Source organism: Indicator indicator, chromosome 22 (genome assembly GCF_027791375.1).
Source record: "Indicator indicator isolate 239-I01 chromosome 22, UM_Iind_1.1, whole genome shotgun sequence".
Classification (NCBI taxonomy): domain Eukaryota; kingdom Metazoa; phylum Chordata; class Aves; order Piciformes; family Indicatoridae; genus Indicator; species Indicator indicator.
In genome coordinates this window covers 7,591,952-7,718,974 of record NC_072031.1, presented here as the reverse complement: position 1 = coordinate 7,718,974, position 127,023 = coordinate 7,591,952, and the positions used below count along the sequence as shown (strand labels likewise).

The 127,023-nt window shown below is 43.1% G+C and overlaps 8 protein-coding genes across 11 annotated transcripts; 4 read left to right on the top strand and 4 right to left on the bottom strand.

Annotated features, from left to right (window-relative positions):
• Positions 1-10,517: 10,517 nt before the first annotated feature.
• Positions 10,518-38,880, top strand: PDXDC1 (pyridoxal dependent decarboxylase domain containing 1). Of its 2 annotated transcripts, none has more exons than XM_054390834.1 (24): positions 10,518-10,538; positions 15,138-15,140; positions 17,908-17,981; positions 18,527-18,592; positions 19,806-19,889; positions 20,784-20,930; positions 23,126-23,315; positions 24,056-24,124; positions 24,635-24,713; positions 25,494-25,578; positions 26,850-26,898; positions 27,006-27,107; positions 27,299-27,424; positions 28,600-28,650; positions 29,293-29,356; positions 30,651-30,739; positions 31,302-31,407; positions 32,450-32,621; positions 33,220-33,338; positions 34,192-34,313; positions 36,191-36,283; positions 36,377-36,473; positions 37,672-37,776; positions 38,532-38,880. In XM_054390834.1, the coding sequence occupies exons 1-24, from the start codon at positions 10,518-10,520 to the stop codon at positions 38,780-38,782; spliced, it is 2,364 nt and encodes a 787-aa protein (XP_054246809.1). In that variant the 3' UTR covers positions 38,783-38,880. The 2 variants fall into 2 exon arrangements, with proteins under 2 accessions (XP_054246809.1, XP_054246810.1); XM_054390835.1 differs by lacking the exon at positions 15,138-15,140 and adding an exon at positions 10,972-10,974.
• A 1,831-nt stretch (positions 38,881-40,711) lies between these two features.
• NTAN1 (N-terminal asparagine amidase) lies at positions 40,712-47,724 on the bottom strand. Of its 2 annotated transcripts, XM_054391032.1 has the most exons (10): positions 47,635-47,724; positions 46,431-46,533; positions 46,278-46,343; positions 45,601-45,709; positions 44,542-44,615; positions 43,182-43,235; positions 42,370-42,423; positions 41,747-41,844; positions 41,165-41,278; positions 40,712-40,989 (listed from the first exon to the last, which is right to left on the bottom strand). In XM_054391032.1, the coding sequence occupies exons 1-10, from the start codon at positions 47,713-47,715 to the stop codon at positions 40,810-40,812; spliced, it is 933 nt and encodes a 310-aa protein (XP_054247007.1). In that variant the 5' UTR covers positions 47,716-47,724; the 3' UTR covers positions 40,712-40,809. The 2 variants fall into 2 exon arrangements, with proteins under 2 accessions (XP_054247007.1, XP_054247008.1); XM_054391033.1 differs by lacking the exons at positions 44,542-44,615; positions 45,601-45,709.
• A 1,601-nt stretch (positions 47,725-49,325) lies between these two features.
• On the bottom strand, positions 49,326-64,132 carry RRN3 (RRN3 homolog, RNA polymerase I transcription factor). Of its 2 annotated transcripts, XM_054390922.1 has the most exons (17): positions 64,039-64,132; positions 63,492-63,548; positions 62,135-62,224; positions 61,920-62,049; positions 61,354-61,413; positions 60,198-60,261; positions 59,683-59,752; positions 57,980-58,078; positions 57,289-57,384; positions 56,679-56,814; positions 55,732-55,862; positions 54,489-54,619; positions 53,455-53,639; positions 52,836-52,944; positions 52,262-52,414; positions 51,253-51,340; positions 49,326-50,696 (listed from the first exon to the last, which is right to left on the bottom strand). In XM_054390922.1, exons 1-17 carry the CDS (start codon positions 64,129-64,131, stop codon positions 50,538-50,540), a joined length of 1,851 nt encoding a protein of 616 aa, XP_054246897.1. In that variant the 5' UTR covers position 64,132; the 3' UTR covers positions 49,326-50,537. The 2 variants fall into 2 exon arrangements, with proteins under 2 accessions (XP_054246897.1, XP_054246898.1); XM_054390923.1 differs by lacking the exon at positions 52,262-52,414.
• Positions 64,133-64,721: 589 nt separating this feature from the next.
• On the bottom strand, positions 64,722-71,350 carry LOC128974634 (transmembrane protein 238-like). Its single transcript, XM_054391305.1, has 3 exons — positions 70,950-71,350; positions 65,731-65,753; positions 64,722-64,972 (listed from the first exon to the last, which is right to left on the bottom strand). Exons 1-3 carry the CDS (start codon positions 71,348-71,350, stop codon positions 64,722-64,724), a joined length of 675 nt encoding a protein of 224 aa, XP_054247280.1.
• A 1,120-nt stretch (positions 71,351-72,470) lies between these two features.
• On the bottom strand, positions 72,471-78,319 carry RSL1D1 (ribosomal L1 domain containing 1). The gene is made up of 9 exons (XM_054391160.1): positions 78,284-78,319; positions 78,057-78,196; positions 77,146-77,284; positions 76,387-76,535; positions 76,129-76,230; positions 75,434-75,527; positions 75,223-75,345; positions 74,275-74,487; positions 72,471-72,921 (listed from the first exon to the last, which is right to left on the bottom strand). Exons 1-9 carry the CDS (start codon positions 78,317-78,319, stop codon positions 72,586-72,588), a joined length of 1,332 nt encoding a protein of 443 aa, XP_054247135.1. The 3' UTR covers positions 72,471-72,585.
• A 6,331-nt stretch (positions 78,320-84,650) lies between these two features.
• Positions 84,651-91,825, top strand: IL4R (interleukin 4 receptor). Its single transcript, XM_054391304.1, has 8 exons — positions 84,651-84,790; positions 85,877-86,028; positions 87,019-87,173; positions 87,760-87,916; positions 88,662-88,761; positions 89,332-89,401; positions 89,534-89,607; positions 89,734-91,825. Exons 1-8 carry the CDS (start codon positions 84,651-84,653, stop codon positions 91,823-91,825), a joined length of 2,940 nt encoding a protein of 979 aa, XP_054247279.1.
• A 2,739-nt stretch (positions 91,826-94,564) lies between these two features.
• Positions 94,565-111,367, top strand: IL21R (interleukin 21 receptor). The gene is made up of 10 exons (XM_054391303.1): positions 94,565-94,661; positions 94,917-94,982; positions 103,117-103,188; positions 105,305-105,410; positions 106,001-106,188; positions 106,855-107,006; positions 107,354-107,531; positions 108,628-108,724; positions 109,504-109,585; positions 110,468-111,367. Exons 1-10 carry the CDS (start codon positions 94,565-94,567, stop codon positions 111,365-111,367), a joined length of 1,938 nt encoding a protein of 645 aa, XP_054247278.1.
• Positions 111,368-120,558: 9,191 nt separating this feature from the next.
• Positions 120,559-126,635, top strand: LOC128974676 (interleukin-9 receptor-like). Its single transcript, XM_054391355.1, has 8 exons — positions 120,559-120,634; positions 121,005-121,113; positions 122,535-122,728; positions 123,402-123,538; positions 123,861-124,035; positions 124,275-124,389; positions 125,351-125,435; positions 126,144-126,635. The coding sequence occupies exons 1-8, from the start codon at positions 120,559-120,561 to the stop codon at positions 126,633-126,635; spliced, it is 1,383 nt and encodes a 460-aa protein (XP_054247330.1).
• Positions 126,636-127,023: the final 388 nt, after the last annotated feature.

The following is a 127,023-nucleotide window of genomic DNA, read 5'->3' as shown; positions in this document are numbered from 1 at the left end:
CTCCTCTTGAATCTTTGTTCTTTAAGTCTTAGGGTTCTCTGTAGTCCTGGATTCTCAGAAATTTCACAGTTACTCATGGTATCCTGTGCAACCACTGCTCCTGCATCCCATGAGCTGTTTCAGCGATATGTTAGGAGCCCGGTGGGGGTGCCAACCTCCACACCTTCACACTACTGTGCTACAGCCAGTATGGTTCTGTCCAGCCTGTGAGGATCTCTGCAGCTCTGTGGCTGCAGCCACATTGTGTGATATGGTGGCAGTGTGCTGTTCTGGGAGCTGTAGCGCTAAAGCTGTAGCTGATGTTTCACCTTTTCCTGAATCATTATGACCAGAAGTACAGACAGCTTTACACAGTGATGGAAAGCAGTGCTGATGTGTTAGTGTCCCTAGCCTGAGTCACAGCACAGTAAGAGTTTTGTCTGAATGAATGAGATCATACTTCAAGTTATCACAGAAAATCACACCTGTTCATTCTATTTCTTATATATTTGTATTAACACACCCTACAAGGTCTGTAATAGGCCAGAATAAATCTCATTTGCTTTTCAAAGAGTTGTAATTAAATGTGATCTAGTTAAAATAGGGGAATGGGTTAGCCAAAAATTACAGGAAGATCCCCAATACCAAAAAGATTTTTTTGCTGTAAGCGTCTACCTTCTACTTCATGCTAGCATGAATGAGTTCTCAGAAACCTGGGCTCTGCCATTCTGCACTTGAAAGATGATCTGCTGTAGCACAACCTGCACCAAACAAGGCTCTAGATTCATAAGCCAATGCATGTTCTTACTGTATTGTTCCCTTTTTTATGAGTCCTAGTTCATGTTTAGTTAGTGCCCTTCGTATGCTTATTTCTTTATTTAGAATTACAGCCTTTCCATGTATTAACCATTCATTTAAAAATATTTTTTAGGCTAAAGTAACTTCATGAATAATTCACAATGGTTGCAGTAAAGTAACTGGGATGTCAGTCTGCAGCTACCCTACATCTCTGTCAGGATAGAAAAGTGCATCTATAGCTTACATTGCAGGCAAGATATTCTAATGAGCTTGTCAAAAGGCAAATGAAGTGCCTTGAATTTAGTGTCATGAGTCTGAGGTATGACAGTGATCCAAATACTTGAGTGTTCTTATGTATTTCTATCCAAACATCTATGAAATGTCATCCTATTTTGATTTGTTAATAATGCTTCCATTTGCAGTATTGTATGTAGTGCTAGTTTCTCTGTCAGCAACTGTTTCATCAAACATGCACCCAGAGGAACAGTGTCTATCTCATCAATTCACCATTTCTCTAGAGCTGAATTTCTCATAGAGCTTTGGAAGCGAAAGATGAGCATTTAATGGCAAATTGTACTGAATGGTGTGCTACTAATTACGTGTTAGATCTGACATGCTTCACAGTGTCTGGGTTGAACAATACTGAAGTACTCCATGTCCCAGAAACTATTCTTTTGTCTCTGCATATTGCTTTAATAGACATTAACTGACAGCACTGAAGCTGAATCATCACAATGCCTATCTCTTACCCAGATTTGGAGGTCTATCTTGTGATAGATCTTATCTATCACAGGTTCCACATGTATTTGGCTCTTGTGAAGTTGGTTCTGATCCAACAAATATTTAGCTAACTAAAAGAAGGAGGGGTACTTAATTGCTTTTCTATCTTCATCAACACAGAGCCTTGCAGGTCCCAAAACACACTCTGGTCTAGACACAGCTTGTTAAACATTTGGTCAATTTAAAATATGTTTATGTGGAACTGAACTGATAAATCAATGGCCTATGCTCAGCCAAGTTTTTTTAGTGCCTGTGTTTGACAGCTGAATCTGTACTATTATAGTATATTCAAGCAATAAACAAGAACTTCAGCAGCTTACCACTACATGCATGCAGAAGACTTTGATGCTGCTCTTTGTATCTTAGGACTAACAATAGCTTATTAGAATGTTAAGGGTAGATTGATTTCTATAGGTGTTAAAATTTCATTAAAATATGTAATTTCTTAGAGATGCAGAAAATCCTCCACTATTTGAAGTCTTTGGATACCATTCTAGAAGATGGCATGAGACTTGACATCCCTGGTTTGATTCAAGAAAAACTCTTAGCTTTGCATTATACAGGGGTTCAGACCAAATGATCTATTGTCCCTGTTGGCCATGAAGTCTATGAAACAGAATTTTTCAACTTGAAACCCTTCCATAAGGCTTCTTCTTCATTCTAAAAATAGAAGAAATTACAGCAGGCAATGGAGGTGGTGTCTCTCTTCCAGTTGTGGAATACATTACTATCTTCAGCCTCAAATCTTCTGAACTGTTTCCTTCCCATACAAACTACACTGAGTATGATCCTTCAATGAGAACCCCACTGCTAATCCCTGTTCTCTTTCTTTTCTATCTTTTTTCTACCTGAATTTCTCAGTTCCTTCCACAAATGTATTAATTATCTGAACATATCAAAGTTTTACCTCTTTTTAATCAAAGAGAAATTAAGTGTAATGGCTTCACCATAAGGCTTTGTAGATGGGAGTTCTGCTCTGAACTTGTTCAGAAGTGACAAGTGACAATGTAGTGTAACAAACCTTTAAAGGCAGGGAATAATCCCTATTTATCTTTGGTGCTGCATTAAGGTCTGTGACACTAAATTGAGCTTTTTGCTGTGGGTGGTTTATGAAGATCCCATAAGAACTTTGCATAAGACCTGGCTTTTTTTATACACACATTAGTTAAAGACAAAGAATGGCATTTAATGTTTATTAAGCCTTTGAAAAAAAGGATATTTTTCAGTCAACTTGAAATTCCTTATTTTAGTCAAATTCAAGTATTTCTTGCACGTCTCACTGGATTAGCACTAGCAGTAGAGGCAACACAGACAGAAAGCATTGGCATAGGAGAGAATCAGAAGGCTGAGGCTGCATAGGTTTCAAAGGCTGTGCTATATAAAGGAGTTCATGTATCAGACACAGTAACAAACTACAGGCAGTTTCGTCTCCATTGCATTATGAAACAGGTTATTTTATGCTCTCTTATTGGATGGTTGTTTCTGGAGTGAGAAAGACAGAGACCTTCTGGTGAATTTTCCAAGCCTAGAAGGATGTATTCTGCATACTTGTAAGCACAGGAGGTTCATTTGCATAAAAGACTTGCAGTAGAAAAATACATTTTTAAATTCTCATTTAGCAAATTCAGACTCTACATCTCCACAGCTATCCAAAATAACACAGAGCTGGAACTGCAGTTGATATAAATGTCTTCTCATCCCATTTGCTCTTAGAGAGGACCCATGACATGAAAATGTCACCTGAATCCATGCCTAGTAGCTATTGGTACTGTGTTCTCTCCTTCCTTTCTGGGTATGAAATCTGCATGTTCAGCTGGCAAGAAGATCAGTGCAATTCCTCAGAAGAGTCAAAATGCCCTTATGGCTGTTTTTGAGAGGCTAAGGAAGAGACAGTAGGAGAAATCTCATCCATTTTCTTTTTACCTTATTGAATTACTAGAAGAAGCAAACATATGTTTATATATGTGTCAAACTATGTTGGACTGCATAACCTGGGCTGGATATCCAGAGGTCTTTTACAACCTTAGCCATTAGGTTTTTCTAGGAAATGAATCTTCTAAGCCAAACAACTGTCAAGAAATAATGAAAGTCTTTAACAACTAAGGGGTTAAGTCCTCAGATTAAATTGACAGAGGCAAAAAGTCTTTAGAAGGTGCATTAATTTATGCATACTGAAAATCTGTCCCAACACAGCTTCATTGTTTTGTATTATGTGGGTCTGAAATGGTCGTAACACCAGGCAGTGCTGGTTGTTTAAAAAAAAAAAAAATGTAAAGGGACTTGGGTTACTTAACTGTCAAGTACCTTAACATGAGAAACAAAGGAAGTGAAAGGATTATCCAGAATCTAAAGTTCACTGAAATAAAAGAGCTACAGGCTTACAGTAGATGAAAGAATTGTACTGCAAGTAATAGAAATGAGGAGGGAAACCCTGAAGCCCACAGTCAAAGAAACTGGAAGCCAAAGCAGGATTTAGCTCAAATTCCAAGCAGAAAGCTGGCAGCACAAATGCATACAGCAATAAGGTACAGCTTGTGTAAGTTTTTAAGACACTTAAAATAAAAGATGGATCTTTCATTCATTAAATACTCCTGCTGAAGAAAAGCATTAGACAGATCATGAGAATAGTTTCAAATTCTTGATTCACCTGGGGATTAAATTTTACCAGCTGTACCCATGCAGAAATATTTTTTGCACTGAGTTGCAGTAGAACATCACCTACTGCTTATAGCAAACACCACCATTTCCCATTTCACTATTTCTCTCTCCTTGTGATATTGTTTTCCAGTTTCCTTTTCCAGGTGATTCTATTAATCATTAAACATTCAAGGCACAAGCAGAAATAAAAATAAATAGCATCTATTAAAAAAAAGTCAAACACTTATCCAAAACTTTTCAGTCTCACTGAACAGAACAGATTTAAACCACTATGCTGATCCCAAGAATATCAACAGAAAACATGCTACTGAAATTGCTTCTTCATCCTGACGACTTTACAGACACGATAACAATTTAACAACTATAATTGTCTGAAGCATCCATTCACTCACATTTCATGTTTTACACACACAGATAAAATGCAGTTAGTTCCTTTGTTGATTTCTACTCCTACTGGGATATCCACCATCGGGGCTGCCCAATTCATACTATGGGATTCCCACAGCAACACCCACCAAAGTGCTCCCTTAGGGACATGTGAGGTAGACACCAAGCACGGAAATGTAACACACCAAATACAGTATATAGACCAAAGCTTTCTCCATAGCAGCCAGCCATCTGAGACTGTTACTGATGGAAAGAAACAGACACTTAAGAGTGCACAGTTCACCACACCCACGACAGTCAAGGTGTTAAGACTCCCATGTACTCTTCAATATTTTGACCCTTGAGGGGCAAAGGAAGAAGATGCAGACATGTAACAAAAACTCATTGCAGTGTTTAGTCTGGTTCTATCATACTGGAGCTGCTTATGACTGATGCTTCCCCCCAATGCCAGTATGCAGCACCCACCCCAGAGAACTCTGACCAAACCTAGTTATCCTTATTCTCAGTTAGAAGATGTACAAATATTTTCAGGTTTGTATATTCTGTGAAATAATTAATTTGCTAAAGAGATTTTCATGTAGAATAAAACAAGTTTGCCCCTGTAGAAACATGGTCTCTACAAAATACAGCACTTTCTCTTTTCTCTGAAGAAACAGATTCGGTGCCACTTTTTGGATAAGAATCCATTATATTTTGTTCTGCAAAAGCAAGCCTGCACTGATAACAATTGTCAAGTATGACAACTGATGATTTTATGTTTTATTGCCCTTTTTCTAGCAATTAGAAGTTGCTTGAAAATTAAACTCAGTTAATATTTCTCCCCAGTGAGGCAATCTGATATGATGTGCAAAGGGTTATGTTGCTCTGTAAGTTAGTTGTTCCCAGAAGGGACAGGCTGGCAGCATGAAAATAATTAAATGCCAATATGCAATTGGGCTCTTTTGTGAAAAATAAGCAGGCACAAAGACAAACTGTTCCACTGCTTATACTAACCAACAAATGTTGAGATGGCTGCTTATTTTAAACACAGCAGCGAGACTGCAGTGCAGTTTACTGATCTTCATAAACTCAGTTAAACAATTTGGAATGCATACAGGACTAAAGTTCTTATTTCCCTGATGATTCTTCATCTGCATTGTCCTCTTCTCTTCGGAGTCATATAAATGCTGGCTCCATTGTGCCATCTCGACTCTGTTGCAAAAAGCCAATGAAGGGAGCCCAGACAAAGCCACTGAGCCCACTGTAAGGTGTTCACAGGTGAGCAGGGACCAAAATGAAGTTTGACAGCGCCATTAGGTCTTACACCTACATACCCAACAACTCCACTGACCTCTCACTGAGTTAGGTAATGCTGTGAGATAGCACCAGGTCAGGTTTTATGAGAAAGGCTCACTGAGTTACCCTCTAAATTCACCTGCACAAAAGGTCAGTCCATCCGTCCTGTCCGAAATGAAAAAGAATAATTTGTTAGTCTAACAGACTTCAAACACAAAGATTCATTTTTCTTACCACATTTAGTAAAGGCTGAAAACATCTTTGAGTAATGGTATGTAAAAGCTGTTCAGTTGTAAATTAAGTTGCTTACCTTAGAGGTTGTAAACTTCTAACAATTTTCATGATCCTCCATGCTAGGAGTCTGTCAAACACATAATTTTAGCTAATTTTAAATACAAAACTATAAGCACAGTGAAGTTTTCGCAGTCACCTGACATCAGACACATAAGCACATCTACCAGATGGGTGAACAAATGTTTAAATATGTGAACATTTGTTTCAGCCATGAATGAAAAATACCACTGAACACTATTTATTTCACACTTGCAATGCTCCTTCCACTTACTCATACATATAAGGCTTTTCTGTAAAAATCAATGGATAATTTACTCACAGAACAGGAGGTCAATAGAAACCTTATGTTTTGTTAGGATATAGCAGGCACTGTTTTTAGAATCATCCTCCATAAGAATAGTTTTATATCCTATAGTTTTCTATCCTACCCATACAGTTCCACAGTGTGAAGGGAAATTCACATTGCATCACAGTTTCTCCTTCTATTTTTTTTCCTAATCTATTGTTCTTCTTGCCTTAAAGTTCTTAATTTGCTCAGCTCTGAGTTAGCACAAATAAATTTTTTCTTGTGTATGCAGAAATTCAAACCAAAACCAACTACTTATACCAGAACCTTCTTAAAATAAGGGATTGCATTTCTGAAAGTGAGATGGCTGTCACTGGAAAGAACAGGCTGAAAACAATTATTTACAACTAACGAGTTTTACAGGTGATCATCTAAGTGTTGTCAATGGCACTGCTAACTAACCACTGGAGTGGGGGTCTTTTTGAAGATAAAAGGCACTACAGCCCTCATCAGTGGTGCATTGCAGGGCTCTCAGTCAAACAGAGCTGGGTGACAGTGTGGTGTATATAAAGACTGTGCATTTTAAGGCATTAGTATCTGCTCCAGACTATGCTGACTCCATGTGACCACTGGTACCTAAGCTTCCTACGCTAATCAAACCATGGAGTGAGAGAAAGGCTGTTGGAGGAAGGAATATTTCAAATATTTTATCACAGAATCAATAAGGTTGGAAAAGACTTGAAGGATCATCAAGTCCAACCTGTCCAATGATTTGGGTTTTTTTGCCTAGCTTGGAGATAAGCAAATTGCTTACCTCACTTTGTATGTATTTCAAAATTTCTTTTTGCAGTCAAACAAGATGTCCTCTTCCCTCTGAAGGATGCTCATACCTAGTGGCAAAATATTTACAATAAGAAAAAATGCAAGGATTAAATGTTCACTCCTATGTTATGCTTCCAAACTCTTCCCAAAACATATTACAATAGCTAACAGTGCTGCATCACATCTCACCTACTGACCTGGCTCTCACCCTTGACACCATAGCTCACCTGGAATATACTGAACAGGTGCTATATCTTCCCTTTTCCACTGCCACATAATTCAGCAGTGGTGTGTCAGTGGAATAGATTCAATGAAAGTACCTTTTACACCCATGAAATAGAATAGGCATTGTTGAATTGCCACAAGTGGCTCAGATCCTTGAAGGAGTTTAGATGCCTACACACCACTGAAGTCAGTGGAAGAGGGCACCTCATTTATTTCAGCCATAATCAATATGTGTTCTTTTTTTAATCTTCACAAATAGTGACATCAAATCCAAATTCTGGAACTGACAAGCAGAACAGCTTCAAAACCTGCTTGCTGAACCCCCCACATACAGTGTTCCAAAACTTTAAAATAAAAACTAGTTGATCTCAAATCCTCTTGATCCTAGGAAAACACAAGCTCCCAACAGGCTCCCATTATTACACCCAAGATCAAGAGAAAAACCATGTGAGATAAAATTGCATATTAGACACAGGCAAACTGGAAATAAACTAACTGAATTAATTCCCATCACATGAAATATCACTCATAATAACACTTCTTGAATGGAGATGAGAATCTTCAGGTGTCAAATTAAGACATCTTTCTAAGAGAAATAGCATCTTGTCAAAGATCACCCACCTTAGGTGGACCTATACTGAGCAAGGCTATTAGACAACATGCTTTTAACAAATCAGCCTAAAACTAAACGCTGTGCATTTGCACAGAAGCAAAAGCCCAAAGCTGCCTAGCCCAACTCAGCTATCTTTCTAGGTACTTGCATGCCACAAGGTTATTAGTACCTCTCAACAGATATATTATTTTGCTGTTACATCATACTGCTACTACGCAGTCTCTTTTATGATCCTTCAGATCCTTCTGGCCCTTGAACAATTCACTGCTTATGCAGGCAGATATGTAAAAGTAAGCATCTGGATTTTGACTTCTTCCTTCACTTGGTTTCTCTGCAAACACACTGAAGGATTTCCCTGTCAGGGTCACAAAATGCAGATCTCCAAACACCAGGTAAAAAGAGTACCCATCTTGCTCTTCTTCCACATCCAATTTAAATTAAACAATCGCCTTGGTTTACAGTTGTCTCACCTATTGTTTTTATTTCTTCATGTTTATTTTTGAAACAGATATTAGTCTTAAGTCTCTTCTTCTGGATTAGTTTTTGAGGTTATACATTAGCAGTATGCTGCATTCCTGTATATTCTCAGTCTAGGAGATGGTACAGTTTATTTTTGAAACAGGTATTAGTCTTAAGTCTCTTCTTTTTTATTAGTTTTTGAAGTTATATATTAGCAGAATGCTGCATTTCTGTATATTCTCAGTGTAGGAGATGGTACAGTTTATTTACTGAACTAACCTAACTGGAATCCTAAACCCTAACCCACTGTGTCTCCTGAGCTTTGGTCTAAGGTCCATCATGCACTATGCAGTGTTGCTGCAACCATTAAAGAGGCAAGTGAAAATTAGGTGGTGCTGTATGCTTACTTTATGTATGTATATATATATATATAATATCTCTTTTTCTCTCGGTTAGATTAGCAACCTATGTTTTTTTGTTTCCACTTTTGCTCGTTTGCAGTCCAGTTTCTGTTGCCTCCCTGAGCAAGGCTGATGCACACCTGCTAGGCAGCACCACCCCACGTGGTTCCTCTGCTTTGCCCGCTGCTGCTGATGCACTTTGAGGTGAAAGCCAGGAGCGACGCAAGTTTACTTAGGAGACCCGTGCACACAGCTTTGTACGCACAGAACCATTGCCGCAGAGGCCATCTGAAGCCCACGTAGTGAGCTTCCGTACAGGGAGTGCTGTGTGGTGCACAAGGGCCAACAGGCGCAGCCAGGAGTTGCCCCTCGGGCCCGGCGATGGCTCAGGCCTGACTTAGGGAGCCCTCTCCAGGCAGCAGGTGGAAGTTCACGCCTAATGCATTTAAAACCACGACGAAGTCTTCCAGGAACGACTATCAATAGCCACGGATGGGTCGTACATTGAAATAGGCTTTAATAACAAATTACACCGAGCGGCCCAGTGTCTGGGAGACGCCCTGTGCCAGGGTCCACGGGCTGTCCGAGTACACAGACGCGGCCGTGCGAAAAGACAGAACCTTAACAGCTATCTGCAAGTCGTGCTATTACATGTACCAGAGAATTAGCCCAGCTTGAAAGAACAGAAAAAACACTCTGGAAAACTGGGTTTGGCTTTCCGGGGACTGCCCGTCCGACGGGAGCTGCCAGGCAGGTGCGTGCGCCCTTTCCCCACCCTTCCTTTCGTCGTCTCTCCGCCGCGGGAGGCCGCGGAAAGGCCGTTTGAGCAGGGCGGCCCGTTGCCCAGGATAGGTGTCTCTGGGAACTCCAGCAAGCTTGGACGAAGCTCGTTTCTCGGGGCTGAGTAGCGCCCCCCTGCGGCACCCGTACGTGGAGGAAGGATTTTGGTGCCACCATGACAAGTCCCTGTAGGCCGAACTGACCACACCAACGTGACAACCGAGAGATTATTGAAGACTGGAGCCATTTAAAACCCTCCCAGGGTACCGGGCTGCCACGATCCACGGCCGCGGGGACTCGAACCCACGACAGAGAGGCACAAAATCAACGCACTCGGCTACCCGGCGAGCGTCAGTCGCTGCCTTGGCCACGCTCACTGCGCATATGCCAGTACCTGTCACCTCCCACCTCCGGGACTGTTCCACCAGCTGGACCAGGAGGGGTGTGGGCTGCGTGTGTGTGGGAACCGGCATCGAGCGGTGTGTGGAAAAAAGGGAGCGGGTCTCTCCAGCCTGTGCTGTCAAGGCGTAGGGCCCCACAGCGTCTTCCGCAGTGCCACCGCCCTGGATCCTCCCCGCCCGCCTGCTGCCGTGGACTCGGCCGCGCACGGGGCGGGGCGGGCCTGCCGCCGTTCCCTAGGTGAGCGCGTTCCCCGCCCCTCCCGCCGCGGCTTCGTCAGCGCTGCCAGCGTGGAGCTCAGCCGGGGCTGAGGCGGAAGTGCCCGGTAGGGAGGCGGCGCGCACCGGAGATTCTGCCGGCCATGGACGCTTCTCTGGAAAAGGTATGCAGGGCGCAGCGGTGCCAGGCCAGCGGGGGATAGCACGGCACCTGGAGGGCCGGGGCACCTGAGGGTGGAGGGGTGCTGAGGCGCAAGCGGGCCCTGAGGGGCGAGCGGGCCAGGGAGGTGGCGTCGCTGACAGGGCGGTGTGGCCGCGCTTTGGGGCACAGAGAAAGGGGCCGAGGTCATGAGCGGGTCGGGGCTCGATGCGGTGCTTCCCCAGTGCCTCGGCTTGCGGCGGTGTAGCGGCTCTGCCGGGTCTCCCGGCCTGCCTCCGCACCGGGACCTGTGCCACACAGGCCTGAGTCAACTTTGTCTCAAGAAGCCTTCAGTCACGAGTGAAGCCCACGGCCGTGCTGCCCTCGCTCCCCGGCTTCAGCGTGTGGATTTGGTCGCCTATGTGAATGCACCCCATTTCCGTGTCCCGGATCCATAGAAAGTCAGAATAACTATCGGGGAATGGTTTGGGAACGAGGTCTTTGGTTTGTTTTCTTAAAAAGAAGATGGAGCTTGTTTCCTGGAAGTGTTCGCCTTCAGTGGCATAGTAGAGAAAATATTATTTGATTTTTTTTTTTTTCATTTTATGGTGGAGGCGTTTGCTGCCCTGTGTTTGCTCTTATATGTGCCATGTACTGTACAAGCAAATATTGATTGTGTAATACCGTGACTGACATCTTTTGCGTTTGTCACCGAGTCGGTCAGCATCTGATCATCTGGGACCTGCCACACTTCTTCTGGCTTTTGTGGCACCTGCCGTGTACTTCAGAAGACCTGCCCTAGAAGTAGGGGTGGAATGCCCATTCGTACATAGCTTATCACCGTTGTATGGCTTTGCAGATGGTGTATGTTTGAAAGAATTTACACCTGATAGGCTTAAGAGATGTTAGTGCATCCTTCCTCTTTACACAGCATGTTCAGTTCGATGTGGTCACTGGAACTGTCTAGACAAGTTTGAATGAGATGTGCTCTAGTGAAATGAATAGTAAGGATATTCAGGAAGTGTCTTTCTGATGTGGTTAATGAGTTTGTAGCAAAATGATACATTACAAGCCATATAAATAATACATCGTTAAAGAGTGTATTTGGTAGCTATTAAAAGCTCAAGTTCTTCATTAGTGCTGACAAAAGTTACAGTGACTGCTGTTTGTTCTGAAAAGCTTCAGTTAAGTAGAACTTAATTGAATATGCTAGTTAGGAATATGGCCTCTATGCACTCAATCAATTCTTTAAAGAAGATTAGCGTGGGGTGAATCTTTGTCCTGTAGTACTGACAGAGTCCTTGGAAACTGTTTGACTAGGTCATCATAAGTAACAAATATATTCTGTAAGAATTAAATACTTGCATGTCTTAACAAAATATAAATGGTTATTTGTTTTGTTGGTGTAAGGAATAGTTTATAATGGTGAGGGCCTTGCAAAAGCCTGTATGTTTGATTTTTCACTGGCATATGCCAATAGAATTGTATAAAGAGTTATCATTCTGTTTCCTTCTTCTCTTGTTCTTTTTTCCTCATGTTTGATCCACATTGCAGTCTTCCATATCCTAACATGCCACAATACAGTTATTGTCTTCTAGACACTTAGCAGTTAGTGTCCTCCTGAAATAGTCCTGGTTAAAACTGTTTTAAGTCTGTACAGTCTGCACTTCATCTGCTCTTGAGCATGATATGTAAGAAGTGTTCTTCCAAAATAAATTTGAAACTCATCCACATTGGGATATGTTTATCCTCAGAGAATGTGTATCCTTTTATCTTGTGCTTATTTAAATATTATCATAGTCATCTGGTACTGTCTTTTGTTTGAACCATGGGTTTTCTTCTCATGCATTTATGCAAGCAGCTTATTTAGATGTCAGTGATAAGGACTTTGTAACTTGTATAAACATTTGTTGAAACGTATTTTTCTTAACAAAGGCGTTTTGATAGAATCACTTAATTAGCTGTAATGCATCATGATGTAGAATGGCTACAGTCATCAGATTCTTGCAAGTGGAAGAAGATTTTTTTTTTTTCAGTATTTGAAAACATTGTGTGATAGAATCTGACACAGGTTGCACGCCAACCATCTCAGAGTTTGATTTTGCAAATAATTTTTGGTTTATTAGACAAATAGAATCATAGAACTGTTAGGATTGGAAGAGACCTCAAGGATCATCTAGTTCCACCTCCCTGCCATGGGCAGGGACACCTCACACTAGATCAGGTTGCTCAGAGCCACATCCAGCCTGGCCTTAAAAACCTCCAGAGATGGGGCTTCTACCACCTCCCTGGGCAGCCTATTCCAGTGTCTCACCACTCTCATGGTGTAAAACTTCTTCCTAACATTCACTCTGAATCTACCCACTTCTACTTTTGCTCCATTCCCCCTAGTCCTATTGCTACCTGACATCCTAATGTTCTGGGATTTTTTTTTTTTAATGTATTAACATTGTCTGTCATAAGTGATGTGATTAGAGATAATTTCATCTGAAATCTAGGAATCTTGTGGGGTGAGTTTCAAATGTTAGGTCTTCAGGAAACCTGTGTTAAATTTCAGAAGTTTGGCTGACAGGTCTATGATTTATTCCCTCCTCCCTCCCCTCTTTTTATTTTTTAATGTAGACCAGTTGTCTGAGGGATTTTGGTATTTTAAGTTTCAAGTCAGATGACAATTGATGGTAAAATAGGGCAAATTCTTTCATTATAAATTTTCCCTGTCTCTGCAGCAATCTTTTCCCTAAACATGAAGTAACTATATTTTGGTTTCATGCTCAGCCTGTGACTTCTGTCTTTTGTTTACTGTCTTAGTTCCCATAGCATCCTGAAACTTTATGGCAGACCTGCATGTGAGTCCTGCTGCATATCTAGGGACAGACAAAGATGGAAAGAGCAAATATCTATAAGCAGCAGCCCTGTGGTGACATGGTGCCTTTTCATTCAAGCCAAACAGTCATGAAGTCGCTGCTTTTTGATTTGCTGTCTGAAACTTTTTTTAGCCTGGAGAATAAAGGAACTATTCTTTTGTTTGAGGAATACTGATACTGTTTGAGATTACTGCTGAGAACAGGTTTTGGGTTTTGGTGGTACAACTTTCTTGTAGGCAAATACAACAATGTAGTGTGAGAGTAAGGCTTTCCTCTGGTGAAGTACATGATGAGCTACTGCTGTGAGTTTCTTGGTGCACACAGTAGTTTGTGTAGGCCCTTTCTTACATTAGGAGTACAGTTTATGGGAATGCAGTTGCCTTGCTGGCATGGTCAGCTGAGTCCCGGCAGTCCAGTTACAACAGAAGGGTTTTCTCCTTCCTCCACCCCCTCCCCTCTGGGTGGGCAGGAGGGAAAGGAGCCAGGAAAGCCAGAATGTAAGTTGAGACAAGGACAATTTACTACTCTGTTGCAGGGATATCCGATTACCCAAAGGGAAAACCAAAACAGGAGGAAAAGTACCAGTGTGCACAGCAGACCAAACTCCGAAACCCACCACTGCTGTGTGCAAACTGAAACCAGAACAAAAGGGACGAACCCCAGCCCAGAAACTGGGGAAGAGACACAAAAGCCCAGAACAGGAAACTTTACAAACTATAGGATAGATGGCAAGTCCCATAAACTCTGACCAGCCCCTTTCCTGTCATATGGTGAGCATGATGTCACCATGGGGTAGAATATATGATCCAGCTTGCTCTCTTGCTCTGTGTCACTGGGCAGGGTGGTAGCCCTGTCCCCCCTCATCCCTCCTAGTGGGGCCAGTCAGCTTAAACCAACACAAACATGAAGATTTTAAAGCACTGGTATGTGAAGAAACATTTTTCTTTTTGCATTTGTAATTAATATTCAGTCTTATCATAACTGGAGAATGGCCCCTTATCCTCTCCAAAGGTGTGATATGCTGCCTGTAAAACCAGATACAGATTATAGTTCAAAGTGCTTAAAAACAGTAACAGATTAGTTACAATATAGGGAAGTAACCACAAATAAAACCTAATGCAAGTTGATCTTAGTGATTTGTTGAAAGCATGATGAACACATTGAAGGCAACAAATGAAGAAAGTCAAAGTAGGGTAGCAAATGGCATGATCTGTGAGGGGCTTAAGGAGGAAGGAGGTGATAGGATGCTGAATAGACACTTGAAGAGAAGAAACTGGCTGGTGCCTTCTCACAGCTTGAAAGGATACTGCGTGCAGTACAGCTGTAAAAGGTGGTTTTTTTTTTTTTTTTTACTTCCCATAATTCAAAGGAGAAAATAAGTTGCTGCATAGCCATTTTGCATTTGGTAAAAAAAGCAAAAGGGATTAGTTTTCCATATAAGCCCACATCCGAATTCAAAGACTTTATGAATTTCCTAGCGTTTTATGGATCTTAGTGTTAGGACTTTTGAAACTGTGTTTTATGTATTTATTCTGCCAGTGTATTGACAGAAAGGTTTCATGCATGTGTAATTACTAGTAAGTGAGACAGGATGAGTCACAAGGTAAATGTGTGCAGGTTTTAACATCTGCTGTAATTCAGAAGGTGAATGTTTTAGCAGCAAACAAAAGCAGTTCAGAGCCCTTTTTATAGTGTCCCTGCATCGTGTCCTCATTTACAACAGATCTGAGTATTTGCGTGTGATCCTGAGGAAGTTTGAGCAAGTAACTGCCTTCCAGCCACTAATCATGTTTTATAGCAACCTGAATTAAAGTGTGTGGGATAGTCACAATCAGTAAATTATGTCTAATCAATTACTCCCTTAAGGACTCCCAGGAGCAAAACTGATTTTTTTTTTTTTTTTTTTTTTCAGAGCTTCCTTGCAGTGCTGCTCTGTAAACCACTGAAAATGCATGGAAATAATGATAATATTTAGATTTCTCTTCTAGCTTTATGTGTTGGATTTTGAGTATCAAGTACTTGCAGTACATTTTTTTTTCTTTTTAAATCTCTGTGATGAGGTCTTGAGCTGTTTGTATTTGTACTTCTTTCTCAATCAGTGTTTACTTGTGTCGTGTCCCTGGTACCCAGTGGATGTTGTAGAAGCCAGCAGTGTAAAAATGCATTTTTTGCTAAATGCTGAGAGCTGTTGTGGGAGAATATTGCTGATTACTGTAGGTTTTTTTGTTCTTCCCTCAAATGCTTGTTACCAGCCACTTGTAAAGCAACAATACAGAGAGCTATCAGTCTTGAACTGATCCAGTGTGACCATACTTGGCTACTGATTCTTTCAGCCACCTACCACTTGCTGTAATATGAGTTAAATCCTTAAATATTTTGGTAACAGTAGTCTGTGAACATATGGCAACTCTCATCTTTCTTTTCTTGATCAGTCCAATGGATTAAAATAAAGGCCTCATGTGACTTAGTCTCACTACCTTCTGTGATTAAGTTTGCTTTTCTGTCTGCATCTACACGAGCAAATGTGTTTGCTTGTTGCATGTGTCTCAGTGAGCAGTGATGGAAAGCACGTGCAGGCCTTCAGGAATATTGCTTCTCACATACTGTAGCAGACAAGCTATAATATCCATGCAGTATGGATAGTGTAAGTTTCGATATTAAACTTGGTTTGGATTATTTTTTTAAAAACAATCACAACTTCTCCCTCTAGCAACCTCCAGCCTCAGCAGCAGTCTAAAGTGTTAGCTGCTAGAAGCTTTGGTATGTGGGCCAATCTTTTGAAAAGGAGATGCTGTTGAATTTATGGAGACTGTGCTACAGTGCATTTGGGATGCAGAGGGAGAAGAGGCTCTGTAGCAGGGGCATCTGTGTATCTTAAGATTTCTTGCTGTGTAATGGGATGGGTCTCACCAGTGATGTTACCTTTGCCTTCATATTGAGTTGTCCTTGTTTTCGAGTACAGTTTAATATTGATCGCTATACCTAAGGCAGACTCTACCAGATGATACCTTTCACATTCACTTGAAGTTTCTACATGGTGTCTAATCGTTAAATGGATCAGTGTTCCTGTCTAGATCTCATGTGTCAGTGTTGCAAGCTCTTGCCAGGCTTTTTGGACCATGAAAGTTCATAAAAGAGACTTTTCTGAAGCAAAAGCAGTTCTTCAGAACAGGCTATTTAGCCATCTTTGAACTCATCACTGGTTCAAGGGAAGTAACTGCTATGATTTGTAAAACTCTTCCATCCTGGCAATCTTTTTAACAAGTATTTGTTGTCACCTGGTTTCAGCAGTGCAACTGGGATTTTGGACTTGTATGCTGTAGCCAGAGGGCTGCAGCTGCTGGAAGATAAGCCTTTTCTCTGTCAGTCAGTCTTAAGCTTCCTGCTGCTGGTCACTTTTACTCTTTTGCCTAGTAAAAGTGCATCTCTCCAATAAGTTCAGGTTAAAATTTCTTTTAAAGGTACTAGAAATAGGGAAAAAAAAAGATTTACAAGAGTATTTTAACCAGATTTTTTTTCATATGTTTGAAAAACTACTCTTTTAGGAATCATTGTTTGAAAACTTTGAATACCTCTTAGTTGAACTGGCAATCTGAGTTAAAAAAAAATAAACTGTGAATTTATGCGAATTTCCCCCTGAATTTGCACCAAATTGCTCAGTAACCTAAAGCCTGCGTTGGTCAAATTTTCCAGTTATTAGCTTCCCAAACAACTTATTTTCTTTTGTAAGAATAGTGTTCTACTTATCTACTGATCACTCTCTCCTTTGGTGAAAGATTGTTCTTGGGGCAATGTTGAATTTTTATTTGGTTTCCCTCAACTCTTACTATTATCACAGAGGGGCTAATTTTCGGTTGCTTCTTTTTAATGGCTCTTGAGTCACCTTGACTGAGGGTATGGTCATGGTTTCTTTTTGGTGCAGAAAGAACAGTTCAGCTGAAGTAAAAGGATAATTTCTAAATGAGTTTTGCCACTGAAAGACTTGTGGTTGTATTAGGGTCTCAATCTGTTTTCCATGGTCTCTGGACACATTAGATGACCCTTAGATTTTTTTTTTTAATGTATTTTATTTTATTTCATTTTGCTGTGGAGGGTTTATTGGTGGGCGTTGTTTGTTTGTTGTTAGGGTTTGGGGGGTGGGGGAAATGTTTTGGCATATACTCACTTTTGTAGCTAAAACATAACAAGCAGTTACTTGATCCTTCTTGCTCATGCCTGTCAGATCCTTCTTGCTTTCTGATGCTCTTTCATTATTCATCAGGAAAAGTTCTGAGTTTCCTTGTGCAGAAAAAATTAGATCTATCAATAATAAAATCCACATCAGAACAGAGTTTTCTTTTGGGTTATTTTAGGTTAGTAGTGTGTTCTCATTTTGTATATATTTAGGATATCAACATACTGTTATTTTTAAATAAGTACACACAGAATATGACTGATGCATGAGTTTGTATTGAGAATGGTGTGGGAACACCATTTAAGAAAAACGTGTTTTGGTCTATTCTTAACTGGTGTTCTCTTTTTCCCTGAAAGATGGTTGATCCTACTCTAGCAGAAATGGGGAAGAATCTGAATGAAGCAATGAAGATGCTAGAAGACAATCAAAGGTATGTGCAAGGGATAACAACTACAAAAACAATAGCTGTGTCTGCTAGAGGAAGGACTGTCAATGTCACTGTCATTAAGCAGGAAAGAACTCATTTGCTCAGTAGTTCCAGGTCACATTGTCATTCTGAAGCTTAAACTGACACAGAACACCACTGTTTCTCAAATGACAGGATTTTAAAAGTAAATCAACAAAATAGTTACGCATGTTCTGTAACATTCAGAGTAAGTGAAGCGAGTCTGTTTTTTCAGGGGTGCTAGATTGTTTTATTATTGCTGTGCAAGTAACGTTTAATTCCTGTACATGAGACTCTTCTGTCTTTGACATTTTCTCACACATACCCCCCAGCTATACCCCCAAACCAGGAATGCTTTAATTTAATCTGAGCTAAACTTCCATATTGTTCTTATCTCATTTATTTATGAAACTTTGCAATTTATTTCACTGACATGTCAGTATGTGTTTCTGCAAGTCAAAGTTGGCTACGTGCTTGGTGTTCTCAAACACAAACTAAATACATAGTTTATTCTTATATCTTTAACTTAGAAAAGTGGAGGAGGAAAATGAAAAGAAATATGCACGTAAGGATATTCCTGGACCACTCCAAGGCAGGTAGGCAACTACAGTTTTTAGATAATGCTCTTTACTCTTCAGCACCTGCAAAATGCATGCAATGTGTTAGTATTCCAAGCAGCTTCTGTATTAAATGCAAACAGGAACATTTGCCAGGCTAGGTGCTAGATCAACTCTTTCCGTGCTCCTAGAGGGTTAAAAAGTTATACAACAGTACAAATTATTCCTGTACTCGCATAGGAAAAAGAAAAAAAGATTACTTGTCCTTGGTGACTGGAATGGTGAACTGCTGGAATCTAACCAAGTATTGATGCCTGCAGCTGTGATCGAGACTTACAGCACAAGTTTATCTATACTTGTTTTAAGATTCATCAAAACACCTAGATGAAAAAACAAACCTAAAAGCTGAGACTGATAAAGTAGAAAACAAGTCCCCAAATCTGCAAAACAAACGCCACTTTTTCAGCACAGCTGTCTTTGAAAATTGTATGGGGCTCTTGTGCACAAGGCAGGTAAGATTGTTGTGCCTGAAAACCAAGATTTAAATTGGTTAAATTGTCTCTTTGTAAGACAGTCCTGCAGCCTCCAAGCTAGCACTTCAGAAAGTGTTACAAAGTCCATTTAAGTCTTTTGCATCCATAAACTAACTTGGTTTTGAGTGGAGACCCTGAATTAGCAATTTCGGCTGCAGAGGGGAAGTTCTTCTATTACTGTAAATTTTAGCTGCTGTTACCCAAAGTGAAGTGCTGTGGGTCTCTGAGTTTTACTGTGTTGGAGCTGCAGTATGCCAAAAGTCTGATGTGGCTTTTGTTTGACAGAAACTGATATTTGTAGGTAGTTGTGAAGGAGATGAGCCAAGTTTGTGAGCTGAAGCTGGATCATATGAGGAGAAATTTGGATCTTTAGCTATTACCTTAATTTGCTGTGTAGAAATAAGCAATTAAATGTTCTCAATTAAAAATTTTTCAGTCCGGATATTCAGATTTCAGTAGGTTGGTTTTTATACTAGTCTGAGTTCATACTGTTTGAAGTGTTTTGAGTTGATTCAGCTACCTCATCTTCATGATCTGTTTTTCTGACAGCAAGGAACTGTGTGTGTTGCTGTACTCAGTGTTTTGTGAAAGCACAGCGTTATCTTTATGCCTTACAATGCAGTGTCCCAAACGGCCTCTTTGTTAGGTGCTAGTCCTTACTTTTTATTTTTCCTTCTAATGTGTTTTTTTCCTAATGTGTTTTTTCCCTGGTATGGCAGTGGTCAGGATATGGTGAGCATACTTCAGTTAGTTCAGAACCTGATGCATGGAGAGGAGGAAGAGGAAGCTTCACAGGCCTACCGGTAAACCAAACATCAATCACTTTGTATGGATGATACCTGATTTTGTTGTACTCTGATATTTAAGTGTTCTAAAGTGTAAAGATATTATGCAAACATATTTCAAGTCAGCTTGCATTATATTGTGAACCAGAATAATGCATTAGGCTTGACTTTCTTAAAATTACAAAGCTTTCATTACCAATTGCTAAACTGCATTATGCAAGTGAATTGTTTCTAATATGACAAGTCACTTTCTTCTACTTTCTCAAAGATATTTCAAGTCTGAAAGTCTTATAAAACTTTGAACACCAGCATATTTTTCTAACATCTCTCCCTGTAGATTAAAAAAACAAAGGGAGGGGGAAAAAAAGAAATAAAATTTGTTTGAAGTTTTATGTAAAATGGGAATAATACTAACTAGTCCACAGAAGATTATTGAAAGCTAACATTAGAAAACCGTTTTGGGGATCAAAACAACAAAAAAACCCCACCCAAGCACACACCACCACCATCCCACACCCCCAAAACTAATGAAAGTTATGCATCTAAAGATACTTTTAATCAGTTTCCTGAGCTCTCTGCATGAAGAGAGAACCTCTGTATTTAGTGCACTTCAAAGGCCCAGTGCAAACAAAATGCTTAGTTCCAGCTCAGGCTGGATGATTGGCGCAAGAAGAAGCTGAGGTGGTGGTGTAAGCAGCAAGGCCAGGTGAAGCACAGGTGCTTCTGTCTGCATTGGTGTTTCAGCCCATAATGCACACTGGCAGGAAGGTGACTGGGGTACTGTACTGCTAAGTATTTAAAACTGAATGTCAACAAGTGCTGCAGCTCTCCAGTGAAAACCTGCAAACCTAAAATGAACTGTAATGGTTTTGACGTGTTTTTAATTGGCAGTGATTCTGTTCTGGCTTGCAGACTTCAGAACGTTGGTGAGCAGGGTCACATGGCTCTGCTGGGACATAGTTTGGCTGCTTATATATCAGTGCTGGACAGGGAAAGGCTGAGAAAACTTACAACAAGGATCCTTTCTGATACTACTCTCTGGCTCTGCAGGCTCTTCAGGTGGGTCCCTGTAAACAATTTAGGTATGACTAGGTAGTGATAACTGGTTAAAAATACATGTGACTGGACTATCAACAGAAGAAATCACAGTGCCACAAAACTTACAAATGTTCTTTGAAATACCTGAAACATCACAGAATTGAAAAAAAAGAAAAAAAAGACACTACTCGTGGAATGTCAGGAACTTCTTAATAACATGGTTGCCACAAAATTCCTTTTATAAGCTGCATGTGGTGGAGCTAAGGGCTGAAGTGCAGCTGCAGGCAAGTGTTTGCTGGTCAAATGTTTAACTAAATTCTGGTTTCTTGAGAGATGTGCTGTGTTCCTGAGGCTTTGAGTGCTTTAATCTTCCTGGATCTAGTTATTTTTCCAGTTATGATGTGTGATGTGTATGAAATTTACAGCACAGCAAAATCTTTCATAAGTGCCTCCTTCATTGTGTACCACAGATATCTTAAACTGTTCCACAAGAGAAGAAGGGAAATTAGCTGTGTGGAGGTGTTGGAGTAGGGGGGGATTCACGATTCACTGATTAGAAATTCCTTTTTTTTTTTTTTTTAATCTTCCTGAAGAAAAAAAAAAAGACAGAAAACTTTCTCCTTCTCTTGATACTGTATCTTTCAGAAAATCTCACCAGTGCTAGGGAGGACAATACTCTTTAATTTTTTTAGCATAGTGCAAGATGAAGTGGTAAAAATAAACTGAAATTAACCCAAGTTTAGTTAGAATTGCAAAGCATTTTTTTTTACATGGATGGGCTCTTCTCCATCAATTATTTTATAAACGCAATTATTATCTCTATCTGTCTTTGACTTAAGGATGTTGAAACCTTGTGCAATGATGAAATTCAAGAAGTTGCAGGTAACGTAGCTATTGACAAATGTATGTGTGCCTATCTATAGTGTCAGTGGTGTTTCTACATGGCATGGCTAATAAAAAGAAATATTTCTGTTCTGAATCAAGTAAAAACTGTGATTTCATGATTAATGCCAGGTATCTGTTGGACTGTGGTCTCCAAAGTTTTGTGACCCATAGGCCACAGCATTGAACAAATACTTCTTTATGTGGCTATAAGCAACTCTAGAGGAATTTCCCTTTGCCATGTTAGGTCATAGAACTTTTGTGTAAAGGTGAAGTAAGAGTTTGGACCTGGGTCAATCTGGAGTTTAAATCTGCAATACTCAGCAGCATTTGTGCATCAGAGTCAGTGATCACCTAAGATGTTTCAGGGCCTGTATGTAAATTTGTTGATAAATGCCACTCTTACATTGTGCAAGACCACTGACTTAGGTATTACACAAATGCTAAAAGAGCTATCCAGCCTGCAACCAGCCTTAACAACCTGGCATGCCTGCTACTGTCACTGCTGCTGATTCCCTTTCTGTAGCTGAGGCATCTGAGGAAACACTGTGTGGAACACTTGCACCTTAGCTCTTCTTTGGTTTCTTTGCTTTGTTTCTTAACTATAAATGTTAACGCACTAATCTTAGTTGGATTTTTAAAAGGATTAAAAAAAGGTGGAGGGAGGAGCAGACAGATCCACCCAGTCTCCCCCCACGAGCCGAAAGGAAAAATGCCTAATAAATCAGATTGAAGGCAAAATAGCTGTAAAGTCAAAGTATTCCTGGAGAAAAACATATCTGCTGAAGGAATTCTACTAAATTGTGGTCTTACTTTCCAGCTCTCAAGTACCAGTGACATCAGTGATTTTGAATGTTACATAATATCTGGATTTATGATTTCATAGTAAAGTCTGGCCAGTTTCTGCCCATTGACCATAGTTCCTGTGTCTCGTTCCAGTTTCAATAACTGAAAGAAGTTCAAGTTGCACTCACTTTAAAATTATCAGTTCAGAATTTGCATGTCTGTTAAAACAGGTGAAAACTTTTGTGCATTTCCTCCTGGACTCTGCTCTTAGCAAGCAAGGTTTTGAACTCTGTCAGGGCAATCCTTAGGAACTCAGATATTTTTACTTTCTTTACCTCTGAATCTAAACGAGAATACATCAGAGGCTTCCCTCTTGTTAATTTCAGGTTGTCTCATCCAAGTTTCCTCCTGCTCTACTCAATCCTGGGAAAACAGAAGGGGGTTTTATGTACCTTATTTGTCCTCTCATGAGCTGATTTGCTGCTCAGTGTTACTGTAGTCGCTAAGCTGGTGTTTTGCTGGTAAGATTCACTCAGCTGTTACTGCAGGTATGAGAATGGATCCGCATATTACCATGAAGATGATCGCCAAGGCCTGCTGAAGATCTGTCGGCTTGTTATCCACACGCGCTACGAGGATTACACAGTAGAAGGGTTTAATGTGCTCTGTGCTAAGCAGCCTGTCATCTACATTAGCTCTGCAGCTAGAACAGGCTTGGGACAAGCTCTCTGCAATCAGGTAAAGCCATACAGTTGGTCTGTGCTGGCTTCATACTGCATACTTGAAATGAAGAGTTTGACAGTGTGTTTGGACTCTTCTTACAAGAGTGGTGTTTGCAGAGCAGTCTGGCATGCTGCTGGCAGCAGCATTGTGAATTAATTTGGGCTAGTCAGTTTTCTTTCAGATCCATGTGTCTGCCTGCAACTTCCACTTCTAAGATCAAAATGTAAGAGACCTTGATTCCTCAGCAGCCCCTCTTGTTAATGATGGAGAAGCCTCCATTCTTTTTTGCCTTCATATCAAAGGAAGAACTTCGCATTTACCAGCATCTGCACTGTATAGTCTAAGTAGGCAGACTGCTGTCTGCTCAGTAGTGAAATGACTGTGAGCCTCCAGTGGAATGCTTCACACAGCACATACACAGGGCACATGTTTGCTTAAATGTTGTATTAATTGTAGGAGTGGCCAAGAAAAAGAGAGCTAAGGTTGGGCTGTGGTACAGAGTGCAGATATCTTACTAGGAAAAACTAATGTAGTTGATGTGCTAACCAAAACTTGAGTCTTGGTTTTTCTACTTTCTCCTGTGCTTTCCTTTCTCTGCTGTTTATTTGAGTATAAGTTTCAGCAGGAAACTTACTTTATAATGTAATGTTCAGCTTTTTATTTTCATGTTTACTATTTGTCATGTCACTCTCTCTGTTTCTGTGAACATTTGAAATGAATATGGCTGGGCTGAAATTCCATCACTTCTGTTGCAGCTAGGGTTGCCCCTTTCTTGCGTGTGCCATGTGCCTTGTAACACCATGTTTGGATCTCAACACCAAATGGTAAGTTTGTCTTCCTTAAGAGCTCTTTTGCTTGTTGTTTTTCTTTTTCTGAAAAGCCTCATTAAGTGAATGTCAGGTATGTTGTTACGAAAAGCTTCTTAAGGCATTTCTTGTTTTGACCTCTAGGTCTTCTGTGTTACAGCTGTACAAATTGTAGATGGGAATAAAAAGCCAGCAACTTGGTGTATGTCATTTGAAAGATTTTTTTTTTAATTACATACAGTAAGGTGCTTTTTAGTCCAGGAATTCTAGAATGTGTAGTCAAAGGCGTGCTTACAAACTGTGATGTGTTTTTGTGTTATATTTTTCACACTTTCTTTATCCAGCCTTCAGATTATTTTTAACTTTGAGAAGAAACTGCAAGCCGCAAACAGAGACATTAAGAATGTCTTCCAGAATCTCCGAATGCTGTCCATTTTTATTCAGTGCCTTTTTCCAGTTCAGCAGAAATAAGTCTATATAGTTGGACTAATGTTTATAAATACATATATTTTGTCTTATTGATGACAGGATGTTGCTTTGTTGGACAGAGTAATTAAAGATGATGTTGAGTCTGGAAAACTGCCTCTGTTGCTTGTGGCCAATGCTGGTAAGTGCTATGGACAAACAATAGCAAAAAAACCACACAATGTAGTGAATATATGTAAAATCCAAAATAAAAATAGTTTTTCTTAAACAGCTTAGTAGCTGCATGCTAAGAAATATCAGGAAATAACATCATGACCACACAATAATTACCTGTCAGGAGGGGTTCTTATTTAATTGATATAAAGGTGAATTGTACTGTTACAGTTCTGCTTATATGTTAACAGGACAAGAAGTTATTTTAGTGAGTGCAACTCTCTTGTTAAAAATCGGTTCAAAATTTCAGAACTTTTTGATGGATGTGCCATCAACTTCAGCTTTAAGCGTTGTACTTTCTTTCAAGTTAATTAAACACAGCTGCTCAGGAACAAAATTTGATTTAAGTATGAATGAAGAAGGTGGCTGTTACTGCTTTGGACTTGGAAAAATACCTGAGCTGTTGATCTTGGTTTAGGTTCCTCTAGTTGAGGACATACTTTGCACATATTTAAAACGTCTGCACTTCTTATCTGAAGATGCAGAGTCTTCTAGTGCCTAGGACATCTAACTTTCTAAGTAATTGTAGCATACATTGACATCAAAACAAGTATCTTGTGTTTCCTTCAGAGTTCCAATGGCTTATGTCACAATGAACCAAACAAATACTGTGTAATGGGCTCTATTTAAACATCCTATTTCCTGCTCTTGTGTGGCTGTTCTGACAAGAGTACAAGAGGTGCTTTTGTGTGGAGTCCTAGTTTGCATGCTTATCTTTTGTCATTGCCTCTTTTCCTTTTTGCCAAAGGGACACCAGGTGCTGGGCACACAGATAAGCTTGGCCGACTGAAGGAGCTTTGTGAGCAGTATAATATGTGGCTCCATGTAGAAGGGTATGAAACTTGAACTCTGTTTCTGTACAACCACGGTCCTTAACAAGGCGAACTAACAGCACAGAAGTTTGCAGCCAACCAGCTAGCAGAGAGCCATGGGACCATCTTTATTTTTGTCATATTAAGCATTTTACATGGTTAGAATCTTCTCACTTTGAGGTGCAAATGGTTATACATATATAGAAGTGGCTGGAGTGGTTATTTTGGCACTGTTTTGGAGTTGCTTTGACTCGGTAATCTCACACAGCTCCAAGGGCTGGAGCACCTCCGCTGTGAGGGTAGCCCGAGGGAGCTGGGGTTGTTCAGCCTAGAGAAGACTTCTGGGGGACCTTAGAGCTGCCTCCCATTACCTGAAGGGATTCTACAGGAAGGCTGCAGAGGGACTTTTCATGAGGGTGTCCGGAGACAGGACAAGGGGGAACAGTTTGAAGCTGAGGGAGAGCAGGGTTAGACTGGATCTTAGGAAGAAGTTCTTCAGTACAAGGGTGGTGATACTCTGGAACAGGCTGCCCAGGGAGGTTGTGGATGCCTCCTCCCTGGGAGTGTTCAAGGCCAGGTTGGATGAGGCCTTGAGCAGCCAAGTCTAGTTGAGAGGTGTCCCTGCCTGTGGCAGGAAGGTTGGAGTGGATGATCTCTAAGGTCCCTTGCAACCTGAGCCATTCTGTGATCTGCTCTTGCTTTGAAGAGATCACAATATGAATTAAAAAACTTAGAGGACAAGTCAGGGGAGATGCTACAGAGTGATTCCTGACAATGAAATGAGTGTGGAAGGGATTACACTTCAGTGATGGTTGTCAAGAAGACTGCTGCAAGTGCACTGTGCAGCATAGCTGTGAGGAAGCTTAAACAAAGAGGAAAATAAATTCCAAGAATTTAGACAATTAATAAAGACTCTAGTGCTCTAATTGTGGCTTTTTTTAGTTTTGAGCCTGGAGTAGAGGCTCTGTTACTCCTGATATTTCATGTTGTGTAGTTTTATGTTTGCATGTTTTTTATCTCTGATATCAAATTCATGCTGAGTTATGGATAGGACTTCAGAGAATTATTTCCCCAAAGCTGGAACTGGAAAACTTTTAGACTGAAATAATTTTTTACTTTTGGGTTTTAAGTCTTGGAATACCAAGCAGCAGCATCCACTGCAGTGTTAATGAAAAATATATAGACAGAAATTGTTTGCCTTTACACATTAACATGAAATTCTTAAACTGAAGATTAAAAGTCTGTCTTTTAATACATATTAAATATGTGCTAAACCTACTCTCTTTTTCTAGTGTGAATTTGGCAACTTTGGCTCTGGGTTATGTTTCCTCTTCTGTACTGGTACGTTTTATGTTATCTAGAAACATAATCATGTGCTCTAGATTTTAATGTCATGATCTAATCAAAATTTACATGGCTTATATTCTGCTTATTGTAATAAACTTCAGGCTGCTACGAAGTGTGACAGCATGACTCTAACTCTGGGTTCTTGGCTGGGTCTCCCAGCTGTGCCTGCAGTGACACTCTACAGACACGAGGATCCCTCTTTGGTATGTTCACCATCTCACTCCTCCTTCTCAAGATCTTTGATTGCTGTGTAATGTCGTGTTCTTTATAAGAATCTAAGTTATGATTTGCAAAAGCTCCCCTGGTTAAGATGTGAAATATTCCATAAGATGGCAAAAGTGGAATAATCGAAGTTAGGTTAATAGTGGTTTGATTGTTGTTTATTTTCCTTCAGTCCCTAGCAGCTGGGCTGACATCGAGTCAGCCTGTAGAGAAGCTTCGTGCCCTGCCACTGTGGCTTTCTTTGCAGTACCTGGGCCACGATGGGATTGTGGAGAGGATAAAGCATGCCTCACAACTAGTAAGCAACAGCTTGTTGGCACATTGTTTATGGATCCTTTGTTTGAGTATGGGTTGAAAATTGTTCTTTAGAATCCTCATCATCCAACAGCTTGAGTCAGAGCTGTTCAGAGAGAGGCTCATTTCCTTATTAGCACTGTATTGGTTTAAGTGATAGGAAATGAGAAATGCCTGACAAAAAGGACTCAAAGACACTTTTGCAGATACAGTGGCAAGTGCACTATTTGTGAAGTTGAGTCCTTACCCTAGTGAAAATTAAGGCTCAATATAATGTGTTAGTTAAATGCATTGCTTATGTGCAAAACCTTTTTCCTTTAGAGGTACAGCACTTGAAGGGCAAAATGGAAATGGCAACATTCTGTAATGGTTAGTGAAGAAGCTGTTGACATGAAAGATCTAAAGCAGTGACAGAGTATCATTAGTCATTAAGATTTTGTGGCATCTAAGATTGAGTTTAGTTTTACAACAGTCTATTAATAGCCTTAAAGCACAATGTAAGAATGTCTTTTCTAATGAAAATAATTTAGGAAGGTCTCATAACTGGTTGCTATGGTAGCTCTGAGCACATCAGCTGCTCTGCTGCACATTGCACTTTAGGTAGGGGACTTGTAACAGCTCTGGGACTTTGTCAACAAACACACCCAGGCTTTAGAGAGTGGAAATCATTTTGTAGTCACTATTCTACTGAAACCAGGAAATATTTTTTCGTTACATTCTACATTTACAGATAAGAGCTGGATAAGTCTCTGATGTCATAGGTTTGTCAGAAATAGAAATGATAGTAGTGACAATGGTTTTAAAAGGTAGTGGTTCAGAAATAGAAATGATGGTAGGGCAATGGTTTTAAAGTGGAGCAAGGTAGATTTAGATTATACAGCAGGAGGAAGCTCTTTATGATGAGATTGGTAAAATACTGGAACAGGTTGCCCAAGGATGCGGTTGAGGCCCTGACCCTGGAGACATTTAAGATCAGACTTGATGCAGCCCTGGGCAGCCTGCTCTAGTTGGGAGGTGTTCCTGCTCACTTCAGGAGGGCTGGACAAGATGACCTTTGAGAGTCTCTTCCAGACTGATGCATTCTGTGAATCTGTGACCATTTAATGTTTCTGAGTAATTTTCAACTTCTAAAAGTGTGTTTGTGTCCTTTTTTTGTTTCCCTTTTCTTGTGTCCTGTAGAGTCAGAGGTTGCTGGAAAACCTGAAAAACCTGGATTACATTAAAACTTCGGTATGGTGCCATTGAATACGTTGCTTGTGTAGCTTACTCTTTGCTTGTAAAGTGATAAGAATAGCTTTGATTTTAAAAAATTATCTGAAACCATTGCTGCTGTTTCAAAGATGCTTGGCATTGTAACTGTGTTCTGGTGTTCAATGATTGTATTGATTCCATTGCTGTGCACTCATGCACTCAGTGGAGCTGACAGAATGACATCCAGAAATGGTTCAGAGGTTGACTCTATTCCATGCAAAACATGCAGTTTCCATAAACTTCTCTAACACATTCTGGCTGCCTATTACACCACTATTGAGGTAGTGTTGTGAACCTTGGGAAACTATGCAAAACGTAGTCCAGCTGAGGCTTTGACACTAGAAAGTGTTGTAAGAACTGCATCTCCTAAATTTTAATTCTGCATGCCTTAAATCAATACAGTTCTGCTTCAACTGAGTCATGATTTACTTTTCTGTGTTTACAGACACTTTCCTTACACTCCTAGAATTGACTTCTAATCTCAAGATAGTGTGAACATTGTCAGAGCATTCCAAACAAAACTGCTGCTTTGCTTGGCAATCTAAAGAATTATGCATAGGTTGCATCTTAAAAAAAAAAAAAAAATCTGTACAAATGTAGCTAATTGTTGGGGTTTTTAAGGTTGAAGATGAACTGAGCTCACCGGTGGTAGTTTTCAAGTTCTTCCAGGAATATTCAAATAGAGGTATGTGATTTAAATAAAAAAACCCTCTCTTTAAAGGTTTATAAACTGCTAATTTGTGAAATTAATTGGATGAGGTAAAGGCTCTGTAGTGCACTCCTCTTATGTCAAGTGAAAGAGCTTGTGAATGCTGGTCGTAATCTGGTGATAAAACCCACACGTGGTAACTTCCTTTTTTAGATAGACTGCAGTGTTTTAAATCTCCATAACGTGGTTTTCTGCCTTCTTGAGTGAGGAGAGTTTTGCATATGATTTTCATCTGTGGAGCAGATGATGGAAGGCTCACATGGCTGCAAGCTGTGTTGGAATGTATTGTTGGTGGAAGATCTTACTTGCTTTTATTTAGGCTTTCTGTTCTTTGAAACTTCATGACAAGGACAGTGTTTCTGTGTTTACTGGCTACACTTGCTGTTGAAGTTATTCTTAAAATAGCAGAACACATGAGGCACACCTCTGGAAATACAGTCATGGTATAGGGTAGCCACGCCACAGGCATGCCTGAGCAGGACATCCTTAGACACACTCCCCAAGAAAGAGGGTTTCTGCCCTCTTGGTTACAGCAGAAGCTGTTGTGCTGTTGGTATGTGCACACCCTGGGGGACATGTCCAGCTGGGATGAGGTAGATTACTGCTAGAAAACTTTGTAGGTTTGTTGTGAGTGTTGACTGTGGATTTTGTGCCTGGGGGAAGACTGGTTTTGATTTTAATCCACTTAGTGGTTACACTCACAAAGCTATCCAGGTCCAGTGGCTTGGTAGATTGCTTTGTACATGGATGTGTTTATTTGAAAAGCTTTCCTAGGGAGCAGTCACCCACCTGCATTATAACGATGTAAGGTGTTGGGCCACTTCTGCTTCTTCTGTGTGTCTAATGGATTCTTAAATCCTTACTGTTATTTTTGTGTAGTTTAAAACAGAAACTAATCGTAAAAAAACTTGGGAAGTAGCTGAGTGTATGGAATTAAATTATTGTAGGCTGCTGCAACAGAATTTTGCTTCGTGAAAACATTGGTTTTATTTCCTTTAGGATGTTTGACCCTCCAAACTGAAAGAAGTATTTGATTTGGTTGTTTCTAAAGCTAATACATTCAACTCTAGTTTACTTCTAGTATTTGTCATGTTCAACATACCTTTAAAAGAAAAAAATCCTTGTTAGCCAGGTGGGGGTTGAGCAGCTCATGTAGATGTGTTACATTACCTAGGAAATTTAATTGTCTTTTATCTAAATTTTAGGTTGCCTTTTGTTTAACTAAGTAAATAAAAATCCACTTCTGTGATTCTTGTATCTTTGGATTCAGATCAAGCCTCACATGCTGCACAGGCCTCAACTATTCAGCACTCCATAATAAGCAACGAAAGACACATTTATGACACTTTGAATCAGTGGGTAAGAATGGATGCTTTTTCTCTTTAGCATAGAAGAGCTGACAGTGGAAATGCTTCCAGGGTTTCATCAGTAACTAGAAAACCTGCAGCAGAGTTGTTTGAGAGCTATTCTTGATATGATACTCTTCACAAACCTAGGGGGCATTTTGGATTTGAAAGATGGATTTGCTCTGAAGCAAAGCTACTGTCACATTTATGACTGTTTTACAGGTAATTAGTACCGAAATGATTACTGCATCGGAAGGTGGATTTGTTCCCTTGCTAGTGTGGGAATACATGAGAGCTTGAGCTCTTTTCAGTGGCTGTTTTAGATCAGTTGCTTAGTAATCATGGCATACCTATTGACAGTGACAATTCTGCAGAGACTTCTGATTTGTAACCCTTAACTTATCCTGAACTGCAAGCTTATTCTCACTTGCAAGCTAAAGTATTCTGTTACAAGAAGTGATCTGGAGAAATCCTGAGATTTTTGAGCACAGGGTTTTCCCTTAGCTGTGGGAAGAGTCAGCGACTGCAGGAGGCTGCGTTGAGTTCTGTTCTTTGACTGTGCCACATCCCTTCAGCTAGGGGAGCAGTTGGCACAGCTGGTTCCTGCCAGTGGAGTTGACGTGGTAGAACTGGAAGATGAAGGCACCTGTGTGCGTTTTAGCCCACTGATGACTTCTGCAGGTAACATGCACTTAATTCAGCCACTTGTGAGAACTGGAATTGCAATGGAATTGGTGTTCCCCAGACACCCTGGAGCATGTTCTCCTATGCTGAGGATTTTCTTACAAAAACCCCAAAGCTGTCTCAGTTTCAGCGCTCTGCTGAGTCTTGGCAATGGGTGCATTGGTTGTAGCTCAGCTCCTGTGGGTGACATTGCCTCCTCACTTCTGCAGAGAGACCTTTACTGATCGTTTTTTAAATTCATTAGGAAAAGCAAAGGAAGAAGCCGTTTCTACCAGTTATAAAAAAATATGAAAGATAAATCATCCCTACCATTCCTTCTCTCAGCTGCCCAACACAAGATGCTTGATCTTTGTGCACAGGAGTTGCAGCAAGGAGATGGTGCTGGTCTTCAGATATAGCTCCTTCACTAGAAGAATTGTTTACTAAACCTCTAGGTTTTTCTACAGTTAGAGGGGGGGTGTGTGGAATAAAAGTCTGTGTTTTGGGAAATGTCATAGGCAGCACTGTATATATGCTTGGCTTAGTCTCAGCAGTTGCACAGAGGAACTTGTAGGGGCTCAGTGATGCAGGGCATCTCCTTCTAGCTCATGTAGGGTGAGTGGCTTAGGCTATCAAAATACCTGATGATGACACAAGAGGATCCTGGTGTGCAGAAAAGTAGATTTTAGAATAAAATTACTTGGCAATACTGTGAGGTTTTGTTTGGTTCATTGCTAATGCATGATCTGCATGGATATGGGAAAGGAATTTTGCTGATGCTAGCTCCTAATGTAATGGAAAAGGGTATTGTGTCCTTAGCTTGTAAGGTCATAAATTCCTGTTTATTAAGCTGCTTTTTATGAAATCCTTGCTCTCCAGCTTGATGTATTAGTGCATAAATAACTGAAGAAAACCCACTTTTACATGGATCAAGACATTTCAAATTATCTGTAAATTTGTATTTGTGATTGACTTGGAGAGCGACTTGGTTACAGATTACTTGAGATTTCTAGGTGATGTCTGTTCACTTTTATTACAAACTGACTCATAAGCTTTGCAGTTTTAGGAACTGAAATACAAGATGTTGATCAGTTGGTAGACTGCTTAAAAATGAAGATACCAGTACTGACAAGTACCCTGCAACTGAGAGAGGAATTTGAGCAAGAAGTGAGAAGAACAGTAGGCCTGTTGTATATTGAAGATCTTAGCTGGCCAGGATTAGGTGTTGTAAGGTAACTTTTTCAGTATTTTCTTCATTATATATTTGAATAAGCTGTGCATTAGAAGAAAGAAATACATTTGGATGTGTGGTTTGCTGATTATTATCTGGCTTTACACTCAGTTAAAGCTGTGAAGTGCTTCTTAAAGATTGTTTTTAATGTTTACTTCAATTATTTCTTTAAAGAAAAGCTGAAGAGCTGTTTTAGCAAAGCCAGGGAAACAATCGTAGTGGTGAAGGCAGTGTGTGGGCCTGAGATGGATTTGTAGTATGCCAGTGCATCCTCCTGTACTTGGCCAAGGGTAACTTACCATTTCATCTATCATGGGATCACTTACATACTGAATGCCACTTCACAAATCCCTTCAGGTGTGTGTTCTGATTCTCTGCTACCTTCTGGGAGAGATTCCATGTAGTCCCAACAGCTGACATCTAACTAATATATTCCCTAGAACACTCCTGTGTTCAGAGAAGTTTGCAGCAGCAAGCTCAGCCCACCCCAAAATCTCTGGCTAAAAATGGCAATTAACTTGTTGATTAAGAGGTAATGTTCTGTGTATGTTTTTATATGTGCTGTAAGTGAAATGATTCTCTTCTGGCTTGGCTTGAAGATACAACTGTCACAGCAATGTGGAGAATGATGACAAGCAGGAGAAAGAACTTGAAAAAATCAATATGGAGCTTCTGAAAAAGTTAAATGAACTGGAGTCAGATCTCACCTTCTCTTTGGGTAACTGCACTGGTTTCAGACACCCAGCTCTAGCTCATAGTGGCTTAGTGGCTTTGCTGGCTGTGTTAGAATGGGCCAGTAAGGTGTCTGTGCATGGGTCATTACAATGGAATGCTGCTGCCTACATGGCTGTTGTAGAAACAGCATTTGGAACTTGGTTTCCTCACACATTTCAGCTGGTAAATGTTCAGCAGGGTAATGAAGGGGCCCTGTTCTCAGAACTAACTGTGAAAACTGACTTAAGAGCAACCAGACCAAAAAGGGTTTCCTTGTCAGAAAGAATACTGCAGTGTTCCTCTTCATCAATGGAGCCTTCTCACTTAGTGCTGTATCTGCTGCAAAACAGATCTTGTTCAAAACCCATTGAACCAGTTTACTGCTTTCTGTGGCTGGACCAAAAGCTTTAGATGACTTTCATGATGATTAACAGCAGTTTCACATTTACAAAGTGCCACCTTATAGCTGAAATAATGTTAATTCCCTTACTCAGACCTCAGTCTTCTTCTAGTCAGCTCTCAAAAATTAAGTGCCCTAGAATTGTGGAAACGAGGCATGTATAAACAGCAGGAAGCACCAACTTTGGAGCTTATTCAGCACTAATGTTTATTACACAACTCTGGCTGTACAACATACCCATATTTTCTCATACAGATGTTGGTTCCCCTCTCTTTCTGAAACCTTCCAGCGCTGATCTTTTTTCAGCCTGCATGACTTGTACTATACAGGCAGTGCCCTTAGTTACTGCAGTGTGTGTGCATGCTTTAGAATTTCCAGATCTGCAAGCATGAGCGCTGCACCTGTTACAAGGATGCATTTTTGTACAGCACACAGACTGGATTCTCTGTGCTCACAGGTCCAGAATTTGGAGGGCAGAAGAACTGTGTCTATATTGGCATGGTAACTGAGGATCTGGATGTGTCGGAGTTAGTTGAAACTATTGCAGCGACTGGCAGAGAAATTGAAGAAAATTCCAGAGTATGTATTAATAAATCACAGAGCATTTCAGCACCTGTTTTCTTTCCCTTCCAGATTGGCTTCAGGACATGGTTTTGTTCTTTGTGAAAGTAAAAATTGTATTTCTCCACAACAAAGTGTATTAATTATTGTGGAAGTAATAATCTGTCCACAGAAGGAGAACTCTTGTTACAGGATTGCAATATTCAAGTGAGGATGTCCTGATTTATGTTCATAATCCTGGGTGCAGTAGTTGTAATGAAAAACTTCAGTGGTACTGAAAGAGGCTTCCTTTTGTCACTGACATTGAAGCTGTCCACACCAACCAACCAACCAAAACAAACAAAAAAGGGAATGTGGGGGCTGAGTGTGAGCTGGTGTTTCTCATCACTGCTAGATGTGGTGAGATTGAAATTGTCATACACCAGCTCTAAGAGTATGTCCTAAATTGTGGTAAAAATTTCAATTGGCGTCTTAAAAACAGAAACTGCAAGTTCTCTTTTGAAGTAACAGAGCTTGTTGTGCAGCTCCTTCATGTCAAAGCTTTTGCCTGATCAGAGCTCTGTTCTCTGAAGCATCGCAAACAAACATCTGTCCTTTCATTTCTCTCGTGCTGGGCGTTGAATGGCCTTACCTCAAAAATAAATGGACCTTCAGCAATGCTGTGCCTGTTTGTGCCCTGGGGAGATGTTGGTTTTGGCAGTGACCTTTCTTCCTAGCTGTGTTTTATGCTAGCTCTTGGCTCCCTCTGCCACTTTGAGCGTGAGGTGAAAAATGGTCTGGTTGTAGAGTACCTTCAGCTTTTTAATTGTTGTGGCTGAGGGATTGGGAACTGACTGTTGGAACATTGGGTCACTGTGATCCCTGGAGCTTTTAGGGAGAAAGAGTTGTGGAGGGCTTGGAAAGGTACAGTCCTTGGAACCAGCTGCAGTAAATCTGTGGTACCAAAAGGACCTTGCACCATTTGATCCAAAACAGAAGCAAGCAGTGGAAATGACATCATTAAGATATGTGCTGTTTAGTACAAGAGGAAGGCTTTTAGGAAAACAACTACTCCAGTATCAGCAAGGTTTGGGACATGCAGATGAGTGTCCTGAAAGGCAGAACAGAAGTTCCAGACAAACATCTTGACTGGCCCAGGTAACAGTGGTTCCTTCTGCACTCCCTTCTGCAGGTGGTGCCTTGGGGTACTTGGCTTGCTGTGGTGGTCAGTTCCTGGCTTGGCTGTTGCCTAGAGAAAAGGAGCAGCTTCCTCTTTTTCCTTCATTAACTGACAGAAACTTTTGGTATTTGGGGCAAGTGCCTCTCACCTGGGCCTTGTGCACTGTTAAAACTTAACCACCTTAAGATATGGAAATTGGCATTTGTCTTGCAAAACACAGAATTGTGACTGTTTTCTGATCCCTGGGCTTGTCTATTGCCCTTACAGCTCTCCCAGTAAGCTGCTTGTCCTTTGCAGTGCTGCTGGCACAGGTCACCACAGGGGTCAGCTTGGCAGCTGTATATTAAATGTGTAAAACAGTTGAACCGAGACTGACACATGCCTGACTGGACTTAACTGTGAGGCTGGTTCGTGTCTTGGCTACTTCTAGAAACCAAAATGTACTCCCTAAACCTAAAAATTTTTCCCATTCAGATTCAGCATCTAATAAACATTTTTGTGCTAGGCAGAGCATTGAAGCAGCTGGATCACGGGTCCATTCCTAAATAAACTTCAGAGTGGCATTCTGTCCTCTGGCTCTCTCCTCTAAAAATCCTGCAGTCAGCCTGTACCTTCTTTAATTTAGTCATCATGAAACACTGATTGCCAAATAGCACATCTGACTGCATGTTTGCATGTTGAAAACCTGAAGACTATTTCAAGTGTGAGTATCAACCTAATTTCTGGTTTTTAATAGCTGTTGGAAAACATGACTGAAGTTGTTAGAAAAGGGATACAGGAAGCACAACTTCAGCTTCAGAAAGCCAATGAAGAACGACTTCTGGAAGAGGTAAGGCTGTAACATGAGTTATCTATGTGACCTGAAGTCTCTTGTCTTGACACAGGTAGGTTTCTTACCAGCCAGTGTTTGTGTGCTTCACAGGGACTGCTACGACAGATACCTGTAGTAGGCTCTGTGCTGAACTGGTTCTCTCCATTCCAAGCCTCACCAAAGGGAAGAACATTTAATTTAACAGCAGGTAGGACTCGCTGTACCTGCAGCCATGTTATGCTGTCATTAGAACTTGTTCAAATTTCATACTAAAACTGCAACACACTTTCTTGTGCTGCTTGATGGTCAGAGACATCACCCCCCTCAGGATGCCAGAGAGTATGCTCCTCCCCCTTTCTGCCCTCACAGACAGTTTACATCTTGTTCCTGGGTGCTCTGTGAGACATTTGCATTTGCTAGCAGGGGAACCGTTTCTGCTGCTGGTGGCTACACGTGCTGCAGGAGCTTGGTGTTCAGTGTTGATAAGGAGGTGAGCTAACAGGGTATCTCAGGTCGTGGAGTGTGTGTGCACGTGTCCTTGTGACAGTGCTTGCAGAGCACCTCTGTGCTACTGGAACCTGATGTCTGTTTCTGAAAGCCTGTGGTGAGAGCTTACCTGCCTGTTGCACACTGCTAGAAGTACTTGTTTGCAGGCTGGATAATGCAGGGCCTGATGCTAGCTGAGGAGGGGCATGCACCTGGCTTTATGGGAGACAGTAAGGAATGTAATTCTACAACGTAAAAGATGATTGCTTTACTTGAGTATTTGCAATCCTGGTCTGGTGCTGTGAACAGAACTGTGTCTAGCCTTTTACATCAAAGCTGATCTACTAACCTATATGGTGCATCCTGAAAGTATCCATTTTCACTGTAAAAATTGTGGCAGAGTCCTGAGAATATTCTTGAACCTGACAAAATGTCCATTGGTCCTAGACCAATAGCCCAGCTGTCTGCATCTGCAAACAGTGAGAAAGGCTTCTGTTGTATTCAGGATCTTTTCTTCTGGAAGGTTCTTGCAGCAGAGAACAGCCAGAACAGCAGAGATGCAGACCAGTTTCCTGGGGAATATTTAACCCACTCATGGCTAGATACCCCTCCAGCTGCACTGCTCAAAAACTTGCAGCTGGGAACATGTCAAGTGCCCAGTGGAGAGGGGAAAAGGATGAGGAGGTGCAGCAGCCTTACGAAGTGAGCATGAGAGGAAGCTCCTCAGCTTTGGCTCAGCTCTCATGTGGCCAAGTGTTCAGAAATGGGTTGCCAGCCACTGGCAGTTTCAGCTCAGCTCTAGCATCTGCAATTCCAGAAAAGAGCATTAGAGAGCAGATGACTACTTCCGCTTATAAACACAGATGAACTCAACAGTTGTTTTTGTGCTCTAGTCAGCTTGATACTTTTTAAACCTGCAGGTTCTCTAGAATCCACAGAATCTACCTATGTATTGAAAGCCCAAGGAACAGGCACTACTCCACCACCAACTCCTACTTCTAGCCTTGCAAAGCAAAGACTTCCTGGTAAGTTTCTGTCTTAGAATGTTTTAGCAAGTTTTAGAAATAAAACTACCACACCTGAGTTCTGTGCCATGGTAAGACACAGGGTTTTCCATCTTTCCTGATACCTGGAACTAAAGCTTGGCTTCCAGCACCTTAAATCCATCAGGATTTTTGAAAACTTAAGCATGGCATCTGTTCTCACTCCAGTTCTTCCTGGGACTTCAAGAAGTTGTTATCCCATTAACTGATGACTTGGAGAATTATGAGGTGGTTGAGTTTAAAAATTACAGGTAGTCAAGCCAGAAGATGTGTTTGAAATGCATGACTGTGCATTAGTTAATGTTTTTATCTGAGCGTTTCTGTTGCTACCCAGTATTTTGTGGACAAAGTGAAGGTCTCTTAAATCTGTGGCACTTGCTGTGTAGTTGTATTGGCAAGCCATGTTGATGTCACCACGGTTGTAACTCCCCTTCTGCCTTGGTGGCTTCCAGTATGTGATTCTCAGTGCTACTTCTTGTCCTAGAATGACTTCAGTATGCATGTAGGCAGCTTGGTTTCCAGATGAATTTTAAGAGCCTCTATGTAATGCGGGATAAAAAGGCAGGTGCCACTGCCTTGCACAGGGGTCCATACCAGCAGGGAAGCATTTCTGTGTTGGGTACAGCTTAGCACCCAGCAACATCTGTTTCTTCACAGCTGGACAATTCAGGCATTTTCTTTGATACTGAACTTGAGCTTACTGCATTCTGTAATTGCTGCTCTTCGACACTTCACAGGTCAGAAGATATTTAAAAGGTCTCTAAGAAGTTCTGATGCATTCAGTGAGACCAGTTCAGTCAGCCACTGTGATGACCTGGAGAAGATGGATCAGAGACCCCCAACTCTATCCCCTGGACCTCTGGAGACAGAAAAAACAGAGGAGCAGAAGGAGGTGGCACAGGCAACAAAGACAGACGCTGAGGACATTCACAGTGACAAATTGCCACATGACTGCACGAAGGCAGAGGAACAAGACAGTCAAAGATAAAAATCCAGACTGTGGACTGCAGACTTGGCAGAGGAGACCTGTGCCCTGGGAGGCCAGGTATTAATGATGCATTTAGGTAAAGAGTGCCACATGCTAGTACAGCGATGACTACTGTAACTTATTACCTAGGGTTTTGCACAAATTTAAACTCCCCCCTATGGGACAGAGCTTTGTCTTACCTTGTTACAGTTCCCTTAATCCTCTGCCTGTCCATGTCACCAAAGTACCAGTGCAATTTAGTTGAGTGCTCATCAACCTATGTCAGAACAACTGGCAGTTATCCCTCTGTAGGAATCCAAGCATGATAAGAGTTGCTAATGAACCAATCAATCAGCCATACACAAAATTAAGAATAGAGCTGCACCCAGTAATTGTAAAATGATCTTATGTTTACACTTAAAAAAATAATCAACTGCCAATTGTTCACCTTTTTAAGAGTTAGAGGTCAGTTAAGCCTCCTGCCAAACCTCTCCTGAAGTCACACTAGCTCTTTTTTTTTTTTTTTTTTACCTTACAAAGAATATTGCCAAACAGTTGTGGTGCAGCAAGCACTAGGGACCTGTGCCCATGTATATAGGCATCACTCCACCATCACCCATGTGTTCCTGCTCTTGTAAGATGTGCCCCATTCAGCCAAGGGGGCTGGGGTGCTGAGTCTTCAGCCTCGTAGACAGCAGCGGTGCCTCTGCATGCCAACATGGCTTCTCGCTTCTGCCACTGGAGAGCATTGCCATGGTCCCAGCACCTTCCTTTGCACGGCCCTTATGAACCTAACACTATCCAACACTTTATGTAGTGTAACTGCAGGTCCTTCTGTTGTGTATTTTTAAAGGTAGTTGTAGTAAAGCTTGACAAAACAAGATGTTTGTGATGGTTTCAACACTTTCTGAATACTAGTTACTTACTGATGGTACAGAGTCAGAGAGATGATACACTGCAGCACAATGCCATGGTGTCTAGGACTAATGCACAAGCAAAGCTTTGGATAACTCAAAGGCTAAGGTGAGAAGTCTGCCCAGTCCCAAATATTTCTAATTGCTTTGCTGCAAATTTTCGGAGTGTCTTGCAGAAAAGAGACCTTTGCAAAGCTTCCTTTCCCCAGGGCCTCCTGCCTGAGAGAAAACCACCCCCTCCCTGTAGAACTGGACACAAGTACTGTACTCTGCTTCCTTCTTTTGTTTGGGTTTTGGTTTTTGCTTCCCCCTAGAAGACAGAAATTAACAGCAGAATGGGTGTAGTGGTAGCCAGGTTTGCTTTGATCACCTGAAAACTTTGGGGGGGTTCAGTTGTACTGTCACCTGATTTGACTTCCATCTTCTACATCCTGTTGGGCTGGGGTCCCATGACCAAGGTTACTTTTGCTGTTGGGGTAACCTCTGTAAATCAGAATGCAATTTTTTTTTTCTAAAGTGCAAAAACAGTTAAGCTGACTAGTCTTCCTGATTGGTTTCTTTGGTGCAATGAAGTATGTTAATAAGAGTAATTTGGTGGGGATAAAGTTACCACCACAAGAATTAATTTTTAATGTTTTTATATTTGGAAGTGTTAAACCAGTAGTTTTGTTGGAATGAGCATCATTCTTTAGATACTATCTGAATGTTTCAATAAAAATTCTTCAAATTACTACTTTGGGATTCAGTTATTGTGGAAGGGCACCTCCCAGCGTTTCAGTAAGCTTTAAGTGTGTGCATCTCCCCTTCACTCTGTGTGGAAAAATCCTGTTCTGAAGCGCACAGCAACATCCCGACTTCCCATCTCAGCCTCTCAGCATTCCACCTCTCTTCCTCTGTGCCGATCACAGTGCTGCAGCAGAGCAACAGAGAACAAACAAAGCCAAATTCCTACTTCAAAGTAGCAGAGTGTCCTACAAAAGTAATGCAGAAAAAGCAAGTTACTTCTGTCAAAATATTTTATTTTGAAAAGCACAGGAACAGTGGGATTTGTGACCAGCAATTCGCTTTTTGCAACAACTCACTCATCTTGCAAGACTCTACTTCCGTAAAGTAGTTGTGGTGTTGGGTTCCAGGTTAGATTTTATCAGAACAAACCTGTTCCCACAACCCTTCTTCATTTTTTTTGTAGAGGCGAGGTTTCCTGTCAGGAAACAGGGAGCGAGATGGAAAGGGATGTTCTTTTAAAAACGTTAATGTAGACCTAATGTGAGAAACAAAGTGGGGTGGCTCTGCCAGGGGCGATGTGGAGAGGTTCTGAAAAACAAGATGGTAGCAAGAGCTGCTTGAGATGCCAAGCACAAAGTTCTCAAATATTCTGCCTTTTAATAATCTTATTTCCCATCCTCCCCCATAGTACACTGGGAACAGTTCTGACAGATATAGCCATGTCTCCACTCAGCTAGGAGGAAAAACAGTCTCTTTCAGGTACCTGTAAAATCTGATGATCATCTTGTTCTAACCAGAAATCCACATGTGGGAAAGGCGTCCAGAAGTAAGGCCCAATATGGAGTTGTTCCATCTTTGCATCATAGATGTTGGTCAGCTGTAACAACACAGGCAGCAGCCTTTGGCATCAGCCCATGCTTACACAGATGAACAAGACAGCAAATTCACTTCATCTGGAAGGCCTTAGGCTGCAGCTTCTGTCTTAGACAAGCTGTGTGCCTGCTCAGTCCCACTTCGTTCCTATTGCACTAAAATTAGCCAATTACTCTTTCAAACAAGACATTAAATTGTAACAGCAACGCCAGAACTGAAAGATACAGCTGGGATTGTGCCCGTGGCCTGAATCTCTTTATGTAAGTTATCCTGCTGAAAGCTGCAGGGCTAGCAGGAAGGGCATGCCAGAGAGCTGTGCTTCCAAGCCAGGCTTACCCTTGAGGTTTGACCTCCACTAACATCCTTTGCCTCTGTTATTTCTCATTTGTACTTCTTCCTCTAACTTTAGGCATTTCATCACCCCTAGCTGCTCTCCCCTTCTGGCAAAAGCCCCCCCGTCACTTTTACTCACTGGTGCTCCTGTTAAAACATGGGCTGAGCGCAAATCCTCATCTGGCCCTTTTTCTGGGAAGGTTGCAGGGAAAATCTCTGCTGTTTTAACATTCACAGCTGGTAGGAAATAAGATTTTAAATACAGCACCAATTAATTCTGACAGACACTTGTCTAAAAATGAGCACACAACTATGTTGCAGGAACTTCAGAACCCACCCAGTACTACTCCTGTATCTGTATACTCCAGTACCACAGCCCGCATCATAACTTATTTCTACTTACTCTGCTTTGGCAGCATTTCAGTATTCCAGAAGACCATTTTTAGAGATACTAAACTACAAAAACTACAAAATGCACAGTGAAAAGAAGGTTGAATTCTAACCCAAAGGTTAGAACAGTATCTTGATACTGACAAAATCATAAACACAGTTAAATGAAAAAGTCTGCTTGCATTTGCACACAGCCACTACCAACTGTGCACCTCTCCAGCTGCAGTACCAGAAGAAAACTTTTCTGACCTACACTTCCAGCAGCTGCAGCTATCTTGTAGGACAGGCTTTGCCTACTCACTGTAAGCAGACCCTTTACTACTGGCATGTGAGAAGCAATCCAGTTACAATAATAATTCTAATTTAACTTACCTATTCCATAAATGATTGGAAAGTGAATATCCTTTTCTTCTCTGTCGTTTAGCTCTGTAAGGAAAAAAGTCAGATCATAGCCCTTTGGATTTTTTTTCTGAACAGCGTTCATTTATATCTGTTCTCCCCTCATAACACAAAACTGACGTTGTGCAAAGAAGCCTAAAAGAAATACAGTGAAGGTGGTACAGTAACACACTTGGGGACCAGGGCACAACTCTTATCTCCTAACTGTGGCCAGCTCCAGCCAACTGTTGCCACTTAGCATGGGCAATTTACAGGGAACCCCCCAACACTGAAGCTGTTCCATGCAGTGATGGCAGGCTTCCAAGATGTCAATCATCAACAGCAGTGAAGTGCAACCTGAAGGTGATGTGAAGAAAAGGAAATGATTTCCTCTGGTCTGTGACACCACACACTGTGAACTGACTGAGTTTATAAACTCACTGAGCCCTGCGGGGAGGCAGGTAGGTCTGACAACCCAGCAGGTCAGAGGTCTCCAAGTGCCTTTCTCAGCTACCTCTTACAAATGTGCACAGACACATGGCCATTTTCCACAGAACAGAGGTAGCAAAATAACCTGGTCATGATCACAGGTGGTTCTCTATCAACTGCATTTCAGCAGCACTTGCTAAGGAGGGAATCCTTGCTGCACTCTTTGACATCAGCACGCACACACTACAAGGAATGCAACTTAAATGCCAAATTGTTTGAGAGGACTTGTGCTGCTCCTTCTTAGAGGACAGACAGAGCAAAGTGTGGAAAGCTCCGTGAACTTCCATACTGCAAAAGCCAAGGAGACATTTTCTTACCTGTCACGCAGAAAGTCACTAAATGAACATCATCTGGCTGGAGATCGAATGCTCCTACAGCAACAATGACAGCAGCAATGTGTAAGAGTGACTGGTGGCAAAGCAGGTGCTGTACCTAGGCGAGGGGCCATTACCAGTGCTGGGCACTGCAGAACAGAGGGGCAGATCCCTACCCCACTGTTCTAGATAAGGCAACAGAGCAAAAAGCATTTTGCAGATTTGCTTCAAAGTAACTAGTTGAAAATTAAAACCACAGCTACTAAACGTGACAGTGATGTACTGGCAGTAGCCACTTGTAGTAGCAGAATCATGCTAAAAGTGTTGTGCCATTTTACTGGCACTGGTTTAGCTCTGGCATCACATCAGCTCTGCTTTAGATAACTATGCATGAACAGCTCATGTTTAAATGTTTTTTTCCTGGAATGTTACATACATAGTGAGTGCACCCAGTCTTTCATTAGCTGTAAATTAATCCTGCTTTTCCTCATCCCACACACTAGAACTCCCCTTTTGATTGAAGTTCTAATAGCAGTACAGTGCTATCATTTCATATTCTAAACTTGATGCATGAAAGATGCACCAGAAGGCAGAAAATTTAAAAAAAAATTTAAATTACCCAAGCATTTTGTTCTGTACGGAACTCCCATATAGCATACAACACAAGAGGACTCAGTAAGTGCAGTGGGCACAAGGGTGCATCCCAGGACCTTTACCAGTCTGGTTTTCTTTCTAAATTATCCCCTCGATCATCTCCCTGCAGTCCTGACTTCTTCCCCCATCCCTGCCCCTTCCCCAGCTGAAGCAGGGCAGAGGCCCCTCCACCCTCAGAAAGCACTTAGCACAAGCCAGAGCACTTGGAGGTAGGAAGGCTGGCACCTTACGTTTGTAAAACACCACACCCAGGTCTCTGGACTATAGATTTTACAAGCAGATGTAACATCTTTAATCAGACAATTCCAAACAATAGTTAAATTTTACCTCATCCCACTAATATTAACTAACAAAGTCACCCAGGTATATAGATTCATTCAGTGGCAATACTTGACCAAGATCAGGTGCACATCTGCAGCAGAGCCAGGAATCAAACCCAGCTGACCTGCACCCCAGTTCTACACCTGAACAGAAATTAGCAGAAATTCCAAGCTTAGGGCCTCCACCCCACACACTGGCCAGATGCAAGCCTCAGAAGTCCAGCCCCTCTCCACATCAAGTTCTAAGGTAGAGAAATCACCTTTCAAAACAAGTCTAGACTTCTGTCCGTTAAATGGGGGGGGGGGGCTCAGATTACAAACAAACTTCACCCAAAGCCAGTCAGAACTACTTATTTTTTTGCACGAGAGTGGAAAAAACGTGAACTTACTAAGAAGCTGATTAGTAAGTTTTTGTGATAACTGCCTATCATCATTGAAACCTCCAACTAGGTGCACTTCCAGCCTAACAGAGACGGAATAACAGGAAATTAAAAAGACATCCCAAAATGCACAGGTTTACAAAATCATCCCCAGCCCAAACTGCAAAGCAATCATTAGAGAAGCCTCACTGGTTACAGTCACATGCACCACACTGGCTTGTATTGCATAGCAAATCACGGCAATTCCATTCTGAAGGCTGCAGGAACCACCCAGGGAATAGCACAAATCAGGAACTCGCATGCAATTTTCTCTAACCCAGTGGTATCTCCAATAGTCAACACCTCTGGTTTGGACTGAACTTAGTAACCACCTTTCAGTTCCAAAAAAAGGGTTAAATCAACACGAAGATTTTTGCCCCTGAGACCTCCTCACAACTATTCTGGACCACAAAGCAGGGTTCTTCTCTGAGAAGTGTCTATGTAAGGACAAGCCCTAATAAATCATGAGCTTGTAGAGACTGTATCTTCTAAGTTAATTGGTTTTTTGTTCTCATCAAACTGCAAGGGCAAAAACCTCCACACTCATAAAGAACCTTGTTTGCCAAGTTCCATTTCAGAGCTTTTACTCCACTGACCTGTCCCCACTTCCTTTAATTTTTTTTTTTTTTTAAAGTGGGACTTAGAAAAAGATGGATTCTCAGATCCCCAAAGGAATTGACAAGACCAACAATCTGTAAGGAAAAATATACCATAAACCCAACCCAGTTCTTTGGAAGAATTCTCACATCTGAAACAAAAGTTAACTGGGAAAGCATGAACACAGATCCTCACAACAGCATTTTGCAGAGACATTCTTCAGAACAGAACCATGCTTTAAACCACTGCTAAAAATACCCTCAAAATCATCACTGAGGAAACTGGTTTCACTAGGCATGTGGTTCCCAAGCAATAGAGATTTCCTGCAGTTACATTGCCTGAACCCCACATTATCACACAGAATTTCCCTGCTTTACAAACTGCAGTGACTTCTGTGAAACACAGTACACAAGAACTAAGAGCAGAGCTGACCTGCCATATCCTGTGGTGCTAGAGAACGATTTTACTGAACTCATGATGAGCGACACCTCAGCTTCCGTGTCTGATCCATCACAGTGTGTCAAGCAGGTAGCTCCACTGCCTGAGGAAGACAGAAGACAGCTGATGACACTCTTGGAAGCCATTATGCTATTGTAACTGAAACAGGTAACAGCCACACTGCTATAGTAGTTTAACAGCAACTGCCACCACCAGCTCAGCTCCTCTTAGGAACGCAGAGGCTGACTGCATGCAACAATAGTCACTTACTGCCCTTTTGTACAATCACCAGGACTCATGTGAAGAGTACAACTGCCCTCTTACCAAGGACCAGGCAATGTCCCTCATGTCAGAAATGTCAGCACATAGTGACTATCTTTCCACAAACTCTACCTCTGCAGCACCAAACTGCCAAACACAGCCAAGGTCTGTAACTGCCACTGCAGCAGATCAAATTCAGTATCTGCTCATTAAGTGCCCAGAACATGGAACCTCTGACACTGAACATGTCAACCCTTTAAATAACTCATTTAGTTACTAGACCATGTGACTTTTTGAGATTTGAACTTATATAAACATGAATACAATTTATTTTACAGATGCAGCATAAAGCAACACTGATTCATTGCTTCAAGGGTGCAGGTTTTCTTATGGACATCCTTTAAAGATACCTGTGTGTCGGAGCACAACTATGTGGCAGGTAGTTGCATCATCTGATCCAAGAATGGAAACAGAACCTATTTTAAAGGAGGGAAACACTGTAAGAATTCTGCTCTCACAATCCTTGCTTCAGAAGAAGAAAAAATGCCTATGTTCCTACATACCATCTTTAGGGGTAGTCACTGCAAACTCTCTCTGCTGGACATAGAGAAGACCTTTGGGTTCCACAATTTGAGCAGGCTGACTTCTCAAAAGTTTTGCCTTTTCCTAAAGATAAATTATAACAGAGACTACAGAGGCTGAATTCTCAGGTGTATCCATTACTCGATAGAACCTCTGAAAAGCAAAGGGATACAGATCAGAAACATCCATGTTTTGTGTTACAGAGTATTCTGAATTTTGATATTTTTTTGTTTTCCTGACGCTCATCTAATTAATTCTTAAATCCCACCATTCCATAGACACACAAAACCCTTTCCCCTGGTTTATAGGTGACAAAACGAAGGTACGACAAAGAGCAGTAAGATTTGACAAAAGAGTACACCAGACAACCAGACTTCCAAGAGCTGACCTTGGAAGTTTAATTTGGGCAGGAAACTTTTGAAATGTAAAAGTTCCCGTTTTCTGCTGCTACAACCCAGATTATTTATTTAGCTCTTATCAAAATACTGCAATTTGTTAGCTTGCCTAGCACGTAGAAAACCCAGATTCCTGCGCTGTGGCTGCTCCTGTGCTCTGTCACAGACTTGCTGAGTAGGCCACAAACTTTCAGCCCGAGGCTAAAGAACATCTCACAGTTTTATCAAATTTGCACTAATTTTCTGAAAAAGGCCCTCAGCATCTATAAAGAATATTTTCTGAGGAGAAACGTTCCCCCAATCAGCTCTGCTCAAAGTCCACCATTAGAGTTACATCAAGGGAGGTCAATACCCTCAGAGAAGTTAGGTCTTTTTGTCACCGGTTTTTGTTGTTTCCCACAGAAACGTACAGCCCGGCCCGGCCGGCCACATAGCTCCCACACCAACCAGCCGCTCCCCGCCTAAGGGCATTTACCACAGATCTCCTCCGGGGACACTGGTATTACGTATTTCCAGTCAATCCGTCTTTCCATTACCGCAGCGCGGGGAATGCGGTGGAGCCGAGCCGCCTCAGCCCTAGGCCGCTCCTGCCCGGGGCTGCCTCAGCCCTAGGACCGCTCCTGCCCGGGGCCACCTCGGCGGACGCCGCCTCAGCCCGGGGCCGCTCCTGCCCCGGCAGCCTCAGCCCGGGGCTGCCCCACTCCACCACCCATTTCGCCCGGCCGAGGCGCCGGGTTTTCTCCCGGGTACCCCGGCCGCGCTGGGCCCCTCCGCGCCGCCTTCTCCTCACCTCGAGGTGCGGATAGGCACGGATCATATCTCCTGTGGACCGGGTCAGGTCGATCCGCTCACCGTTAACCAGCAGAGGCATCTCGGGGAGCACCCGGGCCCAGAGGCGGCAGCGAGTCCGCGCTTCCTCCTCAGGGCCGCGCCGGGCGTCGCCGCGCCGCACGGGGCGCTGGGAAACCGGCGCAGCCCGGCGGGGGGGATGCCGGGGCACCACCCGCAGAGCCGCCGGGAGCCCCGGGGACGCGGCCGGCGCAGGCCTCCGGAGGCCTCCGGGCGGGGGCGGACCCGAGCAGAGACGCCTGAAGCAGAGTCAGTCTCTGACAGAAAACATGCCCGGTCATGTCGCCGCCCAACGCTCGTCACACCTTAACGCTGCAGAAATCCCCTCCTCCGGCGACTGAGATTATCAGTAAATTACCATAACAAAAATAATTTAAAAAAAAAAAAAAAAAACCACAAATATGAGAAAGCCCAAATTTACAAAGAAACCCACCTCAACAACCACAAAACTGAATTTTCAAGACATGTTTCTCCTTAAGGACCAGGGATTTTTCCTCCCGTGCACGACCAGTAAAAAAAGACCGCGGGAGCCGCGGAGTTAAATTCACTCCACAGGGAAAGCACAGCCAGGCACCGCAAACTGCTCACAGCCACCGCATAGCAAAAACAGTTCCCTAGCTGTATCTTTCCAACCCGATTCTGACACCATTTAGAGCAGGAACTTTCTCAGAACATATGCTGATTCAGAGGGTGAAAGACAATATAATCTCGATACTGTTAATACCAATACTGTAAATACCAAGAACAAAGTCTAGCAAAATGCCAGCACCTGCCAGCTTACCTGTCTGCAATCACTCTCAGCAGATCGCATCTATCCCAGAAGAGGTTACAGAAACACTGTGCAGTTCCCCATTGAATCTGTGTTTTAAGCAAGTCCCTTTAATATATAAACATCAGCTCTCTCCAACTTCAGCACAGATAGCCCAAGTTTGTATATTTTTAGTGGCATTTTTCTCATCACTTAGGTCTTTCTTCTTTTGCTTTTTTCATTAGATATGGAAGTTCCTGAGTTACACACCTGGAATTACAGCTTGGAAAATTTTTACACAGCCTCATTTTCTAACAGTATTTCCTCCCAGAGAGCATTTTCCCTAACCCCAGCTGTCTCTGCCTTGCAGGTAGTGTTCAGCATGATTTGGGTTGGGAGTTGAGTACCACAGACATGTATGTTTAGCGTGGACTCCCATTTGGCTCATTATCTTACTGAAGGGTGTCAATGTCAATATTAAAACTGCAGTTAAGGAAGCCAAGGTCTTCGCTCCAGCACTCTAGCCTTCCAAATACGCTTTGAGGCTGCACATTCTTGTTGGTTTAGCCTTGCTTCATTAGTTTTAGCTGAAATGCTGCCATCTTATCTTCATAAAGCTCCCTCCCTTCAGCTGCTTGGCAGGCCAGCTCTGTAGATCTTTATTCCCAGAGGTAACAGAAACATGTCTTGGCTGTAAGCATCTCAACCTTTCTCCCACAGTGCATTAAATCAACCTACACACCTATCCCACAGTAAGCTGAGCAGTTATTCCACACATGCCAAGTGAGAAAGCAATTATTTCAAATGGAAATCTATTGTTTTGTTTATTACTCAGGATCAACAGCAGAGAGAACTAAAATTAAAAACAAAACCCTGTCGTCTCAATTTATCTAATGATGAATAGATCCACTGAAGCATTTTGTAGTATCATTCCAAAAACTCATTTTTGCAGTCAGTCAGAGCAAACAGCCTAACTTTGAGAAGCTGAACTACACAGACAGATCAATAGTTACACAGAGATGTGGTTTTTTGAAAGGTGTTTTTTGCACTGCTTGCATCAACCTGAATAACAATGTTGTCTTAAAAGCCTTCATGTTCAGATTCCAAAAAAGGACAATTAGAGTTTAGTTCCAAATGCATAAAGTTTTCAACTAAATGTTGCACAAAATTTTTTCCCCCCACAATTTATATTCTTACTCAAATCTAGAAGCCAGCAAACATGAAAAGAAGACAAGAAATCTATGCAGAGAAACTCTACACTGACACATGGACAACACAAAAACATCAATGACACCATCACTCCCTTTCAATGAGGGAAGATTATTTTTTTGTATTTTCATCATTCACATATAAACTTCATATCCTGAAAATAAATACCTGTCTCAGAGCGCTTCACAAGCACCCAAAGAAAACTATCTTACAAATCATACATTCAGCTACTCCATCATTCTCAACACTTCCAACAACCATCACCTTTACAAGTCTGAACTTCCATAGCTGGGAAAGTTGTGTCAGCTACAGATGTAAGGAGCAATAATGCTGCATTATCGTCTGAATGCACTGTCCTCTATCAAGTGGCTTTACCAAATATTGTTCTACAGACAGGAAAAATTTAAGAGGTGTGTGCAAAAGAATCACTGTCAGACTCAATTCATGGCTTCCCCAACGTGGGATCAAAATACTACTTTGAAACCAACTCAAAACCAGTCATCAGAGTACAGATTGAAATACTTGCAATGGAATTCTGGTCTCCACTCAAAGTGGTAAGAAGAAAGAACAGAACTTCACCCCTGGTATATAAAACCTAAAGAAACATTAGTAAACAGTCAGGAAAAATAATTTAAAAAATCCTTCCAAGTCATAAAAACCATTTCAATGTGAAATTTGTAAAGTATCACCCTATTTATTCTCTAAGCTTTTCTAGCAACATATGAGTTCATCATAACATATCTGTAGAAATCTGATGATTAAGAAACAATAATTCTCTTAACCGTAGTTACTTAAACATTTGCCAGTTTGGAAAGTTGAGCTAAGGTCTCTTTTCAGAGCAAAACATTGCACACAATTTTCAACCTTTTCACTTCTGATTTTCCATGTCACTGAGGGTACAGCACAAAACAGTCTGAAGGGGAGCCAATGCTGCTCACTGGGCTCCGGGTGTTTGACTCATAAGAATTTGGAGCAATTCCGATCACACCATCATTTTGAGGGGTTTCTCCTCTCAAAAAGTCATCATCCTCATCTTCAGAAGTACCCTGTGTAAATTTAAAAGAATCAGTAAGAGCAGAAAGCTACTCCAGGTCTCTATTAGAGATCTGACAGAAGCAATGCATGCTAGGACCAAAAAGGTTATTTCTAAAATAAATCCTTAAATGCTGCAATAATCAAACCTGCCAATCAAAATGCTCTAAGAAAGATGCAGGACATCCTTCTGTGAAACAGTCAACAGGCTGCATAGGAGATTTAGAGGAACCTAATTCAGGGGTTGAGTTGTGCTACAATTATCACAACTACCTGGAAGGCAAGAGAATTAAAATCCTTTCTACCAAGTGGATTTCCCAGTCAACACCACATCCATGTTTAGAGAGTTCACAAGCACCCACAGTGGCCCTGTGCTGCCAAACTCTTCTGCAGAAAAGGGAAATGTTCTCAAAGCAAGGGTGGTAACAATCCCTAAAGCTTCCTAATTTCAGTCACAGTTTCTTCGAAATGTTTGATGTTTTCATGTCTACAAAAAAAAATTATATCCTGCAAAAGCAGCTGATGGAGATTTGGCAAAAGCTGAACTGCATTTTGCTGAGAAGAGATTACCTTTTTAATGGGTTTCTTCAGATTCTCCAGATCTTCAGCACTCAGCTCTTCCCAAAACTGATAAAAAGGATCAATGGTCTTCTTTGATCTGAAAGAGTTATTAAAACACAGTATGAGTTGAGTTATTTACTACAAGTCCTATGCATTTAATTTTAACAATACAACTTAAAATGCTTAGCATTTGACAGTGCTGCTGGGTTTTACAAACATTCAATTAATCCCCCTATAATCTGATTTAATCCCACAAAGAAATAATTTTATTTTGCTTATAGTTATCAATTATAATTGTTTACTGGAGGCATTGTGATACAGTCAGATCTCCTAATTCCTAGCTATTTTTAACAGCTACTGTACATTCAGCAATAGACATAATTTGCTTATATAATATTGTAAAACAACAATAACTTATTAATGTTATCTAGTTATACCAGTGTATATTATAGTGATAGTTAATATCATTACTGATATTAATAATTTATAAGAAATGTACCTTTTAAGAGACTGAAAAAAAAAAAAAAAGCCACAATGCTGCCCTCTAATATTAAAAAGCAATTAAAGCATCATAAGTGCTGGACACTTTGAAGAGCCACAAATAATTCACTCTTTGTTATAAAGCAAGATACTTGAAATAAACTGAAGTCTTAAATCAAGAAGCTTCTTCACTCAAGGTGCAAAAAAGCCAAACCAGACAACAACAAAAAAATGACACACCACCACAGCTCCAACAAAATATGTATTAAGCCAATTTGGTTTTTTAGAGACTGCTTAAAACAAGGGAATTGAAAGAAAAGCCACCAAACACATTTAAATAGACTTTCAAGGAAACTGGGTCTTGTTCCTTCTTCACCACTATGTCACAGTTCAAACCTTTGACAATCTCTGGTTAAAATTTGCAACAAGAAACGGACTAAAGGTCAGGGCAGTAAGTGAAATACAGAAACGAGAGTAGTTTCTTACAGTTTTAGTTCATCCTTTTCTACAAGGCAGAAGTGAGTTGTTTGAACTATACCTTTTGAGAATGTAGGGATCAAAGGGGAAGAAACTGTCAAGTGGATTAGTGCACGTCTGCACAAGGTCACCCCCAGTGCCACTCCGAACAACTGGTATAAACTGCCTGTTGTTCCTCTCAATAATTGTGTAGCAGAACACCAACTGGTATTTCCTTTTAAAAAGGTAAAAATAAGCATTTCTAGTACACCAAAAGCAGCAGTTTCAGATGGTATTACAATATCAAATTATTTTTTAACAAATACCATTTCTACCTTCCATTTGCTAACTAATATTAGGAGTTTTGATAGTCAAAAGGTAAGAAGCCTATTCTCTTCCTCTACACTGTTCTAAGCTTCACTCCAGGTAGAATCCTATTGGCTCCAAAACAAGGCCATCAGTATCATACTACTGCAGGACTTCATTGAAACTGAACCAGAAATAAGCTTATCCCACCTCGAACAGCTCAGTGTTACATGTGTTGTCTTAGATAATACTCCACACTGTCCCTAACAAAACCCATTGTCTAAATACTGTGCTGTTTTTAGAAACACACACTAAATCTTTATCAAGCTGAAACTGAGAAGAGTAGGTACCTGGTAATGGCAGCAAACAAGTTCACAATAGAGGGTATACAAATCTTCAGGGGGTTTAGCTGACACATGACAATACGCTCAAAATTTAAACTCTGTAGGTATGACAGACCTTGAAAATAAGAACAGTTGACAAATATGAGTTATATGCTGTGCAAGATGAAGTTAATTTCTAAGAATTCGCAGTCTGACCAGCCTGCACTCTGCACACTGCCACAGAAGCACATCCTAGGGTGCTTTCTTACAGTGGAGATCTAGCCCATGGCTTGTTTAGCACAAAAGCTACTCTAAATAATGGCAACCTGCCGGGGCAAAGGGATCCTTTTAACACAGACACTACACTTGCACACCCATTACAGGGACTAACATAGGCACAGTCACCAAGGCAGATTCAAGCATGTTCAATACGTGGGGACAGGTATCAATGCCGAGGAGTTATTGGCATTATTTTCAATAGTGGAGGGGAGGGGGAAGATCATTTAGCTTAGTAGGCATCACATTTTATTCAGAGCACAACAACATAAACTTGCCATCAGATACTTGACTAAATTGACCCATTACAAAAACAAAACAATAAAACTTGCAAAAGAATCCAAATGCCATGCAAACTGAACATACTCACCTTTCCTCAAATTTCCATCCAAAAGTTGCTTATGACGGAAAATAAGGGTGTAGAACGCCGCCTGACATGTAGAATAAAATGGCCCATGGAGAGCTACATCACAGTAAGCATTAGCCCCTGTATCCTGATTATCAATGTATTTATGCAACCAGTTCACCAGAAGATCCAGACATGCTTTTACAGTGCTATAATGGAGGGGAAGGGGGGAAAGGAATATAAAAACAGCATTTAATTTCTACACCTGAAATGGTGTAGAAAATACTCTAAAGAAGTATTCAAGCATCAGCATGGTTATAAAGACATTAGTAAGAAAACCTCATTGTAAAAAAGGAGGTTTTATTATGAGCTTTCTATCTCCACATAAAATAACTCAGTGAAAGCACAAAGTGCTGGAAGAGACGAACCCATGAATGCAGGTTGCATGTGAAGCCTACAGCAGACAATTAGATTTCTGGTCTACAGGAAGTACAGACAGATGCCTCCCATATTCAACATGTAATTACAGTATAAAATTAAGTTCAACATTAAAAATCACTGAGCCCACCCTAAACAGCATGAAAATACAGCATGTGTAGCTACAAAGAAGACGTTTTCACCCATCTGCTGAATTATTTTAATCCATCTGTTTCAAAATAATAGAACTCTTGACTTCCCTGCCCTAGAATCTACATAAAATGCCTAACATCAGGCATTAAAAATATCTGCTTCTGAACATCAGACACACTGGCATCCGTGACTCTGCCTGAAGTCAAACAGGCCTACCCATGGTCAGTGCTTCTCGATAAGGGAAAGCCTTATACAGCAAGCCATGAGTCCCAGCAATCATTAATCTGCATTTCCTTCCTGGAAACTTCAAGGCAATACTGAAACAGTATTGTAGAAAAGACAGACAAGACTATTTATTGCCTTAGGATCATTGGCAAAGCAGTGGGAACAGAAGATCAGCACTGCGTGTGCGTGCTGTGAATTCTGCACCTAACCTCAGCTATCATCACAGATTGCTTTATTTGTTCATATATATCAAAACAACTTACACAACTGGAATAAATTTAGCTCTTGCCAAAAAGCTGCCAATGTAACTCCCAGCAGTCTGTCTGATCACCGAAGGATTGTTTGGATCATGCAGTTTTTTCCAAAGATGGTCTAAAAATGCCTCAGCCAACCCCTGGAAAAAAGACACAGAGCAATCATGAGTTGTTATGCTCATGATACTGTTTAAGTAATAGATTCCTAACACTCAATTCCCATAATTTCCACAACCAAACCATAAAAAATAATTAAAAAAAAAAATCATCTACCCATAACTGTAGTAAGCAACCATTCCTACACATGGTGGAAGAACACTCCTGTCTTTGTACTTAGTTGTAAAAAATAAATGGAACCAGAATTGTAAGAAATAGTCAGGAACAGATACACTGGAAGTGCTTTAAAAAAAGAGCAGTAAGAAGGCAAACATGAAATGACTGTTCACTGTCTCTTGTAGCAAAAGAGATCAAGGACATCAAATGAAAACAGCAGGAAGAGGGAATTTAGACAAACAAAAGCGATTCTTCACCGTAAATGGTTTTAATGTGGAACTTTTTGCCACCGAAGTCCACGGTGCCAAAAATTCACAAGTACAAAAAGCATAATATGGTATCTTCCCCTTAAATTGTCCACCATGGGCTGTTACCATGATAGATCATCACTTTGGCTCAGGACGTTACTGAACTGCTGCTGGAGGCTGAGAGGGTATTTTAGCAAAGCACAACATGCTCACCCTACAGTCTTTCCAACATATCCACTGTTTACTGCTGTCAGAGACACAGTATCAGCTTAACTGCATCTTCAGGTACTCCTATGAAAAAATCATGCCTGCTCTTATTGTTAGATGGGAAGAGGAAGAACAGGAGTTTGTTGACTGGGGGAACAAACAGCAGACAATTTTCAAACTGAGGAGCTAACACAGTATCTGTAAGTTAGTTTTGGGACACTGATGAGACTTGCTGGTACACTGCATCTTGAGTTCAAGGGTCCTACTGATTCCTGTAGAAAAGACCCATTAACCAAAGTCCTTCACACCAGCTTAGATTCCACTAGCTTGCAGTTTATGAACATGAGAAGAGCAATCACAGAAAGAAAAACTTGAAAAGAAAGCAAAGATACTAATGAGTCCTGCTATACTATCTCCAGACCAGAACTACAGCAGGGAACAACTATTTTTTGTAAAAAAGAGAGCCAAAATGAAGAATTAGTAATGACAGAAGACACTGCCTTTTAAAAAGAGCTTCTACTCACCAACTTAAAGCTACAGATGTAAAACATGAAGTACTGTACATGACAAGAAGCATGGGTTGGTAAAATGAGCTTGTCAAAAACAGAAACCAGATCCCGATACAAATCCTTTGTTCTGTTGATATCAAGCTTGCCTATACAAACAGGAAAACAGAACAAAAAAAGCATTTCAGGGGGATGCAAAAGTGGCAACTTTCTAAACTAGTAAGAAATCCATAAAGTCAAGCTGACTTCTTGGTTTATCTGACATCTAAAACATAGTCATAATGAGACCTTACAGGAGTTGAGTTCTACTGCTTTTTGTGGTACCTATGGAGAATGTCTGCATGCACACACGTACAAAACTGGCAGACATGCAAACTTTGCAATCATGTTAAGAGGCCAAAGAAAACACTAAGAAATAAGTTACCTGACTTGTGAGGAAGATACAACAAAATGGTTTCTACATGTTCTGTTTTCAATATATATATCTAAGAATTCAAACCTTCAATAAATGTCAGTGTAAGACATTTCTTTTAGGTGTTATCCTTTAACACTAAGCCTAGCTGTAGCAAGTCCAACTCAGTGACATTGTTTTAATCTACTTCCAGACCTTGTGATACTGGAAGGACCTGTAATTCTTAATAGTCAAAGGAATACAGCAGACTTCTGATAACCCGTAAGTTTTGTAGCACAATGGAAAAACCAAACCCCTATTTTCTGTTACATCCTCTAATGGCACTTTGGATACAGTGACATATAGCCAAGACATCTCCAACTATGTACCTCTGCATTCTCTGCCAATAAGACCAGGCAGAGGCAGCAACAATGACTATGCTGTGCTGCCAGCAGAATTCTGCCACTAAAGGCTAAAGGCTCTGCTTCACAGCAGCATAAAGCAAGAACCCCTCTTATCTTTTTCCTACGTGTTAGCAAAACAAAAAATTTGGTTATACTTCAGGTGTTCTTACCTCCCACATGGCAGATGTCTTTAATATAGGAAAACAGGATGGTCATCAAAACATCCAGGCGCTCTGCAAGCGGATGGGCCATCCTCTCACTCGTGGAAGAGACAGCTTTGTCTCCTTTTCTTTCCTCATCTTCCTCCTGGTAGATACAATGGCAGTCACACAGCTTTAATATACACAACAGAAAGACAGCAATCGTGGGAAAAGTGAAACTAAGATTCTCCTCCAGTGATATGCTGAACATTTGTCCTTTTTTTTCTTCTTTTTTTTTCCAGAAAAAAAAAAGCAGTGTCTTAATCCACATCTTACTGTAAGCAAAGTTTTGTAAACTAAACTAATTCCCCCTCAGGAACTCCTTAATTAGCTTTATGTACAGCTGATTTTGTTTTTACATCAGGAAATCGATTCCTTACACCTATGCTGGATATTTACATGAATATAATCAACAGCCCCAGAGAACACATTACTCATTTGTTCAGCTGTTCAGGTTTCAAGAGCTGTGTGCAGTGCAGTAAGAACAAAGTCACAAAGCAATATTCCTGCACTTAGTTCATAACCACCTTTGAAAGTGAAAATCTACAAAAAACCCTTGTAGCAGACCAAGATAGCAAACCATATCAAAAAGTCCCTCCTCTGTAGATTTTTCTTCATTATCAGGGTTATTTGCAGTTTCTTCAGCATCTTCAATATCTTGTTGTGGAGTGCTAACCTACAGTTGCAAATAAGAAATTCATTTTTATAAGACCATGAAACCTTTTTTATTTTTATGTAAGAAATGACAAGTAAGTTCTAGACTAGATTTTGCCCTTGACTATAGACTTTTAAATGGAATGACAGGTATGTAGCACATACCCCCCCCTCCAAATTGGTTAAAACTTTACCTCCAGAATATAAGCCTTCTGCAGGCTGTTATATACAGAGGTTCTCAAAAAAATCTTAATTCATTTATCCCCTCTTGCCCTTAAGATTGCACATCCTTTTCCTTCAAAGTGTTGATAGAACAGACCAACCATGCAAAGAGAAGCACATTCTCTGCACATCAGCACTGACCACCATGGAACAGTTATTCTGATTCTGGCACAGAGACTCCACTTGCAGTGTAACAGTACTCCTCACACAGCTACCCTCAGGTGTGGCAATATCTTAAGTGGAAATGGAATGTAAATTTGGTTGCTTTTATACTCGTGATCACAAGCACCACTGCAACATACTCTTGGCTGAGCACAACACTGAATGGTATTTCATTTCCTGCTCTGTGTATTTTAACACAAACTTCCTTAAAAGGTGATACAGGACAAACTTACATCCAACTTTAACAGCTTTTCAATAATAAGCTCCAGAATTGGAAGTCTTAGAGTTGGAAGGTACACCGTAACTCGTAGCAGGTTATGAACATAACATTCCTGTAACACAAAATTAATTGATATCTATAAGATTATTAATTGAAACCCTAATTTCTGCCCAGGCTTCTTAGGAAACAAGTTGCTTGTTATCTGAAGAGCCAGAAACAGGTTTAAACAGTCTGTATTCAGCATAGAGTAAGTTAATGTCTAAGGCAAACATCTTTCATTTGCTAAGATGTATTATCACTAACTTCTTTATGTACTGTTTTTCAAACCACCTTCAGCCAGAATAACTATAAATATTCTATAAAAGAGTTAGTCGTTTCCACTGGAGTTTCTCTAAACCTTCCCTGGGAAAACTAGACCAAGAAACATATTTCTTACTACATCTAGAACCAGCTCTAGTAGAACTGTTTGAAGTGAGACCAAAGCCATCTTTATTTCAGATTATTATAACACACTGGCAGCAACGCTGAATTCTACAAGTCAGTGTCCTCAGAGTCATTCTGATTACAATTCAAGCAGCTGAACAGACAGGTTTTGTGAGTGTGCTGTGAACCTATCCATGCACACACATATGTCCAAAAGGTAACTGCAGCATTCACACAGCAAAGCTGTCAAGTCAATACATAACACATGGCACTTTACCTAATTGGAGCACTCAAGAGTGTCTCTGTGAACATGCATTATAAGCCAAGCCTTAATTACATGACCACATATGATTCTTCCACAGATGATCTGGCCTGCTCAGCACATTAAATGGACATAGTTTAATGAGACTGCATAAATTGGAAATATTTAACAATGCATGGACCATGTTTTTTATTACACTTGACTTCAATCTTGCCCTGAAAACACTGTTATGAATTTCTTCACTACCTGGTCCTGAGGCACTAAATGAATCAATCAATAAATAACTGTTCTCCTCAACGTCATATAAGACCTATTATCCCTCTCATTTTATAGGCAGGGAATTGATGCCCAAAGTTGTTTGGAGTTAAAAATAATTTTAAAAAGGCAAAGTATACAAAGAACTTTGGACTTTTTTCAGCAGTTGATGAGTTCAAAACAGAGTTCCAAATGAACTTGGTTAGTGGAGGAGGGCTCTGCCTTTCTGTAAAATAAAGTGACAAGATAGCAAGTTGGAACAAGTAAACATAAAGATCACCCAAGAGCTGTAATCTGCTGAAAGATGCCAGCTTGTTTTTTACTACCCATAACTACTATACCAGAAATGTAATGAAACATCCCACTGGCAACTTGGATTTCACCAATAACAGCCACTGCTTCCTGTCCAGCCATCAAATCTCCTGTTCTGACACTTCCCAGTTTTGACAAACGAGACAGGTAATCCTACCATCTCCTTACTACACAACACTGAGATTCATGCTCAAAGAGGTCCATCTTGTGCATTGATTAAGAAAGCAATCCTGTGGAAAAGATATGCAGTCATGTCATTAAAGACTAGCATAATGCTTATGCACAAGGAGCCAAGTACGCTTGGACAACCTTATACTAAGCAGACACACTCATGTATACACAAATAATTTTAAATAACACTCAGGAATCTGCATTCAATGCCACCAAATCAGTTCTTACACTACAGAGTATACTTATACATTAAAAAACAAGGGAAAGTAAACAAAAATATTCACAGCTCTTACCAGAGTTCTTTCTGATTTGTTAATGAAAGGGAAGTTTTCCACAAGTATCGGCATAAGAAACTGTGGTGTCCTACAAAAACCACAAATCAAATCCCAAAAGTTACAGGTTATTACCACAGAGCATTGAAGCCCCAGCACTCTATAGACAGACTGGAATAAGCTTATTTCACAGTAATTTTATTTTAAGGCAATTAATGGTGTAAAATCCTTTTTTTTTGCAAGGATCTGAACTGAACAGGTTAATAAGCAGCAAACTTTCACCATGGACTTTTTAAAAGCCACCTGCAACAAACACAACTTTTCCTACTTCCTATTTCCTTTAACAGAATTTTCAGGTGCTGATGCCTATGGCAATTTCACCACTGGATAAAGCATTCCACTAGTTAGTGAATATTAAGAAAAATCATGCAACAAAACTAAGTATTATGTTTCCAATTAAGAAAAAAAATTCATCAGTTCAGAAGCTTTAAATCTGGAATGAAAAGGCACATAAACCCAGGGCATTATATACTTACGAAGGAACGTATGTTGCAACAGTTTGTAATGCTCTATGGCATGTATTAAAGTTGTCAGAAAGGTCTAGAGAAAGAAAAGAGGTATTCTTATGAATTTGGTTACAAAGACTAGATCAGGAAACAGCAAAAATAATTCATACCAACTAAATATTTGAAAGATTACCAAGGAAATGGCATTTGCCAAAATGTTTGTTCTTGGGATGTTTTTGTTTGTTTAATGTTGTTTGTTGGTTGTTTTTTGTTGGACTTTTTTGGTTGGTTGGTTGTGTTTGATGGGCTTTTTTGGGGGGTGTATTGCTTTGGCTTTTTACTACCAAAAGAAGCATGAGAAGTAATTCCAAATAAGATTCATGGCATCACAAGCAATAAACTCTGGATGTACTGCCAGCCTCCCTGTGAGGTGTTGTTATACACTCTCATACTGAATGCTAAACTTGGAAATCCAAAATTTACTCCACCATACAAATACTTAGAAGATATGTTAAACCTCAGTCTGCAACTAGATAAAAATCCACTGAAAGACTAGGTCTCATTTTCACACAAATCAAACTAACAGCTAATGAGGTTTCTACAGCAGGCTTTTGTAATCCAGTGTCAGAAGAGCTGAAGAGTAGTTGGATCATCCCAAGCAGAACTGAAATTTATTCCAGCATTTGCAATAAGAAGACATTAAATTCATGGAAGATATTTAGCTACCCGTTTGTCTTCTCAATATACACTCCCATTGTATGGCATTTTTGATATCTGTATCGTTTGTATTTGAGCTTACCTCAGGAAGACAATGAAAAAAAAAAAAAAAGACTTGAGGATTCACCAAACTACTGAGTTTTACTGCAGTAAATTAAATGGAAAACAAACACCTCCTAAGTTCCTTTTGTTTCAAAACAATTTAGAACTGGGAAGGCTTTCCTGTACATTCAGCCGTATTCCTACAGGTACTGCACCTACTGCAATATTTTTAAAGATGGAGTTGGTCTCTGCAACGCTGGCTGGAGTACAAGAAAGTCTTTGACCAGGGAATTTAAGGATGTACCTTCATGTTTTATGTTAACTCAGCTAAATGAATTTTGTTAACAAAGGAGCAGTGGTACATTGTACACTTCTTTAGTAGAGGTATTACAGCAGCATATACAAGCCATGCTTCCCTTATACTCACTTTCATCATCATCATCAGAATCTGAAATATCCACATCATCTTCTCTGATGGTTATTCGAGCTAGCAAAAAAGTGAGATTATTATGTCAAAACTGTACGATTCTCACAAGTAACAGTTTCAATGCCAAATCAAACACACTGGATGACAGTCTTCATCAGGACTAAAGCATCAAAATTATACACAAAACTTTCTAAAATAAGCAGAAGCTCATGAAAAATACTTGTTTCATTCATAGAACCAAGAGATTCTTGAGAACATCTGACAATCCTCACTGCAGCTTTTGGCTTTTAGTAATAACAAACTGACAAAGTTTATCCTTTCCAATATATCTTCATAAATGGGGTCTGTATGAGGACCCATCTATGGCCACTATAACATGTTGTCCAAAATCTGCATACAGAGAACTACCTGTATCACAATTCAGCTATTCAGGTCAAGAGAGTAATAACAGGGAAAAAAAACAAATCCAGTTAACTAACTGTGTAACACACTGTAATTATACAGAATTTATCCAGGGAAGACATTGTGATAAGAAAACAAAGGAGATGAAGAGAGAAGTAACTTACGGGGGACAAACTGGGATACAATCATCCGGAGGCATGGCCTAAGATGGACAGTTTGTGCTGACACTAGATTCCCAAGAAAGCCCAGATATTCCTCCACTACCTCTCGGCTTCTTCTCAACCACGGCAGCTTCTGAAAGTAAGGAAAGACCAAGATGTCAAAGAAAGATGTTTTGAGTACTAGTCTTAATCTTCCCATGTAACAAACAGATATTTACCAGCAAAATGCTGACCAGTTGTTCAAGTTCTTTGGTCAAATATGCAACAGAAGCTCGAAATTCATGCAGCCAATTAATGATCTGGGCATCCTTAGAACAAACAGAGAAAATAGAATCATAGAATCATAGAATCAAGAAGGCTGGAAGAGACCTCAAAGATCATCGAGTCCAACCTGTCACCCTAAACCTCATGACTATCTAAACCATGGCACCAAGTGCCACGTCCAATCCCCTCTTGAACACCTCCAGGGATGGTGACTCCACCACCTCCCTGGGCAGCCCATTCCAATGGCCAACCACTCTCTCTGTGAAGAACTTTCTCCTCATCTCCATTCCAACAAACGGTATTACCTATTGCTAGAAAATAACAAAATTCTTTAAAGTCAAAGCTTAAGATTGCAAATGGAAAATATTTTCACGTTAATGTATAAAGAATTTCTTTTCTATTTGTCTTCAGTGACAGTTCTTGAATGCAACTTCTAACAACCTGCCTGGGAGGCTTAAGTTACAGACTGAGCAAGACATGCTGGCCTTACACAGAACCTACTCACAAGGAACAGCATTCAGTGCTTGTGGTGTTCCTTTTTGCTGTAGGTTAATCAAAATGGACATTCAAGTCTTGAAATAAGAGACATACTGAAACAGTAGCAAAGCTACCAGAAAATTTCAGAGATTTTGCCTGTACACTCCACAAGGCTTGCTAAAACCAAAGTATCTCACAAAACATCCTCTTTAAAGAAAAAAGGAAATCCATATAGCATTATGCCTACTGCAGCATTCTTCTCACAGCTTTGTGGTTGAATTAAGTTTTTTTTTTAAAAAAAAAAAAAAAGACCAAAAACGTGGTGGGTACTCACAGCTATACAGAAGACCTGTGAAACAATTTTTCTGCATATAACAATTAAATATATTTGTATCTTACTGCCTAATGAAACAAGCTTTTACTGAGAACAGGGCACGTTAAAAATTCATGTAAGTTAAAGGCTGTGAAAGTCAGAAACCATGGTTTGATCTACAGAAGTATCTGTAAATCACACATCAACCAATCCCAGAAGGATGGTACCTGGAACAACGACAGACCCTGTGAGCAAGCAAAAAGTTTCCCACTCTAGAGCAGTCTGTAAGCACATGATTTATCAAAATCCTGCATGAAAGAAATATACATGTAAAAACCAAACAAATGTCCTTTTTTCATTTTGAGTTTTAATTCTGACAGTTTCCATATAGAAAAAAAAATATTAAATGAGCTAAATGTTTACAGAAAAGATTTGGATAAGCATCAGAATGACTTCTCTGATAATTCTGCTCAGACAGACAAACTTCAAATCTACAGACCCCTTAGTACCAAAACTATTACCTTTATGTCTGGATCTGACAGCTGATGCTTTAACAACTCAAAATCTGTGGTGTCACCCTAGGAGGAAAAAGAAAAATAAGTAGATAACATTTTTTCCAGAAAGAAAACACATTTCACTACAGCAAGATGAAGAGCAGACACAATAGAGAAATCTCAAGGAAGACTGAAGCAACAGAGTGCTGTTCTCCACAGACAACCGAAGCCTCTAGGTAATTTTCAGCTGCTATCCCTCTAGACAGCTGAGATCACCCCGTACCCCACGGCGTAAGCCAGACCTACGTCCATCTAGAACGTCACTCAGGTCGACTCACAGGGGAAAGCTTTTCACTTGCACAGCAAGAGCCCCTGGCACAAGCCCACAGCACTCGTCTGCCTTCAGTTTTTTTTCCCTAAGCTTTCAGACATGGTCTTGTGCAAGACGAAACAAGGTTGCACACCGAGTTGCACACCGAGTTGCACACCGAGAGCCAGCGCACGGCAACGCGCGCAGCCTCCAAGAGCCACCGGAGCGGAACCACGACGGCGGGAGAAGCAAAGCCGCAGTCACCTTTTCGTACTTCAGCAAGATCTCTGTCAGAGTCCCCCCGAACCGCACCGTCTTCCTGGGCGGGGAGCTGATGAACTCGTCCCCTCCCAGCATGGTTACGGCCCTGCGTCTGAAGGAAGGCGAAACCGCATGAGCACCGGTGGGCCCCAACCGGCCCTCTCCCCAGCGCAAGGCCAAGGGTGGTCCACCCCCTCCCGACCCCTCGCGCCCGCCCTCGGGCCCCGGGAGATCCCGCCGCCATCCCGTCTTGCCTTGCGGTGGCAGCAGCGCGCGCTCCGCTAGCGGAGCAGGCGACGCTACCCGCTGCGCCGCCCGCCGCGCCCCCCGCGCGGTGCCTGCGCCGCCTGCCCACACCGCCACATGCCGCGCGCGGGCGGAAAAGAGCGCGCGCCTCTCCGGAAGCTGAGAGCGCTCCTCCCCTCGCACCATAGAGGGGCGCGGCTGGAACGGCTTCAGCCGCTCTGTTGCTGCTGTCGGTGGTGCAGGCGGACCGAGGGATCCGGGCCGGAGTGGTCGCTGTCTTCCTCCATACGCGATGGAGCTGGAGCAGGGCGAGAGCAGCGCAAGCTCCACAGGCACCACCGTTTAGGTTTGACCATTGACTCCTGGGTGTAATGATAGCGCTTGTCCAGTGCCGGCAACCCACAGCCCGCGGGTCTCGAAGGGCAGCGCCGGTAAACGCTTTAGCCAGCGTTTGCGCCGGAGCTCAACGCGTCCGAAAGATGCAGAATCCCAGATTTAACCGCAGTGTCAGGCTGGAAAGTTTTAAGTTCATTGGGAAGCAAACTCTCCCCTAGCCGGGAGGTCAGGGTGACCACGCCAGCAGCTGCCCGAGAGCGGGTCAGGGCCGAGCAAGGACCCTCACCCCTGCCCCACCAGACAGCTTGTGTTTTTCCAAACGTAGAAGGGTAGTACTGATGCTTAGAAGGGAAAACTAAATGATCCAAACCACTGAGGTTAAAAGTGCCGAGTATCCACCCCAGACAAAACAGAATTTGACCTTGGGAAACAGTTGAGCATTTGCTAGCACAAAGGCACAGCTGGGGAGTTAAACCAAGTTTTCCAGGTGTTGTCATCACCTCTGCGTATATATTAAAACACAACACTAGTATCTCTGTCACTCAAAATGCATGATGGACTCTTCTGTCTCTGACCTATCATAGAATCAACCAGGTTGGAAGAGACCTTCAAGTCCAACACTAGCAACAGCTTTTCCTCTCAAAACATTATCTATACACAAATTGAGAAAATAATTGTCTGCTTCTATTTTAAATGCCATAGAGTTTGGGGGTTTGTTTAATGCACACCATGTTACAGGATGAAGCAGCTTGGAGATAACAGAATTCAGAAGGAATTAAACATTCGGTATGTAAAAACCTCCAGTAACTTTCGGAACAACCTGTGTAAGCATGAATGGAAATATGTACTTTCTTCAATCTGATGAATACATAACATTTACTTCTCTCAGTCATGTAGTTACAGTGACATACTACATTATTTGAACTTAGCCCTGTCAACCAGCTGTACATATTTGCTTATTTTCTACATAAGATGCTACTGCAATAATTCTCTCCCTCCCAGCAGCTCTCACCCTCAAGAGTCACAGCAAACATTTTTGTAGAATTTACTATTAACTTTAATTTCTTCTTAGAGAAGACATTCCCACTTAAAGTAAACCATGTATATACTAACCCTCCTTTTGATACAATCCACATCTAAAGAGACAACAAGCATTTAAACCTTTTACAAAGTTACAAGTTATGGGGTTTTCCATGTTCCTTTAGTGGAATATAGGATGCTGTTGTGAGCTAGTTTTAAAGCTTAACCAGCAACAAAAAACTCCTGCAAAATCAAATCCTGTAACCACAGTTGAGTTCTTTGCAGCCTGGGCCGTGTTTTTAAACCAAGTGCATAGGACTGTCCTTTAAGCCTAAAGGAATTCTAGCTTTAGATGCAAATGTCAGTGTTCACACATCAGCAAGCAGTCCTAAATATGTACAAGTGCTTCCTTCTAATCAACAATATAAAAGTTATTGGAATGGACTTTGTGCTGCATTAAGCTACATCTGATAAGGATATCAGAAGACTTAAAATAGCGTTAAATAGTTGTTAATGTTTAACTGATAATAATTCAGTTGTCAGTTTCTATTTAGTGTTAGCCTTCCTTATTTAGAAGGCAAACAGACTGCATGAAATGGTGACTGGTTTACATTTTCAAAAAGAAAGGATCATAGCTAACAATAGTTACTGTTGCTCCACAGCAAGTACTTTTTATCTCATTGTTCATACACACCATACTAGTAACACCCCAGTGCTTCTCTAGAGTTAACATCCTCCTGTCTTAACTCCTGTATTTAATTTCTTAAACATACATACTGTTCAAAATTGTAAACATTAGAATCCCATGCAATTTTTCAGGCTTTTGCCTTTCACAATAAGAGTCTTCTCGTCTTGGTGTCACCTGGAAACACCATAACATGCAGCCTATGAGAAGAACACAACTGCTACAATTATACAACAGCTGACAACATTCTACACAACATTTTACACAACAACCATTAAGTACTGATATTGGATTTATGATTAATTAGACTGTAATCTACAGTGAATGCAAAGCCCTGGTCCATTCATTCTGCTAATTGATTGCAACACTAGATCAGAAAAAAAAAATCTGTTCATCACATTAAGTATGTGAATGGCTGCACTGTAAAGTTTTGGCTTAGTTTATGGCTGCTACTAATCATTCTACTTACTAAACATCCAATCTTATAAATCAATTTACAAGTGAAAATATGAGGAACCAGAAAAAGCAGTTCTCTCTGCTTAGAACAACTAAAATATTGTGAATGACGCTGAAACGGTGATCTGTAGGTTTTAAGGGAGGAGATTGTTTGGTTTGGTTGGGTTTTTTGGTTGTCTTTTTTTTTTTTTAATTAAGACCACTGTAACAACACAGAGGTGTCACATTGCACTTCCTGTAAAACCTGCAGTTAATAAAGAAATACCATTAAAACCCTTCAACTTCAGTGTTCATCTAATCTTGAAAAACTAAAAACATTTACAATATGTTTAAAAATTAGAAAATGCATTTAAAAAATACAGAAGTTATTCCAGTAATTTACAAGAGAACATTGAAAGACATGTCAAGAGTTCACAAGGAAGTACAGTTGTGCTCTTAGTAAAACATTTTCCTTAAATCTAACTCTAGTGTTCAAGGACGTGTGTCATGAAACCAACTGTACATTAAATTTTTAAGACTTATTCATGTTGCTAATGGTGGTTTCAAGCTCTTATTAATTCAAAACCAGAGGAACTCGTGAGGCATTTCTCACACAATCATTTTGGGTATCATTAACTTTAAAATAAACCTTTTCCCAGGTCCTATTTTGCAGTTACATCTAAACTTACAAAATCTCAAAATCCAAATCATTCCAAAATAATGGTGCAACTTTACAAGAGTCACTCTAAATTGTGTATTTACACTATTAAAAAATTCTACTAAATTTCCAACTTTGCATCAGTAGTTTAATATAGATATTTTAAAAGCACCCTTACAAACAAAAGTATTGCACTGGCATCATAAAATTCACAGTAAGTTTAACTTCCAGACCTTGGTAAAACAGTGCAAGAGCTTTTCATTGTGCAAGAGTTTTTTATCCATACATTCCCAGGTTATTAAAACTAAAAACATGTCTATGTTACACACTGCAGTGGCTTTTCTGTGAATCAGGTATGTTTCTTTTTTTAGTTTTTCCTTCTTAATCAATCTAATTTATCTTTTGAAATGATTAAAAGTACCCACAAAACACTGTCTATTCCAACACTGAAATAGGTGTGTTTGGCAGATACAGCTCTATGTGTCCATTTTATACACAGTCCACAACGGTTGCAGAGATTATTCCATAGTGAGAAAATCCTGTTGCATGGAGTGGGGAATTCTCTTTCCATAATTTGCAGCACTTCCTCCACTTTTCGAGGCAGTAACTTCGACAGTTGTGTCTTCAACAGATCTTGAAGATAATATATTAAGAAAAGGTTACTCCAAAATAGTCTTCAAACAAATATAAAACTCTTCATACAAACCCTAAACTGTTATTTTAAGTCAGTCTCAAAAGTACTTTCCCTCATGTTTAATAACCAGATGGGACCCAGATGAAAGATCAATCAGGTCAACATCTCATATCCAATGGAATCAAGCATGGATATCTCAACAAAGGCGTAAGAATACAGCATTCCAGTAATATCTCAAGATATTATCTCCACTGCCACTTACTGCCTCATGTCTTCGTGAACCAAATCTATTACCTTTGGACATTTTCTGTTTCTTTATCTGGCACACTTCCTTTACCCAGCATGTAGCAACTCATTGGTTCCTGCTTGGTCTTGGGAGAGGCATTTCCCATGTATCTTTTCCATACCAATTATGACTGCATAGACCTCTAAGGTATTTTATACTCTGCATCTCTTTACAGACTCATAGACCCCAATCTCCTTTAATATATTTAATTCCATATATTGAGAATCACCCTTTTCATTTTTTCTACATAATTTTTAAGATAGGAAATCAGAACAGCATGCAGTACTCCATAATAACTTTGGGAAGTTATTAAAAAAGTAAACACCATTTTCTAAGTACAGTTTTCTGTAACGAAACATTCTTATTGAGGCAACAGCTCATTTTTCCAAACACTTGCATTTTTTATATTAGGTGAAATATGAAGCTAACAGCTCAGGAAGCTCTTCTAGTGGCCAGTATGGCGTCAAAAGTTTTTGTTTTGTCAGTGGTGGTTGTGGTTTTCATTTTTTGTTTTGGGGGATCGTTTGTTGGTTGATTTGGTTGCTTGCATTGACTTGTTTGGAGTTTTTGTTAGTGGGTGTAGCTTTGGTTGGGTTTGGTGGTTTTCTGTAGGGTAGTGTTTTTTCCTCTCCTCTGTCTTGACAATATCTGCCCAAACATGTTTAACCCGTTTGGTTAAGTTCATAAATATCTCCAGATGGGGATAGGATTTGGACTATCAGTAAGGGATGATCTGTTTCAGACAGTTGTTTACGAGAAGATACAAAGTACATCATGCAAAGTTACATCAAAGGCGTCCCCGAATTGTCTTTGGAGGTGCAAATTGTTTGTTACCTTTTATTTTTACCATGAAAATTACAATCACAGAGTTCATTTTAAAACATGTAACAACTCTTACCCACTCCCTCTATCTTGGTTCCTTCCAAATTACACTTAGCAATGCAGTTGCACCAAAGTTTGTTGACTGTAGCATTAGAAGCTGCTGTGTACTTGGGAGAGCTTGTAATAAAAGCACTCTATACACCTGCTTCTTTAGTTAGTAATATTAAACCACACATTCTTTCTAACTACCATCAGTAAGATGTAAGATTTGAAATATGTAAAAATAATGGATAACTTTCACTACTAGAAGTTTATTACAGCAAAACACATCTATGCATGCATGCTGAAAGCAGGACCATCTAAAGACAGTGCATGATCTCACTGACCTCACTAGCTGTAACCATGAAAAAGGTTAGGCATAGACATTTAACAAATGCCATTTCTTCCCTGCAAATATGGAGCTCTTAAGTTTTAAATCCATTTCAGAAAAAAAAAAAAGTCTAAAAAGAGTAGAATTTTTAACAGCATAATTTCTAACTATACATATAGTTAATAATAAACTAAATAGCAGTAACAAATCTTCTAAAGCTGTACTGCTGCTGCTTATATTCCACCTACAAGATTTCTCTTAAGCAATAGTTATCTATATTACATCTCCCTACTATTAGAACTTTCTCCCAATAAAACTCTCTGGCTTTCATGAAGAAACTATTTCCACATGTCATTTTCTGTAAGCCAACGGTAGCTTCGAGATTTAGTTTCAAGGAGTAGCAGGGAAAGCTGATCTTGTACACAGTGAATCAGAACTCTAAGATGTACAGAATCCTTCACAGTACAAAACTGGTTTTACAGTTCCCTCAGAAATGGACTTTACATAGTGAACAGAAAGCTTGACTTTTTAACCCCCTTTTTAAGGCATTAAGCATGCATATCTTACTAAACATGCCATATTAATGAGCACACCAGGGATATTTTGAAAGGCTTCATCTTCAACGACATTTCAAAGCTGGACCTAGGCACTTTTCTTACCATGTTGGACAGTAGCACATCTTTTTCAAATGACTGAGGTTCAAGACAGGTAATTTAACTATTGGCTGTGTTTATGAATTTCAAAGTAGTAGCTATAACTATGCCCCAAAGTTAAATACAAGTCAACATTTCACCTGCTTTGTTGTTCTCCAAGAAGTATTTAATATTGATGAAAAGGGAGCTTCCTCTCACAAGAGCTCATACAGGTGGTAGCTAACGGCTGTTTCCTTACCCCCACTTACTTTTGGCCGTGTTTAGAGTTAGTCAGGATCAGTTCAGAAGAGCACACAGCTCCTGTGCCTGCACTCGGACAGACCTTGCAGTAAGCTCCCCTCACGACAACTCCATCGCGCTCATGCTGGCCTGTTCCGTTCTTAGACGTCTACAGGAAGTATCATCGCTGCCTAACCGAATTCGGGTCGCTTCTTTCACTCAGTGCCTATCAGCACCTCAGCTGAGAAAAATTCCCCGCAACTTTTTTTTTTTTTTTGGTAAATTTTTTTTTGTTTGGTTGGTTGTTGTTATTTATTTGTTGGTATTTGTTGGTTGGTGTTTTTGGTGTCAGCTGGGAACAAGCGAGCAACTTTTTCCTGAATCTCAGGTAGGAGCTTCTCAACTTGCAGACAAACTAAAAGTTCTCCCCGTCCCCAGCTTCCCTTCCGCTGACCCCCCCTTCCCTCCCCGAAAGCTGGAAGCTTGGCACGGCGGCGCGCCCCGGGATTGGCCTCTCCGCAGCCACGGGCAGCAGCCTCCCCTGTCTCACCTGCTGGAGTCGGTGGGGCGGCCCCGCGGGCCCCCGGCATACTGCAACTCTAGGTCGGCGGCGGTAGCGCGGGAACGCGAAGCGGGAGCGAAGGCTGAGGAGAGACGACGGCCGAGGCCGTGCACCAGATCCCGCAGCAGGCTGTCCCCGCGACCCTTGGGCGGTACCAGCCCCACGTCGTCGCGCAGCTCCTCCAGCGGCACCTCCAGGTTGCCCGCGTACCAGAAAACCCACCAAATGAGGCTGAGGAAAATGCCGATGCCGCCCGCGTAGATGAGCAGGTCAGAGAAGAACACGTCGGCGAACACACCGGCCAGTAACACAGCCAAACCCAACGCGTCGAAAGCCAGCGCCAGCCAGAAGGCGACCACGCAGCGACCCAGCCCGCCGGGGGCCGCCATAGCAGGGGAGCGGGGGGAGCGGCGGCAGCAGCGCCGCCACCGCTGCCTCAGGCAGCCCGCACCTGCGGGGACCGCCCGGGCCACGCCCCTCCATCGCACCTGCGCGGGGAACCACGCCCCTGGCAGAGAGGCTCTGGCCACACCCCAGAGACCGCTGAGGTGGAAGGCGGGAGCCGCCCAGCGGGGCTCCGCTCTTAATGGCACGGCGCAGGCACCCGTCTCGTCTTCAGTCGCTCTGGGGTGGCTGACCGGACACCTGGTTCCTGCAGCTGGCCTTTCCCTGCTAGCGGTGTTGAGTGACCCCTGAGAGGGCCTTCCCTCCTGCCTTTAACTCGTGGAGGCAGCTGGAGCTTCTTCCTGTTTTGCGCAATCCAAGAGAATAGGAGGAGCAGGTGTTGAGGATTGGTCCGTAGCGACTGCCGGTGTTTTTGGAGTTGAGGAATCCCTTGCCGAGTGATGGTGGCGGTTCGGGTGCGTACGAGACTGACAGAACTGGACCCGTTCAACTGCACCTGGCCAAGGCAGTATCACCTCACCTGCCTTACTTTGCTCAAGACACCCTACAGGGGAGGCACCCCAAAAAAGATGAACGTATGTGTTGTGGATCTCTACTCTTCCAAGAAGAGGCAGCTTTTGGTAGGCAGCAGATAGGCTACTTTGGGTACATGCTTGAGGAAGTTGAATACACCACTAGAAGAAACAACCTAGGTAAAAACAGCTTAAAAATTCATTACATTTCACTTGTTATCAGGTTGCTAACCTAAATATTTGTAGTAAGTTCAATAGGTATCAAGTTATTTTCATTATGTTGAGCAAATTAAGAAGAGGGTAGCAGTTATTTCGCATTTCAAATTGCATGTTAAATAGATTGCTGCTTGTGCTACGCATAGTTTTTGTTTCAGCCTTTGTCAGTTCCGTTACTAAAGCTATGCTTCAGGACGGTGTCACATATTTCTCAGCTTTTTTCTGGAACAGTCACCTGTCTGCCTTTTGACACTGAGTGCACCTAGTTTGAGTCAGGAAAAGTTAAAAGGTAAGAAACAGAGGAAATTAAGATCTTGAGTTTATTTGTTCCAGCTCATCAGTTAGAAGGAAACACAAATTAATCATTACAGACCTTGGTGAAAAATGTTCTTGGATTAAATTTTCTTAAGGTGTTTTACTTCATTAATATATTTGCCTACTAAAATGATACCACTGAATGACTATGTAAAATCTGTTACAACAAACAACATTCAAGCTGACTGTGGCCTGTGTGTTTTCTTGCGTGCTTGCTTTGGTGTTTTTGAAGACTTCTTGGCTGACTCTATTGATTTGCCAGTTTTAGGTGCTGCAAAAGACTTTGCTTCAGGCTTTTTGGGAGTCTTTTTAAGCTCTTTCCCTTTTATTGCTTCCTTTGGCATGCTGGGCTGCTTGGCTTTTTTCTGTTTTGGTGATGGCTGGAGGTCAACATACTCTTCTGTAACTTTATGTTTTGGTTTTGGAGTCTCCAGAGCCTGAGGTTGTTTTTTTCTCTTACCAAGGGGTGATTTAGTTTTTTTGCTCAGTTTTCCTGCACTTGATTTCATTTTCTGTATTTAAGACAAAAAAAAAAAATTACCCATCTACTTAAGAAACAGCCTTACTGCTTTTCAAGTGTAAGTAAGAGGGATCAATGAAAACCATTATCAATGACAAATGCTTTCTGTGCCCCAGCCCAAATGATCTGTACACATTTCAGTCTTGAAGCAAAGAATTAAACACAGAAATAATGAAAAAAAAAAACAACAAAAGAGTAAAAAAGTAGGGATATAACATGCAAGGATCCTCTTAAGCCAGTGAATTACTGAGCTCTGCTGGCACAGCTTTAAACCAGAGTTCCAGACTTAATAGATTCAATACAGATCAACTTAATTGGAAGTCCATCTGTACACATGCAAAGTGACTGCCCTCTTCTCTGAGCACTAAGCCTAATATTCATTGGAGTTCATCACATATTCCTAAACTGCCCTCATGAAAGATGGCTACTGTCATCAGAACAACTCATAGAATCCAGCTCTAGCTATATCTATCTCAAGGATATGCTCCAATCACAAATGCAGTACAACTAGTTTGAATTTTTAAGTGTTACTGTTTTATTTATCCAACTGTCTTTCCTAGATGTTTGTTAAATGTGAGGGTATCATCAGTCTGTCCCTTTTGCAGACATGTTAATGACAATGTCTGCATCATCTCTAATACTGGCAGCAATAACTCCACATAGTACTTCATGCAAACTGTTAGCTCTCAATTTAGATTGTTAATGTTGCATACCTAGAGAATGTTGCTTAGAATCATAGAATTGTCAGGGTTGGAAGGGATTTCAAAGATTATGCACTTCCAACCCCCCTGCCAGGGGCAGGGACACCTCAGACTAGACCAAGTTGCAGAGCCCCATCCCGCCTGGCTTTAAAAACGTCCAGAGATGGGGCTTCCACCACCTCCCTGTGGGGCAACCTGTTCCAGTGCCTCACTACCCTCATGGTGAAGAACTTGTTTTTTCTCAGATTTTGCAGAATTAAAATAAAGACCTTTTTCAATAAATTCTGAACTTTTTCATGATTTACTTAAGTATTAAGCTGTTTCTCAATCGTTGACCCTTTCTTCTGACTTCAGGCTTGCTATTCAAGCTAGAAAAATTGCTGTTATTCAGAAAAATACATAAAAGGACAATAACCAGTGGCTTCCTTTGTCTCTAAGAGGGGAGAGCTAAAAAATACACCCTCCACCCAACCAACTACTTTGCCATACACTCAGCTCTTGCTTTAATGATATATTCACATAAAATCCAGTTCACTTGAAGTGTGTTTACAGACAGTTCCCTAAGGAACAATGAACAATTTAAACAATTCAGAACGTTTAGTTTTGACTGAAATGTGAGTCTCTCAAAATTATTAAACAATTACCTCCAGATGATCTAAGATGGTTGTTTGTATAGGCACCAGTTGTGGAATTTCTTCATCATCATGATCACCTGGTTCTTGGACTATTTCTTTTTCTTTTATCTCAAGGTCCTTGGTAGCAGCAGCTGCATTATTAATTTCAGCTGTTGATCTGACTTGACTTGACTTCATTTTTTTAGATGCCTTCTTGCTCTTGGGCCTCTTGTTCTTTCCTTCCTAGAATTAATTGGAAGTACATCTCAAATCCTCAAGACGTTTCTAAATGAATAATAATTGCTTTAATACGGTTAAAACCAGGACTTTGAGTACTGTTCAATAGACCTGGGCTGGTCAGGTGTATGCAAATATGAAAAAAATGCATTATTTTCAGAAGTTTAGTGTAAATAGCTCCTAAGCAAACAATAATAATGTCAAGATTACAGTCTTGTAAGTTCAATGTATGCTCCAAAGCTATTTTAGACAGAACATAATGAGCAGAACTCAGTACAATGGAACAGATGATTTTTTTTTTCAGAAAGTCAGTGAGCCCTTCCTGTGCAAATATAGGAACCTGTGAATGATTCATATGCCATTGATTAGCCAACAGATAATGGATGCATAGTTTCAATCCACATATATGTTAATGACTGTATTTTCAGAAGGCAAATATGAATAAACCATACAAGCAGAAGATAAAAAAAAATTAATCTCAGCTCCCTCAGTTCATAACTAGAAACACTTAACTCATTTCCCATTTGCTTCACAACCTATCAGGGAGCTTCCAGTTTTGTCAGTATTACTATTTGAAGCACTCAGAAGGACTTAACCCATGTGTAACCATAAATGCCTGGGCTTACCTGCTAACTTTTAAACCCATCGCATCAGACACTGATACATAAAAAGAATCCAAAGAACTAGTTGTTCCAGTTTGGCTTTATGGAAAGTTTGAAGCACTACTTTTTTTACCTTTACTTCTTTTTTTCTTGCAGGTGGCTGTCTGTCAAGCTCATCCAAGTTGGAGACATTTGCAGTAAAAATTGGAAGTGCAACTGATTTAAGTGTTTTGAGGTGAAGAATTTTGACATTTTTCCAATTCTGCAATAACAAAACCAGTATATTATGTAAAAATAACAAGGCTGGGTTAATGACCTGACTTGGCTTTAATGCAATTAATCAGCAGTACCTTTGGTAACTTCTTAGCAATCACCTCAGCTGCTGCAATGACATTATGTAGGATCTCATCAGCTTTCATTCCGGTGTGACCTATACGTGCTGTACTGAAACAAATGAAAAGTAGTATTTATTTTGGGGCAAAAGCATACTTGATGCTGGTTTTAGACATATCCAGAAATGAAAAGGGGCACTCATCTGCAGCTATCTTAACTTGCATAAAGGGTGGCTGGCTATTGCAGAAGCCTTTTGTAATAGAATAGGTTTACCTGTATTAACCTTTTTGTATTTGGCCTATTCTGCCAACTATATTTCTGCCTACTATTACTAAGCATATTACCAGTTTATATCCTTTTAGATGCAAAATAAGTGAAAAAAAGAGTGTTATATAAACAAGAGTATTTCGGAAGTAGTTCTAATTTATTTTGGCAATAATATTTTTCTAAGATTGCACCTGCTGTTTGACAGCAACCTAAAATTCCTCAGGTACAGGAAAATGAGACAAAAAGTAAAACTTTACAGTGAAAATTCTTAAGTAGAACTACTGATTTTTTTGAACAGATTAAGGTTCAAAATGGCCCACACGTGGAATGGTGACCCTTAACCTCTTTTATTCACATATCAGTGGAATAAAAGAACTCACTTAGAATTCCTACAATTGAGGTACAAGCATCCTGCGAGCAAAGTCATTAATCTACTCATACTTACTAACAGCACCCTTTGTTGGTAACTGGGAGCGTAGTCCCCTGGATATGTTTATTAATTTCCTTAGCGAGATTCTTGGCTTTCAGGTTTACAGATACAGGTGTCCTAGAAAAGAAAGGCAGATGATTAAAGCAAAATTAAAAAAAAAAAAAACAACACACAAAAAAACCCCACTCCAAACCCCAACCAACCAAAGCTTTACTAAGAAGAATGTAACCTTAAAGATAATGCAAAGTGGATATACAGAATTTAAAAACCTACTTCTTCCTTTCATAAAAGTGTTTTCCTAGATGCGAGGGCAAGAGCCTTCTGATGCGGTCATCAGACAGAAAGAGATCAAATCTGTTCAGGAGGCGACGCTTTGCTTCAAATAGTTTATACTCTTTTTTGAGAGTTTTGTATGAGATGATCTGTAATGCAAGTTATAGTTATAGTTTAGTCCCCACTGCTAAAAACAGAGCCTAGAATACCTCTTACAACTGTGCAGATTAACTTGTGTAACTGATAGTCTATCATGGAGCATTATTTTACAATGCTTAAGACTATCAATAGGAAAAGGATACAGTACTTTCTGTTTTAAGAGTCAAACATGGATCTCCTGCATAGTAACTGCAAATCACCAAAGAAAACTGAAGTACATTCTAGCATCTAAATCAAGGTTAAATACAACAAGACAAATATTTCATAGTGTTACTGCCAATAGTGTAAACAATCCAATCCAGCTGCAAAGAACTTAAATATTCTTTTGTTGTTTTTTCCAGTTGCTTAAACTAAATATTGAGCATTTGTCTAGAAATTAAATCTGACTGCTTGAAAGCCTATTTAAAAATGAAGAAATTATACTGAGTAAATATTGCAATTTAGAAAAATTTGAATAACCTGAAAAATCTTACTGGAAATTGTTAACTCAGAAACTTGATAGTAGAATATTAAGCAGCAGGAAAGAAAAGCTACTTTCCTTTTTGTTAGTATGAGAGGAAATAAATGACACTGTACTATACCATCATATCTCTCTCTTACCTGGTTAACACTCCGGATCCCATTCTGGATTAAAAGCTTCTTGTACAGATTTTCAGTCTGTTCCGCTGATAAATTTGGCTCATCCTTTGTGAAGAGGCAAACCTCAGCTGTTTCTGGTCGGATGCTGTGGGGCAGTGGTCTACAATGAGAACATGAGATGGACAGAGAACATGTGAAAGGAGAAGTTTATTTCAGAACCAGGTCTACACCAAGAGATCATTACCCTTTAACAAGCACTACCAAGAAGCTATGTATCCAGATTCTGTTCTTCATGAACTACTAAACATTCTCAGTTGAACCTGTGCTTTTTAAAGTGCAGAGAACTGTAAAAGTGCACCAGTCATATATAATGGCTCCGGTCAGACACACCACTGAACGCATCCATTCTGCCAGCAGCTGTTACCACACAGGTCCTGGGAGAAGGACCCCCTATTCTGTTTACATCATAGCTGCATCCACTCCTTAGACTAGTCTTTGCAGGGCTGTGTCTCAGATAAATAGATGTGAGCTTTCCCAATACAGCACTACTACAGTTTAAACTAAACCGTGGAATTTCATATTCAGGTTTTGGTATCACAAGAAAGACGAAGCCGTCTTGCTAATGATTTTGATGGTGGGTTAAAGACAGAAAAGAGACTGATTTCCTGAGCTTCAGGATTGAAACGTACATACCTCCTAACTGGCGACCAACAAACCCATTACTCCCTGTGTGCACAAAGCAGGAACAGCCGAACTTTCCATTACAGCGGAAGTGGGGGCAGGCAAGTGCCAGCTCTTGTTCACGGAAGGGAGCTGCCAGGACAGAATCGTGGCAGCCAAATCCCTTAAGCTCACAATCAGCGCTGTGCTCTTTTCCAAGACACAGGACACAAGCGACCCCTGTAACCACACGGCCCGAGAGAATCTCTTACATTGTGATGACCTTCGCCACGCGCGGTACCTTCCAGACCGTCACCAGGAGGTGGACGTTCTCGCTCTCGTTGAGGAGCAGCGCCTTCCCCTTGGCCTTACTTCTGGCGAACGCCAGGAGAGCCTCCACCGCCTTCTTTACCTGCAACGGCACAGCAGCCGCCGGAATTACGTTATGTTACAGCCCAGGCCGAGCCGGTCCAGCCGCGTTCCCACCGCCTCACAGTACCTGCCCCTGCTCCAGCTGCCCCGAACCCTTCGCCATGGCTCCGCCGCCGCCACCACGTGTGGCCACCACGCCTGCGCGCAGGCACCTCCGGGGCACGGCAGGGCACGTCCGGGGCGGGGCCGCGGACCCTGGTGTGCCTCCCCCGGAAGGGCCAGCCACTGCTCAGGCCGGTTTGTTCAGGGCTGTGTCGAGTCGCAGCCTTCAGGCAGGGAGATTGCGCCCCCTGTGTGGGAAACCTGTGCTTATGCAGCGCTGTCCTCACGGCCAGAAGGAATTTCGCCTGCTCACCTTGACGTCTTGGTGGTGCTGGCCACCTTGTCTCCAAGTAACACGTTTAGGTGGCTCATGTTACGCTTGCATTCGCTTCAGGGCCTTTGGATCAGAGCTGCTCCTCAACCAGTGCTGGTTTCTTTCCAAATAGAGATTTCCATTTGCCTTTGCTGAATATTAAAAGGTTTATGTTACCTCATCTCTCCAGCCCATGTAGGTCTCTGCATGAGTGCTACCCTCGAGGATATTAAGTCCCCAGGTTTGATGTCATCTGTAAGCTTAATGTGACTATGCTTCAGGACACTGATAAAGATGGGATGTGTCCTACGATAAATCCCAGCAGTACTGCATTTGTTACTGGCCTTCAGGTAGAGTACAAGCCATTATCTCTGTGCTGAAGCTTCCTTGTGTTCAGACAGTTTTTAGCCATTTCATTAGCCAGCCACCCAGACTGGTGGTAATGCTTAAGATACAAGAAGATTATGGGAGACTGTTGAAATCTGTGCTAAAGTTGAGATGCCATCCACTCTTTGCCCCTCTCTGCAAATCTCATTATTTTCTCATAGAAAGTTAACTAGGTTGGTTGGGATGTTTTACAGTTGGTCAAGCATCTCCTTCCAAAATTACTTGTTCCATTATTTTCCCAGGACCAAGTCAGTATCAGTGGTGTGTGGCTGTCTTGGATAAGAAGTATTTCAGCTTAATGCAGCATGCAATGCACATGAAGAGTGGTCTTTCAGCTTTGCAAGTTCACAAATTAGTAGTTATTCTTAGAAGGGAAACCAGGTTTGTTACTTTCACCACTGTTATTGCTAGACACAACATATTCTGCTGTAGACCTCAATTATACTTTGTTATTATGAACGCATATATTTTTCCTTAAACCATTTGTTGCAATTATTTAGATGCTAAGATTTAAAATGACGCGATTGCAAGCCATCCTACTTCATTACTTAAGAGGATGTTTCTATATAGCCTAATTTTATACTTTCTCCTAGCAAAAGGGATGTACAAGTAGAAATTGTTTCTGTGGAGGTAGGTCTAGCTTAGCTGCACCTCCGCCGCCGTAGAAAGGCGCTCCCATCGTCCTCCCGAAAGCGCCGGCGCAGGGCGGTGCCCCCCCTTGCCCCGGTAGCGTGGTCCGGCCCCGCCCCGGTTGAGAGCCGTTTCCGCCGCCGTCGGTGCTCTGCGACGGGGCGGAGAACCGGGGTGGGTCTGCTGGTGGCACGGGCACAGGACCGCCTGGGACTGAACCGAACTCGAGGTGTGGGAGTCTCCCGCTCCGCTCCGACTGGGAGCCAAACCAGGCAGGGTGCTTCCGGAGGGTTGCCTTTCGCCTCCGCTCGGCAGAAGGTGGTCTCCTTTTCCTTATCTGTGGCTGGAGCCGGATTCGTACCACTGATGTTCTGCGGCTGCCTCCCGCTCCCCTCCGATAGTAGAAAGGAGCTCCTAATGCCGAGCCCGGCGCAGCCGGGTAAGTCGCGTTGTTGTACCGGGTGGACCGGCGTCGAGACGCGACGGGTCGCGCATAGTTCCAGTTATTGCTCGGAAATGTCCCTTGGTTTAGTAAAGTCCTGGGGCGGTGGTGCCGTGGGGTTCCTGGGACGCGCGGTCTTCCGGGGAGCGGCGGGGACCGTGGGCACTCCCGGGACAGGAGCCGCTCGGCGCCGTCTCCTCTCGGGCTGGGTCGGCTCGGGACGCGGTGGAGCCCGCGAGTCGTTGGCAGAAGCATCTCTGATGGAAAGTCGCTCTTCTCGGGCCCTCCTTTGGGGATAACGTCAGGCAGAATGGGTGTAATTCCTAGAAACGGCCGTTCTGCGGGAAGCCCGGCCTGGTGGGAGCAGAGGAGCTTTCCTGCGGGAGCCGCTCGGCCCATGGTGGGGCTCATCCCGCGGAGCCCTGCAGGTCCTTCCCCGAGAGGGGTTTGCCGAGAAGCCTAGGGCCAGCTTAGGTTCCACTCTTACCCCAGGGGCTCAGAAAGCTCGGCTTGGTCTTGGCGTTGCGTGGCTTTGGCGCTGTTTCTCGGCACATCCAAATTTATCAGTTTCCATCGTTTCTCTCAGATTTAAATTAGGAAATACCTGAAGTTACCTTGCTGCCTGCAAACCACGATTTGCAGTTTGTCAAAGCTCCGGATCCCTCAGAGGCCCCAGTTCCGTGTTAGTGTGCCCCTTGCTGATTACTGCCATCTGGTATGGAAATCTTCTGGATCACAGAAACCTCGGTTTCAGTCATCAAAATGGATCATTTTCACCTTTTTTTTTAAAGGGGACCCCTCTACTGATTTTGAGAGGCACTTTTTGTGTTTGTAAGAGCTTTATCTAGATGTGCCCCTTTCCGGTGCAGAAATGAAGATATCATCTGTATGTTGTTGTACGGTGTTGCCTAAGAGACATTAATGATAAGCATCCTAGACCACATGAAGGAATTTGTGAAATTAGACTTTAAAATATTAGTAAAAGTACTCATTTAAAAATAATAAAAGAGAGTATCTTACTCCTTTAAAATTCTGAGGTTAAATTCCTTCTTTGTTCATACAGTGAGGTAGGAAACCTTTGTCTTAAAAGATAAAAAATGGAGAAAGCCTCTCCGCTAAAGAATGCATAATCCAAGGACCTGGGTTTTTGCCTTTCTGCTTGCCCAGTGCTTTCCCCCACAGCACCCTGGAGAGATCACATCCACACAGTGATGTGTTAGCTGAGTGGAGAAGGAGCATATTGGAGTGGATTGCCCTTCAGCTTGGGTGACAGGTTGACCAGAGTTGCCATCCTTAACTACTGGAACTTCGAAACACTTCCAGTCTCTAGTCACTTCAGGCTCACCCCTTACTTTCCTCGGATGTGTTTGGTTACTGGGTTTGCTGTGATTTTAGTATGTTACATACTTTAAGGTTGCTATTTCATTCTCTGTTACAAAGAAAAACTGCACACTAGCAGCCAGCAGGGTTGTTGCCATTTTATCATTTTCTCCCCTTGTGTTGGATCTGTTGTCAATTACTCATATTTAAAAATCCAAAGTTTGCAGCTCTGTGAGGACTGAGGTTGGCTCCATTTTCATCAGTGTGTGCAGATTCTTCTGTGGGGCAGTTCTGTTCTGCCGTCTGCTGATTTGCGTGTGCTGGTGTGACGCAGAATGCTCTGCCAAAAGTCTTAAGAGTTTCTTGGAACTCCAGTGATGCAACAGCATTACTTAATAATGGGCTGGAGAGCAAACGCTTCCTCTTGAGAATTACAGGAAAAAGGAGGAAAGGAAGGATTTTTTCTGAGCAGCAGCAAAGGCACTTGTGTTGTTTTTGAAACGTTTATTGCTGTGCTCAGCCATGTTTTGTTAGTTTACAAACTGTGAGAAGTCCCTCTCTTGGCTATGAGAAATTAATCTTTTGAGTACGTTCTTTATTACTAAGATAAGCAGTGAGCTGCCTCAGAGAGGTCACGAAAGAGTTTCAATCTGATCTTCTGTTTTCGCTAACAGTGGTGATATCTCTTAACCTCCAAGATTGAAATTTTTCGTGTTTAATTTCTAGATGCTTCTTTTAAAGAGAGCTCAGTAATACGCATGAGAAGGGAAGAAATAGTGTAATTAAATGTGACTTGTGATGAGTGCAGAAAGCTGGATTATGAGGTAATTGCCTTGGACGTGAACCTGACAAAGCGCGATGGAGCCCAACCATGAGTGAGGAGCTAGTACTAGCAAATGTAATGGAAAAATTCAGACTCCATTGCCACATTTCCCACTAGCTGGATTTATGTAGATACATTTATCAGTAAAAGGTGTGGTCTTATAAAATGAGTGGGGTTTTCTGTCTCTTACTCAACTGGGGAGGAGCCTGGATGTTGCCTACCTCATTTTATTCTATTTGAATATTTGACAGTAGATATTCAGCAGCTGGGCTTGGCGTTCTTGCCAGTTTCAGAGAGAAATTCTCTGAGGGGACATATCTTTGGCAGCGTGCCTTTGAGGCCGCATGTCCTTGCACGTAGCCAGCGCCCACAGATGAGCTACCAAAAGGTTGTTGAGTTTTGCCTAAGCTAATCACCTCCCTGCTTTGTATGACAGCTGAGCTGTTGATCCCTCACCAGCTCCCTTTGCCTTCTGTGCTGGTGAAACTCAAATTGGGTGAAAGAGTCAAGGGTTGTTCTACTGCTGTAGTTGGGATGGAGGGTATCGAACCACCATCAACAAATCCATTCCAGTGCTGTCTTTTGCTTCAGGAATTTTGCAGAAAGCCCTCCCTGCTGCAGTCAGCCACGCCAAACCGTGAAGGCTTGAAATCAAAGATCTCACCTGGGAGCTTTGGAGATGTGAGCAGAGCAACTGTGGGAAAGGAAGCAGCAACACTAGGCCCAGACTTGGAGATCAGAAAATACCAAGAGCAAGAGAGGACGGGACAGGAGGGTTGTTTATGAACAGGCAGCGTGTTGCAGAGCAAGGCCTGGCCCCCTTCACACCGAATGCAGATCCCTGCTTGCACCACGGTAGGTAGCGTGATTTTACCACACACGTTCCTTGTGACAGGAGAGATGGCAGCCACATCCAATCCAGAACGTTGTCTCCCACTAAGGGGCCACATTGCATCGGCAAATGAATCTTGAGCAAATAAGTTGTTTAAAACCCTTAAATAATTATTTAATCTGTTTTCAGTTTACCTTACGCAGCTTTACTATGCTTAGAGAATTCAATGCTGTTAAAGCTGCATAATTCCCCTTCTCCAGAGCTGTGATGGCTGGGTTTATGGATGGATGGGTTTGTGTTTCACCCCTTGCTGATGATCTCCTGTGGTAATGAATCTGTATCCTGTCAGAGCAATGCTCAGAGGCCGTTGCTATGAACCTTTTCAAGAGGATGATATGCTTATTATCTAGGGCACTCCTGGTGACAGGCCTTGGGGAGAACTTTTTAGTCAATAGATCAGGCACTTCATTCTTGATTTTTTTCAGTCAGTGGCATTACAGGGCTTTGGTGACATGTTTGTTGGTGATTTTGTTCTAGTTCTTGCTCCTTTAATATCTGGCATATTAGCAGCTTTGCTTTTGTAGAAGCTAAAAGAGTAGGTCCACTGCCAATGGCAGTTTAATATCCTCTGTAATTAAAATTTTGCAGAAAAGTCTCCTAGCTCATTTCTACTTATTCTCCCGCACTTCCCGTTGTTCCATGGGCAAGTTTTTGGTTGATCAGGCAGGACAGGGGATGTGGCTCTTAATGTCTGCCAGAGTGGAAGGAAGAACTACATACCTCAGTTGGGATGCTGGTATAAAGTTGCAATAATGTCTTCTGTTGGCAGAATTTCAGCACAAGTTCCTGAACCTGGCCAGTGTCAACAATGGCAAGGTGCTCATATGCTGCATCACATACCCTCTGGATCCTGTTCTTTTCATGTGCAACAAATGAAGGTGTGTTTGTCAATGTTTTAAATTATTATGCTGAAGTTTTTATCAACTGCGTTTTCCCATGACTGGTAGACAACACTGTTACCATTAATGAACTAACAAAAATGTGTGACTTCAAATACCAGAAATATCCCTATACTAGGAGAAATTCTTCACTTTTCTTTGGGCTTTTCTGTACCTTCTCAGTGCCTGAAACAGAGTGACTTCCAGTCTCTCCGGCTCTCTGTACACTTCCATAACAGTGTCAAGCATGAGCCAGAACAGGAAATACTGAGTGAAATTAAGAAGAGGTGGTGCTAGAAGAAAGCCTGCATTAGAAAGGTGGTCATCAGGGAGGGCAGAGCACACCTGTTCTTGGGAAGCTGTGAACCGTTGTAGATGAAGCCTGTGTATATGTCTGCAGTGACACAGGATGATGCTGTTTTGTAGCTAAATGATAATGTCTTTTAGACAGTGCTATTGAATGACTGTTGGATGAGTTGTGCCTTTCTATTTCAGTATCACTACTGCAGACCTTCCTTTCCAAGACCATAGATGTCTTAAGAAGAAACCTTTGGTGACATACATCTCTTTCCATTTACAGAACATGAGAAATAACAATGCCTTCACTCAGTAGGGGGTTTGGTAGCTGTCTTTGGTTAATGTGCTGCTTAGTCCAGTTTATTCTTTTGATCCTTATGCTTCTCATCACATGCTGCTTCTCCCTAGTTATGGCTGCAGTACACGTGCAGGAATTTGCCTGCTTCACTGACTATGACAAAGAGCTGGTTTGTCACTGGAAGGTCCCTGTGCAAATGGATTGCTCTAAAGAGTTCCTGCTCTACTACAGGAACAAATCTCATCCTCTGCTGTAAGTGTTTAATAAGATGTTATATTATCACTGTTGTAACTTCATACATCCTGTAGTCCTTATCAGCTTTGATTTCCTGCCTGCCCTACCATGAGGATCTGGGACAAAGTGGAATCTAGGTTCTTCTTTACAGGAGGAATGTGGCTTGCTGCAATTAACAGCATTCCCTGTTCAGTGGTCTGCTCTTCCGCAGACCTCGTTACTGAGACCATTCAGTACAGAGGAGTGATCAGGTACTACTTGTAGGAGTGGCAGCATTCTCATAAGTTACCCAGCCTTCATTTCATGCAAAATTTTGTCTGCCCCTGGAGAAATGTTCCCTGGTTCACCAGGCTGTAGCCTGTGGGACAGATTCTCTGCCCTGGAACACAGGTGGTGATGTCTGTGTGCAGTCTAACTCCATGTTCAAGCACAGACTGTTGTCCCTCTTTGCAGTAGGGCTGGTCAGCATCTCCTACATAGGAAGGTGCATCTGTGCTTTTCTGTTCTTCTCCATATGATTTCTCCACACAGACATCAAAATCAGCTCTCTATAGCAAACCTGTTCCTCTACTAGCAAGCTGTGAGTCCATTCCTCCAGGGGCTGCAGTGTGCTGGAGGTTGTCAATTTTTGCTCTGGGGATCAATCCCTAGCCTTCCTGTCAGGTTTTTCTTTTGTGCCATACAGATCACAGAATGCTTTGGGTTGGAAGGGAGCCTCAAAGATCATCTTATTCAACCCCCCTGCGGTGAACAGGGACACCTCCAACACGATGATGTTGCTTGGGGCCCCGTCAAGTTTGGCCTGGAATGTCTCCAGGGGTGGGACCTCAACCACATTTCTAGGAAACCTGTTTCAGTATTTCCCCACTCTCATTTTAAAATACTGGATGTCCAAATACAGGTATCTGAGAGGTATTTGGGGTGGTGAGTTGTTTGAGGGAGCTCTGTTCTGGTCTTGGTTTGTTTGGGCAAAACCCTTCTAGGAACTGAGCTTGTTTGCCTCAGTTTTGGTTAGCTCTGCACACTGGGAAGCTTGATTGGAGCTTTCCAAGAAGCTATGTGCACACACTCCAAACATCACTTCGTTGTTTGCCTGTTTTCCAGAGACAGTGTGTGTGTTCCTGAGAATGGGAAGGACAGGCAGTGCACCTGCACAATCCATGCTGAGTTTTTTGTGTCAAGCCTGACATACATTCTAGCCCTGGAGTTCAATGGGACTGACATGTGGAATTACCACGTTACTCCAGCCCTGGTTGGTAAGAGACTGTTTGCTTTGTCACCAGACCTGTAATCTAGCCAACTCCTCATGTCATTGGAACAGTTTTTCCCTTATCAGAGGTGAAAATGCTGTGCTAGTTTAAATGCAAAATACATTTGGCTTAGAAACCCAATTCTGGAGTGGATTCTTTAGGAAAGAGTGTAAGTAATGGAGCAAGCAGGGAATGATTCTTCCTCTAGCTGTATCCTCTCAGCTGCAGTGTGTGGGTTTAAATGGTCTTCAGGGCACTTTGCTCATGGCTGTAGGATTCAAGGTCAAAGAGGAATGTGCCCCCCTCAGTTTCTCAAAAGACACCAGGCTATCCCTACTGACATTTTTTCTGTTCATGTCTCTGATTTTTTCATGCTGATTGGATCATCATCCTGGAAAGAGATTTTTACAGTAATTGCTGTTGGATTATAACAACCAGTGACAAAAAAGGAATGACTCTGCTCTTTCTCAGGACAGAATGTAGATTCACTTTGTCTGTGTAGGTACCTGATTTGTTTAGAGCAGTGCTCATTCACAGCACTTGTCACCTCAGACAGGGAGCTCATTCACAGACCATAGGCAGGCATTCAGCTGAGGTGGTTCTCTTCAGAATATTTGATTATCACTGCTGTTTATCAGCAGAATGAGCAGGAGCTTGCAGCAGTTTCTAGGAGACAGGTAGCCAGGCCAGCCTGGCTATGATGTTGTCAAGATCTGTGCCTATCCCACAGTGGGCTGTTTCCATTTTTTCCAGGCTGAAAGCTGTAGCAGCAACAGGCTGAACTTGTTTGTTCAGCCAGCTGGAAGGTTCAGGGCTTGTTAAATAATGCCTTGCCATTGCTGTGGTTTGGACTTTATATCCTTGTGCTACATCACAGTGTAAAGGGCTAAATTGACTGCAGTAAGATCTGGTGTCTGGTGAATGTTTGTCTCTGCTTCTCTCCATTGGTGCTTTCCCATTGCCATGTTCTCCTTGATTGTATTTTTTAACATACAGTTAAGCCAAGGGCCCCCAAAAATCTTGCCATTGAGAAAGCCGAAAATGGTAATTTCAATCTGAGCTGGGAGGAGAGCTACTCTCCTTCATCTGTGCTCTCTGGACAGATGGTCAATTATGAAGTGAAATACTGGAGGAAACAGCACCCAACAGAGGTAAGAGACAGCCATTGTCTTAATTTTCTGTCTTCCTGGAAGCTTTCAAGTCTAAAAGGTCATCTGAAAAGTCTTGAAAACATTTAATGAATAATGGTGTAAGGGCCAGGTAGGGCAAGGCCTCCCATGTTCCTGGTCACACACTTGTCACTGGTCACATTGCTCCAGGCTTTGAAGGATTGAGACTCTTCTGACTGCTACTCCAAAATGTTACACTGCTCTTGAAAGAGATTGAGAAAACAATGCTTCTGTTTCCTGAACTTCATTTACTCCTTAGACATCAGGAAGCTGGAGGCTGTTCATGACTCCATGGACACTTGAGGCATTTTGGACAGCCTCTTGAACAATTGGGCCATTAAGCTTGGGAGTCTTCTGGCAGGGAAAGCACATGCATGGTGGCATGTCACAAATACTACCCGCTCCTGAGAGCTAGCAGATGTCATACCCAGCAGCTTAGGTGTGCAGTTAGTCACTTGCTGGGCTGTGAGAGGGTGCTGAAACACACACCACCACTGTCAGTCAACTGCGTCACCCAGCCCTTCACCTTACCAAGGAATTAAAAGGACCTTTCCCACTTTCTTTTCAGGTTTCTGTAAAAGCAATTAATTACCAGGCTAAAAGCTTTGAAATTGTCACAAGCTCCCTTTGGAGGGGATATGACTATGTTGCAAGTGTGAGGTGTAAATACCTCAACTATCCAGCCTACTGGAGTGAATGGAGTGAAGAAGTTGAGTTTCTCTATGGTAAGTATTGTAACAAGTAGTAGCTTGATAAGAGGGTGGTGTAGGTTTGTAACCCATATCATGCTCTCCTCTCAGAGGAGAGTTACAGAATCACCATCTTCATCCCTCCGAACATGTTGTGCATACATCTGCAAAGGCTTCCACACAGACTAAACAGAACAAGCTCCTGGGGAAACTTAAGTAAGAAAAGATCAAAGGAAGTTGGATTGTGTAGCCTTGTGTAAAAAGGGCTGTAAGGAGATGTGTTTACTGTACAGAAATTTCATGAGGCAGACACCAGGGAAGGAGAAGAGACATTTAAACAACAATATTGACACAAGAGCAAGCGAGTATAAATGAACAAGAAATATTTAGGCTGCAAACTCAGCAATACTTTTAATGTCAGAGGGCTGAAGGTTTATAAAAATCTCTGAAGAGCAACAGAAGAGGACAAGATGCATAGCTGCAATGCCATTTTAGCGACTGAGTGACAGGTTTGTCCTTGGGAGTTGACAAGTGGCCTCACAGTACATTGGCTTCTCCAGCTCCTAGCACTCCCAGTAACTGCAGTACCTGTGCTGATCTTCCTGACGTGCTGTGCATCCATGCTGCTGCTAGCTGCGTGTGTTCTGTTCTTTATCTGCTGGAGACTTTATTTTACATTTTCTGAAGGAACAGTTTTTTCAGGTGCAAGGGAAGATCAATTGACTTTGGTATTGCAGGTCTTGCATTTGCATGCACATACACAGGTGTGTTTATTTCACAGATTCCCAAGTAACAGCTGAGGACGCTCTGCGGATGGCTGTTCCTGTGTCCTGCGTACTGATCATGGCAGTGTCTGTCATCTGTTACTTCTGTTTTACCAAGTATGTAGAATACACTTCACAGGTTTTATGGAGTATCATTTTGCACAGATATCAGAATTGCTAAGTGTGTAGTCAAACAGGAACCTAATGTTTTGTTTTTCCTCAGCACCTTTCTCTTGCTCTCCATGAGCAAACACTTCACAAACAAATCATTTGCACCCTGTCATTCTCTGAGCAGATAACTGAATTATTAATAACTATTAATCCTACTAGAATGGGTTTGCTACAGTGTCAAAACAGGCTGCAGTTACAGGGTTTGTCAGTTTTCAGTCCTATTTTTGCTGGAGTTACAGATATTGAACCATCATTACTGGACTTCTCTCATTTCTTTTAGTGGTAATGTGAAAGCCAGGTTTTGCCCATTGATTAAGGCATGATTAGAAGAATATGTGGCCGGTTGTGCAGAGCAGTCACACCAAACATCTTTGTACTAGGGTAATGAAAAGCAGCACTTAGAGCAAGCACTTCCTGTTGCTGCAATGCAGATGGTGGAGAGGGAGAGAACAGAAGAGGGAAGTGTGCACTGACGTAACCAAAACACAGTCAGATAAAATAATTCTTCCCTTGCAGAGTGAAGAAAGAATGGTGGGATCAAATCCCAAATCCAGCAAAGAGCCATCTGGTTGTTAAAAATGTGAAGGTAATTTAAACGTTTTGCAAAAAATACCTTGTTCTGATCACCAGAAGTAGAATGTGATGTAAGTCCTATTAACTGGCTAGTGCAGGGGATACTAAACACAGCTCACATGTTTCTCGTTTGTGTCTTTGTTAGTTTTCAGTTTTGTGCTACATTGATGAAATTAAGTTCCCTTTCCATGACTTAAAGCAGACTCATATGGACAAAATGTAAGTAAGATAAAGGAAAAAACCCAAATACACACCAAACCCCAACAAATCCTCTGCTTCACAGCATGAAATAGTTTCCTATTACACAAGTGTTAACTTTCCTTTCTGTTTTACTTCCAAAACCAGAAGCTGCACAGACTGTTTGTCTCAAACTTCATCAAGCCATAACTTCAAGGGAAATGATAACATCAGAAATGTTGAGAAATCTTGCAGTTGCCACAGCAAGCCTGGAGAGTGGTTTCCAAAAGGCAGCAGTGCTGTTCTAACTCCTGAGGCAGTTCCAGTGCAGCCTATAGAAATCTGTGAGCGTTTAACAGACACAGAGGCTGACAGCCAGGAGGAGACCAGTGACCAGCTCCCTGTGTTTGAACCTTGTGAGAGCAGTGTTGATGCTTTCAGAGAACACAATGATGCCATAGCTAGGATGTTCAGTGATCTCCTGGCAGATGAAAATAGCATGCAAGACAAAGACCCAGACATTGCCAGAGGTGAGAATAAAACCTTTGAGAAACTTGAGTCAGAAAATGCATTACAGCAAAGTCCAAAGGAAAGCACAACCCAGCATCAGCAGCCTTCTGATATTTCTCATATGGTCTCCCTTTTCACCAAAGCTGCTCAAGAGAACTACAGTTGTAGTACAACCAGCAAGAATTCAGAACAATCAGAAGAATCCTTTGAATCTGGCTATCGAAGCTCCAGCATAAATTCTGCTTCTCTGGATGCAAGCAGTCTTCAATGTACAGTTCACCAAAGCCTTTTTCCTTGCAGTTTTGGAAGTCAGCGTGATTCATGTGTTCTTATCCAGGAATCTCCAAATAAACCATCCTATAGGACCAGAGAAGATGGTGTAAGCAGCTTTGCACACAAGAGTTTTGATACCCTTGTGTCTCCATCCCTGGGTCTGTGTAGCTCTGCCTACAAGAGCTGTGACACCCTTATATCCCCATCTGTGGAGCCCTGTGGTTCTGCATATAAAAGCTTTGATGTTCTTGTGTCTGCATTCAAGGAACCAAGTAGCTCTGCCTATAAGAGCTTTGATACTCTTCTGTCTCAGCCTGTGGCTAACAGCAGCCTGGCTCCGTGTTTTGAAAGTGTGTGCTCCTCGCTGCCTTTGGCACAGATTTCAGAGACACCAGAACTAAGCTGCAGCGATCCAATTTACCAGCCCCCTAGGACTGGGACATGTCATACCAGCTGCAGATCTCCCTGCACTGAGCTCAGTTTTCAAAATACCTCTTCAGAGCAGACTGATTTTCCATCTTTCTTCACACCTCTGGCCTTCCTGCCAGAGGAAGAAATACACAAGCAAGTAACATATCAAAATGTTGAAAAGAAAGCCACTATAATACCTTGCCCTGCTGGACCTCTACCATCTGGTTATCAACCTTTTGATAATGCAGTTAAATGCAAGGGCACATATGGTGATGATGCCAGGGAGGGTATCTCTGAATCACTGTACAAACCTTTCATTCATCTTTTGTACAGCAACCTGAGAGAAGCACCTCCTGATACCATCAGCTGTACATCTGACCAGAGGACAGATGACCACATGTGTTTGGTTGTGCAGCATTTTGACTGCAGCATTGCCCCAGGTTTAGCCTCTAGTGAGGGTGTTGAACAGACTGGTGATGGCAGCCGCTGGACCATCAGCTCTGAGCTGCCTGCACACAGCAAAGATGAAGACACTGGCAGAGAGGAACAGCTTTTGTGTTTGCTAGAGCATAACTGTCAGGATTTTAACAGCAGAGGAAGAACTACAAAGGGAACAAAGCCTAACAGCTTTAACTCTGCTGGACGAGGAGTGCGGGAGAGAAGCAGTAATGGGCTAAGTGCTGACTTTCACTGCCACACATACAAGCACTTGAGGGAACTTGGAAAGGCAGGGGAAAATAAAGAGGTGATGCAGCATGCGGCAGGCAGGAAGCATGGCTCAGCAGCTGCCTTACCAGAGGAGTCATTGGACAGCACTGAGTTGAACTTAGGAAGAAAACCTGCAGAGCCCTTAGAGCTCCTGGTCTCAGACAAGTCACCACCTCCTCTTTTTGTGGACAACTATCCTTCTGATTTTCACACCATTCACAGTGAGGGCTCCCAGCTGGCACCTGCAGTTAAAAAAAGACCAGTAGAACTATTGAGGGAAAACAGAAAGAATGGGAAAGAGGTGGAATCTGTACAAGGCGTTGCCCAGGAGAACAACTGCTACATGAAAGTAGCCTAGCCACATTTGCCAAGACTGAACCAAACCAGTCTTTGGAAGTAAACTGTCTGGCAAATTGAAATGTTGCTTGTTCTTCCAGTTGTGTGTGCAGCACAGGCTGCTGTCCTTCAGACACAGGTTCTGTGGGTTAAAGCCCTCCTGCCCGCTGCAGATCTGGCAGCCACCCGTGGTGGAGACCCCTAGGGGACAGGAAAGGTTAGGACCTCCCCATTGCAGCTCCAGCCCTCTTGGGGCAAAGCCAGAGATGAATTTCTCTGCCTGTGATTGTTCTCCAAAAGTGAGCAGTAGGAGTTCTTGGTACAGTTCCTGTGGTCATTACCCTGTGTGTTGCTTGGGAAGTTCTTGAAGATGCTGGGGAAGGTTGGAGTAGATGACCTTTGGAGGCCCCTTCCAACCCAGACTATTCTATGATTCTGTGAAGGTGCTGACACAGCAGGAAGTGGGACACAGGTGCAGGTCAGAGGGGAAGTGGCTAACTTGCATTGCCAGCATCACCCAGCTTCCGTAATTTGTGTATTGAGGAGGGAGGGGACATGTTCTGTGTGCAGTTCCACCACGGGCTCTCTGTTTCTGTCCTTGCTCAGTCAAGACCTCAAATAAAGATCATTGTCATTTGGGCTTAAACTATGCTATTATTGGTGATTAGCTGCAAGCAGTTACTTCACTCTTCCACAGATGTAAATGGAATTAGACATTTCTAAGTAGCGTTTTCCTAGGAAGCTTATCTAGTTCATGGTCAGAATTCCTAAAGTGAAGGAGATTTTTTTTTTTCCCTTGTCCAGTCAGAAAGGGAATTGCAGCTGTGGGGCAGCATATGCTTCTTGCTGGATAATTATTCCAAAAGTTTTACTCATGGCTTTGAACTTTTCTGGGGCATTGTTATATGTTTTGGTATGGTAAATTCTGCTCTGGTATGCTGGCAGTGGCACAAAGAACCACCAGGTGATGTGCTGTGTGTTGAAGTACTGAGATGTGTCCTGGTGACTTAGGAAGCCTAGCTTGCATTGCCCTTCACAAGAAAGGATCCACATAGGATGTGCTGAACACAGGAACCGGGTTGATGTGTTTTATAGGTAGGAATTTTGTACTGCAGAGGTATTCTTCCCCTTCTCTCTATTGTTTCTCTGGTGAAATCCAGCTGTAACTCTTGGAGGAGGGGAGCCCTATTGCCATGTCTTTGCCTAACCACTAGTGGTGATGGACACCTGCAGTTCAGCCCCTGTCCCATGCTGGGCACAGCACATTGCTGCAGTGGCAGCTGAGTTCATGTGCTGTGCTCCACTGCCACTATTTTGACCACCCAGAGCTGCTGCCAAGCTACAGAACGCATCTTAGGTTTGCGACCTAAGGTGGCAACCTGCCTGGGGTGTGTGGCAGTGCTGACTTGGGGCTGGGGGCCAGGGCTGCCAGCAAGGCTGCTGGTCTGAGCCCTGCCACTTGTCTGGGGCCCAGCCCCTGCTGGTGAAGGCAGCTGCTGTCCTGAGAGAGGAGCCATCTGAAGGCTGGGACTGTCCAAGCCTGTTGCTTTTAGCTACTGGGAGGCTCCTTCAAGGACAGAGAATTACTGATTGTAGTAAGTGGATTTTCAGCATTTTCCAGTTTGTTTTGTAAAACTGCAGTGCGAGTGGAGGCTTGTGCCAAGTTTTACCCTAGTTTTAATGTCATTTATTTGTCAGTCGCTCCACCTCGACATCTTTCTCACCTGGCTGTCTACCAGGTGTTAGCAACCTGCCTCACCATGAGTGAGATGGGTTCCTGAGAAGAGCAGGTGTGTTCCCAGTTGGGGAGAAGCTGGTTCTGGTGCTCTGCTTTTCCTCTGCAATAAAGGCTCCAGCTGTGTCTCTTGTGCTGTTTCTCCTCTCAGAACAGAGTTAGTTCTGCACCCATATGGGAGAGCCACTGGCAAACTCCTGTCAGTCACAAGGATTGTCACTGACTATGGAAAACCAACAATAACCTCAAGACGAGGGTGAGACCAGTACAGAGCAGGGGCTTGAGTGTGTGGGGTGAAGTTCTTGGGGGTGGGGACAATTTAATTCAGGGTGAAGGAGGGATCAGCTTTTTAAGAGCTTGTCTCTGCATCTTGCTTTAGGGACCCTGTGTTGTTCAGGTAGGGTGCAAGGATGTCCAAGTGCTTATCCATCATGAGCTGCAAACTGTCTAAGAAAGTAAGTTCTTCTGGGTGTGTTATTTTAAGTGACACAGCCAAAGAAACAAAGAATGAGAGAAACAAATTGAGAGGGGCTTGCCTTCCAAAATCCTGCTCCCTGAGTTTACTTCTGACTGTGGAATAATGTGACAAAACTCTGTAGTGAATAGGGAGTGAGAGGACAGTTTGCATTCTCCTAGCTGTCTCCTCTGTAGCAAAACTCCTCAGGGAGCATGTTTTGCACAGTTTGCATTCTAGCTCTGACAGCAGTGCTTGCACAGTGACTAATGTTGCATGCAGTTGCTCTCCTAAAGAATAAGTGTTTTTGACTAGTCCTTGGGGAGCAGGCATGCAGACTCAGATAATTTCATCCCCTCTGCAGACTGCTGAGTACCAGCTCTGTTCCAGGCTACCACATGGTGATCGATCCTGATCACACCTTACCCAGGACTTCAGATTGGGTTTTTTTCACCATTCCCCTCTGAGGCAGCAGTGTCATGCTATCAGCTCTTCATGGGGTGCTGCACCTATGACACACAGCCCTTGGGGATCTCTGACTAAGGTGCAGTGATGAGGTTGGACGCCAAGCAATGGCTCAGCATGAACTTGCTGACAGTGAGAGTCATGAGACAACGAACTTGTCTGCTTTCCAGCTGCAGGACTATTGTTTCTCAAAAACCCAGATGGGTGAGGAAGAAGGCACTTTCTAGGTACCTCACTGACAAAACCAAAGTTAAAGCTTACTAAATTCCAGTACCTTGGTGTGTTTTCCCACCTCCTGACTGTTGTCATTCCTTTGGCAAGATGAGAAAGTGATGTTGAGAAAGGGAATTTACATCTCTTTGCTCAGTTTGTCCCTTGTGCTGTCCTGCTTCCATTTTGTTCCTTCTGTGGCTTTCTGCAATGTGGAAGTTTCTACATAGCTGCCTTCTACCCCTTCAGCAAGATTTCAGGATGAAAGAGAGAAGCTGGCTGCAGCCCTAGGGGAGCAGAGTGAGGAGCTGAATGGTGAGTATGTTTAGGGGCAAGGGGCATCTGTTTCTCTGCTCTTGGCCAGAAGAGTTGCTGTAAGACATGGCCCCAACATCCTGTGCTCTGAGTGCAGACGCAGCTGCACTGCCATCGGCCTGTGGCCCACAGCCTGTCTTTGACAGAAGGATGTCTGCGAGTGACCTGCCCCGCAGGCTGTGGAGTGTGGCTGGTGTCCTAAGGAGCTCCTGTCCCAGTTCATTGATGGATCAGCTGCTTCTGTGGTCCTGTTTGTGCTCTGTTGCATAAGCACAGGACATTTACAGCAGTGTGGTGTTTTTCTTCTGCTTGAAGGTTACTGAGTTGATGACTAACGTACCACGGGGACTTTCCTACTTGCTGCTGTTTCCCCAGCTCTTTGACACAGGGGAATTTACCAGAAGCTGATGAGTTTGAGGTTCACTGCTTCTGCACAGCTCAGCCACTGCTGGTTTCACTTACACCAAGCCACCTACAAAACACAAGAATTGTAATGGGATGAGAAAGCACTGGACTGCTTTATGAGGGTAGAGTTTCCACACCTGGCTCAGGCTTGTAACCAGTCCCCAGGTCTTGCCTTGATGCCCTAGAGAGCTACTGAGAACCAGCTCTGCCCTGGCCATGGCTGGCCCTGAAGTTAGCATTCTTGGTCCTTGGCAAGTAGCCAGCAGAGGTCTCTAGGATCTGGCTCTGGCAGGCTCATGATGTGCTGCAGTCATCAGTCAGTGCATGTGTCTGACAAGCTCTGGGCTTGAAGGGTACAGGGGGTAGTTCATTGCTGGGTGGTCTGGTCCCCCCCTGCTGAGCTGAGGCCCTCCAGAAACATGTAGTAAGCTCCTTCACAAGATGAGCAAGGCTGCAGAGCCATCAACCTGCAACCCCATCTCACAAGTCTCTGGGATCATATGGGATCCATCTGTGAGAGTGCTGAGGGAGCTGGCAGAGGAGCTTGCCAAGCTGCTCTCCATCATCTATCAGCAGGCCTGATTCACTGGGGAGGTTCTAGACAACTGGAGGCTTGCAAGAAGGGGGAGAATGACGATCCAGGGAACTCCAGGCCTGTCAGCCTGACGTCGGTACCAGGAAAGATCATGGAACGTTTCATCCTGAGTACACTCACACAGCACACGCAGGACAACCAGGGCATCAGGCCCAGCCAGCATGGTATATGAGACAGGTTCTGCTTGACCAGCCTGATCTGCTGTGACCAGGTGACCCTCCTAGTGGATGAGGGACAGGCTGTGGATATGTCTACCTGGACTTCAGCAAGGCCTTTGGCACTGTTTCCCCTGGCATTCTGTTGGAGAGGCTGGCAGCTCAAGGCTTAGATGAGCTCTTTGCTGGGTTACAAACTGGCTAATGACCAAGCCCAGAGCGTGGTGGTGAATGGGGTTTAATCCACTTGGCAGCCAGTCACCAGTGGTGTTCCCCAGGGCTTGGCCTTGGAGCCACTTCTGTTTAATATCTTTATCAATGATCTGGATGAGGGAACTGAGGGCACCCTCAGTAAGTCTGCAGATGACACTAAATTAAGCAGGAGTGTTGATCTGCTGAAGGTAGGAAGGCTCTGCAGAGGGATCTGGCCAGGCTGGATCAATGGGCCTGAGATCAGTTGCATGAGGTTCAACAAGGCCAAGGGCAGGGTCCTGCACTTGGGTCACAACGACCCCATGAGTGCTCTGGGCTTGGGGCAGAGTGGCTGAAAACTGCCCAGCAGAAAAAGAACACTGATGGCCAGGAACACTGATGGCATCCTGGCTTGGATCAGCAATAGTGTGGCCAGCAGGAGCAGGGCAGTGATGGTGCCCCTGGACTCAGCACTGGTGAGACTGCACCTTGAGTACTGGGTTCAGTTTTGGGCACCCCAGCATAAGAGAGAGACTGAGGTGCTGGAGAGGGTCCAGAGAAGGGTACAAAGGGTCTGGAGAAGAGATCTGGTGAGGAGCAGCTGAGGGAACCGGAGATGTTTAGTGTGGAGGAGAAGAGGCTGAGGGGAGACCTCATGGTTCTCTACAACTCCCTGGAAGGAGATTGGAATGAGGTGGGGCTTGGTCTCTTCTCCCTAGTGTCAGGTGATAGAACCAGAGGAAGTGGCCTGAAATTGCACCAGGGGAGGTTTAGGTTGGAGATGAGGAAAAATTTCTTGCAAGAGTGGTCAGAGATTGGAGCAGGCTGCCCAGGCAGGTGGTAGAGTCCCCATCCCTGGAAGGGTTCAAGAGTCTGTGGTCTGCCATGCCATCATTTGCTGCAGCTCACTGCATGAAGGCAGCTTAGCTTTTCTTTGAAAGTGCTTCCAGAGCCAGAGTTTGAAGATAGCTGGTGTGGTTTCACCCTGTAGAGATGCCAAAAGCTGTCCAAGGCACACTCAAGGTTGTATCTAGCCCCAGGGGTGCAAAGCTGCTGCAAGAGCTTGGCCAGGCAGCATGGGTGGGGCATGCTGGTTTTGTCAGCTGTGGTAAGACAAAGATCCAGGAGGCTCAGGTCCTTGCCATAAAGAGCTGTACAGCAGCAGCAGAGTTCTGCTCTTTGTGCATCCCTGCAAGCAGACACCTCGGGGTGAGCTGATGGATATTGGCTCTAAATGGGATGCAGGAAAGAAGGAGGTAATTCTGCCAGCACTGCTGACTCAGGTGAGCACTGTGGGATTGTGTGGTAGACTTATTGACCTCATTCAGAGCCAGTGCTTTTTGAAAGCACAAACACAGATAATGTGACCTGGGACCAGTCTGAGAGTGGCTGTGGTAGGAGAAGGTGGAGAGGATGGGGAACATCAGCTGAACAGACAGCAAAAGGCAAAGGCTTAGTCTGTGAAGCTGCTGCAGGACTTCAGCTGTAGTGTGGAGGGTGTGTGGGGAGAGCAGGCTTTCCTGTGGGCCTGATGCATGCAGTGTAGGGAGGCATCTGTGGAGTGCTCTGGGCACAATTTGCATGGTGCATATGAGGATGGTGAGTCTGAGCCTGAGCAGAACTGTAGGTTTCTGTTCCAGATGGTCAGGGTGAGTTCACAGGCGCAGTCATTCCTGTTTCTGCTTACCAGCATGAGTCTGGTGATTTCCTAAGAGAAGAAGCGAGCCTCTGCGATCCCTTCGTGTGAGCAGGACAGGCACAGGGCTCTGTGAAGGTAAGCCCTTTGCCCTGGCAGCAGCCAGGTGGACCTCCTTCTGCTACAGCCTTCATGTGTTTGGAGTTGATACATGTTGGGGAGAGCAAGAGGCTGAGCCCAGCATTGGTGTTTACAAAGAGATAACTGACAAAGGCAAAAGGGAGGCAGGAGGGCAGGGTGCTGGAGTCTCTGCAGGACACACTCAGTATTCCCCAGACCAAAAGCAATGTGCTCCTTCCTCCTCTGTGCAGCATCCTGTGTCTCCTCGCAGGCTGCCAGCTGGGGAGGTTTTTTGTTTTTAAACCTGCTGCTTTGCTGACTAACACCTCCGCTTTCTGCCTGCCTCATTCATGTTTTACCCCAATTCCTGATCTTTGAGGTGGTTTCTTCTGTTGCTTTCCCTCCCAGTAGAACACTGTTACTTGTCTCAGCTGTTCTCCTGCCATTTTAAAGTCTTTACTTAAAGTAATGTATGATTTTTCTTCCTTCTGATTGTCACCAGCCAGTAAAGGTGCCTTTGACCCCAGAGTTACATCAGGCTTGTATCTTTGCTGATGCTTGAGGATATTGTTACCATTCCACTGTGACAGTAAGAAAATACAGAGGTAGTACCGCTTGTGTGAGGCTTTTTACCTGTACCATGAGCTTAACTACAAGAGTCACTAATTCTCTTCTGGTGAAAGGAATTGTCAGCTCTGATTCTATTTCCTGTGTCTTTATTCTCGCTGACAAACACATACAGGTGTTGCCCTTCTAGTAATGGCAAAAGGCTTCTGGATCAACAATAACTTCAGCAGAATTTACCAAGCACTCCCTGGTGTGCCTCTCACACTTGCTTCTTGGTGAATATTGTGACTGCAGGCTGGGCTGAGATTACAGCTGGGTGAAAGTAGTTCCCTCTTGTACCAAGCCAATGTAAATCCCTGGCAGTTGAACTGCTCCAGCTTTCCAAGAGCTTTACCCTGGGGGGGTGGATTCTGCTGCTCTGAAGTGCCCTGGAACCTCAGGTGTAGAGAAGTCAGTGCCCACACAGCACAGAGTAGCTGTAGAGCTGTGTGCTCTTGGAGATGGTCACTGCACACCCAGCCTCCTGACTTGCTTTGTTCCATGTAGGAACTGTGCCCCAGGTGGCAACAAGTGTGGGGGCACCCAGAGATCCTGCCCCTGCCCTTGTGTGGGAGCCAGGCCACCTCCCTGACAGTGGTCTTAGGACTGGTGCAGTTGCCCTGGTCCCAAGAGCCAGTATGGGGAAGCAGAGCACAGGGTTACTTGGATGACTCCAGTGCGGTGTGCACTGTGCTTTATAGCTAGGCTTAACCATTTAATGCCTTGATACTGATGGCTCCTCACTGCAAGCCTCTAACTCTACCAGCCCCATTATGACCTTTTAGATCTGAGGCTTGTGAGTTTTTAACTACCCTCCTACATTTTTCTCACATAAGAGTCAGAGAGCAAAGCAATACAGTAATAAATGTTGTGTGGGTGTTTGGACACAAATTCATTGCCTCCTCTGCTCACCACATCCTCCCATCAGCACAGTAATACTGGTACAGGGCTGACGTCAAGCACTGTGTCATGAGTATTCCAATGCACTGCAGCCCTCAGTGGGGCAAAGGAAGCTGGGCTCTTGCTGATGAGATCCATTTGCTGTCCAGCTCCTGCATATGCAGTGCCTGCAGTCACAGTGATGATTTAGCCAGGCTGCCTGTGGAAGTGTTGGAGGGCTGAAATGGACAGCTGAGAGGATGGGGCAAGGTAATGTCCACCAATTTTCCCTGCTGCCAATTTCTTGCTGCTTGCTCTCTGTGACTTCACTGTAAATCCTTCTTAGAGCTGACATGGCCCTTATGCCCCTGCTGTCATTGCTGTTGGCCTCTAGTGAACAGGCAGCTAGAGAATCCTTCCGTCATCCTTTGGCTCTGTGACTAGATGACACTGCACACAGATAATGGATTCTTCTCAAGAAGAAAGACTGGGTTTGCAAGACAGACTGACACTCCTTTTTTTGCTTAACCAGAGCTATAACATTTATTTTCTCATGCTTGGAAATACCAGGGTTTGTGTTTGGTCGGGTTTTTGCTTGTTTGTTTGTTTTATTTTACTTAAACTGAGTACCTTAGAGTCATCATCCATCTTTGGCAGATTTTAGCACAATATTTCTAGGTCCTTCATAAAAATAATCTTTGTAACTGTCTCTGTGGTCCCATTTCCTGTTCTCTGGTGTATTTCAGCCTTGTGGCATTGCTCACCTGTGCCCATCTGCACACTGGCTGATCATTTATTACAGTGCTCTCACTTGTGTGCCTGAGGATACAGCAGAGTTTGTAGCAGTGGTGCTTACCAGCTGTACAATGCCTGACATTTAGTAAGAATTAAGTGCCTGTGTCTCCAGGATGCATGAAGCTGTCTCAAAGTCCCCATTTCACAGACAGAGAAACTGAAAAGAGATGGTAGAAAAGACTCAAGGCCAGGTTGGACAGGGCTGTGTGCAACCTGGTCTAGTGGAAGGTGTCCCTGCTCATGGCAGGGGGCTTGGAACTAGATGATCTTTAAGGACCCAATCAACCCAAACCAGTCTGTGACTACACAACTTTTCTAATGCAAGGCAGGGGAATGAGTTCCAGCCCTCTGCTCATTGCCCACTGCCATTCTTTCCTCCAAGTGAACAATCACATGAAAGACAGAAGCCAATGGGAGGGATGTGGGAATGGGAAAGGGGAGGTGTCTCGGGATTGAGGCTTGTAGAGGGCCTGACTGGAGGAAGCTGCATGTCTTCTGCATGTGAAGCCATGAGGTCTTCCAGCCATCTCCAAGTCCACAGTGACACTGCTGCAGAGATGCATCTTTCCAAGCATTTCTCCCTACACATCATATCTTGTCACAGCAACCTGGAGCACAGCCAGAGGGTCAGACACATGTTGCAACAACACTTTCTTGGTGCTCCTAGAGGTAGCAGTCCTTCCCCACCACACTAGTGAGATAAGTGTTGGACTAATCTGTGGGTACTGGCAAAGGTGAGAAATGGGACAGGGGAGTCTCAAGTGAGGAAGTAGTGTCTCCTTGCTTCACCTGTGTTAGCAGATCCTCCTGCTTTTCTGTCCTATTTTTGCTACTGTGCTTTTATTCAGGAAGCTTCTTTCTAGGATGCAATCTTATATGTTACCTTCTCTCCAGTGTGTAATGGCAGTCTCTGGTATCTCCAGAAGGCATCTTCCTGATGATCTACTTGGGATCATTTGATCTTTGATTTTTCCCTGCTTAGTCCTTCCTGTCCCATTGAACTGATGATCCTCCCTGAGCAGAGGAAAGAAAGAGGGAAGGCACTTGAAAGAAGCACTGTTCAGTAATGGTTTCTCTTGCATTGCTCTGTCCGTTTACACAGGAATGGGGCTACAATGAGGGAGTTACAGAAGTGTCATTAACATGAAACACTGGGGATACTGCCAGTTGAATTCTGAAACAAGCAGTGAGTTTGCAGCACTCTCTGAGGGCCCAATCCTTCCTTCCTCTGCTGAAGTGAGTTGCCTTTCTTGGCATTATGGGGTGGCCAGGACTGTGGAACATGATAGGCACAAAGCAAGTGACACCGAGATGGACTTCTGCAGCAGGCCACAGTACTTGGGTGGCACTAGTCCATCCTGCACTCTAGAGCATCTGCTGGGTTACAGTCAGTGGGAGAGGTAGGAGCCTGGGGAAGAACAGCAGCAGCCTTACAGAACTCTCTTCAAGTGGGAACAGGCCCATTTGGGCAAGTCATTGGCATCCTAAGCTGAAGGACCCTTGAACACTGAACTCAGCAGCAATAGCTTCCAGGTGTTTTGCAGGGATGAGGACAACTCAAAAGGCAGGGGACAATGGTGTGTGTCTTGTCTCTAGGGCTGGAAACCTGCAGGCCCCAGTGACTGCTCATGCAGCACAGCTCCTGTTCAGCGTGCTGCAAGGAACAGGCCCTCAGCCTCAGCGCTAGGCAGTCGTGGTCAGGTGCTGCACCAGGGGATGTCCATCTCCAGGACCTCTGTTTCTGTGGTGCAGCCAGGTCTTGGTGTGAAGTCAGGTGAGCAGATTCAGGCGGCAGGATAACAGAGTCCCTTCCGCAAAGGAGTGAGAATCTGGAGAAGAGCAGGGGAAGGACACTTGGGAGCACAAAGTGGGGTTAGACAGCAGGCTGTGTCTTGGTAATCAGAGACTATGCCAGCACAGGTAGTGGTATGGCAATAGTTATACAAAGAAAACTTGGAGAACTGGGACCAGAAAGATCCAGAAAAGGTGTTTCCACTAGGAAATCTACGATGCAGAAAGAAGGCCTGGAGCATGGGGGAAGAGTTTTTGTCCTGCCGCTCACAGCAGGCGAGAGAGACTGGCAGGGTGCCAGGGGCTCCTTGCTGAGTGGGAGCCTGTGCTTCCTCTGCAGGACCTTTGGCAGGGAAGGAGAGGCAACAGCAATGTGGTTGTTCCCAGCACAGGGCTGAGGTGTTGCAGCCATGAGGTGTTTTGTGGCACCTCCTGACTGAGCCTTGCTGATCTCATCTAGATCCTGTGGTGCCTTGAGAATAAGTCTCTAAGCTCACATGGGGCTGCAGGGGCTTTTTGGTGGGTGCTAAATTTATTTTGGTTTCATTATTTGAGTAAACCTGGGAAATTTTTAAATAAAACATTCCTCAGTGAGAGAGGCCTCACTGGCATTTATTCTGCTGAGTGACTGTTTGAGGCTGGTGGTGGGGGAGGCAGAGGATCCCCAGGACCTGGCCTCTCAGTCTGCACTGGGGCAAACTCTGTTATACAAGCTGGAGGATGAAGCTCTCCAGGAGAAGGACTTTAGGGTGCTGGTGGATGAAAAGCTGGCCATGAGCCAATAATGTGCACTTGCAGCCCATTTGAAAATGGCTTGCCAAAAGTAGGAACTTTACTTTTAGACACTTAAATGAAAGCAAGACTAATTCCACCTCAACCTTCAACATGTGTGTAGATGGCTGAGATGAACCTCTAAGTGGTTGGGTGGGGATCTTAAGGTTTGTTTTGTTTGTTTTACAGGGCATGCAGGCATAACCAAAATGAACAAACTGTGGCTCCAGAGTATTTCCTTCTTCCTTTTATTCCATTACAGTAAGTTGTCAGCTATCTCTTCCATGCAACACACTCATGGGATTTATCTTGCTGGCTGTTGATGCAGGCTCTGCTGCAATGTGCATGGCAGGTTGCCATGGGACAGCAAGCACAAGATAAGGTACCAGAGGAGAGGGTTCCATGGAATAACAAGTTAGGGAAGAGTCTCCACAGACCCTGGAGGACAGACACAAGAAGGTACATGGCTGGGCAGAGCTCAGCCAGGCTGCTTACCACTCCAGGGAAAAGCACCAGTGGGGAGAGTGCAGAGGTAGTGCCTGCCTTGCATGGAAATGGCTTCTGTCAACATTAGGGTTTCCTTCCTGAAAAAAAAAAAAAAAAAAAAGCCCTTTGCCATAGGAAAGGTTCTGGAGGCCAGGACTAGGATATCCCCAGGGGTTACAGCCACTGTTGACAGGCCAGCCAGGAGCAGTGGAGTGAAGCTCTCCAAATCTGAGCCCCTTTCTTGGTGGTTTCTAACCAGCATGCAAGCTTCAACTGACTCAGAGCTGACTTATTGAACAGGTCAGTTGGACAGAAATCAGCAGCAACAGTGCAGGGAACAGTGCAAGCTTAGCATTCTACATGCTGCTTCTAGGCAGAGCATTGGACCTGTTCCAATCTTAAATCATCAGAAAAGATTAATACAGATTTGTATCTTCCTGCCATACAGGATCATTGTCATGTGTGGTCTGAATGTTGTGTAACGCAAACCAAGGAACTACCCTGTACTGATTCCTGTTTGAACCAAACTAGATCTTAGTGTTTAAAGTATTTGATTTTTGCTTCTGAAGCTGCCAAGGAGAGACAATTCATCCTAGATCTGTGTTTAAAAAAATAATTATTCCCTTCTCAATAAAAACCTGTCCTTATCCTAATTTTGTTAACAGATTCTTGCCCAAAGATATGCTTGCAGCTTACCAACTACCTAGGAATAGTTCTTTTCGTTGATGGATAGGATAGAATAGAATAGAATAAAAGAATGCTCATTAGTAATGCTTATGAAAGCTGGTTGCCCTCTCTAAAGGAACAGAAGGGGTTTTAGAACCCTGTTTTGTAGGAGAGAAAAGTTAGGCCAAGGAAGAATAGGTGTGCTCAGGGTTCTGGAATTCTGCTTGTACCAGGGCCCTCAGAAGAGCCCACTGAGGGTTCAAAATTAAAAGCTAAAACTGAATGAAAATTGTAGAACAAATTTTTGAAGTCAGGATGAAATGAAAAAAATCAAAATAATACCAAGTGACAAGCACATAATTTTAATCACTTTCAGTTTGATAAAGCACAAGCACACCCTTGGGGCCATCTCCAAATTTCTTCAGTTGCCATCCTTTCTCTAATTTACTTCATGACCAGCATAAAATCTACAACTGCCTCCTAAAGCTCTCTTGAGAGGCCTGTTTCAGTTCATATGATTCACAGCCTGTGCCTATTGCTTTAGCATCAGAAAGTTTCATAGAAATTGTAGTAGCTACAAATGTGCAAAAATGGTTTTTGCCAAAATTCTGAGAAAAGCAAATCTGAGCCTCCAGAGATGGACATGAAGAATATTCTTATTGCAGATATCAAGCTGCAGAAACCAGTAAACAGAGAATAGTAAACCAAGAATTCATGAAACACCATTTTTCTGAATGTCCCAAGTGCAGTGTGGATGACAACCCAAAAACTAGACTAGCAAAGAGCAGCCCTTGGATTAGGAAGTGGACTCATGAACATGGTTGCATGTGTAACTGTTTCTGATGGGGTGATCTTGCCTCTTTCATGTGCTATGTGAGCAGAAATATTATGGGACTCTGCTTTAGTGACTCTGTAAGAGGGGACTGAGAGAAGTTTGAAAATTCAGTCGCAATTCACATTTCCTGGTATGTTTGCATGCCATTTCCTGCCACAGCATTTTCAATAGATTTTTGTATGCTGCTTCTCTTGCTGTCAGTGATTTGCCTCCCTGTAGGGGTGGAACACATCTTACGTTCCAAGACTGGAGACTTTCAGGGAGGCTGGCACAGAGCAGTCTGTTCCCTTCAGATTTAGTGGGAGCCCTGAGGACTCTGTGTGTTGATATAAAGTTGTGCTTGCTTCATCAGGAAAGCTGACATTGTGTTTTGTCTTTCCAAACCTACAGCTACGTGTTGTGAAAACCTGACCTGTTTTGTGGATTATGTACAGACCCTGTCCTGTGTCCTGAGAAGTGACTTGGGTGCCAGCTCTTATAACCTCACTGCGACATGGTATGTCTCATGAGGATGAGAAAAGTGCAGTCTGCTGGAACTTCACCTACGGCCACAGTACAGTGGTGTCCTTCTGTCCTCTTAGGTAGAATTCTTGTTCTTGCTGCCATGCTGCTTTTCACTTGTTACTTCACACTCCAGCTGTCAGCTGGCTTCTCCCCTGGTTGCTGTGTCTCTGACTGCACTGCTTGTCACTCACTACTACACTGACTTCCTCTTCTGCCCTGGAAATACCTTGCCCTTTGCTGTTAACAGTGGACTTTCACACCTGTGTGCTGGTAGGGCTCACACACCTTGTCCAAGCCCCATGTGGCTGTTCTGCCCCAGCATGGAAGTGGCTGCTGTCCTGGACTGTGTGGCCCTGGTGAGCACCTTTCCTTCCCACAAACACTGCAGCATCACTTTCATACTTCTCTCAAAGATGCTAACTGAACAAGTAAAAGGGAAAAAAAGTATCTGTCAAAGTTCAAAGGTAAATTTTTTGCCTCTTTTTTTCTTACTAATTTCAATGCCCAGTTGTTCATCAACATCTTAGTCCAGCCACAGCACAGGGTAGATGTGACCTTGTTTGTTTGTTTTGGTGGATTTAGGGTTTCTGAGGAAGACCCGGAAAATCCTGTGGCTGCCTGCAGTCTTCTGCAACAGTCCAGGAACATGAGTCACACACAGTACATGTGCACTGTGGACATGACTCAGCTCCTGGCAGATATCAAAGTCCAGGTGCAAACAGACGACAGACAGACTGTGATTTCCGAAGACTTTTATATGGGAGATAACGGTAAGTACAAAAGTGGGGGATTTGATAAATACTGTGTCTGGCCTTGTGTGTATCTGCTAGAGCCTGGGCAAGGACTGAAGGTGGCAGCCAGTGCTGGGGGTAATGTTTGGGGTGCACTTGTCTACACAGAGCACTGTGCTCTTACTGTGGCTAAACTGTGCAAATGCTTGTTCTTGGCTTGAGGATATAGGGTGGTAGGAACCACTTTACCCTGCAGACTAGTGCTGGGGTTTGCCCATTACTGCTTCTCAAGATATGAAAATACCCTGCAGGGGACCCAAAAGCTTGTTTCTGAGGCACTTGGGGCACGGAGATTTGCACTGGGTTTGTGCAGTGTCCAGCTATGTCATGAAAAGAACAAGGTGTTCTAGTCTTTACAGCCTCCTGGAGGTATTAGTCCCTTGTGCTGTCTTCTGCCCCTTAGGAGATGAGAGACAAGTAGAAGGTGTATTCTGAGAAATGTGAACCTGACTTTACTAAGCTGCTGAGGTGTGAGGTCCTGCGTACAGCTCAGGGCTGCTCAGCCTGAGAGGCAGGAATGTTGTGGGCCCACGTCTGCCAGGGCAGTTTTGCTGCATACTCATTCACTCTGCATTGCTGATAACATGCTGAGCTGCCTCTTGTCTGCGGTCATGCTGTGGAGAGTAACACCATCCTGTCTTCCAGTAAAACCCCAGCCTCCATTCAATCTGACTGCCACTTTCTCTGAGGGTTACAATGTTTCCTGGGAAACCATCTACCAGAACTCTCCTTACTACTTTTTAAATGAGGAGCTGGAATATCAACTGCGTTATAAGAGAAGGACTGACACCTGGGAGGTAAGATGCCAGTTCACCATCAAGTAGGACATCCCAGCAAGAAGGAGGCCAGCACAACCAGGACAGGAGTGCAGGTGTAGAAGAAGGGTTGTCCAGAATCAAGAAGCAGAAACTGTTTCAGAAGTACTGGGTTCCGTGGGGAAGGCTGATAGTTCACTTCCTTCTCATGCTGTCTCACATGGAGGGATTCCCCCAGGGCACCATGCAGCTACTGAGCAGCCATGGCCTTGCAGAAGCTGCGTGAAAGCAGAGGAGGTTATTTTGCAGGGCTCCTCACTGTGCAGCAGTGAGGATAAGAGGGAGGCTGTCACTGCAGCTCTGAGTGTTCAGTGTTGAATCATTCACAGGCTCAGAAGACTAAAGCTGTCCATCAAGACGTACGGACACTGGTGATCCTGCCATGGGAGCTGCAGGTGAACGCCGAGTACGAGCTCCAAGTGCGAGCCAAACCGCGCGAGGGCAGCAGCTACGGCGGGGTCTGGAGCGAGTGGAGCCTGCCACTGGCACTGACAACCAGGCCTGCCGGTACGAACCGCCAGATCTCCTCACCCTTCCACTTGGCCCAGTGTCAGAGAGTGCTTCCAACCCTCACTAATGAGAACAATTTCTAATTAGCCTAGTGAAGACAAGCACGCTTGCTTACTGAGGACATGGCCCCTAAGCCTAGGCTGACACCTGCTGTCTGCACACCTCACAGTGTGGCCAGTGGGAAGAGGGTTTGGTGGGACTGGCTGTAGGTTTGGGTGCCACAGCAGGAGTGGAGTTTCCTCTCCAGTGTCAAATGTCCAGGGTCCTGCTTGCAGCTTTCAGGAATGGGGGAGATCTAGTAGAGGTGCCTCCACTACTGGGGCTTAGTATTGCTTTCAGGTAATGGGAGAGTGGATCCTGCTCTCTGGGCTGAATTCTGTGTCTGGACTCTGATATTTGGTCATGCTGAGCATGGCTGTTTCATTGGGTAGCCACCACTCCAACTCCACAGGGAGTACATTGTAGCTCATGTACAGAAGTGCCCTGGTGCTTGGCATGGTGGAACAAGGGCTATGAAAATAGGGAGTCTGTTCAAATAGAATAGAGCAGGATGATTGTGGCCATTGTCAAAAGCATGTGCTGAGCTTCCCTGCTCTTACTGATCTGCAGCTTGAGCTGAAGCATGACATGTTGCTGTGGCAGCTCTGTTTGCTAAGTGTTGTCTGTGCCCTGGGTGGCAAAGGTTCTCCTTTCCATCAAAAGTGGAGAGCAGCCAACAAGCACTCATCTGGTCAGTGCCTTTTCTTCCCGTGTCTCTAGCCGGCTGCACTCTCTTCTCACTATAGATCATCTATGGAGATAGCCCTAATTGAGGCAGAGTTGGGAACACCAGGGATCTCTGAAGCAGGGAGCTGTTGGTTTGCAGTGCAGCCAGGCCATAGGGCAGCTGAAGCCCTGCCCCTTTCACTGACGCAGTCTTCTCTAAGCATCCTCATTCAGACCTCATGTCTGGAGTGCTGAGCTCCAGGTGACAGCCTCATTGTCCCTAAGAGAAAGCCTGGGATAGAAATTGAGAGTGTCTTCCAACCATCTCCTGCATATCGATCAGCTAGAAATGCAAGGTGAGCCTAAATGACCCTGTCCCTTTCTCCAGCAGTGACACAGACAGCAGGCATGGGATGGCTGCTGCTGTTTGGTGTTATTGTGGCAATCACTGCCTCAATCGCAACCGTTCTGGCCAAACAGCAGAGGTAAGAATGCTTCAGGAAACTGGAGTAAATACTTCCGTTCTGTCTTGCTGAAGGTGAGGTGTTCACATGTAGCTTTCTTTGATCTTGTAAATCCATGCAAGGACACAGCTAGGGGCCTGTGAGGGCCAGCAAAGTATGGTCTCCAGCTGGTGTACTGCCAAGAGCACCTTGCATTTCTGATGCTCTGCTGCCATTCAGCTGACTAGGACAAGGCAATGGCACATGGGGACTGCCCAAGGGCTGTCCAACTTCCCAGGCTGCTCTCCCGGCCCTGTCTGTGCTCTGCAGCTGCCAGAAGGGAGTAGCAGCCAGGGCTGGCCTGCCCCTTTCCAAGCTGACACACGCCTCTCCATACTGGCTGGGGCCTCGCTCCTGCTCTTGCCAAGGGATGGGGTGTGCACTGCCATGGAAGAGTGCTCCAGGCTGGTGGAGCAACAGGGCTGGCACAGCCCACAGCCACAGGAAGAGTGCATAGGGCAAAGTCTCCAGCACTTGGTGCTTTTTCAGGAAGGAAACAAATTGGCACCTCTTTACTTAGTGAACCTGGTGTGCACAAGCCCTGAGGGCTGAACCCCACCTCCTCTGCAGCACAGAAGGAAGGCCATTAGATGGCCCTGGCAGCAAGAGATCCTTGGATCTTCAGCCACCTGCTAACTTGTAAGGCCACTGAGGCTCAGCAGGTGATTTCAGCTGCTTGATCTGGATCTGGATCTGGAGATGCCTTGCTTAGTATCTGCAATATGTGCTTAACCCCAAAGCTTTTCTCTTTTCTTTTCCAGCTTGTGGAAGAAGGTGGCTTGCATCCCAGATCCTGCTTCCTTTTTTAGACCTCTTTACCTAGTGCATAATGGAGATTTCAAGGTATAAATGTGCTTCACGGTGTTTATTTAGCATTCATTAGTGATACAGGCCTGAAGTTTGCTGTGATCTGAGCACCTTATCAGTAACTCCTTCAAAAAGAACAGAAACTTTTACTTTGTTCTTAGATCAGAGAAAGCCAGAGGCACCTTACTCCCAGCTGTGACTGAATGCAGGATGCTCATGATCTAGACATAATGGATGGCACAGGGCAGAATGTGATATTAATAGTGATGCCAAAAGGCAAGATTCAATGTGTGATGCTCCCTAATCATCTGAGCGTAATCTGCAGCAGGTGGTGGCTGCAGCTCTTTTGAAGTCTCAGTCCCCTTCCTACCCCTGCTTCTTTCTTGTTACTTTGAGAGAAAAGGCTGGTCTGGGGTATGGCTGAATACAGAACATTGGAAAAAACCTTGCCCTGACCCCCTTCCCAGGGAAATGAGGTGAGGGAAGTGACAGAGCAGGGATGTTTGTGTTGGATGCAGATGCAGCACACAGAGGAGGAATCAGTGTCCAGGATAAGATGACAGGGCAGACCTTGTGGCTTGGGTTGGGACCTCTGGCTGATGCATGGCAGAATGCTGCTATGGGTGGCATTCTTTGCTGCACAGAGAAAATTGCAAAGCCACATAAATCTTTCAGAGCTAATTATTTTCAGTTACTTGGATTGGTTGTCCTGCAGCTGGCTGTGTCTGGTAATAGCAACATCTTATACCCTGCTATTTTAGAGGTGTTAGTGATTTTTAGAGTTTGACACTGCTTCTAAAAGCCTAAGAACTTTGGTCCCTTCTGTGGAACCTTGAACCTGATGGTACTGATCTCTCTTTCTCTTTCTCTCTCTCTCTCTCTCTTTCTCTCTCCCTCCCTGTGCATCCTTTTGTGCAGAAGTGGGTTGGTGCATCCCATATGAATTTTATTGAATGGGGAATAGTCCTTCCAGAAGTCCTAGAAGTTTACACCATGTGTCCTTCCAGCAGCACTACACGGGAGGAGCTGTGTGAGCTGAGAAAAGATCTGTCTTGCAAGCCCTGCATGTCTTGCCTGACTGTCCCAGGTCAGGACAGCCAGTCCCCACTGTCTGTTGTGAACAGCAGCGGTGGGACGAAAGACCAGTCATATGGGCACTTGTCCATTGATACTGTGACTGTGGCTGATGGATTTACACCTTGTAACTGCCACTGCAGCTGTAGCCATGTGTACAGGGGACAGGAGCATACCAGTGAGGATAACAGTGCTGGAGAAACTGGTTACCCCAAGGTTAATGTTGATGATGAAGACAGAAAGGTAGCCAGTGGCTTGCATCTGGCTGACCTGAATGCACAGGACAAAATACTTGCCTCAGGTTCTGTGTCCACAGACCACCTGAGGAGTACAAGTGTCCCTGCCCACCAGAAAGTAGAAAGGGCTTTGGAAGGGGTGATGGGGAGCATCCTAGAAGACCTCTGCTTGCAGCCTGATCAGTGGGATTTGGAAAATCCAGTTTCTCTGCCTTCTCCTGATGGTGAAAGTGTTTCCTACAGTGAAGGATCCTGTGACTTCTTCCCTCACACTGCAAGGCCTGGTGACAGTTACCCAATGATCTGTTTAGATTTGGACACTATTGACAGTGGCTTTGTGGACTCAGACTGTGGGAGCCCAGCTGAGTGTGAATTTGAGCAGAACAGCCAGGCCAGCTGTGCCTCCATCCCTCTGGAGCTGGTGGGGGAGGACTTTCCACGGAGCTATGTCAAGCAGTGGGTGTCCTGTCGCTCTGACAGCCCTGTCAGTGGAACACACACAAGCTAAGGACTTCATGCTGCCTTGCAGTGTCCATGCTCTGCCAGCAGCAAAGTGTTAGCAAAATCCAGAAAAGAAACAACCTTAGATTGTGCAAGCTCTGTTGCATACAACTGCAAAGTGTTAGGTCCACAGAAATCTCTGCCTGTTGCCACTCACCCTGTTAATGTCTCAAACGTGATGTAATTGAGTTTTCCTTTTTTTCTTTTTTCCTTTTATAATGCCCCTTATAATGGCAGGAAAAGCAAATGTCCCTTGAAAATAACACTTTATCATATGTAGATTTGTAAATTTTTTTACAGTGACCTTATAAAGAGTACAAAACTTGAAATTATTTTCCCTAGTATTCTCAGACAATTTGAGAGTGTGGATGTGTGTGGAATCTCAGAAGCATAACCCATGGAAGAATGTTTGTTACATTAAAGTTCCCGCCCCTTCCCAGACAACACTGATGTTACTTTTCCTTATAGTATCTTTGGCTCTTTAAATACAGCTGGTAATAGTTTGTTAATTATGGGAGGTTCCACCTCTGTCCATAGCGTATGGTGAAAACCAGTTCTCATATAAGCATCATAGAACTGTGTGTCCAAGAGACCAAACACAACTCAGGTTTCAGAAACTTTGCCTTTCCAGGTGGAGTCTGGAAATGAAAAGTTTTCAAAACACATTTCATTCCAGACAAACTATCACCACCAGGGCTTCCTGCTGAAGCAGCATTTCTCCCAGCATTTCCCAAGCATATTAACTGAAACATTGAGCAGCTTTTAGAACTAGGCACAAATCTCAGAAATGTTCTACCTGGCTGTGCCTGCAACTCCATCTTCCGCCTTGGACCTGGTCTGCTGCAGTTAACAGGTCAGTAACACAAAGTTTGGGCAATTTCTGCTATCCAATAAAGCCAGCTATGAAACTGCTATTTGCACTGTACCTGTGACTCTATTTCCCTCCTCTGTCTCTGGTTTAGAATAATTGTCTTTAGAAGTTACTGTACTGCTGAGATTGAATGTGAAGACTTACATCTTATGTGGGCACAAGTGGTACTATCCCATGCTTGGCTCCAGGTAATCTGATACTGAGAAAACCTCTGTGATGAATGATTTGTTTCCACTGCTTCCTTCTCCCCCATCTCTTACCCAAGCCCTTATCCAGCCCCACAGCTCCCAAAACAAGAGGGAGCACTGTAGGGAAGAGAAGCTGTTTCTTTCACAGGGGCGTGCAGGGAGAGCTTTTCTATGCATCCCTGGTTTGATTGTTCAGAACAGCCACGGTCTTTGCTATGTCGATTTTTAACCTGCCGGGTTTGGCTTTGCCCACGTTGTTACTACTCCCTCAGTACAGCCCTGGCTTAGGGGCTTTCTTGGCAATGCTCCAAGACATCAGGATTGTTTCTTTGGGTTTTGTTGTTGTTGCTGTTGCTTTTGTTTTGTTTGGGTTTTGTTCCTTTCCTTGTTATTTTCCTTTTTTCTTGTCATCTTCTGGGCTAAGTTATGGGAAGAATTGTCTCGGCACGCTTATTGAGGCCTTCCCGCTGTGCTGCAAGCACCCCGTGCGCCCTCCGTGAGGCAGCCGAGGATCAAGCCAGCGCCGCCCGGCTGCTGCCGGCTGAGGCTGTGCCGTTGTGCACCAGGCAGCAACATCGCCGAGGGGCTGTGACTGCAGCTCCACCCTGCAGCTGTGTGCACTGCAGAAGCCACAGCCTGCCAACTGACCCCAAGCTGCCTAAGGCAGGAAGGGGAAGCTTGCGTGTCTGCCTAGCACCCTTTCACATCTCAGCCCTGCAGGCGCCCGGTTCTGTCACTGGTCCCGCCGTAACCGAATATGGCAAAGCAGCTCTCTAAGACCGAGGCTGGAGCTGGAAAGCAGGCAGGCATTCCTCTTCACTCAGTGCTGGACACGCATGCTTCCACCCAAGTGTGTCCAACAGGCATCCTACAGAGAATAGCTGTCAGCATTCAGGCACAGTCACTCCTTTTCGATAACTACTGAACACATTCACACATTCTCCTGGCACTAATATGTGCAGCCAACACCGGGCACGTGTTCCTTGGTTTCTTTTGCATGATTCTCATACCTCATCGGCTCCAAGGCCAACCTTGACCAATCTGCTTCCCCTTATCTTCCAGTCTTTACATTCTTGGTAGCACAAGCTCCCTTTTGGGCCCCCTGTATCTTCCTTCTCTATGTACTTGGTTGCACAAATTCCTTTTATCTTGTCAGCTCAGCAGTCCTTATCTATTCAGCCTAGCAAGCATCCCTAGAAGCATCCTTGGGTACACATTTCTTTAAGAGTTATTGATGCTTTTCTACACAGTATCACCACAACTGCTGGAAGAGCTGTTTCTGTTATTGCTACACTATCCAGCTGCGCACCTGGTAGAAAGTGGTGGTTAGATACTATGCTGGGTAAGAATTTGCCTCTGGCCACCCTAGGAGGAAGACTTCATGAGCAGAGAAGAGCTTGCTTTGATACGTGGCATAAGCATATTAAGATTAGGGAGACTCTTCCATTTGAAACAAGCATTTGAAGTTTTTGGCCAGCGAGTTGTTGACACAGTGGGTATGGAGGGGTTTGAGGTCACGTTTTTGATATGCCTCCTAGCAGCAAACTGCAAATGTCCCTGACCTAGCAATATCTAATTTGGAAAAATTGTTTTTTCCTGGGAATGATGGGGCCAGTGGTAGCATTGCAAATCCATGTTTTGTTGGGTTTTGGGAAGCCTCCTCTGCCCTCAAACTCTCTCTATAAGGTCTTACTTTCACCCTTATCTCAGTGACCCACAGTGGCAGATTCCTGAAGAGCAATGTGAAGCACAGGAAGGAGTCATAGCACTGTGGTAAAGGCATTTGATGTTTAAGTGCTTGGCCAAGCAAGACTGCTTGAAAGAGCAGAGTTGGAAATAGGCTGCCTAATAGCTCTTCACTGCAGAGAATGTGCTCAGCCACTCCTGCCATGCCCAGGTAAGCAGGCAATCAAACTTTAGCTTGCCTTGCAAAGGCAAGGTCAGACACTGAGCAGCAGGATGAGGTAGTAAGAAGATGCCAGCAGCACCACACATTCAGACAAAACCCTTAGGTGGCTGTGGTCTGCTGAATTTGGCACAGTGTTTGCAGCAATGAAGGACACAATAGTGGACTTAAGATGTAGTACTGACCACACTAGTGCTTTTACTGGAGGACTTTCCCCCAGAGGAAAAATTGGATATCAGATCTCCTAGATTGCAGAAGTAGTCCTGGACTTCAGTACTGACCAGACTGGCAGACTAACAATGTGTTCACTAGCCAAGCATAAAAGCAGGTATCAGAAATCAGAGTCTACCTGCAGCTATTTCATGATCCAAAATGTGCATCATTGTTCAAGCCAAGGAAAGCAGCACAGAGTAAGTGCTGCATGTCCCAGGAGCTTCCACTGTAATGTGATGCTTCTCCTGTTTACTACATTTGCCTCAATAATGATCAAAAAGAAGAGGAGATAGCAAAGCATTTGGTATAGGGTTGAGAGTAGATGAAACAGTGCATGTTGATCCACATGGAGCACTCAGAACAAAGCAGAAAGAACTTCAAAGTAGACTCAAATCACCTGATGACAAACAGTATTTGTGAGACAGTGGAACAGGTGTACATGGATCCCAGAAAACAGGAAAGAAGGCTGAGTGGCCTTTGGAGAGCAGGAGGTCAGTTAATGGTCTTTAGGCTGAGTGGCACTTGGGCTGAGGGGGAAGTGTGGAAAAAGGCAGCTTGCAGAGAGCTGTGATATTCATGTCAGCAGCAGTGCTCTGCATTTTGGAATAGTAAACTGAAAGGAAGTCTGTGCTTCGCTGTTTGAGCCAAACTGCTGCTGAACTCTTGTACTGATTTATCTCTCTGCCCTGATATGGTAAAAGCTGCACATCTTGCATGCCTGTGGTGTCTTTATGGTGATCTGCAGCAGTAGGCTGGGAAGATGCACGGATACAATTTGTCTCTACAGGAGATGTTAACTGCTGCAGTAGGGGAACTACAGGCATCTGGCCAGTTCTGAGGCAGCAGGTGCTATTTGCTTAAATGACACTGACAGATGCTTGCATTTTAGGGGCTTTCTGTTTCTGCTGCTGTTCAGGAGGAGCTGGCAGATGTCATACCGCATAGGAAAGGCCCTAAAGGAAAGCACCATAACTTAACCTGTAGTAACAATTTGGAAACATCTGTGGCCATTTCTGCATGGCCCCTGCCTTCCTTCTTCTTGGCCCCTAAAGCTAACACTGGCAGATTGCTACTCCGTCTTTTTTGCCTGCTTCTCTCTTCCCCTTTCCTGGCACTAGACCCATGCACATGACTGACTTGGATCCTGTCTGTAACACTACCACTGCAGCAGTGCAGCTGGGTATGGAAGGATCTGTTCCTTGTGCACTCCAGGATCTAGATATGGAAACACTGCAGTGCTTCCAGATCTGCCCCTTGGAGCATAGTAGAGGAAGGACAGGGCAGGGCAGCTCAGGGATGCCTCTGGTCTTTGAGCACAGCTGGGCAGAGACCTTGGTGAATGGATGCAGTCTCACATCCAGACAGGGCTACAAAATGGCATTTTGTCACTTGGAGAGCTCATCTGTCAGCCGTTTCTTTATATAAATGTTTGACTGGAAAAGGTACTTTTCTATTCAATAAATTATTTAGCTTTTTAAATGTTAACCCTCGTTTCTCCATCAGTAATGAGTACTTGCAGATGCAGCTACTTTAGCTCAATCTGATAATCTGAGCAGTTTTTCATTGGTTCTTGACATTATCTTTAGAATCGGGCACAGTAAGCTCTGCTTTATTATGCCACTGTTGCTGCTGCCTGATCACCAAACTGCACAGCCTGAATTATCAAGAGACAGAAACTGTGTGAAAAGCAAGGCCTTCTTCGTGCTGGTAAGTGATTCATGTTCTTCTGGGCTGGACATTCCAGTACAGGATAGAATACATGATACTTTACTAAAAGTAGAAGTCTAGATTGTTTCTTTTACTGGGAATTTAGAACAGTAAGATCACCAGAAGGGTCTTTGCTCTTTTGTTCTGCTAGTTTGCTCAGCACGAAACCACTCTATTGCATTAATTCTGATATTGTTTGTGCTAGAAAGAGGTGTCTTACACAACAGATTTTTAGATGCTCCTCTCTGACTGAGACAGACCAACGTAAATGAGTCCAACCAAAAGAGCCCTCAATGTTTGGGACTTTGCAGAGAGAAATATGCTTTTAAATATATGTGTATCTGTGTATCTACATACATAGGTGGTGTGTATGCATGCATATCACTTTTTTGCAGCAGTTATTCTTTGCAGCAGCTTTTTGTCAGCCTTTGGGATCCAGGCTGGTCTCTCAAATCTAATAATACAAAGCTGTTCATGAGCACCGTATTGTGGAAAAATGGCTCTGCAAAGGTGAAGGGAGAAAGAGACTGGTTATGTGGGGTGATTTCTGATAATCTGTGCCTCGTTCTTCAGCAGTCTGCATGCTAATCTTGTGAAACTCCTCAATGCCCTTGATGTGCTTCTGTCAGCCATGTGCTTAGAGGCCTCGGTGTTCAAGAGGCAGATAATGTAGCATTAATTTTTCTTAAAGGACCTACAACATAGTTTCTTGTAGGAAGGGACGATCGAAGGAATGTCCACACTTAATAGCACAATGGACCACTCTGGAGAATGCACACTTGGGGCTGATCTTACGGGGTGGAGAGGTGTGCATGTGGGTCCAGACACACTATTCCCTGTCCCTGTTTTACTTCATAGGTGTGAGTCAGTGTCCTGCCTTCCATTAGTGCCTGTTGGTGCTGCCTCTGGAAGAGACTGAAGCAAAGGAAGGGACTATAGCCAAGGAGAGCAGATCACTTATAACTAATTACTGAGATGTAAGGAGTGGTAGTAGAGTGTTCAAGGGCCCAGGTCTGGTGTCCCTGCTCCCACTGTACACCACTCCTTGCACCTTGCTGTGGGAGGGAGGGAGAGCAGAGCACATTTTGGGAAGGCTCAGAGCCACTGGCAAAACAGCCTGAAGCTTCTGACTTCCTCTAAGGTTTCGGTGAGCATAGAAGAGCATCCAGAGGTCAAAGATGCAAAGGCCCTTTTTTGTGACCCATTATGTTTCTCTACACAATTCTTCTATCTTCTTTTCTGTATCACATCAAACATAAGCTTCTTGTCCTCAAGCCACTGACATCCTTCTCCTCTTTCTCACTTCCCTATCAAGAAGTCAACCCTTTCTGTGATGCCAGCTTTCACCTCCCACTAGATCATCAAATCAACTCCACCTAACCTTCCTCCATGCTGCTGCTACACACACTGAAGGTGCTGTCTACAATTCTCTTGAGCTACCTCAATCTCACTCTTTAAGTCTTTCCTTAAAGTTCTGCTTTGTTGAGTTGCTAAAGCTCAGACAATGTCTAGGCAGCCCCATGTTGAGGCTGTGCTGTCACATTTGTATATCACTTCCCCTTTCAGAGATATCTACAAATAATTTATTTTACCCTACAAATTCTTAAAAGCAAAGGACATCTTTTTATTGTGTGTTCTGCTGGACCCCTAAGGGCAGGTGGGGGGGAAGTTAGCCAGAACTTGGGATATGCAGCCCTGACATTCCCTTTCCCTCCTGTCATTCTATCAGCTGCCTCTATTTCCCAAAAGTAATTTCAAGTATTTTTAACCACAGTTTGTACAAGACGAATTTTCCAAATGCTCTCAACTGCTTATCCACAGACAGAGATGTGATTGGTTATTATTATATTTATATTTATATATCTTTTCAGAACTATTTTCATCTTTTCAGCAACTGTTTGTTTAAAGTGTGAATTCCAACAGAAGCAACAATGGTGTTCCAAACACTGCACATAGCTGCAATAACATTTCTCTTTATTTCTGTGCATCCACGGCCACATATTAGCTCCTTAACTGCATTCACGTGCTGCAGGATCTTGTTCAGCTGGCTATGTTCTGTTTCCCCAAATAATTCTGTCAGACTTTCAGTGTTTCATGACTTACTTATAACTAACATTCATGGCTTCTAACAGAAAAATTTTCATTTAAACATGCTGCATTTGTTTCCAGGTGCACTAGAGAACCAGGAAATGTCTGACATGCTTCAAACACTGCAGAACTGAACAGTGAACAGTGGGGCGTGAGAGAGTGGAGTGGGGGGGGGGTGGGTGCAGTAGTAGCAGTTACCTGGAAATATTCTGTCCTGGTTTAGTTCTGCTGGCCTATGTTTGTTTGTGTGCCCAAACAAGTTCTTGTAAGCACATGGATAATTTTACTTAATGCAGTGTTCTCTAATTCATGTTTAGTCAGTCTTACTGTACTTATCACAGGGATCGTATGCAGCTCTGATCAGAGTGATAAGCAGAAGAGACTTCATGCCTCTCAACATCCCTCAGCTAATCAGCTAATGGTGACATTTCCTCTTGGCAACCCCCACTCTGAAGATCTGCAGCAAAACAGGATATTTACAAAAAACACACACACAAAAATACCCCAAAACAATAAAACCCCAAACAAACCCAAAACTCAAAACCAACATAAATGAAGAGGTGGTGAAATGGAAGCCAGAAGGATTCTTTTTCTCTTAACCAGTTTCTGAAACATTCTGGTTATTCTACTGTTTAATTCAGAAAAGGGCATAATTACAGGAAAGAGGTTGCTAAGTGGATGCTGCTGTCCAGCTTTGTGAAATCTGGGACTGGAAGGAAACGCTTGGTCATGGAGCCCAGCCTCCTCCTACCATAGCCATCAGGTTGTTTAGTCCCTTCAGTAAAACAATCCTAATGATTGCTAAACACAGACTCTCACTCACTGCTGTTCAAGACTGCTTCATACCCTTGGCTGGTTCAAACCCACAGTCTTATTCTACAGACAGGCCATACTCATCTGGTCTTGTTCTAATGCTGTACTCAGTGTTTCTCCTGACACTTTTCCTTTTCTTCACATAAAACTTTGTGTGGTAGAAAATTGTCAAATCAGACACTTTTTATGAAAAAGTATAATTTAAAATGAAAACTCAATCAGGAAATCATTCACAGAATGGAAACCTGGTTAAAAAGGAAGATGGGAAATGCAGCATAGCCTTGTAAAGAGATAAGACACACTTCAGATACCCCTACACAGCCCTTCAGTAACCTGGGTAATTGCTAGACCCCAAGTATTCTACATCCCATAAGTGCTTTGACTGGGAGCATATCAGCACTTCCCTCTGACCCTGTCTTTCAGAGTTTTCTTTTAAGGCAAGGAAATACTTCTGGGGAAGGAACTGTGATTTTTAAGGTTCCCACTCTGCAGATGAGAATCTCAATCAGCTGTCTGGAATTGTAGCTTCTTGTGTTTGTGTGCCTGTAAGACAGAAAACTGATGGTCTTTATTTTTTTCAGATATGAAATGGGGGAATTTCTAAACCAGAAAATTCCTAGGCTAGAACACCCATCTCTATCCCAGCTTTTGTTCCTGACCTCAAAACTTTTCACTAGCTCAGGACAATCACAAGTGGCTTACAGAAAGGCTCCCTCCAAAGTTTTTTGACATCAGCAGGTCAAACAAGCCTTCCAATACTGAAGAGAAAGGGAAAGTGCAAAAGAGCAGTCATTTGACTCCATAAAAGAAAGCAAGAACCATCATTAAAGGCAGACAACAGTGTTTGTGGTGTTGATGGCTTTCAGCAAGTGACTACTGTTGATGGACAAGCTCTACTGAAGCTAGAATACACACAAATTACGTCTGCTCTAGGAGGTCCCTGGAGCTGCAAATGTCTAGGGGCTGAGAATGCTCTCAGAGAAGAACATCCATGCTTCCCCTATTGCTATGCTTTTCTCTAAGCATCTGGTTTTGGTTACTGTCAGAAACAGGATACAGAGAAACCAAGAACTTTTGTTCCAACCCACTGTGGCTCTCTGCTGCTCTTAAATTGTCATAAAGCAGATGCCAAAAAATGCAGGAAGAAGGAAAGACAGAACAGCTCTTGCCCCTGATCAAATGGCAGGAATTAAAAATGTCCTTTCAGGCAGCTGGAGCCTTAGATTTCTTTACTGGCATGAGAACAGTTCCTACAGAAGAAATCACATAGCTGATTTGGTACCTTGTCTGACAGAGTCAAGGTCAGGCTTGTGTCGGGACTGGCAGAAGCAGGCAGCTAAAGGTTCACCCTGCTGGCACAAATGCTAACAGAACTGCTTCTAACAATTGTTCTGTTTTAGATACTGGTTGGAATGGGAGATGTGTGGCAGCTGGGCCTCCAGCTGTGCATCACTGCTGTGCTGCTCTTTGGTGGAGGAAGAGGGAGAGGTAAGATGAGATCTGGAATAGGTCCACAGTGGGAAGAGGGGCACATACATACAGACCCTGAAGTATGCAACACCAGATCTCGTGACTGCCTTTTTCAGGTCCCAAGAACTGGTACAGATGGCTGGCAATGCCAGGCCTAGGGAACTGAGCACATCTGGGCAAGTTGGGCAGCAGCAGTGCCCAAGGTCCCTGTCCTAAGATGTTACATTAATCTCATGCAGTGACATGTGGTGTAAGAGAGGAAGAAAATCATGAGGAAGCATAGATGAGGAGTCAGTAAAGGAAGCACTAGCAAGTGATGTATTTGATATATCAAGCAAGGTCTTCTCAGGTGGTACATGAATCCAGCTCTGGTCTCCTTTCTCTGCAGAGTTCCCTGGCAGCCTGAGCTGCCTGAATAACTATGTGACTACTGTGAACTGCGTGTGGGCAACAGAGGAGCCCATGGGCAATGGACCTTTCCACCTGCATTTCACCAAGTAAGATCACTGCACACCAAGAGCTGTCTGGTGGTCCTGGCAAGACAGTGCAGAGCAAAGACAGGACCCAGCTGTGGGTTTTGCTCCCTTCAGAGCAGGAGATCTCTCACCTCACCACCCCCTTCCCAGGCTGCTTTGGAAGCTGCTCCCTTCACACCATTTTGTTGGGCACACAGCCTTGGGGAGAGCAGCAGAGATCCAGCACGCATGCTGCATGATCTTATACTGGATTAGGGCAGTCCATCCAGCCCTTCTGACAGGGCTTTTCTCAGCATAGATAGCTTTCCCATCCCAGCCTCTGCTCCCCATCATCTGGGGACTTCCCCAGTCTAGCCCAGCCTACATGAAGTTTCCTATTAAATTTCTAATCATTCCTTGTCTTCCTGTCTAGAAACCAAACCCCTAGTGGTGTATATCTATCTATCTATCTATCTATCTATCTATCTATCTATCTATCTATCTATCTATCTATCTATCTATCTACCTATCCACAAAAGAATTTTGAAGGTCCAGTGAGTTATAAGCTTCAATAACAGATTTAGAATATTATGTGAATAATTTTTCCTCTAACAGAAGAAATCAGGTGAATAGTTTGCTAGGTGGCAGGATAACAAGCATTGTGACAGGTTAATTTGAGGTGAATGTCTTTAGATCATATAATAACATTGTCTTGACTACCAGTAACCAGTTAACTGTTACATGGGGATAAGCCACATTGACATTAGATGCTTCATATATCCTGGTAAGGTTAAGTCAAAGTAGCTCAGCTCTTAACAATACTGGACTTGAAATCTGTGAAAAAATGCCAAGCTGATAAACTGTGGTATCCCAGTTTAATGTGGGATCACATGCAACATGAAAGACTTGCTAAAAATGGCTATATTAGATAATTTAATAATATAATACTGCTCTTTGGAGCTATTTCCCCAAGATATCAATCATCCTGTTATGCTGTGCTTTTGAACATCAAAAATCCCCAAACAGCAAGCCAGCTTCTGACATGCTTTGATTTCAGTGCTTGTTTGTTTGTAGCAAAAGAGGCTCTACTGTACAAGGTGCTAGCTCTGTTCTGTGCACTTGTACCTAACTGTCCACCCACTCCTACCCCTGCACTAGCCACTTTCCTGCCAGAAACACTTTAGCAGCCTTCTCACTTTCAGAGAGCAGGGGCAGGGACTGGGTCCTGTGCACAGCTCTTGGGAGGTTTGGTGTTCTCAGCAGTGAGGTTATGAAAGTGTCTCCTTCCTCCCTCTTTAGCCCTGCCAGCCAGCCAGCTTTAGCATTGCTTTCTCTGCCATGTGCACTGAAGATGTTCATGTTCTTCCAGAATGTGGTTCTGAGCTAGGCTACCACCCATCTTCCATAAACTGAAAAGCACTTAATCATTATGACTTCAACTTTCAGCCCTTTTATTTTTCTAGCCTCTGGTCAAAGGGCTGCAATGCCAGCTGCAAGCTCACTGCCAGTGAGAGCACACAGGATCAGTACCACTGCACAATCCATTTTGCCAGACAGATCCTGGAGACAGATGGTTACAGAGTCTCTCTCCAAGGCAGCTTCTTTGGCCACAGTCGCACCTATATCACCTTTCCAGAGTACAGTCCACGCAAACACAGTGAGTATGAGCTAGGGCAGCTGCCAGCAGGGGCTCTGCACAGAAGCTTTGGCTAAGTCTGACATGCTCTCAAAGAAAAGGTGTCTCAAAGACAGCAAATGAAAGTAACAGAAATGAGCCAGACTGCCCATCCCTGGAGAGCAGACAGTGGGGCTTGATCAGTGAGAATGCAGTCCTAGTGCCTCTGCATTCTGACTTCTCTGGGACTTCACAGAGCGTTGGCTCTGGAGCAATTTTCAAGCAGACTTCTCATCTGCATCATGTTTTCTTGCGCCATGGATAATGTACAACTGGATTGCCTGTATAGTTGTGGAGTTGTTTTGTTTTGTTTTTCCCTAAGAAATGAAGTGATGAGGAAGCAGAGTCATGGATCTAATTCAGTGTCCCATAGCCTGGTACTTCAGAAAAATGCTCTAGTGTTCAGGATCTCAGAACTTGTCTGTTAGTCAGTGTGCTGGAAGCACAGATGTGACATCCAGAGTGGTTCTTGGCTTGCAGAGTATCCCCAGGGGATAGACCATCCCCATTAATTGATGGCACTTCTGTAGCTGTTTCGGCCTACCCTGTAAGCTAATTTGGTCTACTGGTGGTCTTAGTATCGTTCTTTACACCTAGCTTTATCTTCCAGGACTTTAGTCAGACAAGTATCATGCATCTCCTTCTCTGTTTGCAGTAAAACTGGATCCACCTTTGAATGTCCAGAGCAATGCTACTGCCAGCAAGTGTCAGATACAGTGGAGTGTGCCTAAGTACCTTGCTGAAATTCTTCAATACGAGTTGCAGTATAAGGAGTACAGCATGTCCTGGGAGGTAACTGGTGGCACACACTGATCCTGCCTTGCTCTTTGGGTGCAATGGCCTTGCCATTCAGCTCAGAGCCTTCTGGCAGCTAACTGTTCTAAGCTGGCCCTTCTGGTTTTCCACTTCAAGGCCTAAAGGTTTTATGTAAAACATCAGCACTTAAGATGAATAAATCTTCTCCTGAACACTGCATTCAGAAATTATCCATCATCATGCAAGCTCTCTTCTTGCATCCAAGAAAAGATTTGGAAAATGGGGGAGGGAAAGAGTATTTAAATGACCACCCCTCTGCCCAGCCTTGTTGACAGAAACTCCTTGTGATGCCTTGCAGATGGCGCTGAACAAGACAGTGCCCAGCTGGCTGCCAGAGCTGGCAATTGAAGCCTCCGAGCTCCGCAGTGGCGCTACTTATGCTGCACGAGTTCGCTGCAAAGTCTCTGACAATGAGGATTCTTACCAGAGCCAGTGGAGCGAGTGGAGCCAGACAACAGTGTTTCAAAGAGCAGGTAAAACCAACCTTGTTTTAATCTCAGGTCATGTCTTTTCAGGCCCATGTTACAAAAAAAGGGAAGATACCTGGTCAAACAAAGCTCGAATCAGAACTAGCTTCCTCTTGTTTTCATAGCCAAGCACTTTCCTTGAGGTCTTTAGCTGCCTGTCTTGTTTGCATTGCTTGGTTATTTGGGGTTCTGTTTTGACTCCCAGACTTTTTATCAACTATATTCTGTGATGATTCTTTTCCTAGATGTACCAAAACTGTCTGAAAAGATCCTTAATACCAGAACTATGCAATTCTTGTTCATTCCTCTGAGTTTTACCACTCTGCTCTACCTTTGTTGGAACTGCAAGCTTTCTTCAAGGTATGCTATAGTTTTTCATTAAGCTCCCCTTGACCTCTAAGCCTGAAGAGGGTAAATCAAGTGTCCTTATATCCTTTTTGATCCCTATTTCTGCTGTACAGACTCAATAATTTTCAAAAACTCTACTGAAAGTCTTGGGACCCAACCTGTTCCTTGGCCGATGATAGTTAATGACCCACTACACAATCCTTAAGGAGAACAAAGTGCCTTTGTAGCACCCAAACTCAGCTCAAGCTCAAGGCTCTTGGAGTTAAAGAAATGTAAAGATATGGACTTTTTTTTGGTTAAGTTTCACGTAGATACATTGGAAGTGTAAGTACACAGCATTCCATAAAAGCAGTTAAACTACTTGTGACATGCCTGTCAGTAGTCAGCATGTAAAATACCAATATAGGTGAGAAACTCCCTGAGATTCAGTTTCTTAGGTTTGGAGATCAAGTTGTCCTGAAAGTCTCTCAAGAAGCATCTTGCCACACACTGTTGTGCTCTGCAGACATGGCACTCCTGCAGAAACAATACATAATGGCTAGATGCTAAAATATTGCCACAAGCTAGGCTCTGAGAACAGGACTAAGACGTCTGGCAGAATTTCTCTTAATATAGTGAAACTAGAATGCTCTACAATGCTTCCAGAAGCAGTGGTTTAGGTCAAATAAGTTGCTAAATGAATGCCTAAATAACCCTGTGCATCTAATCAGTAATAGACTAGCATTATGATTGTGGCACAGAGCATTCCTTGGAAACTTTGAAGAGTACATCTCAGCCTGGAAACTTTGGATGCATGCACAGGAGACAGACAATTGAATGAAATGTCAGAAATCGTGTGAAATAGGGTGCTTGTGCAATCTTGCAAAGATAAGAGTGGGGCTTTCATCTGATCAGTGTGCTGTATCATTGGGGCAGAATGCAGAAAAATTGCCTGTCAGGTTTTGTTATTTTAAGTGTCGTTTTCTCACTTCAGGGCAAAAAGTCTCTCGTGCTTTAACATCCCCACACCAGCTGCTTTCTTTCAGCCACTCTATAATTTGCACAATGGGAATTTTAAGGTAATAAGTTCAATTTCTTTCTTATGACCCTCGGTACACAAGGGGAGGAATTCTTTTTCTTGGGATCAGTCATTCTAGCTCTGTAACACAGTTACTAACACATTGTTCCAGTTTTCCTGAGAGTTTATTATGTTTTCAGTTTCCTTCTTCCACATACTAGCTGCACCAGAGCCTTCTGCCCAGCTTCTCTCCTTAGAAACAAAACCCATTCAGTCATTCACTCCTTATCCATGCTGAACATGAAAAGTATACCCTGTCTTTACAAAGCCAAGGCAATACAAGCACTTTGTAGCATATTCTGGAGGCAAAATCTTGAGAATTTCTAGTGAAATCTTGTGAAATTAGCAGGTAGGTCCTCTACCCCATTACACTAACTTTACCCAGTGGATTTGCACTAAATCTCTGGATTACTGTGCCAAAGCCATACAGAAAGACAGTTATTTTGCAAATTCCAGCCCTAGAAAAAATGCCTGGGCTTAAGGAAGAAATTTTTTTACAATAAGGGTGATGAAACACTAAGAATAGGTTGATCAGAGAGGTAGTAGAAGCCCCATCCCTGAAAACATTCCAGGTCAGGTTGGACAAGGCTTTGAGCAACCTGATCTAGTTAAAGATATCCCTGATGACTACAGGGAAGTTGGACTAGATGACCTTTGAGAGTCCCCACTAATCCAAAGTGTTCTGTGAATTTACTGATCATTTCACCAGGACTGGGTTGGACCTAATGAAGCTTGTAGCCAATGCAGAAGAGAAGAGACCAGCAGCTCAAACAAAGTGACTACAGATGGAGTTTCTGATCTAAACACCCAAGAACTGATTTCCAAGATCTCCTTGGAATCTGTGAACAGCACAGATCTGGTTGCTGCAGAAGAAAAGTTCGTATTTGCCTCGGGTCCAAGCCAGCAGTATGTCCCCATCAAGTATTTAAGAGCTGAGGAGACAGAAGTAAGGTTGTTCACACAAAACCATGCTGATGATACAGTTGGCCTGAAAATCTCTGAAACAATTAAAGCCAATCTTGAGAGCCCTAGCATGGGAAGGAATGATCCCACTCACTCACAGGATGAAAAGGGTGACTTACTTATGCACCAGGAATCCTTGGAGATAGGTAATGTATCCTTCAGCAGTAGTGACTACTGTACCTTGTGTGACAATGACACCACAGGAGGTCTGATTCCTGCTGAACTACTGAAGCTCTAGAATGGTAACAGTCTTGTCAAACATCAGAATGATCAGGGTGACCTTCCCTGAGGAACACTGCCTGCAAAGGACTTTGTACTGTCTTCTCACCTCCCAACACTCACTTTCCAAGTGGATCAAACAGTGACTGTGCACACTGTTAAGTAAAGTTTCAATTTCTGTACTTCAAAAAAAGAATGTGACCAACTCCTAGCTAGCAAATACTAACTCTACTGGCATAGCAATGCCTGACTCCAACGGTGGCTGCTGTTCAGAAGACATATGGCCATGCCCTTTCCTAAATTAACTTCCTGCAGCAACAGAAGTCCAGCACCCCTCTAGTCCAAGGAAGCAGCAGCACACTTGCTGCTTTTCCTCTGGAAGAGCTATTGGAATTGTGTGCCTCATA

What these genes read in the sequence shown, in the direction of transcription:
- PDXDC1 (XM_054390834.1), top strand. Translation starts at nt 10,518, where the DNA reads ATGGACGCTTCTCTGGAAAAG. An exon ending in ATGCTAGAAGACAATCAAAG is followed by an intron (nt 17,982 to 18,526) that starts GTATGTGCAAGG and finishes TCTTTAACTTAG; the next exon opens with AAAAGTGGAGGAGGAAAATG. An exon ending in CCAGGAATATTCAAATAGAG is followed by an intron (nt 29,357 to 30,650) that starts GTATGTGATTTA and finishes CTTTGGATTCAG; the next exon opens with ATCAAGCCTCACATGCTGCA.
- NTAN1 (XM_054391032.1), bottom strand. Translation starts at nt 47,715, where the DNA reads ATGCCTCTGCTGGTTAACGGTGAGCGGATCGACCTGACCCGGTCCACA. An exon ending in GTGCCTATCCGCACCTCGAG is followed by an intron (nt 46,534 to 47,634) that starts GTGAGGAGAAGG and finishes ATTTATCTTTAG; the next exon opens with GAAAAGGCAAAACTTTTGAG. An exon ending in AGTGACTTTCTGCGTGACAG is followed by an intron (nt 42,424 to 43,181) that starts GTAAGAAAATGT and finishes TTTTCCTTACAG; the next exon opens with AGCTAAACGACAGAGAAGAA.
- RRN3 (XM_054390922.1), bottom strand. Translation starts at nt 64,131, where the DNA reads ATGCTGGGAGGGGACGAGTTCATCAGCTCCCCGCCCAGGAAGACGGTG. An exon ending in AGACATCTGCCATGTGGGAG is followed by an intron (nt 55,863 to 56,678) that starts GTAAGAACACCT and finishes CTGTTTGTATAG; the next exon opens with GCAAGCTTGATATCAACAGA. An exon ending in TTGTTTGCTGCCATTACCAG is followed by an intron (nt 52,415 to 52,835) that starts GTACCTACTCTT and finishes CCTTTTTAAAAG; the next exon opens with GAAATACCAGTTGGTGTTCT.
- LOC128974634 (XM_054391305.1), bottom strand. Translation starts at nt 71,350, where the DNA reads ATGGCGGCCCCCGGCGGGCTGGGTCGCTGCGTGGTCGCCTTCTGGCTG. An exon ending in CGCCCCACCGACTCCAGCAG is followed by an intron (nt 65,754 to 70,949) that starts GTGAGACAGGGG and finishes TTGTCTCTTTAG; the next exon opens with ATGTGGATTGTATCAAAAGG. An exon ending in TGGATTGTATCAAAAGGAGG is followed by an intron (nt 64,973 to 65,730) that starts GTTAGTATATAC and finishes TGGATCATTTAG; the next exon opens with TTTTCCCTTCTAAGCATCAG.
- RSL1D1 (XM_054391160.1), bottom strand. Translation starts at nt 78,319, where the DNA reads ATGGCGAAGGGTTCGGGGCAGCTGGAGCAGGGGCAG. An exon ending in GGCAGCTGGAGCAGGGGCAG is followed by an intron (nt 78,197 to 78,283) that starts GTACTGTGAGGC and finishes GTGCCGTTGCAG; the next exon opens with GTAAAGAAGGCGGTGGAGGC. An exon ending in CACCTGCAAGAAAAAAAGAA is followed by an intron (nt 74,488 to 75,222) that starts GTAAAGGTAAAA and finishes AATTAATTCTAG; the next exon opens with GAAGGAAAGAACAAGAGGCC.
- IL4R (XM_054391304.1), top strand. Translation starts at nt 84,651, where the DNA reads ATGGCTGCAGTACACGTGCAGGAATTTGCCTGCTTCACTGACTATGAC. An exon ending in GGAAACAGCACCCAACAGAG is followed by an intron (nt 87,174 to 87,759) that starts GTAAGAGACAGC and finishes CTTTCTTTTCAG; the next exon opens with GTTTCTGTAAAAGCAATTAA. An exon ending in AGAAGTTGAGTTTCTCTATG is followed by an intron (nt 87,917 to 88,661) that starts GTAAGTATTGTA and finishes TTTATTTCACAG; the next exon opens with ATTCCCAAGTAACAGCTGAG.
- IL21R (XM_054391303.1), top strand. Translation starts at nt 94,565, where the DNA reads ATGGCTCAGCATGAACTTGCTGACAGTGAGAGTCATGAGACAACGAAC. An exon ending in GCAGAGTGAGGAGCTGAATG is followed by an intron (nt 94,983 to 103,116) that starts GTGAGTATGTTT and finishes TTTGTTTTACAG; the next exon opens with GGCATGCAGGCATAACCAAA. An exon ending in TGCATAATGGAGATTTCAAG is followed by an intron (nt 109,586 to 110,467) that starts GTATAAATGTGC and finishes CCTTTTGTGCAG; the next exon opens with AAGTGGGTTGGTGCATCCCA.
- LOC128974676 (XM_054391355.1), top strand. Translation starts at nt 120,559, where the DNA reads ATGGGAGATGTGTGGCAGCTGGGCCTCCAGCTGTGCATCACTGCTGTG. An exon ending in AACAGTGTTTCAAAGAGCAG is followed by an intron (nt 124,036 to 124,274) that starts GTAAAACCAACC and finishes TTCTTTTCCTAG; the next exon opens with ATGTACCAAAACTGTCTGAA. An exon ending in AACTGCAAGCTTTCTTCAAG is followed by an intron (nt 124,390 to 125,350) that starts GTATGCTATAGT and finishes TTCTCACTTCAG; the next exon opens with GGCAAAAAGTCTCTCGTGCT.